General features: G+C 60.6%; 5 protein-coding genes across 7 annotated transcripts; 1 reads left to right on the top strand and 4 right to left on the bottom strand.

The window, feature by feature from the left end:
• Window positions 1-12,802: 12,802 nt before the first annotated feature.
• On the bottom strand, window positions 12,803-18,681 carry REXO2 (RNA exonuclease 2). The gene is made up of 7 exons (XM_054223064.1): window positions 18,525-18,681; window positions 18,350-18,433; window positions 17,934-18,011; window positions 15,808-15,919; window positions 14,983-15,091; window positions 14,576-14,629; window positions 12,803-13,225 (listed from the first exon to the last, which is right to left on the bottom strand). The coding sequence occupies exons 1-7, from the start codon at window positions 18,654-18,656 to the stop codon at window positions 13,096-13,098; spliced, it is 699 nt and encodes a 232-aa protein (XP_054079039.1). The 5' UTR covers window positions 18,657-18,681; the 3' UTR covers window positions 12,803-13,095.
• Window positions 18,682-18,915: 234 nt separating this feature from the next.
• RBM7 (RNA binding motif protein 7) lies at window positions 18,916-21,912 on the bottom strand. Its single transcript, XM_054223063.1, has 5 exons — window positions 21,754-21,912; window positions 21,412-21,574; window positions 20,733-20,835; window positions 20,210-20,303; window positions 18,916-19,764 (listed from the first exon to the last, which is right to left on the bottom strand). Exons 1-5 carry the CDS (start codon window positions 21,847-21,849, stop codon window positions 19,360-19,362), a joined length of 861 nt encoding a protein of 286 aa, XP_054079038.1. The 5' UTR covers window positions 21,850-21,912; the 3' UTR covers window positions 18,916-19,359.
• Window positions 21,913-25,781: 3,869 nt separating this feature from the next.
• Window positions 25,782-27,481, bottom strand: NNMT (nicotinamide N-methyltransferase). Its single transcript, XM_054223223.1, has 3 exons — window positions 27,127-27,481; window positions 26,437-26,644; window positions 25,782-26,333 (listed from the first exon to the last, which is right to left on the bottom strand). The coding sequence occupies exons 1-3, from the start codon at window positions 27,284-27,286 to the stop codon at window positions 25,898-25,900; spliced, it is 804 nt and encodes a 267-aa protein (XP_054079198.1). The 5' UTR covers window positions 27,287-27,481; the 3' UTR covers window positions 25,782-25,897.
• Window positions 27,482-47,006: 19,525 nt separating this feature from the next.
• ZBTB16 (zinc finger and BTB domain containing 16) lies at window positions 47,007-108,450 on the top strand. 3 transcript variants are annotated; one of them, XM_054223128.1, is made up of 7 exons: window positions 47,007-47,024; window positions 47,663-49,004; window positions 76,510-76,607; window positions 85,175-85,261; window positions 102,673-102,843; window positions 105,028-105,195; window positions 105,631-108,450. In XM_054223128.1, exons 2-7 carry the CDS (start codon window positions 47,737-47,739, stop codon window positions 105,858-105,860), a joined length of 2,022 nt encoding a protein of 673 aa, XP_054079103.1. In that variant the 5' UTR covers window positions 47,007-47,024; window positions 47,663-47,736; the 3' UTR covers window positions 105,861-108,450. The 3 variants fall into 3 exon arrangements, with proteins under 3 accessions (XP_054079103.1, XP_054079101.1, XP_054079102.1); XM_054223126.1 differs by lacking the exon at window positions 47,007-47,024 and adding an exon at window positions 47,178-47,259 and having other exon boundaries at window positions 47,667-49,004; XM_054223127.1 differs by lacking the exon at window positions 47,007-47,024 and adding an exon at window positions 47,190-47,259.
• Window positions 108,451-111,297: 2,847 nt separating this feature from the next.
• On the bottom strand, window positions 111,298-116,486 carry LOC128918639 (5-hydroxytryptamine receptor 3A-like). The gene is made up of 9 exons (XM_054223088.1): window positions 116,420-116,486; window positions 114,342-114,505; window positions 114,139-114,183; window positions 113,702-113,811; window positions 112,972-113,141; window positions 112,620-112,780; window positions 112,162-112,372; window positions 111,769-111,999; window positions 111,298-111,596 (listed from the first exon to the last, which is right to left on the bottom strand). Exons 1-9 carry the CDS (start codon window positions 116,484-116,486, stop codon window positions 111,298-111,300), a joined length of 1,458 nt encoding a protein of 485 aa, XP_054079063.1.
• Window positions 116,487-119,627: the final 3,141 nt, after the last annotated feature.

Below are 119,627 nucleotides of genomic sequence, written 5' to 3'. Positions count from 1 at the left end.
GGCCGGGAGCTGCCACGGTGCTTCGCCAAGACAGACATTTCCAGGCAGAGCCACGGCCTCGGGAGAAAGGTCTTGGCGCGTCCCCCCTGCGATTGAGCGGGGTTTGCACGGTGGAATTGCAAGGGCAGTTTCAGAAAGCGGGGGGTAAACAGCTCTGGAAAAGTCCGGACTCACCTGAGTCTCCGTGTTGCGGAAGGACTGGGAAAAGGGACGAAGGGCGAGGAGGGCTGCGGGGTTTGGCGCCGGGAGCGCGTTCCTCCTCCGCGGCTCCCCGGCGGAGGGGGGGGCGCTGGCAGCAGACGCCTCTTCAGCGCCACAGGGAAAGGCAAAATTCTACCTGCCGGTTAGAAATGGAAGTCGGACAAATTCAGGCAAGAAATATGGGACAAATTCTTAGCGGCACGGTCATAAAACATGAGGACGGTTTACCCAGGGATGGCAGCACGGCTTCGCGAAGTCTTTAAATCAACACCAGATTTCCACGAGATCTCCGGGCGGAGAGCATGCCAGCGAATTGTCTGAAGGCTGGCTTCCTTTTTGCTATGTTAACTCTGCTCTTAATTAGTTGTTTGGGTTTTTTTTAAATACTAAAAATCCTACCGGTTGATTGGCCTTTGCAGTGAATTTTCCCTTTGGTTTTCATCTGAGCCCCGTGAAACCAGGATCGTGTGGCTGCAGCCTTTATCACAGGCTTAAGTAATTCTTCCAAAATACTCCCTTGCAAAAAACGAGACCGATACTTATGTGTCTGTGGTATCTAGGAGACTGGCAGAAATTGTGCTCTGCGTGATTATCCAAAGCAGTTGTCATGTTATTCTCATCGCTAATGGTATATAATTATGTATTAAGGCTCTCTCCAGGTAGAGCATCTGGGGGCAATTAGAGCACCCAGCAGAGGACACGATGAGGACCCCAGGCCAAGTGACTCTGTCCCTCCGGAAAGGGAAATAATTGTCTCAAAACATATCGTCTGCGTTTTTGCTGCCTGAAATTACAGCGGATCCATTAGGGAGAGCTGACTTTCTAGAAAGATCTCATCCGAGATGATCTGAAAGCTCTTCCGCTGGCTCCGGCTCTGCCATTGCCACGGCGAGGCGGGTGGAAGAGCCTGTGCAGACGCGGAGAGTTTCGCCTGCGTTTGCGTCCCTGTGCTGGGAACCCCAGGCGGGGTCCGACCCCCCGCCGTGCCAACGGGTAACGGAGCCGTGCACAGCGCTGGGGGAGGTCGGGGCGGCCGGGCAGGGCAGCATCCTTCCCCTGCCGAGGCCCAGGCGCACCTCGGGCAGGTCTGGGAGGAATACATTTCCCCTCATCTTTTCTACCAATAACCTTTTATTCTGAAGGGGGGGACTTGATTAAGCCCTAGTTTATCTGCTGGTGTTACTGACGGTTCAAAACTTACGCGGACCTCTTAAAGCTGCCTGTGATATGGGACCGGGTGGGCTCTCGCGGGCACGGGGTGCAGAGAGGGTTATACGTGAAGCGCATTTCTCAGGGGGCACGGCTGCGGGGCTGTAGGTTTGGCTTCTCGCAGGTTCCTTGAAATTCCCGTGGGAGGCTGCGGGTGCCCCGCCGGGAAGGGCGGAGGTCTCGTCTCAGTGGGAGCGTGCAGGTGGCTTTGGTGGCGGGGAGGGAGGTGCGGAGCGGTGCTGGGGTTCCCAGCCGGTACCTGGGCAGTTAGGATGCGGTGCACTGTGCAGCACGAGGGGAGAGAGCAAACCCAGCGAGCAAGGCCAAACCTTCCCCGTGTCGGCTTCGAGAAGAGCTGCAGCTCTGCAAATAGAAGGAATGCGCTTTTATGGGGAAAACCTGCGGTCCCCGTGTTCCCAGGCCAGTTTCCCGCAGGGAGAGCGGGAAGGAGAAGAGGCAGCAGGTGCCAGTTCAGTGCCAGAATGGAGGATAGAGCTGAGAAGTCAGCGGAGGTATATTTATTTTAAAAAGCCTGGGAGATAAACGACCAGGTTCTGGGATGAACGGTCCCTCGAACAAATCGCACAAGCGTGGCCGTGTCTCTTGCCGAGCCTTCCCCAGCCTCCAGCGCCCGGGCGGCCCATCCCCTGCAGAGGCTTATGGGCCCAAAATGTCCCCCAGAACTGCCCTGCTGCCTTGGGTACGGGCCCAGGGAGGGGGAAAGGCAGGAGCGACCACGCCAAGCATCTGAGGCCCGTCACGCGGGGATGGGAGAGGTGGGACGCTTGCCTTCCCCGACACGTGCCGCGCGTCCCGGGCTCGTGGAGACACCTCCACGGCACGGGGACGCAGCCAGGGCTTCTCCCTCCTCCCCTCTGCAAGCGAGGAACAAAGCAATCTTCGTGCCTGCAGGAGATGCTCCTTTTCGGAACAAGTGGATTACACCTGGAAAGATAATATGTACCTTTAGTACTCTCTCTGACCGCAGGAGCCGTGCCTTCTGAAAATAACCGCCCCAGGGAAACCTGTGGCTCTGAGCAGCGTTTCTGTCCTGGTTTCATCGCCATGCTCCCTAAAAAGAGCTGCTTTCCTTCCCTCCGCCTCGCTCGCCGCTCTGCGGCTCCCTGTGCTCGGGAGACACCACAAGTCCAATGGCAGCAACAGCAGCGCTGCCGTCGGGGCGGCCGCAGCTCGGAGAAGGGGTTCGGGGACGTTTTGGGGTTGCGTTCGCAAGCAGCGCTTCGGGCAGCGGGACTCGTGCGGGGCAACGCGGGGGCGTTTGCGGATGCGCCTTGCGGGTAAAATCCTACAGCTCCCTGGTAAAAAGGCAGCTCCTGTCCCAGAGGGGAGGAGAGAAAACAGAAGGAGACAACAGGTTGGAGAACTCGGGGGACGAGAGCGGGTACGAAGCGGGGAGCCAGCAGCAGGCGAGGCAGGGCAGCCTTCGCCGCTCTTCTCCAGCCCGCGGGTGCTGCTCAGGGCCGGCTGCGGGGGCCAAAACCGACGTTTCCCCTCCAAAACCAGGGCCTGGCCCCCGCCCCGCCAGCCAGGTGTCTGGGAGAGCCCGTCTCCAGGGAGAGCTCGTGCAGCCGCAGCGGGGGGCACGGCGGGACCCAGAGCCCGGGGGGGTTGTGTGCAAGGAGCACTCAGCCCCTGGGATCCGACGGCGCACGCAGCACACACCTACCCCTGCGCCTCGGAGAGCACTTAATTGGGCCCACAGCAATCACAGCTGATTGTTTCCCCAACAAACAATGTCAGCGTGAAGACGCGCCGCCAGCCCTCCCCGAAGGGAGCTCCTGTCCGGCTGGCGCGGCGCGGAGCCCACCGGCAATCAAAGCCTTCATCGTTTTATTCTGCCCCCCGCACCCGAGTGGCGAGGAGCTGGCAGCCATCTCCCTCCCGTCCTGGCGCCGGCAGCCTCGGCGTGTGTGACAGCATCGGGAACCAAAAGCGGTTTTCTCCCTCCCTGTCAGATGGAGTTTCATTCCGAGGGAAGGGAAGAATGTGAACAGGCACCGCGGAGCGCTGGCTGGCCGTTAAAAAATTTCTCTGACCCAAGCGAGGTTGGCTTCAACGGGGCTTATGAAGAGGCTCCGCTTTAATTATGGGGAGGAACGGGCCACAAACCTAATTGATGTACGCACACAAATACAGAGAGAGATAGAGATACATATAGACACACACGGGGCGCGAGAGCCCTGCGGAGGAACAGGCAGCGTCTGGTGATGCCGCGGCCCAGGCAGTTCACAGACGAGACTTCTGCACTGGAGTCACGTTGCCGCCGAAGGGAAACACAAGGCGGTTTTATTTTTAACTTGGCTATCCAGAGGGAAAGAGGAAGGAACATCTTGCGGTGGCAGAAGTAGACGAGGACCCTGGAGATCTCTGCTCCGTTCTTGGCTCGGCTACAAACTCCCCATGCGACCTTAAGCAGGTCACTTCATCTCTCTGCGCTTCATTTCCCTTCTGCAAAGTTTGGAGAGCGCGATCCTCCCTCCGGTCTCGTCTGCCTGGGTCGGGAGCACACATTTATGTTATTTTGTTCCGGTGCAGTGCACGGCGTTGGCAGAGTGCGGGAGAAGAGCGGGGCCAGGGGAAGCGGAGGTTTGCGGGGCGGCTTCGCGGGTCGCTCCTCCCCGCAGGCTGCGCGCTTATTTCAGGGTGCACAGAGGAAATATTTTCTCTTCAGATCAGTGAAACATCACACGGGACTGACGCAGGTGCAGAATGACTGTACTGCTCGCAGCCCCATTCGCGCTGACAGTCCCTTTTGTTGTTCCCTCCCCTTTATCCATGGGTCGCTCTGCAAACCTTGGCTTTAGAGGAAAAGAGGGAGCCTCGGCCGCGGCGAACGCGCCCACGGGCGTGTGGCAGTGCCCGAAGTGTGCGGGGGGGCTTTACCCCGCGCTGCGCTGCGGCAGCCCCAGGGAGGGAGTGCAGCCCTGCTGGGGGACACCGGGGGGACGCCCCCGGGCGGCTCGGGGGCAGCCGGGATTCGTGTCCCCAGCCCGGGCACTGCTCTCGGGTCTTTGGGGAGAACATCTGCGGCTGGTGAACTTCTTCCCCTGCTGACACGTTTGATGGAGGAGGAGGATGGAGGCGGTGGGGGGGGGGTGTTGTTTGTTTTTCCGGCGGTATGGCTTTATCAACTGGCTTGCGTGATAGAAGGCAAGGCGAACGCCACGAAAGGAGCAGAACCGCTTTCACCGTGCCCTTTGGAGCGCAAGTCAGGGTCGGGGGCCGCTGCTGAGCAGCAGCGTTCGGCGTCGCGCTGTCGGGGGACGACGCAGAGAGGGGAAAAAGGGGGGATCCGGGGCTGGGGCCGGGTCCCGCCGCCACTCTCCGCCGGTCTCGGAGCTCCACCACCGGCGGGGCGCCCGCAACTGCAGCGGGGTGCAGGGGTCCCCGCTCCGCTCCGCGCCCCCCGCTGCCTTCGTGCCCTTCCCCGCGCTGAATTGCTTTCCCCGCGGCGGGTGAGCACCGTCGCCCGGCGCGGTCCTCCCGAGCACCCTTGTCCCCAGGGACACCCCCGCACCGCCAGAGCAGGGCCTGGGGAGTCAGCCCCGGCCTGGGGGTCCCCCCCAGACCGCCGGGAAAGGGGGGGTTCCGCCGTGCATGGCACAAATAATTTCACGCGAATTATTTGTTAGCTCTCAGGGTAGCCTTCCCTTGGCGCAGGGCGCTGCGGGCGTAATTGGGGGTGGCTTTGCTCGCTGGCTCAGTCTTTTCTTACTCAAAATACTGTCCCTGTGGGGCTCTGGCACTTGACTGGCAGTCGGTGCCCCACACGCAGCACCGAGCCCGCCGCTCCCGGCTCCCGCGGCACAAGGGATGAAACGCTGCTGCAGCACCCGGCAATTTACAGCCGGTTGGTTCTCATCCATCACCCGGGCGGTGGCCGGGAGACGCAGCTCGGCCCACCATAAGCGATGGGTCTCTTATGCCCAGGGAGCCTCCATCCCCATCGCTCTGGAAGCTCTTCCTCACCACCACCCGTCTTTTGCCCTTTTTTCCTCTGCCCACGCTATTCATGTTTCTCGTCCCCCGCAAGGACAGCCGCCGGGACGGCTGGGGTGGCCCGTCCTCGCCAGGGCCCGGGCAGCTGAAGCCGCACGCTAGTTTCTGACAAGTTGTGTTTTATCGCGTACACACGGGATAATTTTGCACGTCCTTGTTTTGTCATTTAGAGCACTTAAAGTGTCACGGAGATTTCACTACCCTAAAAGCTTATCTGTCAGCATCCCTGAGTTATTCCAGTAAAAGGGTATCATCAACAGCAGCAGGAGGAAAAAAAAAGTTGGGGAAAAAAAAAAAAAGTAGAAGTCTGAAGGTTTTCTATTTCAGGCTGTCTGCAGCCGACCTTGAGCCCGTACAGCTGCGCGCTGTTGTGTCCCACGGCCGGTGGCAGCGTTGCCTGCCGCATCCCTGCCGTCTCCCGGCAGCCGTCCCACTCTGCCTGGATGGATGCGGGGGCTGGCTCCGGGCTTTGCCAGTCTGTTCCACCACTTCTTTGCCTGACTGTCGTGGTTTTAGCCGGATTGGGCAATCAGAACGACAGATGGCCCCCACCCCGCCTCAGAGAGGAGAGGAAGAGATAAGGAGATTTACGAGTTTAGAAAAAGAACTAAACTACTTTAATGAAAATAATAAATAAGAAACTAGGAAATAATAATAGAATAATAAACTTAAAGGAAAAAAAAAGTATACAATATATACAAAACCATATCCAGCTCCCAGGATGACGGTCGCGTCACCAGCAGACACAGGGAAAGGCCCAGCCTGGAGTCAGCGACGGACAGGAGCTGAATTCCAGAACTAGAGTCAGGAGTGCTCGGACCAAGGGCCGAGGGATCAAAGGCAGACGGACAGACAGGGTCCTCCTCAGACGTCGGCCGTTGAAGAAAAAGCGAGCCAGAGCCCCCTTTGCCCCTTTGATCCCTCAGCTTTTACCCTGAGCGTGGTGCAGATGGGCTGGAATACCCTGTCGGTCAGTTTGGGGTCCCCTGTCCCGTCTGCTCCTCCCCGCAGGCGGGACCCCTCTGCGCTTCTCCGCTTCCGACCCTCCAACGGGGCAAGCGGCGCAGTTAGCCGGCCTTGGTTGTCACAGCAGCAAGTCTAAGCGAGAGCCTCTGTGCGCACCGTTCCGTGGTACAATCAGGTCTTATCACTCTGAGAGCAACCGGTGTCTGAACAACACGCTGTTCATTTCAGGCTTTAGTCAGCTCGAAGAGGCCCAGCTAAAAAGTCAAATTTCAAATCAGAAAATGGGTTCTGTTTTACCTCGGACCGGGACACCTGACGAAGGGCGGTGTCGTGCCCGTGCCGCGGGCTGCCCGCGCGCAGCCGCTCGCTCGGAGAGTTGCGGTGGAGCCGGCGACTGCACTGAGAAGCCGAGGGGAAGGGGCACGGTGATTTCTCTGGGAAAAGTGGGAATTCGAGCGGGCCGCCCTGAGGCCAAGTGAAAATGAGAAATTCAAAGGTCCAGTACTCTCTTTTTTTTTTTTTCTTTGGTGTAGCAAGAGCTGATATTTTTCCTGGTTTCCATGGTTTGCACCCAACAGTACAGCATGGAAGGATGGATAGAGTGAGAGGTGCAGGGAAGGGCAGAGAAAAGATGGGGGGGGAGGGATGGATGGATGGATGGATGGATGGATGGATGGATGGATGGATAACCAGTTGCTCTCTCTGCCGTTGCGGGAAGCTCGGCCGCCTCGTGTCTGGGAAGGAGCTTCCACACGGAAGAGCCTCCAGCCTGACGGTGCTGGGAGCTGCAGGGGCTCTTGTTCTGCAACCCAGAAAACAAACTTGCCTTCTGCAGTAGAGGCTGGAGTGAGCAGTTAGCTGTCTTTATACGGCTTTCTGTCCAAGGAGGTGGATTTACATACGCACTAAATGGCTTTCACCCTGGTACGGGACCGCCCTGCCCCTATTTCATTTACTTTGGAAACCCAGTGGCAGACTGGATCATCAAAAAAATGTTGTATAAACATGCACAAAATATTTGTTCCAAGCGCAGAGGCAAATAAAGGAGTTGATGAGACGGATTGGGAGCCCAGGGGCGCGTCGAGCGAGGGGGATGGGGGGGAAATGACACAAGCGCTATTTGCGACTTGTAGTCAAAATGAAAATGTTTGCTCCTCCCGTCCGATGAGGGCTCCCGCGGTTCCCCCTCGGTCCGAGGGCTTTGCCCACCCGCTGGGTATCGATCCATGCCCTTCCCGCTGCTGCAGGAGCTTCGGGAGGCAGTGCGAGGCTCTTCTCCCGGCACGGGCTTTGCGGCCGGAGCGGGGACGGTTGGCAGCAGCCCCTGGGCAGGGGGGACGGCGTGGCGTCCCCTCCCCGTGGGGCGCATCCGTGGCCCGGGATGCGCCAGAGGGGCTTTTCCCTCCGTGGCTTTGCTGATCTGGAAACGGAAAGAGCCAGAGAGTAAGCAGGAGGCAGGGAAAGGCCGTGGCTGGCTGTCGGCCGGGGCTCCCCGCTGCGCCCACGGCGCTGCCCCGCGGAGAAAGGCGCGGAGGAAAACGCTCCACGCCGTCGTCCAGCGATGCCCGGGGTGGCTGCGGGCGGGAGGGCGAGGGTGCTGGGTTGGGAGCGGGCGGAGAGCCGGGGGCAGGTTGCGCAGTGGGGTGGCTGCAGCTCCAAGCTGTGCCGAAAACCTGCTGCAGGAGCTGGCGCCAGCCGGCAACCGCTCCGGTGGGGTGGGGAGGGGTTTTTTTTGCTAGATATAAATAATTACAGCTTGACAGAGTTGGGGGGGGGGGAATGTTGACTTAGCGCTGGAAAAGGGAAGCAGAAAGTATTTCCAAACGAAGCGGGTTATTTGTCGGTAAAACCTCCTCTGCCGGGGCGGGCGCTCAGCTCAAGGGGCTGCTGGCGCCTTGTCCTTCACGGGAGGGTCCCGGGGGGTCTCTCCGCCTGTTCTGGGGGCATCGGGGCTGTTTCCTCCGTTCGCACTGCGGGATGACGCTCCCGAGGGTGGGTGCTCCCGGCCGGAGCAATTGCACATTCAGGGCCAGAACGGCTTCAGAACCTGGGCGGAATAAGTGATGCGGTTTTTTAACTTGCCTCAGAATTGTATCAGTAATCCGTGGTTACATTATTAATGCAGTATTAAAAGGACTCGAGGCCTCTCAGCAAATTCCTATTTCAAATAAATAATTACTGGAGCCGAGATAATTTATTAAATTAAATTGAAAAACCCAGGCACACTCTGTATTTGCCTTCGAGTAATTTTTTTTTTTTTTTTTAAACTACCACGTCCCAAAATACCCTCTTATTCACACGGCCAGGCCCAGGGGCTGGAATGCCGATGGGGCAGTGGACGCCCTCGGCAGGACCCAGCGCCCGCAGCCTGGTACCACCCTGGGCAGGAGAACGGCAGAGCCAGCGCGGGTTCTCCTCCCAACTCGTCTCGCACCCTCGCGTACGCGGTGATAATTGGACGCGAACGTCGGTGCCGGGCTGGGGACGCGATGCAGGACGTCGCAGGGAGCTCCGCGCTGGCAGAGGCATTCCCAGGGCAGCGTCCGCGCGGTGCGCGCCTCTCTCCTTCATTGGCCATTGCCCAGCGAGGCCATTCCAGTCACTCCGTAACTTTTCATAAAAGCGCTTTGATTCAAATAAATAATGAGGCTGCCAGCGCAAAAATGTTATTTTACCATTCAAAACCTCCACGACTGTAAGTGATGGAGCTTTCAGGGTGTCGCGCCCAGCAGTGGGGACCCGTGTACGTCCCCGTGGAGAAGGGGACGGTGCGGTGCTGCGGGAGGGTCCGCATCCTTCCCCCCCCGGCAGCAGCACCAAAGGGGCGCCTCCTTTGGGGGTTTTATCTGCGCTTTGCCAAGACGCGTGACGAATTTGTACTAAATCGGAACCTCAAAAGATGCCAGCGCGTAAAAACAGGAAAGCTATTGCATAATACAGGAAAATCGGATAGAAATCCTTCGTGCGGCACGCTTGCTTCAGAAGCAAGAATAAACAATATTTAAAAATGTATAAACACAGATGGCATATTTTCCTTTAAAAAATGTTTCGAGAAAAATAAAAGCCACTTAAAAAGGAATAAAATATGAAAAGGAGGAGAAGTAGGTCGGAAAGAAGAAGTCAAAGGAAGAGGGGAGAACTAACAAAAGTGAAATCAAAGACAAAGCCGGTTCTGCCGGCGCGTGGCCGTGGCGTGGGTCCGGGCAGCTGTCTGCCGGGCGATGGTGAGCCCACGTCCTCGGTCTAATCCGGCTCCGTCCCAGGGAGCCGGCAGCGCCGTGGTGATGTGCCTTGGGCAGGCTGGCTATGGGGCTGGCTATGGGGCCGACTATGGCCAGCAGCCCCGGGCAGCGTTTCGGGGCCAGGAGAGTTTCTGAGTTGAGTAAAGAAGTTGGTGGAGGAAAAAGCTGGGAAAAGAAAACTCCGGCAAATCGTCAAATGTCTGACGTTGGAGAATTGGGACACGTCGCTGTTTGGTCCCCAGCTGTTGGCTCTACACTGAGGCTTTTCCCGTCGACGCTCTATTCGGCACGTGTTTTCCCCTCTGGCCAGCCCTGGCCTTCCCGGGGCAGGCGGGAGAAGGGGCGCCGGGCAGGATGATCCCGCTGCCCCCGCGGTTCCGGGCACGGGAGCTGCCCCAGCAGCGCCAGTCTGGGGGGGCTGGGGCTGGAGGAGCCCCTCCGGCGGCTCGGGAGGGCGGCTGGGAGCAGGTCCATGCCTCGGCCCCGACGGAGGGAGCCCGGCCTGGGAGACCTGCAGAGGAGCAGGGGCCACGTTATCGATAAGGAGTCTGGAATTGGCACCGGTGGGGAATCCGCGGACTGTTTCACTACCACACGGAGAGCGTCTCGGTGGCAATCTGACAGCGTTGCCACGTGCGTGGTAGATAAGATATTGGTGTCCTTACAAGTAGGTCTGCAGCGGATGAAAGGGTGTTTTTATATCCAGACGGCTCAAGACAGGATCTTGTAAAAGGCCAATACGTAAAACGCACGCGGCTCCCAGGGTGCGAGCAGAACAGCAAGAGGTTTTCATTCTGCGCGGGAAGGTAACTGCGACGGTCTCTCCCCGCGCGCTGTTTGGGCAGCAGCGTGTGGGCGCGGGCTGGCGCGTGACGGGGCAGCAGGGACACACCGCTCCCCTCTGAGAAACCCCCCCGGAGCAGCGTGGGGCTGCGTGCCGCGCTCACCCCACGCCGTCAGCTAAAGCTGACGCTGCGCACGAGGCCCGGGATCTTTTTTTCTGTCTGGAGCCACGAGCTGACTGCGGGATGTAGAAGACTCGCCTGCTCGTCGCTGATGATTCCTCAAGTAGAGCGTAGCCGGCAGCTGTGGCGGCGTCAGAGGCTGCGCTCGTGTCGGTAACGGCAGTAAGAGCCTGTTTGTGTCCCACCGGGGACGGGTCCTGTCCTGCACGGCACCTCCGGAGCCCCTCGCCAGGTGCGTAGTAACAGGTGAAAGACTCTCCGAAGGTGAATCCTTGCTGTCTGCACGCCCCCGAAGCCGGGGGGCGAGCTGTCTCCTGCATCGCCGACTCTGGCCGTTTCTGATGAGTTAATGTAGAACGGGTGACTTCTTTTCTAATGTGGCCAAGTGAAGACGCTGCGAGACGCGTTTATTTGGAAAGCAAATTGGTTCTGCGGGTGTGCTCGCGCCGCCCGGGGCCGGGAGCGGCGCTGCTCCTCCCCATCAATCCCAGCGTCAACCCACGGCCACGGGCTCCAGCCTGAAACACCCAACGCTCAAGAAGGTTCAATGAGCAGGAAAATACTCCCATTAAATCGACGTGACTCCTCGGGCCCTTCAAGGAAAGCTCGTACAGGCTTTCGACAGCTTTTAGCCTATTAATTCGCGCTGCCGGGGGAGCAAGGGAAATATCAGACACCACGAATGGAACTGAAAAGGGGGAAAATTTTGGTATAGGGGGGTTTGCCCAATGTCCTTCGCCAATGAAGAATAAAAAAGCACGTCCAGCCACATTTCCGCCTTCCCTCTAACTGAGCTCGCAGAGATGCTGCCGGAGCTTTTGGCGAAGCCGGAGGAAAACCCCTGCCGAAAGGCCGCAGCCACTCTGCCTCGCAGGGATTTCCGCAGCCAACACCCAGCGCCTTCCCCCGGAGCGGGCGCCGCCGGGACCCGGCTCCTCAGGAGCTGTGAGGGTGCCCCGGTCCCTGCCCTCGTGTTCCTGGCTGGGCTCTGCAGGCAGCTGCTGCCTTTATGCCATCGAAGCAAACGCCTGTGTCCCTCCGGAGCTGACGCTGGCGGGGGATGGCTCCAGCCACCGCTGCGGGTCTGGGCCAGCACTTCAGACCCTTCCCCACGGCTGTTTTCATTAGCAAAGAGCTTAATGTCCGCAAGGCTCTGCAGTACCTTCTCCTTCCAGGCTGCTCCGCTGGAGTAATTACGAGTGCGGCAAACGCCGGGGCCGCGCAGACACAGAACGGTTCAATTACTGGCGTGGCTTTGCCCAAAAATCAATAACAAGTTTCATTTTTTCAGTCTTACCGCTTGTGCTGCTGGGTTCTGGGGATCGCTGTTGTCCCTGCTATCCGTGGGCTCACCTGCTCGTGACCTGCGTGCGGCTGTTTACGTCCTTTAGCTGGTTGCGTGATTCGCCTGCAGCTGTTAGCTAGCCGGAGTTCTGTCCCGGCCTCCGTTGTTGAGCTGGACGTTTAAGGACGCTTGCGTTGCGACTCCGGTGTTACGCAAAGCGCTGCTGAACGCCGAGAGCCGCGTGCTGAGAAAAGCCCAGGCCCCTCTCCCGACATACTTTCCTTTCAAACTTCGCTCTTCCCGGCCCGCACGTCTGAGCAGCAGTAACGCGTTCTGCGTAACCCGGACTCGCCGGGCGGCTCAGGGCCGAGAAGCAGCTTTGCGCGTTGCCTGTTCTCACGAGCGTGTTGTGGAAAGGGGAAGAGCTACGGGCGCTCTCACAGGGATTATTAGCTGCCGTTATCGATCCCTTCCGTGCTGTCACGAAGGACCCGCGGCACTTTGGGGTTTGTGCATGTTGGGGTGCCCTCCGCCCGCCCACAAGCCAGGCGGCTCGGGCCATTCCCTCACGCGCGGATGCTGCGCGACGGCGTGACGCGGGAAACCGGTGCTGACCCCCCGGGCCTGCAGACACCTGCGTGACGGGAACGACGTCAGCTGGAGAGAGATCGGAGACGGCCGTGCCTCGTCCCCAGCGCTCGGGAGGCCGCGCTTACTGAGTGCACCTGACTCCAGCCTGCTTCCCATCGCAGGCGTCGCATGGAAGGCCTTGTTAAACGCCCCCCAACGCCCCAAGCCATTGCTACCCAACGAGAGTCGTTTCCCAGAGCGTTTCCTTTAGCAACGCTACGAGAGGCTGGTTCCCCCAGCAGCTTATGGCGAGCACAAAAGAAAGGCTGCACGAAAACACCGTCTTCCAACAGAACTGTTTTTATTGTGTAGTGAAAGGCTGCATCTAAAACCAGATGAAGAGGAGTATCAAACAGCGTGTTTTACCTAGGACATACACAGACGCTGCTGAGGCTCGAGCGTGTCGACGCCTTGCTCGCACAGAAAAGAAGCAGTAACTGAGGCTTCCGTCTGCGTTTTAACTGCCGTTAAGAAAGAAGGTAACTGAAGGGTGCAGCTTCTCGGGAGACTGGCAAACAGAAAAGAACCAGGAGACGCATCTAGTACGTGCCACAGGCTGGCGCGGCACGATGAGAAATCAGCTGGCAGTTTTATCGCTTTCTCCATTCTCTATTAGTTTCCTTTTCTTTTCATCCGTTTTCCTCTTGAAGATGCTATCTCTGTAGAACTGAAGTTCTTTGATGCTCTCCCTGATGTCATCGAGCGCTCTGAAAGAGAATTAAGGAGGGTTTCAGAACGCCTGCACGCACCTTCGGCTACATCTGGGTTCTACCGCTTCCGAGCAATTCCAGGCTGTAAGAAATCAAACTCTGCTGTGCACGGATCGCACATCTGGCAGGAAGGAGAACCACCCTCGCTACTCTCGGCCGCGTGGAAAGCAATAACAGTCCACCAGCGCTGACATGCCAGGGAGTAACGCACAGCTTATTAGTTTATGTCACCGTGGGACAGGGAAGCTCCTGAAAGCCAACAGGTTCTACGGCTTCGACGATTAAAAGCAACTCAATCTGAGACAAGAGAGCGCGGGGCTCCGGAGACGTGCTGCCAGCTCCTGCTTTGGCCACTTCTGCCTGCTCAGACGGCGAGGCCGCAGAGCAGTAATCGTGCCGCGCAGCACACCGACCCACGCTCTCCATCCCGACCCCTGCGGCGCTCGTCCCTTCTCCTCGTGTCCCGGAGCCGCCTCTCCTGCCCAGCGCGGGCAGGGGAGGGCAGGGCAGAGGCTTCGGGGACTCCTCTGGCCGGGGTGGGGACAGCCCTAGCTCCAAGCGCCCAGCAGCACCTACGGGGAGCCCAGCACACAAGGCGTCCTGCACTTCTATGTTTCGTCTGCGCAGGTGAAGGAGTAAATGGATGCACACGCTGCGCATACAGTAAATACGGACCTAGCAAAGCCCACGGACCTCACAGGACCCACCGTCTCCTCCTTTGGGAAGGACTAGAAAACGCAGCTTTCGAGAAGTAAGTTTCAATATTGCGCAGAGTCTTTTCTTCCAAAACCTCAAGGCAACTGCAACTTTTAGGGATGCCTCAGATGCTGGCAGGAGCGTAACTCACAATTAATCCCTTCCAGAGGAAGGAGAACAAACTCTGACACGTTGGGAACTCGGGAAATAGCCAGGAACAGAACCCTCATCTCCCCAGACATGGAAAAGTCTTCCAATTTCAGTGGCTCCGCGAACAACTCTGCCCAAAACAAGGACAGAAAAAGCCCACTGTGGAGCTACTGTTTTCACGTGATTTCTCACTCCGACGTCTAAGAAGTGACAGATGTGTCGACGTTGCCAAACCAGCATCTGGGCTTGAACAGTAAACAGAGCGAATCGGAACAGATAAGCAAACTTCTGAGGCTCTGCAGTTTAACGGTCCCTTTCCCGACACTAACCAGGCTTCAGACGGGGAACACAGGCGTACGACAGGCAGTGGAAGCACACCGCCGCCGCCCGCAGCAGAAGCAGCACACCAGGAACTCAAAGGAAGCTCCGTATTCTGCTCGTGAGGAGCGTGGCTCCGGCGTGACAACCGTGCTCTCTTACAGACAAAAGCAGAAGTCTCACCTGTGAGAAGCCGCCTTCTTTGGTGCAAACTCGTATTCTTCTGGATACCAGCGCCTGTAGGTGGAAAAAAGTGCTACTTAAAAAAGGAAAGTGGGATACCAAAACACGTCCAGGGACTGCTGCAGGTTTGTCACAATTGGCGAAAGAATTTCGGTTTCACTGGCAGCCAGAGAAGCCACAACCCTGCGAGTCCCCGTGCTGCAGCCTCCAGAGCAGCCGCTCGGGGAGCACGTCACGGCTGCTCCTGCGCGTCCCTGAACAGAGCGGAGCGAAGCAGGAGGTGCTGCAGGCAGCCCTCTCCCAGCAGCCCTTCACCTCGCCTTGGAAGAGCTCGCGTCAGCGCCACTGAACAGCCTTCCCTCGGTTATCTGTCTTTCATACGACTGCTTAATTTGGGGAACGTTTACCTGCAAAGTTCTTTGACAGTGCTCACATCAATGATCCTGTAATGAAGATGCCTCATGAACTGAGGCATGTATTTGTCAAGGAATTTCTTATCTGCGTGAACAGAGTTACCTACAAAGACACAAAACGAGACGTTTCTTCAAAGACATTACAAAGCCACCATGAACGACATCTAGACGAGAAGCAGGCTAAGCGAGCCGGGGAAAGATCATAGGGTATGAAAAGCTATTCGCAAGCAGCTCGTTTATCCCCTTTTCTAGGAAATATGATTGTAAAGGTTTGTCAGATTTCCGTTGCGGGATCACACACGGTTTACATCCATAATCCCGCTATTAATTCTTCAGTTACAACTCCTGCAGTTTCCGTCACACAGATAAATATCAAAGTATTACGCAAGAATCGGGTTTTCCGCCACGTGAAGACGGGCATCGGTATTAACTTCTCCTAGCACCAGTCCCAAGACCGCCTGTGAAGGTCCTCACACAGCGAGGAAAAGACGCCGTGGGGTTTGCTGCTGCTCTTACGGTCGCAGGGTGCTGTCAGCAGTTAGGTCGCCCGCCCCAATTACAACCGTACAGGGAAGCAGTAATGCAAAAAAGAACTGCAGTTTCCTGCAGAAATGACGAGCAATATTTGCCCTAGGGAAGCTGCAGAACGCACGACGCCGTTACTGAGCCTCTCCTTACTCAACAGGTTTGATTTGCGTGCCAGAGCTCAGCAGAGCGCACTAAAGCATCCCCGCCACGTGCAGCAGCGGGCCTTTCGGCATCCAGCTGGGAGCTGCGGGAGGGATGACATCGTTGTTATTAAGAAAGAACGTACTTTACCTGCGAGAGGACAGAGACCCGGTGGTGTCTGTTGCCGTACAAAGGACAGAAACTCATACTCTGCTTGCTGCAACGAAATTTTACTCTCCTTCACAGCCTTAGTAAGGCCAGACTGCAAAAAAGAGCCATCCGTCATAAATCAGAAATACACTGCCAAAGAAGACGCTTCCAGCAATGCTCCAGAGCGGAAGGACCACCCTCTGAGTACTGTTTGTTCCCCGGCGCGCCCAGAAGTACCGACCGAGCTCTGTGGTTCGGTATTCTGGGACGTCCCCTTGCCTTTATTCCCCCCGGCTGCCTCCCCGAGCAGGCCTGACCGATGTGCAGGGCGCCGCTCGGGAAGTACAAATCCACCCAAGTGAAGGCGACCGAAGCATACCCCTAACAGCACCGATGTTCCTCGGATTTGGTTTTTTGGGTTGGTTTTTTTTTCTTTCCCGGTTGCTGTGCTTTCCAGGGGTTCTTCTCAATTACCGAGGCATTACGCAAGCCTCGTTCATACACCTGTACCTACGTGATCCAGGAGAGCGTGACATGTCTCTCTGTTGAAGGAGCGGCACTCGCCTCTCCAGCACAGAGCAGGAGGTATAAATAAACAGAAATAATCAGGATCCCGGCTTAAGTGTTTATCAAGATTCCTATAAATCAGAAAAGTTCCTTCCTTCTTTTTTTCAACAGTTAAATGTCAAATCTGCTCCGAGTGTTCTCAGTGATGTATTTCCATCTGGCTACGCTATATATTTCCACGACTGTGCTGCAAAAAACCTACTTGACAGATCCAAGTGGTGGTTAAAAAATTCATTATGTGGCTGCATTTTCATCTGTATTCTAATTGCTTCTCTTTTCTTAGTCAATTAAAAATAAGTAGCTCCTCAGGAGCAGCGATAACGAATGCTACCATCTTCAATTCACTCGTGAGCCGAAGCCGAGTTTGAGTCCTCAACTGGAGAAGGGGAAAAGCACCCATCACAGTAAATTAATATTCATTTTCCAAACTCTCGCTAATCCTTCCCAGGGAGCGTGAGATGCCGAAGCGGGGAGGAGGGGAGGGGTCATGGGTGTCTTAAAACTTCACCCTTAACTGAAAACTAACTTGAATTTCAATTCGTAATCAGGAATTGGAAAATCCATTCGCTTTCACGCTACTGGCAAGGAGGAAGCTTTCTTTGGTGGCTGAAAGAACTGAAAATAATCTCTTGCTGCAAAAGTTAAGCCTTCAGCAAAAAAAAAATACACTAGGCTTACAGTGCTGAGGGGACAGGCAAAAATGACAATGCAACGTTTACGGTAAATCTGTCTGTTTAGTTCTCCAAATACCTGAATTTGCAGTGATTAATTTGCATTTCGTCGGCTCTGGATTACTCTACACTGATCTCGCTCCTACTCCTAGCTGGGACTTCAAGCCACAACTTCCCCTTCTCCATCAGAACTATTCTTTGAATTATTTTATGCAACGCGGAACAGGCTTCACCGGGAGGAGCTGCCAGAGGAGTCCCTCCAACCCGGCTGTAGAGGCAGGCCATGGCCGACAGCTCCGCGAGCAGACCGGGGGAGCCAGACCCGACTTCCTAACCTCAGACCCGACTTCCCAACCTCACTCCTTTCGGAGATGGGGACCAGCGGCACGTATCGGAGCGGCGGATGCCGTTCCCAGGCCCAGCGCCGCTGTCTCACCCTGCCTGCAGCTCTCCTGGGAGCTGCTGCTCCAGCCGTCTCAGAGCACCGCTCACCAGCTGTCGGCCTGCACTGATGCTTCTGCCTCTCGAGGTAGAAAGCAGTTTCCAGCACTATTCAAAGTTACGAAAAGCCAGGCTACAAAGTGCAGGCCCCTTCGGGGCCATCCTGCAGCTGAGATACGGGATGGAGACTACAGATACACGAGTGCAATCCGCAGCTGTGCCACGGATGACCTGCGAGACCCTGGGCAAAACGTTACGCATCAGCTCCTCCGTACAAAATAAGGATGATACTTACTTCTTTATCTCCTCTGCTTGCCTGCAAACTGCTCAGCGTGGGAGTTGTCCCTTTTTAGGTGACAGTACTGCAACTAATAATTCTGACTTACGCGTCACTCTCATCGTTGCAAAGAGAGAGAAAGCGCAGCATGACTGCTCTAGAAGGGTTACCTTCCCGTGATGCTCCTTGCACCACTCGGACATGCTCTCCAGCAGCTCGTCGGGCTGATTAATAATCAGGTTCGGGCCCTGCCGGGAAAAGACAAACACAAAGGCAATCAGAAAAAGTTCCGTACGGTTGCTCCCACGGGCCTGGCCTTGAGACGCAGCGCGGCCGTGGCAGCGACCCAGCGCAGAAGCGGCTGTTCGGAGGGCGCGAAGCGGACAATCCGCCGGGCAAGGTAAGGTGCGCGTCCGCAGGGGGCCGGGGCCGGCGCAGCAGGAGCCAACATGGCCAGAGCAGCGGCCACCGGCGCAGGCAGGCAGGGGCCCCGGCAGGCATCGCCCCTGGGCGCAGAACCCCCCCGCCAGAGGGGCCGGGCGGGCCCGGGGGAGCCCGGGGACGGGGCCCGGCGGGGGCTCCTCACCTCGGCCAGGACGTTGAGGTCAGAGTCGGTGATGAGGCAGGCCATCTCCAGGATCTGGTCCTTCTCCACGTCCAGGCCCGTCATCTGCCACACAGGGAGCGGCGCCGTCAGCGCGGCCGCGGGCCGCCCCCCGCTCCCTCCCCTCCCCCCCCGGCCCCCGGCCCGCGCCCCGCACCTCCAGGTCCACCCAGACCATCCGCTGGCCCATGCCGCCGCCGGCCATGCCCGCCGCCCGCCGCCGGCCCCGCCACAGCCGCCCGCCGCAGCTCCGCAGGCGACCCAGGCCAGCGCGGCTGCCGCCCAGCATCGCCGCCAGGCCGCAAAGCGCGGCCGCCGCACTACAACTCCCGGCAGCCCCCGCGGCGCCGGCCCCAGGGCGGGCGCGGGCGGCGGGCGCAGGGGCTGATGGGAGTTGTAGTCCCGAGGGGGTGCGTGGAACGACGGGAGGGCCTCGGGAAGCGGCTCCGCGGCCCCTCCCCGCCCCCAGCGACACCGGGGAGACCCGGGGGTGCCCCGGACTCGTTACGCGGAGCCGGTGGGTGGAATGAGAACGGTTCACCCGCGGGTTTTTTTTTTCCAGGGAGACGTTTAATGCTCTTCCCGAGAGAAGGAACGTTCCAACGTCCTGTATCAAAAACGCCGTGCGAGACGTTTCGGGTGCCACAAAGCACCGTCCCGCCCGGGCGCCGCTTCGGGGGGACACGGAGACGGCCCCGGCACCCGCTACAAAAATACAAATGCGCGCTGCTCTACAATACAAACGGCAGCCGCCTCTCTGCAACTGCGACACGTTTTCTTTTCCCCCCGCGCAAAGCCCTAAAGTGCAGAGTCAACACGTCTAAAATGAAGACACTAATTTTGGAGGATTACGCTAGTTTTACAAACAAACATTAAAAGGTAACCGCGAGGGGTTGTGGGTTTTGGGTTTTTTTTTATACGTAGACTCCGTGAGAAACAGATCGAACTCTCTTTGCCATCAAGTTCTTTCAAGCCCAGTGCAGGGGGGTTAATTAATGCCGCGACGGGTGCCACTTGGCCTCTCTGTAGCCCTCCCTCCGGTAGTCGTAGTCATGGCTCCAACCGTCCCGGTGCCTGTCTACGTAGGCGGGTTCCTCTCTGCCCGCCCGGTAGTGGTGCTCGCCATCGTGGCCCCGCTCCTCGTAGCCGTATTCCTCCCTCTTGCCACGGCCGTAGTCGGGTCCCCGCTCCCCGAAGCGCTGCTCGCGGCCGAAGTGCCTGCCCTCGGGGTGATAGGGGTGGGTGCTCAGCCGGCCCTTGCGCGGCGGCTCCGGTCGCCGCGGCATTTGTGGGGCCGGGTGGAAGGCGTGAGGAGCTGGTGGGTAGCCGGGCAGGGGGAAGGCGGGCTGCTCATACTTCCCCCCGAACGGGGGCGGCTGCCACGCGGCGCTTTTCATCTGCAAAGAGAAGAGGAAAAGGGTCGGGGGGTTCAGTGCACTCCTTTCCCGGCAAGGTGCTGGATCCCATCTGGGGCACAGAGAAATGCTAATTCCCGTGCTGGCCCCAAATCGCACACTAATCACTCTGTAAGTACACAGGAAAATGAAAGTTTTTGGTTTGGAAATGAGACTAAACACGAACTCACAGAATAGCTGTTACCCCTTGCTTCATCTAGAGCTGAACTCTTAAAGCTCAGGGCCCTCCCTGACTGACCACCCGAGTACCAACAGCCGTAAATCTTCTGGAACTGGCATTTCAGCACTCCAGAAGTACATTTCCACAGCTTCTCACGATTGTTACAGGACACGGGGACTCAAAATCAGAGACAACTCTGTCGCACGTTGTCTGTCAGCCCTGGGCGAGCACAGGGTCAGGCGCTCCCCCCAGAAGCGAGAAGCGTACCACCGCTTGTCTCTGAAGGTTATCAGCAGAGGGCAGAGACCGCTGTGCCGACGAGAATCCCGCTGCTCCCATACCATCAGGACTCCTGTCGTATCTGTAGAAAAAAAACATTAGGAATTTTAGCCTTAAAAACAAGACCCTTGCAGTCCAAGGGGCACTGGAATCCTAATTGCGTTACTCCCATTAGAAACAAAATAAGCGTCCAAGCGTCAGGCTGAGCTCACCACTGTGGTCAGAAACTGGTGCGGAGGTGCCTGTGCTGTGCGTTTGGCAGCGCTCTCCCACCACCTTACCCCACCGGACCTTCTCCGTGCTCGTATGAAAACACAACGCCGTTCTTTCTGCACTAGAACGTCAGGCACCGAGCACGCAGGGCGCCAGGAATGCAAGTACTTACTCCATGGGGGAGAAAGCGCAAACTGCGCTTGGGAAGAGAGCCAGGGAAGCGGCGACCCCTGGGAGTGCCGTTTTCTGCTTTGCCCTGTGCGTGGGTACCCACAGCACGTGCTGACGGGACTCGTACCTGCTGCAGTTGGATGCGGGGTGCGGCGCGCCGGAGGGGCTAGTGCTGGCGGCTCCGTGCGGGGAACAGGACGGGTTGCCATCCTGAGAGGCATGACTGCTCCCTGAGGAGAAACAAACGTTTCACGAGACAGACACACGGGAGTTAGAGGAACGTGGGTATGGAGCGAACTTGCCAGGTGCTGGCAGTTGCCACACGCTCAATTAGCTCCCGAGTTCTGCCAGTGACCTGCCAAAGCACGCGATCCAGTCTCCAAAACAAGACTCTGCAACTGTATTAATACACGCAGGGACAGATGCAATCAGGGAGCGATATTCTGGCCAACGCGCCTTGTTTAACTGACACCAGGTGCAACTTTCACTGCTTGCGTGATAATTTACATTAGCTTTCAAGGGTATAGAACGAATGATAAATAAAAAACTAAACGGCAGAAGGCTCAGCTCCGTGATTATACTTGGCAATGACTGCCAGGAAGGTCCCCTGCCGAACCAGAGGGACGAAAGCAGAGGCCTGCTTGGCCCCACCGTTCCACGGACTCATCGGCCGTCAGGCGAGTGACAGCGTGGTGACAAGGATGTGCAATTTACCCCATTAAATATAAATCTGCCAGACTCGGGGGGGGGAGCTGACGGCAGTTTTGCTTTCTCTCTGGTGGTTCAATGTTTGTTTTTGCGGGCACCTGATCGGAACTGGATCTTGATGGGCCGCCCGTAGAGCTTGATCCCGTTCAGCAGGCTCAGCCCGTAGGGCACGGACTCCTCGTGCTTGAAGTTCACGAACGCGAACTGCTTGGGCCGCCCGTCTCTGTCCTTCGGGATTTTAACCTTAATCACCGGGCCTGCCTGCCGAGACGGAAACAAAACCCCTTAAACGCCAGCGGGGCGACGGCGGCGCGGCCCCTCGGAAGTTTGTCCGACGGCGGCCGCCGTACCCCGGCCCGGGCCCGCCCCGCCATGGCGGCCGCGGCCTGCCCCGGGATAAAGCGCGGGCGGGCGGGCAGGGGGCGGCTGCCGGGCGGTACCTGGTGGAACAGCTCGAAGATGAGCTCCTCGGTGACCTTGGGGTCCAGGTTCCCCACGAACAGGGTCCGGTCCGCCTCGGCCGCCGACGCCCCCATGGCCGCCGCCGGGCAGCCCGCGCGCCCCTTTGCGCAGGCGCCGCCGGCGTGACGTCGCTGCGTCGGCGTGCGCGCCCCGCCCCTTCCGGTGGGCGGGACAGGGGAGGAGGCCGCGGCCATGGCGGCGGCGGGGGAGCTGCGGCCTCAGGGCCCGGGGCGGCGGGGCCAAGCGAGGAGGCGGGCAGCGGCGGGCTCGGAGGGACCGGGGCCTGCGAGGGGATGGGGGCCGGCCTCCCGCCGCCCCGGGCCTCCCTATCGCCGGTGGGTTCAGGCCAGTGTCGCCGACAGGCTGCGTCCAGGTCGCGACACAGCCCGGCGCGTGAGGGGTTTTCTCAGTTCCCCTGTTATTTCCACGCTATTGCGAGCGTCCCTCAAATAAAGCGAGTGGCTCTGATCAAACGCTGCCCGGTAAAAGTGTCCTCCTGATTAAAAAAAACCCTGATTTAATTGTTTACTGGTAGGAAAGCCCGGAAAGAATCCTGGGGGTGTGTGGTGGGAAGCTGCGTCCGGCCTCTCTGCCGGCTCCTAACCCTTTTCCTCTCTTACAAGCTGCTGCCGGAGGAGCCCGGGGGCTGGAGCCCAGCCCGGTGGGAGTGCGGCCCCCAGCACACAGCGTAAACGTGGGGTTTTGTCATAAAATAACGGAGGGGGAAGGAGCGGAGGTGAAGGCGGTGACTGGTGCGTTTCCTGCCATTGTTTGGTTTTATTGCCACAAGGCTCCGTTTGGTGGCGGCTGCATGGGTGCGTCCCGCGGCCGCGCCAGCCGGGAGGGCTGCTGGGTGGTCCCCGTCACGCTCTAATGCAAAGGGAACCCTTTGGGGTTCATTTTTGTGCCAAGCGCTGGGCAGTGGTCTCCCAGTTATTTGCTTTTCCAACTATTTTGCAAAATCGCTCCCCTGCCCCTGTCGTCGTCGGAGGACGGTTCCTCCCGGCAACTGTAATCCCCTGGATATTTCAAAAGGCGCCGGATGTAAAACAAGGATATTTTCCATCTGGAAAACTTTTGAAAGGGGAAGTTGAGCCTTCATTTTTCATTAGATTCCAACGCGTTATGGCAGATCCTGTTTTCTTGTTAATTAGGCGCTGTTCATTTTCTTCACTTCATTACTTACTACCGCACCTAGAATTTATATTCATTTGGTTTAATCGTGTTCGCCTGGTTACATTCTAAACAGTTACTCACTCAGAAAGGAAATTATTACCTCGCTCTGCCAGGACTTCCACTTTGCCTTAATTTCCCTGGAGCCTCATTTACTTTCCTCTGCTTTTTTTCCTTTCTGGGTCCCCGTGGGCTTGGCTGGGAGCGTCTGCGGCGTTTGTACCATCCACCACCGGCTCGCTCCCCATGTGCCACACATGCTGAGCCGGGCACGGCCGCGTTTGGAGACCCGCAGAAGGCGCTGACGGGCTCCGGCGTTGCCTGTCGCAGCCTCACACAGCCCCACCTGGAAAAAAGATGCAACGAGAGGAGGGGGAACTATTTCGTGTTCCTCGTAGGTATGCTCTGGCAGTTCTGTTGTGGGTTTTTCCCTTTTTCCGTTGCTTTGCCCTTTTTGCTCTTCAAAGAAGCAAACTGGAAAACTGAAAAGTTTTTTGCTATGGGGGGCAAAACACATTCTTTACCTGCCTATTTCCACTCTTAATATGCAGGCACTCTGAAATACTGCAGAAACTTCAACCAATTCTGCTGCAGAGGCAAAACGAGCAACTAGCTCTCCTCGGGTCGTTGCTTGTGCTCGTGCCTCACGCCTTTTCCTTGGCCCTGGGCTACTCTCTCGCCTTCTGGGCTACTCCCCTGCAGCCGTGGGTCCCCACGTCCCCCAGCTGGAGGCTGTGGCTCAGCTCCCCGTGCGGCACAGGTGCCTGGTGGCCGCTCGGCCCTCTCACCCAGCGCATCCCTGTCCCCAGCGCCGGTCGCAGGTGTTAGCCGTGCTCTCCCTCTGCCCTGACCGCGCTCCCGCTCCTCCAGCTCCTCGGCTGCCTCCGTCGGCAGCGGGCACCGGCACCGTGGTGATGTGGCTGATCCATTGAAAGCGGGTGCTTGAATATTCCCGGCAGCCAGAAAGCCGGTGCGCGTGATGACACCCAGTGATGGAGAGAGCAGTCCGACAGCGCCGTGGGAAATGACAGTCTTTTCTCTCCATCCCATCGGCTGCGTCCTGCTGTTCCCACAGCCCGCACAGGCGAGGGGAGCGCCTAGTCTGTCTCCTCCCGGCACGAGTCCGACCTGCGCCCACCTTGCTGCCTTGGGTGCCGCCGCGATTCCTGTCGGCGAGCGGCAGGTGGAATGCCACCCGCCTCCGTGCTGGGAAAGGCTGTCAGTGACTCCTGGCAGGTTGCAACAGAAGGGTAATTGTAGCTACAAACTTCTCCGTGAAGGGAATCATTGTGCTTTTTAAACAGACCATAAAAATCCCCAGCGATGCCGATGTTCGAACAGTTAAACAGCGATTAAAGACGCCGGCGCTACAAGACCTGGGCATGTTATTTCGGGAGAACATGTCAGCAGCTGCTGAATCCCTGCCGTTACTGCGCCACGCTGGCAGGCTGCGGGTCGTTATGGCAGCGGCAGCGGCGTTATATTCAGTATTAACTAGCGAGCAGCGCGGGTCCTGCGCTGCCGCCGAGCGTCCGCTGGTTTTCAGCTCCGTTTCTCGGAGCGGGGCAACAAGGCTGTTCCCGGCGGTGCCGAAAACCGGTGCCGTTTACACAGGGTGTCCCAGGGGCTCCGGGGACAGTCGCGCCCAGCAGAGCTGGAGCTGGCGGTGTCACCGTCTCGCTGAGGTGGCAGCTCCAGCGTACACCTCTGGGGTCACGTACAATTGCATCTAGTAACCCAGCGAGCCTGCGCTGGTGCCAAGGTTACCCCACAGCCCTAAGGACTTCACTAGGGGGAGTTTAATCAGATTTTTGCCAAGAGACCAAAAGGGGACGGGACGGGGAGGAGGCCGAGCCCCTCTGGTCCCTGCCTGGGCTTGCTGCCTGCTGCGAAGCGTGTCCGGTACTTGGGGACCAAGACTCATTTCAGTTTTTTGAGTCCTTTTCTGGGCTGTGTTGCTGCCTTACTGTGTGGCAGAAGGAATAAGGCTCGTGACGGGACTCTATCTGTGTGTACCTGGTGAGAAAATTTCCCATTTCCCTTTTTCTTTTCGCTCTTGAACCAAAACTACCCCAAAAGAAAATCTGCATGAGCGAGGGCAGGAGGAGCGCCAGCAACAAACCCCACACACTCACTGTAAAAAATTGCCGAGAACTGATGCGTGTTGGGTGGGCGAGTATTAATTATCAGTAAAAATGCCTAGGCTGGATGATCTCTGGAATGAGTCTCTGCTATGTCGCAGGTCCGGCTGTCTGTAATCGAGGGAGAACAACGGAGGACGGGCAGCGTGCTGCGAGCCGGAGGCGGTTGCTCTGGGGAGAGCATCCTTTCCACCTGCCCACCCTTTTCCCCGGTCCCGCGGCGGTGCCGGCACCTGGCAGGTACAAAGTGCTGGGGCTGCAGCGTTTTGTCAAACAATTTTTCCAGGCCTAGTGAAAAGGCCAGCAGGCGCTCCCGGTTCTGTGAGGGCTGGGCATTGTCCGGGTGCAAGGCGTGCTGCTCCCCCGACAGCATCCTTTCGTTCCCCCGACTTTTCGGACAGAGCACGCGGGATTTGACCAGGAACTAGAAACAGGTCTGGGTTTGGGCAGTCTCGCTGCCTTTGCAGCCAAGGGTTTTTCCCGTAAGAATGGGTTTTGGTCTCAAGGAAGGGAATCACGGCTAAAAGAGGGCAGCTTCTCAGAAGCTCTGCTCTGACTTGGGAGGATGGCGGGGAAGGGACTTGGGTGCAATTCCTGTTTCGGGGCCGGGGCGAGCTCGGGGTCACCTGGGCTGCTGGGGTTTGGAGTGCTGGTGCTGCCTGTGCCACACAAATCCCAGCCCGCAGACACTGTTAGAGCACACACGGGTTTATTTGCTTCCAGACAAAGGGGTAAGGGGCTGTGGGTTACACCGGCAGAGCTTTTTGCAACCAGACACGCTGCTGTTTTCCTCCCCAGCGTCCACGTGCTACCCGCTGATGGAGGCACGCTTGCGGGCCACCAGGCTCAACACGGCTTCGCAGTCGGCGCCAGCGTTGCCGGGAGGGCACGGGTGGACCTCGCTGAACCTCACGTCAAAGCCAGCGCCCTCCACGGCTTCCTCCACCATGTTCTTGTCCAGGCGGAGGCACGAGAAGACCTGATTGTTGAAGGCGTAGTAGGTTTCCTGCAGGACGGTGACCATCACCAGGTGTCCCCCCGCCTTCACGAGGGCACCGACGTTTCTCAGGGCGCTGCGGAAGGTGGCCAGGTCCTTGCAGGCGGCCTCCAAGCAGAGGGTGGAGACGATGCAGTCGGCGGGGGGCAGGGACACGGGCTCCGTGGGGTTGGCTTTGGTCACGTCGCACTTCAGAACCTGCTTCACCTTCTTTCGCAGCTTCTCCTCTTTCTCAGCCCACTTCTCCCTAGCAAGTAAATAAACAAATAGCAGAAGGGTCGTTACATGGTTATTCAGCACCTGCGCCTGCGACTTTGTGTATGCCGTGGGCGGTAGGAAGCCAGCCTCACCTGTCCCCTTCCAGCTCGCAAACGTATTCCACCACCGGCCTCCAGTCGAAGGCTCCCGCTTCCTTCTTCAGCCACTTCTCCAGCTCCCGGCGGTTCTGGTCCGTGTAGTCCAAGGCGATGATCTCCTGGAAGTGCTCGCAAGCGGACAGAAGCTGGTAGATGGTGGGGCCGCAGCCGACGTCTATCAGGGTATCGCCTCTCAGCCCATCTGGTGCAGAGTTGCGGGGGGAGACCATCCCGGCGAGGATGGAGACGGAGAGGACGGACGGACGGATGGAGACAGATGGAGACAGAAAGGTCTCAGATCCCCACCGGGCTGTGCTTCCCCTGCCCCAGAAATGCCACCCCAAGTGCCACAGTCCCGCGGTGCAGCCCCGTCCCCCCGGTGCCCGGGGCTCTCGGGCAGCAGCCCGGCCCGGGGGCAGCTCCGGCAGCGGGAGCGGAGCCCCCAGCCCCCTGCTGACCCCCACCCCCCTCCCCAGCCCGGGTTGCGCAGTGTTTACAGGAACCGCGGAACGACTCCGGCTGGCAGCGCCCTGTATGCACAGGTATACGCGCATGCGGAGAGAGATACACACGTGGAAGTGTCCGCGTGCCTGTGTAGGTCGCTGCGCGCTGGGGCACAGGCCGAGCAGCCCCAGGACAGCCCTGCAAAATGGCACCGCCGGACGCCCCTGGGAGGGGACTCACCCAGGGAAAACATCTTCTGCAGGACCCTCAGGTTTTGCGTCAGGAAGGTGTTCGGCTGCCCCTGGCTGTTGCTCAACCTGTAAAATTCCCTCAAGTACTCCTGAGGGTTGAAACTCCGCTGGTAGACGTCTGTGCCCGTGAAGACGGCCGGAGCCTCCATGCTGCCAAGCGCGATCCCTGTTGCTCGCTCCTCCTGCCCTGCTCTGCTTTCGCTTTTATCTCCCTCCGCATCCTCCCTCTGGCTGCCGGCCCAACACGCTCCGCTCCTCAGCAGGGCCGTCCCTTCCTCCCGGCTTTCGCACCCGGCTTTACTTTTTCCATAGTAACTCGGGACTGAAATCCCCCCAGCAGCCCCCGAGCCGTACGATCCCCTGCGCCAACGGCCGCAATTAATGGCAATCCCTGGGATTACGTTACACGTCCCCGGCTTTACAGTAATTGACGGCAATAAACCAGCCCAGCGCGAGCCGGTGTCGCCGGCAGTCGCAGCCCGACAGCTCTGTAAACAGAATTAGTGTGTCGACACCTTGGCTTCTTAATAGCAGGAGATTGAAGTCAGCGCGTTGGGTAATGTAACGTGGCAAGGAAGTTTTAAGGCCATTAGCTGCCCTGGCAGAGGACTGTCAAAGTCTCCCCCCCAGGAAGGAGGAATCGCTTCCCGTCCATGGAAAGCGCCTGCCGAAATTCCCGTTCTCTTCCATGGATTTTGTTGCTTTTACTTTTTTTCTGGTCTCCTTTGGAAAAGCTGCATTTTCGCACTGAAAAGCAGAAAATTCCCAGCCTCGGCACCTGGGTTTTGGCTCCAGAGCCGGCTCTGGACCCCGCGTCCTGCCCGCCGGGGGTCCCTGCCTGCCCCGTGGCCCCCGGCAGCCCCTCGCCCACCGTCCCGGCTGGCGCGGAGGGGACGCCATGGTGGCAGCCTCCTTCGCCGTTCCCGCCACGAAGAGGCAGCAGAGCCCTGTGCTTCTCGCGGCGACGGGTCCCCGCAGCATCTCGTCCTCTTCCCGCTTGCCCAGCGGGAGCCGGAATGATCAAACGGTTCCAGGCTCATTACTGACTCCGAATCTATATAATTGGCCTTTGCTTTTTTTAAAGATCTGTCATGAGGAATGACGGGCGGACGAGCCGCCATATCATCCTCAAACTAATAAGCGCTATTTCAGGTCCCGAGGTGACTTTCTTAACAAACCCTGCTCGCCGTCCCGCACGCACGGCCGGACCTGCTGGTGCGAAACCAGCTGCCGGAGATAGGAAGCCAAAAAAGGGACGTCAGCTTGAAAGATGAACGCACTAAAAAGGTTTTCTGCTGAGAGCAAAGCCGACAACAAGCGCTCCCTGCGACTCCAGTGCTGACACCCCAGGCTGAAGCGGTTTCTAAAGGCACCGGCCCAACAAGAGCCCCCCCAGCCATGGCAAGCGGAGCCGGGGGCGGATTTGCCAGGGGCCGTCAGCCCCCGAGGCAGAGCACGGGCGCTCCCAGCCTTGCAGCTGGAAGCCCTGAGACAGATCCTCGTGATGCCCAGGGTTTTGTCCCTGCACTGCAGCAGGAACGGGAGGCGGGGGAGAGGGAATTTGCCCCCTGTGTGAAACTCCTGGAGCTCACAGAACCATTGGAGGTGCTGCAGGCTGTACCTGGATGCGGCCATCCAGTCTCACCTCGCTGCCCGGGCACGCCGGCGGGGGGGCATGCTGTCACCAAAGGGGACGCGCCAGCAGCTGACGCCAAAGATGACCCTTCAGTGATGCTGCGGTCTGTGCCCCGAGGAGGGTGCCGGGGGTGGGGGTGGGCAGCGGTGCCGAGCATCGCCGAGGGGGCGGCGGGGCTCAGGGAGCCCAAACACACGTGTCCGGGCCCGGGTCTGCGTGTGGTGGTTTTTAAGGCAGCAGGTTGAGGTATGGAAGCAGTGTCGCCCTGAGCCGGCTGCAGCTCGGGGGCTTCGGCTCGTTTCGGGTGCCGTTTGCCAGCGCAGCGCTTGCGTTTCAGTCCGTAGAGCCCATTTTTGCTCATCGAATGGCAGGATTTGGGGATAAAAGCGTACACGGGCGGCACCCAGAGGGCCTGGGGGTATTTCTGAGTGGGAGCGGTGGAGCGTCTCGGGGAGAGCGAGTCCCCGCGCATCGCACCTCGTCACCCCCCTGCTGCTGGAGAGGGGACGCAGAGCCTGCGGCGGCGGCTCCCCGGGCCGGCAACAGCCCCCAAACGGCTCTGCTGCTCCAGCTTTCCCTCCCTATTGAAATCTCGGCTCTAGACAGCTGATTTCCATTTTCCCCCGTTTTTAGTTCAATCAAAGTGTGTGATTAGGGCTCTGCGGGCTCCATTGTCATCTCTACCTAAGTGCTTCTCTGATTGATATAAACAGCATTTCGATATTTACGCTGCGGAACGCATTGCTCCGCTTATTTGCCTGGATAATGCACAAAATCTGCCATTACAGGGAGGAAAAATAACCAAAAAAAAAAAAAATTTTTTTTGAAAAAAATAAAAAAGCAGTCCCTGCGGGCAGGTGCCGGGAGGGGAGGGTCCCTCCCTGACGGGGTGATGGGACAGGGCTGTGCCCCGTCACCGAAGGAGGAACACCTGGGCCCGTGCCATCAGCTGGGTGAGCCGCAGCTGGGGAGGTGATAAAAGGCAGGGGGCTGGGGGGGCTCAGCCCCTGCCGCTCTCCTGCTTTGGGCCCTGCCTGCTGCCGGCTGCGCGTGCCGGCTCCTGAGAGCCCGTTTGCCAGCAGCCGGCTGGTGCCACGGGTGCGGGGTCAGCCCCGGGACTGATGGGGGACCTGGGTGTGAGCCCCAGCAGCCCCCGCTCTGGTCCCGGGCTCTGCGTCCCCCGGCCGGCCCCGGAACCCTCCCGCCGCCTCCTCGCCCGCCGCAGAGAGGTAAGCGCGGCAGTGGGCACCGCGGTGCCGGGGGGGGCGACGCGCTGCGGGGCTGGGGCCAAAAGCAGCCTTTTCTCTATTTGACGTGCTTTTTACCGGACTCTCCCCTGCCTCCTGTGTGCCGGAGCACGCGTAAAGAAAGCACCCGAGAAGGAAACGCTTCTCGTCTCGGCTACTTTTTGGAGAAGGGGGGGACTGTTCTTTTGCGGATAACGCTGGGTATTTGAAATAAGCGAAGGCAATTGTGCTTTTGAAGGATAAAATGCACTTCTTTTCTGAAATGCAACAGCTCTTTGGGGGCTTTTTGCAAACTCGCCAGGTTTCTCTCGCCAGCCTTGTTAGGGCTCCCGGGCTGGGTCCGTGCTGAGGGATGGCCGGGACGGGAGGCAGGAGCACAGCTGTTCCTGGGGGCGTCCGCCAGGTACCGGTGCTTTGCCGGGAGTTGGCTGGAAGCGCGGCGGTCGGTCGTTTCGGTTGTTGCGGAAAACATTTCATGTTTATTTCCTGGATGTTACTTGGTCGAAAGTATTCCGCTTCGAGTTTGCTGTCGGACTGGGAGGAATACCCGCTGCTGCCTTTCCCTCTGCCCCCTCCTCCCGGCGGCAGGAGCGCCCGCAGGTGCTCGGCTGATTTTCTGGTGCATGGATGTTGATGTGATGGTGCTTAAATTATCTACGACTAATAACCGGGGGCGCTGCTGGGGTCCTGCCCCGGTCCCCCCCGGGGCTGGGCTCTCCCCGGCCGTGGGGCGCGGGAGCAGCCGGGAACAAAAGGCGCCTCTTCCTCCGCGTGGTGCAGAGCATCCGAACAAAAGCTTCGCGTTCCCCCACGCTCCTCTCTTTCTCTTTCCTCTCCCTCTCCTTTCTTTTCCCCTGTTCTCCGGTGGAGATTTGAACGGTTCTTTTCCTGGTTTCAATTTCTCTGTGCTGCAACAAGAAAGTAGCAATTAACTGCTATAAGGCTGTTTTACAGTCCTGTGGAAACCCTTTCCATCCACTTTGTTTTAAATGGGTGTATCTTTTATTCCTAGTTTTCGGCAGCGTAAAACTTTACAGCGTTTGCTGCAAACCTTCATACTTTGCTCCGCGGTTTATTGCTCCCTCTGCAGATATATCTTACTCATAAATAAGGCTTCCATCTCCCCGGCACTTGACTAGGAGCCGCAATGCCTCTGAGCGGTTTCATTAACGGGACTTTGCCTAGAAATCATGGCGTGATTCACCTCCACCCTCAGTCTCTCCCTCACCCGACAGCACGGAGCTCGGCTTGGGGGTTATCCGTGCCCCGGCCAGCAAATCCCCGTGGCTCCGGGAGACGCAGGAGACGGCTCCGGGTACGGGTTTGGGTTTGGTGGCTGAGCCTCGGAGCAGAGACACGAACCCACGGGTCCCCGCGATGCCCCAGGATGAGTTGTCCGGCCGCCCATCCCGGTGCCGTGGGGTGTGACGCCCTGCTGGGCAGAGCCTGGGAGAACCACCACCCCCTGCGTCCCTTCTGCCAGCCCAGAAGGGCGCGTTGCCAGCATCGGCGTCGGCCTCGGAGTGCGGAGCTGGGATGTGTCGTGATAAAAAGTCCCTTGTGGGGGTGGACACCTGCGGAGGGAGAAGCGTCTGCCCAAATGCTTGGGCCGTGTCCCTCGGGGGTGCGCATCAAGCCCGCAGTCGCGGAGCAGACCTGCGTTGGACTGCACATGCTTGGCCGGCTGCTTTAGCTGGAGCAGTCTCTCTCTTTTCTAGGGATTGTTTACCCATTACTTGTAAAAAACCTCTGTGTTTTCCCTCTATTAGCAATGAATCTGGCTGTTCTCAGCCCCGTGGTATGAGGGCCAGGGAAAGATGGATTTGTTTCGTGTGGATAGGGCTACCAAGATGCCGAGGGGACTGGAACAGCTCTCTGATGAAGAAAGGCTGAGGGATTTGGGTCTCTTCAGTCTGGAAAAAAGACGGCTGAGGGGGGACCTTATCAACACTTATAAACACTTAAAGGGGGGGTGTCAGGAGGATGGGGCCAGGCTCTTCTCAGTGGTGCCCGGGGACAGGTCAAGGGGTAACGGGCGCAGACTTGACCATGGGAAGCTCCACCTAAACACGAGGAGGAACTTCTTTGAGGGTGGCAGAGCCCTGGCACAGGCTGCCCAGAGAGGTGGGGGAGTCTCCGTCTCTGGAGACATCCCCAACCCGCCTGGACGCGTCCCTGTGCCACCCGCTCTGGGTGACCCTGCTCTGGCAGGGGGTTGGAGGAGGTGGTCTCCAGAGGGCCCTGCCAACCCCGGCCACTCTGGGATTCTGTGATAATGGTGTCCGATGGCCACCCTGGACTTGTATTGCCACGGGAGCAGCAAGGGGGGCTCTCCCTTGCCCCACCACCCATTCTGCTGAGCCCCGTAGCAATGCGCTGGGCTCGGCATCCCTGCGTGCGGCTGACACTGGCCCCGGCGGCCAAAGCCCCAGCTGGCCGCTGAGCGGGCGGCACGCCAGCCAGGGCCACCGTTCCGCCGCAGAGAAGCCCAAAGCTGTGGGTGGAAATGGGGGCGCGCAGGGTTTTTATCGCCTGCGTCTCCGGGAAGGGGAGGAGGTGCTGGGTGCCCGCCGTGGGCCCAAGGGGGGAAGCGGGGGAGCGGCCCCCGCTGCAGCCCCAGACCAGCCGCTGTTTTTCCAGGACTGTCACGGCACAAAGGATTCGGAAAGGTGTGGGATATTAATTGCGGCTTTCAGACCCCTGCCTGCTACATGGTAATTTCATCGCATTACGGTGATAGCGGTTTTAAAAATCGCCCTCCTCCCGTCCCCTTTTAACAAAATACATCTTGTTTCGCAAAAACGCATTTAGGGCCAATTTGTTTGGAGTCCAGAATGGCAGCAATTAAAGTGGCGCTGTGCATTTGGAATAAATGGAGGAACACTCGCATAAGCGTGACCGCCGCCGAGGGGATGGAGCGGGTGGGGAGACGTGTGTGGATCGGCAGCGTACGGCACCGCGCGTCACCCAAACCGGGGAGCCTCGCACCGCGCCTTCCAGCATCCCCGCTATCGCAGTGCCAAACGCCCCTTTTCCAGGGAAAAATAAGGCCGATGTAAAAGTGCCCTGGCTGCGCGTGTCCGTCCCTGCCAGCCGGGCACGATGCTCCTCTCGGCACGCCGGGTTCCCCGGCTGCGGGGGGGCCCGGCGCGGCCGCGCTGGCAGGCGCCGCGTTAGCGTATGGTTTATGGGACCATTTGCCGGCGCCGGTACCTGCCGCCAAGGCTGCAAATGTCAGCGCCGGGCGCTGGAACAGGTGGGCTGTGTGGGTCTCCAGGGCCCCACTAATTCATGGGGAATAAATTAATGACGGGAATGGGGACAAAGTCCTATTCTGGGTGCAGGTGAGTGAGCAATTCCCTTCTGGCAGGCGGAGGGAGGGAGGAGGCCCGTCATCATGGGGCTGCCTTTGATTTTATTGTCTGAGCCAGCCTAAAAGGTATCCTGCATTCGGCGCTGACTTTGCTCTTGCTCGGGGTCTGGGAAGCGGTGGTGAGTCGCGCTTAAAATAACGAGCGCCTCTGCTAATTACACGAGGCTGCCTATTTGCAACACGGGCGTCTCTCACATCTTCCCCGTAAAGGAACCGAAGGTTTCCTTGGCTCCCAGAGAGACGGGAGATGCTCGGAGCTAACGGCATCGGCCCCCTCAGGAAATGGTGTAAAGCCATTTGCCCCCACACAGACCTGGTCCCCGGCCTTTGTCCCAGGCGTGGGGCCGGGGCTGACCCTGGTCTTCCTCAGCCCCCTCCCATGGCCCGCCTGTGCCCCATCTGCCCCTGGGAATGGGACCCAGTGCCGTGCGGGAGCTACGTTGGGTGAAAGAGGTGCTCTGGTAAGGGACGGGGCCAAAAACCCTGGGAAAAGGGGAAAATGCAGGAGTGGCACTTAATTAAACAAGCCGTACAACAAACTGTTGCTCCCACAGACTCCGTGTCGTCGTGGTTTGGATTTTGTCCGTGCTGTCGTATGGGGTTGCTGAGATAGCCTCTGGAAAAGCGATAGAGTATTTTTGACTCGTGGTGAGGATTTTCCCGTAGCAGCCCATACCCCAGGGCTTGTATTTTCAACCTGTGCCTCGCCTGGGAGGGGGAAGGTTAATGAAGAGCTGCTGCCTTCCTCTTCCCTTCAGCAAACTTGCTCGGGAACTTGGCGGGGGGGTTCACTCCAGGCCGTGTTGGGTCTCCCCGGCTCCACAATCGCCCTCTTCTCTCCGGGGGAAGCGATGCCGGTCGATAAGCGGAGGTTGGGGTCCCCGTGCCGCAGCGAGGGCGCGATTCAGAGTGGGAAAAGGAGAGCGGCTGTTGCACTAATTGCGTGCCTGCCTATGATGATCACCAGCATTGACGTTGGCGCTCCGGCCAGCGACGTGCTGGGTCCCTGGCGCGGCTCCGGCACCCATCCAGAGCGATGGCTCAATAACTGAGACATTAGCGTGCAATAAGCATTGCAACTGCTCCGATTTTTGCATTGCGCACGTGAGGTTTTGTGGGTTATTTACAGCTGCAGCTGGCTCTTCGGAATAGTGGTGAGTGAAGTCGCTTGGATTAATATGTAATTATTAACTGGGAGATGTGAAGCTGTAACTGGCCTGGAGGGACCCGGGGCCGGTCGGAGCTGTGCCGGGGGGAGGCTGGGACCGCCGCGTTCTCTCCAGCTCTGCCTCGAGGAAGCACCCTGACCTCAGGGAAGTCGCTGCCAAAAATGGGGACAATCCCTCCGAGTGGTGCTGCCGAGAGGCGCAACCCCCTTAGCGTTTGCAAAGTGCTTTCTTGAAGACCCTTGGCCTAGGAGTGGGCGAGAAGCGTGGTCGAGGGATGTACCCGGCGCAGAAGAGCTTGGCACTTGGCGGGCGACTTTCGGCTCGAGGGGGAAGACGCTGGGAAATGCACCGCAGGGGATGGACCGGCCGGGTCCCCGTGTGGGGGTTCCCCTCCGAAACAGGGGCGAAAGCCGGTCTGGGAGCTGCGGTTGGATACAGGAGCGCAGTGCCCGGAGCGACGGGGGTAGGATGGTTACCGAGGCACATCGGGCTCCGCTGAGGAACCTTCTCACCCTGCAAAGGCGCAGGAGAGATGAGGCTTCCCGGCAGCAGGCTGCTGCTCCCCGGCCCGAGGAGCCCGCGCAGATGGCGGGGAGATAAATGCCGCCATCTCCGTACTGTAGTGGCTCGGCCGTAATTTCTGAAAGACATTTATTAGAGGCAGCCTTCCCTTTTTGAGGGACCGTGACTCCTCGGGCAGGAGGAATTGCGGCGGGGAAGGGGGAAAGCGCAGCCCGGCGTTACTGATGAGAGCGGTGCCCAAACCCCCATCCATTCCTCTCCTCCAATTTTCTCCTCTGACAATTTATAGGTTAGTTTGATGCTTGAATAGCTGTGTCTCTCTAGTAATATGTATTCTCCGTAAGTATTCCCCGCTGTGGCATATCCTAAGAGAACTCCATCAAATAATTATCTTCCCTTTTATTTATTCACAGTCTTTTCACTCGATCTGCATCACGATAAAATATTCCAATGGTTTCCTCTTAGCACCAAGCCCTTCCCCGGATTGTAAAGTGTATTTATGTACAGTATTAAATCCGCCCCGCGCAGCTCTTTATCTCGGCGCTTTCCACATTCGATGCTGCCGTCAGGCGCTGGCCCCGGCCACCTCCTGCCTCGACGCCCTGTGGCAGCGGGGCACGCAGCACGGCCGTGCCGCTGGCCCGCAGCCTGGGCCGGGAGAGGGCTGCAGGTGGCCGAGGACGAGGCAGGGGGACGGAGAAGGGCAGCCCCACTGGGGAACCTTCCCGTCTCCCTCCCTCCTGCTCCCAGCCGGGATGTCGCTGCCTGATGGAGCCCGGTCGCCCGCTGCCAGCAGAAGGACGTGACTGCAGGACGGCCGAGAGCAATCAGAGCCGGGAAGAAACCAATAACCTCGCTTTTCCTCCCTCCGGAGGGACTGCAAGAGCCGCGCTGCTCTTCTCCGAGGAGCTGCGGGGCCTCCCCGTGTGGCCGGGGCGGCGGGTGGCCTCTGGGGACAGCTGCGTCCCAACAGGGGCTTGCCACCCAGTGGGCAGCTTTTGATAAGTAAGGACAAGTGATTTAAGGGGGGCGACGTGCAGAGTCTGAGTGACGGTCTGCAGTGCTGCTGAGTGTCTCGGAGCCCTCCTTGGAGGAGGTGCAGGCAGTGTCACCCGTGGCGGGGGACGTCCCTTCTGCCCAGGACAGTGGGTCCATGCGTGCAGCTGGGAGAGCTGCGGGTCTTCTGCAATAGCGTTTCCAAAACGGGTGTATCCTCATCTTCCTGCGGACTGTGGCGTGCTGCACATCAGCCGAATGTTCAGTGTCCCGAGCCTCCGCTGGCCGCTTTAACAAGCCCCGTGTGTGACTGGGAGCGGTGGCTGTCCCTACCTGAGCTGTGTGGGCAGCGTCCCGGTGACTGCCGGTGCCCCTCTGCAGGCAGGACTTTGAGGGCTTTCCGGGCTGAAAGGGCTCACACTTTAACATTTAAAATCCGTAGCGACGCCGGGGGTTCCGTCAGGCCAGAAGAGCTGCTCCGCTCTCCAGATCAAAGCCAGTTGAACTTGGTTTCGAAGTTTGCTCCGGCCGCCGCCTCCGCGCTGGGAGCGCTTCCCGGAGCCCCTGCGCTGCGAGGCAGAGCTGCGTCCGCGCTTCCTGCCACGTCCGGCTGCCGCCGCGCCAGGGCAGCGGCTAATAAGTTAGTCACGGAGGGGAAGTAGCGGTGACCGTTCATAATCGTGGCTTTTATTCCCCGCTTTGCCCGCAGTCGGCTCGGCTGGTCGGCGGAGAGGCCGGGAGAAGGGGTTGCTGCCGGAGGAGGGGGATGCCGGGGGGGCGCCGGCCGTGCTGAGGACGATGCCCGCGATGCTCCCGCTCGCTTGGCTCCGGTGCCTCTTCCACGTGGCGTCCCCGCCAATGGTGGGGAGGCGAGTTCCCCAGCAAGGGTTAACTGAGTGTATAAAATTGATTGCGATTTTAGTAATTCAGTATAATCACAGTCTACCAGCAGGTTGCTTTTCCAGCAGGAGGGTTTGGAATTATTTTCTGGAGTTTGCAATATAGAACTTAAATTAAGCCTCAGAAGTCAGAGGAGCTCTGCTGCATCTCTAATGTGGTGCTAAATTCTCAGCAGCACATTCTCTGTATTAAAGCCTTTGCTGGCAATTAGGTTCATTAACTATCACAATACCTTATTTATTACTCGGCATGCCATATGGTTTCCCAGCTAAAGAATGGCACCCGTTCTAGCACAGACCATTTGGCATCATAAAAATGTTAACAAATAATGTTATGGCTCTCAAGGGCAAAAGGGCTCGCTGGGTTGCAGGTCTGAACGGCAGGAGAGAATATGAAAACATTTTTCTTCTATGGCAAAATAAAGAATTCCTCGAGACAGAAGTATTCAAAGAATATCACGCTCGCATCACGCAAATGGGAGTTTTATACATGCCCATAATGGTTATGTCAATATTTGCAGCAGGCAGCGCTCTCACTCATCCCCTCGCCTTCCCCCCGCTCCTCCCTCTGCGCACGGACCTGCTCGGGAGCGCCCGCGGAGGGGGACCCACCTCGCGTGAGCGCGCCTCCTCCCCTGCCGCCTCGTCTTTACCCTGTGCGAGGGCAGCTCGGGGGGTGGGCGCCGTTACCGCGCGCTGCCCTTCACTGCTGGCCCAGCTGCCCCCCGCAGAGCCAGTTTGGGGCAGCGCGCGGCGGTGCTCTGCGTGCCCGTGGCGCTACGGAGGGACCTAGAAGGGGTGAAGTTGCGCCAGTGGAAAGATATTCCTGGTCGTGGAACGCCAAGTTAGGTGCTCCGACCCCGAAAAGAGAAAAATGGGAGTTGTGCGCTGTTCGGTGGTCTCTGGGTGAGATGAGGACCTGCGCGCAGCCCCGGCTGCGAGCCTTGTGCCGAGCCCGCTTGCTCTTCGTTCCTATTTTCAGCGGGATTAGGATTAGGAGGGACAGGGACAGCGTTTCAGGTCACGGAGACTCAAATTGTCTCCTCTCGGGCACTGTGTGGCCAACACTGAAGGGAAACGTACTTTTCCATTGCTGCTCTGTGACCGGATCCCCCTGGAATAAACCCGTCCAAGAGGTGGTTCTGACAAAGTGCCATTTAAATCGGGGTGGAAAGGAAAGCACAGATGAGACCAGACTTTCTGGTTTAAACCTTCTCCAAATCTGCAGAAACTGGTCAAAAAGCCTGGGCGAGGCACAAGTAACGCTGCCGGGTTTCCTGGCCGCTGCTCGCTCTGTGCCCGAGCGAGGGGCCCTCCCTGCCGTCAGCTCTCCGATTTCCAGGATTCGCTGGTTTTGCCTCAAACCGGGACACAGACGCCCGGTGCCGAGAGCGCAGCAGGTGCGGGGGGAGGCAGGGCATCCCCGGGAGCAGCATCCCGCATCCCAGTCTCCCCGCGGCTCCAGCATCCCGGCCTGGCCCCGGATTGCCGAGAGGGACGGGATGCTCCAAGCCGCCGGTGCTGCAGGCGCAGGAAGCCCGACAGGCTGGAGACACACGCCGCATCCCTTGCAACGCGGCCTTGCTCAGAAGGAGATGAAAACCAGGAAGAAAACACCACTCGGTGCCTGCGGGAGCTGAGGTACAGCAGCTGGAGCCCCCGGGTGTAGGGCAGGATGCTCCCAGGGAATTACCATGGCGCCGGCCGCCCCAAAACCACCTTGGATGTAGGGAACAACGGCTCTTCCCACGGGCGGCGGCAGAAAGGAGAGCACTCAGCCGGCGCTGGGGCTGTGCGATGTGCCGCTGCAGGCTCCGGGGCCGCCCGCGTCCTGCTGGGAACGGTCTCGCCGGGCGGGGATGCCGTGGGGAGCGGCATTACTGCAAAACTCACAGGCTTTAAAGCTGGCGAGGATTATTTCTCATCACCTCGGCTGAACTCTTGAGCAGCGTCGGTGGAGTATTTCACCTGCCGGTTGATGCAGCACCTCTTCGTGTCTGAAATAAAGCCGTTTGTGTCGGGAGCCCGGGAGCTTTGTGTTTTACCGCAGCTGACGGCACACGGTACTGGAGGGGAAGCCGGGTCCTGGGGCTGGCAGTGCTCGACTGGAGGATGAGCGTGGCCAAAGATGGGGCCCCGGAGCTGGGCACACCTTGAGGAAAACGAACCAGGTGTTTCTCAGCTGAAAAACTGCTTCAGTAACTCCCTTTTCTCAGTGCTGTCGTTCGGCACCCACCGATGAGCGGGCTGGGCATTCAACCTCCTTTTCCATATCCCGTTTCCCAACCTGAACCCTTCCCGTGCCCATGCCATCTGATCTGCCCCGGGGCTAAGCTCTCTCCCCCCAGCTGGTGGCCGTAACCCCCTCTTTCTGCCGGCCTCGCTGCCCCTTTTGGAGGCTGCAGGTTCCGCTGCCCCCCAGCCCCCGTGGTGCGGGTGCTGCGTGACGGGCACTGCCCATCACCTGCGTGTCCCTGGGCAGCGTTTCCTACGAGCGCAGCGCCCGCGGGGGAAAACGGCGCTGGGCTGGTTGGTTATAGGGGTGCGGGTCCCGCAGGGAAAGCGTTGCATCCCCACGGCAGGGAAAGGGGGAGAAAATGAGCTGCTGCTGCTCAGAAACCCCTCCCCGGACCTGAACTCCTCTCTGCTTTCAGGCTTCTCCATCTTATTTTTCCTTATTCCGATTCACACTCCTTCCAGATAATCACTCTTTTCATGAGTTGAGTTGAGGCGGGTTGGTTTTTTTTGTTGTTGTTTTTTTTCCTCTTCAGATACCTTGAAGGGATGTTTCCAAACTGTGCCCCTTAGAGCCTCCGGGGCCGGATTCCCCCCAAAGCCGTTTCCCTTTGTGGCTGGGGGGGCCGGCTCCCTGCCCACCCCGCCGGTCCCTCTGCACGGCTCCAAGGACCTGCGGCAACTTGGTGACGCCGTGGCCGCTTCCGTAGTGAGATGGCCGTACAAAGGCTCCGACAACTTTTTTTGATTGGAGAACTTTTTTTTTTTTTTAATTGAATGAGAGAAATGAAATTCTGGTCTGTTTGGGGTGGAACTGGCATTTCCGAGCCTGAGGACGGAGCGGTGGAGGGGAGTCACGCCAGCGAGGAACCACGGGCCAGGTTTCAAAAGGGACTTTGTACCTCGAGAGGGGCTGGGGGGGTTTGGGAAGCGGCTGCCCGCGCTGCGCTGCTGCCTGTCCCCCCATTTGCATCCCCGGCCGCCCGCAGCACCACGTGTGAAGCCCCGGCCCTGGGCTGATCGCTCTTACCCCGGGACAGCTTTGCAGGAGTGTTTACTTTCATTCTTGGGAGGCCGATCGAGCCGTTCCCGCAGGGAATGTGGTGTGGCCGCAGGGGGACCGTGCCAAGCTCCCTCCGGCCGCGGCCAAGGGCACCGCAGCTCCCTCAAAGCCACCTTCCTCCCCGTCCCAGCGCCGCGGGAGTCGCGGTGACGGACACGCACGTCGTGGCTGCGCTGGAACGCGCCGATATTCCTCCCGACCTTTGCCAGGGATTCATAAATATCTCCCTGAAAAGGGCGGTTTGCAAGCGGGCTCGATGCACGAATGTTATCTGAGGTTTCAGTCACTTAGGAATCTGTGACCAGATAAGATACCGGGGGTTTATTGTATCTTCTGGCAATTATTAAGAAAATAAAATCAGTTAATACCTAACCTTGAACCTAGCCTGTCGTGTTTGGCCTCAGTCTTCATTCTCCCCCGTTCATTCTGGAGTCGTACAGTTTAGAGGGGCGTTAGGGATGATGGAAGACACGAAGAGGAATTTAATCTGACTAAAATACCTTCGTTATGCAGCTAGATCAGCTGAGAAGCACGTTAGGAACAAGATCTGTGTGATGTGTGATTCAGCCACTAGATTTATTTTCTCTTCCCGGTGCAAGAAAGGGAAGGAGGAGGAGCCCCTGTTGGCAGAAGTTTCCCCAGGTGTGGAGGTGTTTTGTGGGAATATTTAGGGCACGGATATGTGAAGAGGGGGGAAAGGTTTCCAGGAGTGGGGGCTTTTGTTTGCCCTGGCAAAATGGTAACGCCTTTTCTGTGCACGCACACACGCGCCTATCTACATCTCCAAAGGGATATACATCCCTCCCTTGGGAAAGGGGAAGAGATGCCTCACGCAAGTGGAAGCGGGACGTGGAGCTTTGCCCTCGCTGGAGAGGAAAGACGAAATTCGGGGTGAAGGTGTTTGCTCGGTGATTGGGATTCGGGGTCTGGCTGGTGCCAAATGGACGGCGGACGGAGGCGAGCAGCGCCAGGGCACGACAGCTCCCTGCTTTCAAGGGGCCACGGGTCCCACTTGTGGCCCTGAGGGATTTTGGGGTTTTCGGCTCCAAAGTCATTCGGTGGCTCTTGAAAATGGTCCCGTTTTAAAGGCAGGGAGAGGTTTAAGCAGTATGTTAATGAGACGTTAATCTGGCGCTCAGAAAAGCATGCGACGGGTATTTAACTTCTCCGGATCCTTGGTAGTGTCTACGCTCGGGCACGATCCCTCCGGAGAAGGAGCGTCCCCGAAGAGGGGGCTCCGGGTGGAGGCACAGGGAAGCCGTCGCCTTCCCCGGCCATAACGGATCCTGGGGAGAACCACGACCCGCCGGGGGCTGGGGAGACGGAGGGAAAGCAGGCCGAACCTCGGAGACGAACGAACCTCGTCAGAGCGTCCCCTGGGTCGGCGGCAGAGCGACCCCCCAGCAGCGCTTCGCCGCGGCCCCACCGTAGATTCTGCTCCATTTAAAAGTGTTTAAAAAAAGCGGTGGGGTGGGTTTTTTTCTGGGATGAACTTTACCGAGCAGGCGCGCAGCCTCCTCGGCACCCTACAGTTGGGGCTGACATTTGCAGCCTCGGCACATCTCTCTTCTTGCCCCATGCAGGATGGCAAATATTTTAGGTTAAGAGAAGGGGGAAAGAGGAAAAATAATTACACAGTAAATTAAACAAAGGCAACCCCCCTCCCGCTTATTAGGACTTCAAAAGTCGCTGCCTCTGGCTCGAGCTCTCTCGAATACGTACAAAGGGTAACGCTAAAAATAGGTACTGTACAAATGATTAGGTCATAGCCTGCTAGAGGGAGACATTTTTATTTAATTACTAACCCGGCAGCGCGTTGCTGGGGGGGAATACATAAACACGGCGGTTCAAAGCCCGGCTGTAAAGTTTGTGCTCCTTCGCTGAGTCACTGTGGCTAAATTCCCTTTTGTGAGGGGGATTTAGGGGAGGAATGCGGGAAGGCTGGCCGGGGCTGCCACCCTCCTGAGTCACAGCTCCGCTGGCCTCGCCGGGGCTCGGGGCCCTAAGCTGCTAATTAGCCTCATTGTCTTAGGGGCTGCGCCGCGGCCATAAGGCGGGCGAAGGGGGAGGAACGGAGGGATGCGCTCCTGGAAGCGCAGGAACAGCGTGTACCTCCTCGCAGGGGTGTTCGGTGCGTCGCAGCCCGTCCTGCGGTTGAGGGATGCTCAGCGTAACGCCATCGCTCCCACCGTCCCCGGCTGAGCAAAGCTGTGACCCGGAGCGGGGCTTGGAGCAGAAATGCCCACTTTAGTGTCCCCCATTTGTTGCTCGGGTGCGGTATCCCTTAAAGGAGCCTAGCTTTAACAAAAAAGAACCACGCAGAGGAGAGGGAGGATTTTTCAGGCCGGGACACAGGCGTGCGGATGTGCAGGGTCTGCTCGGGTCACGAGGTGGGTGACACAGCTCTGCTCGCAGCCGCTGCCCTGCCTTTCTCACACGCCGGAGCGCCGGCCGCGCCATGTCCCTCGTGGCGGGAGGGCAGCGGCGGGCGCGCGGGGCAGGGTGGACCAGCAGCGTGCCCGCCCCGTGATGCTCCACGTGCACCAAGTCAGCTCCGTCCGAATTATCGGAGTTTACGCGTCCACCTTCCCCATGGCAGCGGGAGAGCTGCGGTGCGGCTCTGCTGGCGTTGGGTACGGCCGCGGCCCTGCAGCGACGCGGCGTCGCTCGCCCAGCCGCGCTGCCTGCGTCCCACCGCCCCGGCCCCGCACCAGCTGCAGCCGCGCTCAGGTTCCCTTTGTGCGGCCGGCGGGGCACAATAAAGGGCCTGTTGTGGCTCCCCCGTGCCGCCACAATGCGCCCGGGTCCGGTATCTGCAGGGCTCGGATGGATCCCGGTGATAACCAATGGCTTTCACAGGGAGCTTAACGTGCCGTGGCTGCACGCTGAGCAGCCTCCCGGGGGCCCGCTGCCGCTCCCCGGCCTCCCCCGGCAAACAGCTTTGTGCATTTAGGGGGGTTTTATGGTTGGTTTGGTGGTTTTTTTTTTTTAAATAAAGTCTAACACATTTAATCATCTTTTCATAAGCTGTCAGCTTGCCGCATGCGAAAGCGGAGCACGGCGCTCTGCCCCGTCTGCGAGCAAAGCTTCCGCGCCCGACACCATCCCGGTTGTCTGCGCGCGCGCGCGAGAGCGTGGATGTGTCAAAGTCTGGAGGGGGATCAAAAACCAGGTTTGAAAAGTCATGGCTTTCTGACTTAAGTTAAAACAGAGCTTATTTTACGCAAAATCCTTGTTCTGCTGTTTCGTAACCCACCTCTACACCAGCGCGACTGGGAAACCCTCCCAATACACCAAAAGCGAAACCAAAGTATTCCTAGGAAAAGGCAGGAGCCACAGCGTGGGAAGGTTCCCGTCCCTCACCCTGTGTGTCGCTCGCCGCTGCAGCGGCCAGCTGGCCAAAGCTGGGGGCAGAGCTGGGCTGGGGGCAACCAAATCCACGTCCCCGCCAGCCGGAGAAGCGGGGGCCGTGTGGTCACACCCCTCCCTGGGGCGGAAAGTGGGGGGCGCTGGGTCTGTCAACGCCGCTGGAGGAGCGCGGGCGATGGGAAAGGGCGTTCAGCCGGGGGAGAGGGAGCAGAGCAGCTGCCCCGTGCATGTTTCGGAGGCGACGGAGAGGAGCCAGCCGGGGGGAGTCCTCCTCCCCTCTGCTTTCCGCAGGACGGATGACGCTGGGGGACCTCCTGGCTGAAGCTGCGCCTCATGATGGTGGTTTTTTGGGCTGAGCATCGCGAACAAGGACTTTCCTTTCTTACTGTAATTTTGGAGACTTCTCTGTTTTCTTCTCCCCATCCTCTCCCTGCGCCCAGCGGGGTCCCAGCCTGAAGCTGCCGTCGTCCCTTGGCCTTACAGGCCCTTAACTTGCCTTGTCCGCGCTTTGTGGACCCATTCTTTCCGTGGGCCTGCTGATGCTCACCGGGCTATTTGTGTTGGGAAAGCGAAAGTTCACGTCTCCCCATCCAAAATAAACAAAGGTCTGGGGGCTAGAAGCTGGATCGGAAGGGATCCCGAGGGTTCCCGGGAAGGATGCCCGTGCTCCGCCTGGTCCTCTCACCTTCCCGAGGAACCACGGACGTCTCACGAGTTTAACGCTGGAGGTTCATAATAATCGCACCAGGCAGCACATCATTGCCCCCGTATCTGGTTGAGAGATTTACAACTGAAACTCGTGGCGGAGGAAGAAATTGCCTCAATCACTTGGAGTAATGGCACATGGAGAGGCACTTGGGCGTGACTGCTATTTAACACGAGAGCCCAGCTTGGCTTCATTTAACGTGCCGGTTCCTTTCTAATAAACACGTTACACTACAAGGTGGGGATTAAGATCAGAAAAGTAAATAAATTGGAAACCGATGGGGAGAGATGGGAGGGAAATGGAAGGTGCTGGGGGGAGCGACGGCTGATTAACTCCTGTGCCGGGGCGTGGGGAAACGACCCCGAAGGCCACGGCGGTGGCTTCCCGAGCTCTGTTTCGGCATCTCCACGGGCCCCACGCGGGGGGCTGCTGGGACTGGGCAGCCCTGAACTGCCCCCACCCCGCAGGGCTGCCCCTGCTCCGCCAGGGACCTCCCACCCGGAGCCACCAGGCTCTGATGGCTGAACCCGGGAGATGGTTTTTCTTTCCTCCTCCGGGGCACTACGGCAAGTGGCCAGTTTTGCTTCTCCTCTTTGGCTTGCGGATGGGTCCAGATGGGTCCTTTCTGCTCCGGACCAAGGCACGTGATGCGAGGTCACGGGCGCCTTGGCGGAGGCTCTGCAGGGAGGAGACGGTGTTTCTTTAGTATTTCCCCTGTGCGGTGCCGGGGGCGTTGCTGGGGGAAGGGACGTGATGCTCTTGGTTTTTGGCTTTTTCCTGGGTTACGCGTGTTACGATCGCTCTGCCTCCTTGCCAGCAAGGGATCTCCCAGGTGTGGGGGGGCTGTAAGGGTCTGGGCAGAAACAGGGCTCAGGTCCCAGCAGAAAGACCCCTGGGGCGCTCTGGGGTTTCCGGAGCTTGCTTTGGTGACACCTGCTCGGTGTCAGGGGCGGGCGAGGGGAGAACCCCCAAGCGAAGGGGAATCCCTTCAGTTGTGGCTGCCAAAACATGGCTCGCGGGAAGATGCCCTGGCCAGAGTCGTCTAACCAGCCCTTCTGTCTCACGTCGCCTCGAAAAGCAGAACAACCTTCACGCCCAGACCCTCCGCTGCCCAGGGAGGGCTGCAGGGCCACCAGCAGCTCTGCCCGTAATCCCCCCTCAGCAACAGCACGCTGCGAACCCAGGGGGGATTCGGGCAGCCGGGTCTCCCTGCTCGGGCTGGACAGGCCAAGCGGTACCTTTCGGGAAAAGCGGCGGCGGGAAGTCGGGCTCTTAAACAACCGGGTAGCTTTTACTATATGTATTAGAGGAGCAACAAAAAGTGCAACGCACCAGTTGACGGGAAGGACTGGGGGGTTAATTTTCAGGATGCTGCCTGGGAATTTAGCCGTGGGATTTCCATTATTGCTAATGGGACTCACGCAGCTTAATTTCATGCGAGCTACACTAAAAACATACCCCTAACCGTCTGCAAAATTTCAGTCCTGAAATCAAGCCTTTTAAAAGTTAGGGGAGGGTAAACAAACACCTGAAACCACACTGTCTCGCTATTTCCCCCCCTTTCAGTCGTTCGGATTTAAAAGTCGGGGAGGGGGAGGAACTCAAGCAGTTTTAGGCAATTAAAAAAAACCATACTGCAGGCACGCTGGCTGCCCGCGCGCCGCCTCTTCACTCTCTGCCAATTACAACGGCAGAGTTATAACCCCCGAAAAAATAGGGGTAGCTGATGCCTTACCCTTAAGTATACTACCGCGAGCGCTGCGTTATCACACGCGTCTAATAACCCGAGCAGCGCCGCCTTTCATTGTGAGGCCTCTGTTATTAGGCTGTTCTCGTTAAATGACTGCTATCATCTGGTCCCAAAGTACATTAAATCCCATTATAATTATAAACACACTTCCCCATAACGTTCTCCTTAGATTACATTTGCGCTGCTTTACCCCAAGGGTATCTTTGTACTAATACCGTCCGTATTTGTTGTTTTAGCTGACGAGGCCGGGCCCCGCGCTGCTGCGGTGTGCCGCGGGTAGTGCCGGGGAGGGAGAGGGTTGTGGTGCCGCTACCGTGCCGTCCCCTGAAGACGACACGGGTCTTTACACGCGCCGAGCGCCAGCACTGCACGCGGTGAAAGATGCTCTGCCTGGGGAGCAGTGCCCTCGGTGAGGGGCGTCTCGCGGCCCACGCTCTACCCCTGCCTTTTTCTGTTGTTGTCAGCACCGCAGCGCTGCCGGCGTTTCTGTTTTGCTCCCTCTCCGTGGCTGCCGTCACCAGTCTTTGCCGGCAGACCTCCATCGCCCATCCTCGGGGACCCGCGGCAAGGGTCCGACGAGCGCGCGTGAGCAGCGCCCGTGTGGTGCGGGCGTTTGGCCAGGGCGAAACGAGCTTTATGGGGGTGTCGCGCGGCGCCCGGCCCAAACCCCAACACGAAACTTGGGCTTTCCGGCCGGTTTCCACCTTCTCCCCCTCTTCCATCGGGGCGCCCTCGGCGGGGGCGTGTGGCGGGGGGGGGGGGGGGGGGGGGGGGGGGCTGTCACCCGGGGGCGGGCGCGTGTCCCCCGGGGCGGGCGGCCCCCGCGCCGCCGCCGGTCCCCGCGCCCCCGGCTCGCCGGCTCCTCCATGTTTGTTGTCGGCAGCGCTGTCCAGCCGCCGCCCCGCTCCGCTCGCCCCGCAAGGTGCCGCGGCGGGGCCGGGGGGGGGCCGGGGGAGGGCGCCCGCACTCAAGATGGAGCGGGCGGCGGCGGGGGGGCGCGGGGGGCGGGCGGGTGGGTGGGTGGGTGTGGGCGGCCTGACGTGGGCGCGGGGCGGCCCGTGGGCCGGCGCCGCCGTGATTTGCTGCGCGGCGCGGCGAGCGGCGGCGGCGGCGATGAGAGCGGGCAGTGCGAACTGCCGGAGCAGCCGCCGGCCGCCGTGAGTGCGGGCAGGGGGCGGGCGAAGGGCTGCGCCGGGCCCCCACCCCACCCCGAGCCCCCCCCCCCGCTCCGCGCCGCCCGCCGCTCGCCGTGCACCTGATGGGGTCGCGGCGGGCGGCGGAGCCCCGCGGGCGGGACGGGGCGCGCCGGAGCCGGAGCCGGGCGGGCGGCGGCGGCCGGGGATGCGCCCCTTTCCCGGGCTCCTCCGCCGAGCCCCGCGCAGAAAGTTTTCGGCGAGTCGCCGCCGGGCTGCGGGCTAACCTCCCTCTCTCCTCTCTCCTCCCCCGGCCCTCCTCTTTTCTTTTCTCTCCCCCCCCCCCCCCTTTCTCTCTCTTCCCCCCCCCCTCCTTCCCTCCCCTCCCGCTCCGCTCCTCTCCCCCCTCCGCCTTTTGTTTTCGCAGATAGTCGGCACACAAAGCTAGTCCCAGATTTGAGCGACGGCGAGGCACCCTGATGAGTGAGCCTCGGGAGCGCCATGGATTTGACTAAGATGGGCATGATCCAGCTGCAGAACCCCTGCCACCCCACCGGGCTGCTGCACAAGGCCAACCAGATGCGCCTGGCGGGGACGCTGTGCGACGTGGTCATCATGGTGGACAGCCAGGAGTTCCACGCGCACCGGACGGTGCTGGCTTGCACCAGCAAGATGTTCGAGATCCTCTTCCACCGCAACAGCCAGCATTACACCCTGGACTTCCTCTCGCCAAAGACCTTCCAGCAGATCCTGGAGTACGCCTACACCGCCACCCTGCAGGCCAAGGTCGAAGACTTGGACGACCTGCTCTACGCCGCCGAGATCCTGGAAATCGAGTACCTGGAGGAGCAGTGCCTGAAGATCCTGGAGACCATCCAGGCCTCCGAAGACAACGACGCCGAGGTCACCATGGCTGACGGAGGTGCCGCCGCCGCCACCGAGGAAGAGGAGGAGAGGAAGTCAAGGTACATCAAGGGCCTCTTCATCTCCAAGCCCGCTGGCGAGGAGAGCGGGTATGCCAGCGTGGCCGGCCAGAGCTTGCCAGCAGCCACAGCAGAGCAGAGCCCCTCCGCCTCCTCTTCCTTCGGCCCCCTCTCCGCCATGAGCCCCACCAAGGCGGCGGTGGACAGCCTGATGACCATCGGGCAGTCGCTGCTGCAGGGCGCCCTGCCGCCCGCCGCCCCTGAGGACTCGCGCCCCGCCACCCGCCGCCCCCCTGGCCTCGCCGAGGTGAAAACCGAAGCGATGCAGGTGGACGACGCCTCCAGCCATGACAGCCCGCGGGCGGCCGAGCCCGGCGCCTCCAGTGGGGAGAAACCCGAGGAGAAGGGCAAGGAAGGGCCCGGCACCCCGACCCGCGGCAGCGTCATCACCAGCGCCCGTGAACTGCACTACGGCCGCGAGGAGGGCGCCGAGCCCCTGCCCGAGCCCGGCCAGGGGCTGCCGCTGGGGCCGGAGCCGTCCGCCGCCGCCGGCCAGGATGGGAAACCCCTGGGCATCTACTCCCTGCTGCCGAACCACAAGACTGAGCCGGTGCTCGGCGTGCCGCCCGCTGTGGCGTCCGCCCTGCACGTGCAGCCGGCCCTGGCCGTCTCCATGGACTTCAGCGCCTACGGGGGGCTGCTGCCCCAGGGCTTCATCCAGCGGGAGCTGTTCAGCAAGCTGGGGGAGCTGGCGGCCGGCATGAAGACGGAGAGCAGAGCCCTGGGCGAGCAGTGCAGCGTGTGCGGGGCAGAGCTGCCGGACAATGAGACCCTCGAGCAGCACCGGTGAGTGCCGACGCCGCGTTCTGCGCCGGGCGGGGGGGATCTCGCTGGAGGATTTCGGTTTCGGGTCGGGTGTTGTGTGTGCCGGTGCAGAGTTCCCACCGCGGACCCCAAAACCGGGGCGCGGAGCGGTGTGTGCGGGGAGGGGACAGCTGTCGCAACTTTTCCAGGTCTGGCAGCCATGCCAGAAGGTTCCTTGCAGCGAGTGCCGGCTGGGGAGGGCAGCCCGGAGGGGGCTCGGGCCGTGCGTGTCTCCTGCTAGCACAAACCCCGCCGGCTTCCCTGGCTGGCATCCGCCAAACCACTCACGGTTGCTATGCCTGGAGTTTAGGGATCTGCGTGTAGAGGGATGCTGGGGGGTCGGGCAGCCCTCGCCCACCCTCTGCCGAGAGCCCGTCCCTCCTGCCCAGCACCCCCGCGGGGCGAGGAGGGGAGAGACGCGTGGGACCCCTGCGCCTGGTCGCCGTGATGGCATTTGGGGTCGCGGCAGGCAGCGCCTGGCCAGCCCGCTGGTTGTGTGCCGCTCCGCTCCCCCGTTTATGAAATATTTGTACTTTGCACAAAGTGACACGTAGGTCAGGCTGGGTGACGCCACGGTGAGCACGGAGCCGGGGGTCCGTCCCTGGGGGCATCATGGGTTCGGGTTCCAGTAGCTGCCGATGCAATTTCAGGGGTCCCTGGCTCAGGGTGGGGGGGATCTGTGTGCTCACACCGAGCCCCACGCCGCGGGGAGCTGCTGCGGGGTGGGAGGGTGGTGGTGGTGGTGGTGATCGGCACGGGAGTTCGGTTCTCCCCCATTTACCATCTCCCAATACTGGAAGCGGGGACTTGGAGCTCATTCCCTGATTTGGCTGGGGAACGGGGCTGCGTTAATTGCCGTGCCTAAATCAGCATCGCCGGTCAAACCCCTCGGTGCTGGGCGTGCTTCGGTGAGCGCGGCACTGGCCCCCGGCGCGGGCGGCAGCGTCCTGCCTGGGGGAAGGCAGCACCGGCGCGGTGCCGGAGCTGCTCGCAGCCTCCCCGGGCTGCGCACCCTGTCAGATTTTTTTTATTGAATCAACAGGTTAATTAGTCCCGATGCACGTAACGCGCTCCGGGGACGGTGGCCGTGCGGGCGCACGCCTCTGGCGGGGGAGCCGGTGCTGCCGGCACGCCAGCAGTGCGGGATGCGGTGCTGGAGCAGCAGCTCCCGCACGTTCATCCCAGGAGCGCTTCCCGTGCCGGGTGGCAGCCGCCGCGACGGGCTTCTCATCCCCGCGCGGGTCTGTGCGCCAGCAGCGTCGCCCCTGGGTCTGGCCGGCGAGGGCAGCCCTCGCCCCGCGCGGGGACCCCGGCTCTTTGTGGGCGCGCAGCCGCTCGCTGCTTTGTTCCCCCCGGCCGGCGGCAGCGCGGGGGTTGCGCGGGCTGGCGTGCCTGGAGCTGCCTCGGTGCGGCTCTTCCCCGGCCGCGCGGTGATGCAGACCCAACGTCACCGGGGGAGAGCTGCAGTGGAGGCTCAGAGAGAATTTTAACGTGCCGTTCTGCCACGGCCGTAGTCATCTCCCTTTCCCCCTCCGAGCAGCGGCTGATGGGGCCGCTCCCGCCGGGGATCAGCCCCGTCAGGGCTGGCTGGAAGGTCGGATCCTTCCCTGCGCGATCAGGAGGTGGGGGAGCGTGGCCCAGCGCAGCAGCCCGTATTTCACATTGCCTTCCTGGGCTTGCCTTGTTTTGACAGCCGCGGCTGCAGGGTCGTAGCTTATTTCTTAATTATTCATGATGCTTATCAGAGGCTGGGTGCGCGCCGTGCCCCGGCGGGCGCTGGGGTCTGGCCGAGGCGCGGGGCTGAGCGCCGTCCCCTGCCAGCCCAGCCCCGGGGGCGATCGCTGAAGGCAGCGCCGAGCTCCCTTTGCCCCTTCCTGCTGCCGGGCAGGTGACCCAGCGCTGGCAAACTTTGCCAAATCCTGCGAGCCGTTTCTGAAGCGATCTGTGAGGCCGTCCATGTTGAAAGGCGTTGGGCAACAGTCGCGTCAACTCGCCTCGCCCCGAAGTCTAAATCTAAGGCGGTTTGTGTGTAGACAAGGACTCATGTGGCTTTTTTATGGTGTTTGCTTTCTAATACGTGGTGAAAATTACCATTTGGGGAGGATTTGTGGGATCCTATTGTATTTATGGAGCTGTTAAACAGCATCTACGCTAGGCTGGGATCTGTAACTCCCTGCTGGAGCAGTTCTGGTGGTGGTGGCAGCTGCGACGTGCCGGCTGCGGGCTGCAGTGCCCGATGGAGAGGGGGTTTAAGGGGGACCCGCGCCCCACGCTGGGGTCCCGGCACCCCCTCCCTGTGTGGCTGGTGGCGGGGGCAGGATGCGCCGGGGGCACCGCCGTGCTGCTCGTCGGCCGGCGGCTTTCGCTGACCTCTTTCTGCCGCACGTTCGCTGCTGTGGTTTTGCTTTCCCACCCCGAAGCGAGCGCGGCGGTGCCCGGAGCGCAGCCCTTCCCCACTGCGGTGAGCGGGGGCCGGGGAGGGGCACCTCCGGCACGGGCGGCACCGCGGGATGCTCAGCTGCCCAGCACCACGGCTTCCGCGTGCCGAATCCCGGCGGGTGAGAGAGTGAGCCCGAGCCCGTCCCGAGCCGACGCCGCTCGCTCTGCGGGGAGCTGGGTGAGCCGAGGAGCACCGTGCCTGTTTACATGGCGCCAGCAGCGGGTGCATATGGCGGGGCTGTTTGTTTACACACACACATGCCTATAGAAGTATAAATATATGTGTTTGTAGTCTCGGAGCCTTCGGAGTGTTGTTCCTGCCTTCATTACTGTGGGAAACGTACGCAGGAAAAGGGGGAGTGGAGGGCCGGGCTGGCTTTTCGCTGGGCTTCGGCTAGCGTGTTGGGGGGGCTGTTGGCCCAGGTGATGGAGGGTGCCCGAGGGAGGGTTGGCTGCCGCGGCCGCCCTCGTGGCAGCACCCTCTGTGCCCCGTTGCGAGGTGGGCAACTCCAGAGCGCTGAGCCTGTGACCTTTTGGTGGCCAAGCGGCTGCCGGCCTCGGCACCGACTCTGGTCAGGGTTTTTGGGTCCGTGAACCTGCCGGCTGCTGCGCAATCCGGGGGTTTTTTTTCTTCTTTACCGAGCTTATGATTTTGACTAATTGAGTGTATATTGAGTCGGCAGCTCTTTAATTTTTTTTTTATAAAAGATTTCCTTCTGGGTTCAGCAAAGTTCAAACTTAATCTAATGTTAGTATCGATCGTCGCTTCTAATTGCAGACAAAAAAGCCATAGTTCAGCGGCCCTTTTTGGGTTTGTTTGTACGGAGAAAAACCTCCCGAGCTGCGACGCGCCGAGCCCAGAGTAATTTTTCATCAGGAAGTTAAATACCGTAAAACTTTATAAAAGGCGTGGTTTCATTTTTTAAATGTTGATAGCAAGACTGGGAGGGGGTGCAATTTGATAAAGTTCATTAGCGGTGCAGCTGAGCATCCAAAGCCCGGTGCTACCCGGGAATTCACCCACCGTCACGGTGCCGCTGCTGCCGGCGTTGGCCCCGTGCGGCTGTGCGAGGTGGGGAGGCTGGGCTGGAAAACGAACGTTTTGGCTCAGAACCCGAACGGGAGCGGTTTTGGCTGGAAGGTGCCTGTTCCCGCCGCCCTACGGGGGATGCACCTCGGGAAAAGCCTCCCGTCCGGTTTTCACTGCTGAGTTTTGCGCTTTGAGGTTTCACGGCTGAGCTGTCACCTAAAGGAGGTGTGCTCCGGTGGAATAAGAAGGTGTGCCCTTCCACCCTGGCCGCGGTGCCCCAGACCGCAGAGTTTTGCCCTCTTTTCCCCTTCCTGCGGCGCAGAGGAGCGGCAGATCTACCTGTCCGCATCCAGCGGCGCTGCAGCAGCGCAGGACCCGGCACCGCTGCTCTCACCGGCGCGGTGCGCAGGACCAGGCGTGGATGCTCCCGCCGGTCCCGGATGCTCCTGCTCAGGGAAACCGCGGCTTCCCATCGGCGTGCGGGTCCCAGCTACAGCCTCCGGCAAATCCCGGTGACCCGTTGGCCTGCCCGGAGCTGTAGCATTGGCGGCGTAGCGAAGTCGAAGCAGTGGCGTAGGGAAGTCTTCCAGCTCTTGGCTCCTTCCTCGCCAGGCTCACCTCCATCCGTCTCCGCCTGGATCACCCGAGCGTTGTACGACTAATGCCATTAGGCACGTTGGCACTGCTCGTCACGTCACAGTGAGAAACAGATGCAGCACACCATTAAAGCAATAAACGTGATAAATCGGATCCCAAGTGCTTTGTGAGATGTTATTAGCGTTCATTTTGGTAGCCTGGTACAGTAGTTGTTTTTTATTTTATTTTATTTTAAGCGTTCGGCAATTTGTGTTCCGCTGCAGCCGAAACTTTGGAAAAAAGGAGGAAAAATAGAAAACGAGGCGGGGGGGAAGGGGACAAATAAAGAAGGCAGCAGCCCCCCAAACTCTGCCCGTGATTACTTCCAGAGTCCGAAGAGGACTTGGCAGCTCTTGTTTCTTGCTGATGGGGCTTATTAGCGGCACCTGGCATCATAAGGGGCTAATGGAAAGCAGGGGTCCGGGCCGGCCGCTGCCGCGCGGCGCGGGGCGAGGAAGCCCTTATTAGCTTTATGGGCAGGGGGACGTGCCCCGCGCAGGAAATGAATGTTGCCGCTGAGGTCCGCGGCGCTGACCCCGAGCGTGTAACCTGTGAGCGCCGGCCGAGACCCCGCGCAGGATGCTTGGGATTTCGGGGCTCTCTGGTTCTTGTCACGGGCAGAGGGGGAATACGGCCTGGTATGCTGCAGCCTTGAACTTTTGATTTATTCAGTGGGGGACTTAACCGTTTCCATACTCGGCTCCCAGCGCGGAGGGGGGAAAGCCCCCTCGCCTTCCCTGCTATTCCGTCAATTATTCTGCATCGTTTTAGTTGCGCGGGTGACGCGCTTTAAAGCTAAAACTCTGAGATTCCCATCAGAAAACGCCGATTTTTAATTTTTTTTTTTTTTTTTTTATTTTATTTCTTTTTCCCCTTGCCCAGTAATACCTTTTGTGTCTTCCCTACTGACGGCGAGGCTGGCGGCCGGGGGTGTTCCCCGGGGGCGAGGGGGATGCTGCGAGCGCCCTGCCCAGGGTGCCCCCGCTTTCCCCGGGACTGGGGCCGGTGGATCTGTGCCAGCCGATCCCCGTTGGCTGCAGGATGGGGACCCTGGTGTTTAAAAGCTGCCTGCTTGAGGACGCCTGGGGTGGCTTTTCCCCAAGCGGGCTCGCTCCAGGCTCGCTCGCAGCACTTGGCTAAGCTTCGCGGGGCCTTTTCAGCTCTGGTTATGGCTCGTGCAGTGGTGCCGGTTAAAAAGGTATTTATTGGCTGCGCAGAGGGACCCTTGGAGAGCCCGTGCTGTTTCAGGGGGACGCTCTCGGCTCTTTTTTTTCCCTTTTCCACGTGGAAATGGTGTAGAGCAGCCCAGCAAGCTCATGACGGAGCATCCCTGCCGCCTTCCCCGCTTCTGCGCGATGTTGGCTCTTTAGTTACACCGGTGCGTAAATCTGTTTTCCTTGGATAGAGTAAAACGATCTGCATTTTCCTTTTTGCTCGCAATTAGCAAGATTTTTCTTTTTCTCCCCCCCCCACCTTCCTTGACAGCTTCAAGAGAGGCTTTAAATGAGTAATTACTAAATATTTCCCGGCAGCCAAACACGGGGCCATGGCATCTCCTGTTGCAAAAGTGAAAAATATTTCTGTTTGCAGTTAATTTTAGTGGCAGGCAGATCATGTTAACTGGGTGTAATTGCTTCCAGATATGGCAGAGGGTTTTGTGTGTTGGGATGAAGGGTCTGGTAAGTGCTCACTTCCTGTGTAAATTAGCCTATTCCATTCATTCCCCCGCGCCCGGCAGTCCTGGCTTGTGTCACTCTGCCTGAGAGGGGTTCCCCCCCCCCCCGACCCGGTGTTAGGCACCCGGTGCTTTACGGGGGTGTTTGGTCCTTCGCCGGGCACCGCCGCCTGCCCTGCCGTGGCGGGACGCGCAGTGCCTGCATCCCGCTCTGCCGCCGGAGAGCGATGGGAGCCGCGGCCGTGAGGCGGGTAAATCCAGATAACGTGCCAACATTCACGTAACGCCTTTTGATATACGGGCTTACCTGCCGTGGGTGTTCGGGAACGCTGTGTGCGTGTTCCTTCTGCATAATCCTTGGCTAAGCCGCCGCGTGCCCGAAATGCTTGGTATCGGTTTGGAAGGCCGGTTGGCACCCGTGGTGTTGGGGATCGCTTCTGCAGCTGCCGCGGGGAGCCGCGGGTGCCCCTGCGAGAGCAGTGCGTGCTGCTGGCGCACGTGCTGTCACAGGTACAGGGGGACTCCTCTTCCCAACGAGAGCATCCGCCAGCTCCGGCGTTTTGTGGCTAAAGACGGGAGCATCGCCCTAAAATTTGGATTGTGGGAAGGGAGCCTTTGCGCCCCAGGCTCTTGCTCTGGCCAGGGGCCAGGGCCGCCGGTATCATTTTCGCTGTAGTGTTCTTAACTGATTTTAAGTAGATTATGGTTGGATACGTGCCCCGCTGCGCTGGTTCAGTGTTCCCTCGGCCTTGGTCGCCGTCTTGCCGTTGTATTGGCGCGCCGTGTCGCGAGCCGGTCGGCGGTGCGCGGTGGAGGAGATGCTCCTCCACGTCGGCACGGGCGCTGTCAGGCGCATCGAGCCTCGCTAGAGCCGCCCGCCATAAATCGGCGTTAAACAGCCTGCTTTGTTAGCGGTGTCAGCGCGGGAGATGGGCTCTTTATCTGCCGGTATCAGCCGGGCTGATAACCCCCTGCTCCGCTCGGCGCGGCTGCCTCGCTGCCTGCGGGGGATGCCGCTCGGGGGATGCCGCGGGGCTCGTCCTGCACCTTGCGGAGGGGGCCCCCGCACCCCCCTCTCAAAACAAAATACACCCCCATCTGTCACCCCGTGGCGGAGGGGGGATGCCTCTTTTCACCTTGGTGACCTAAAAAGAAGGCAGACACCGACCGAGCGGAAAAACAAAGAGAAACTAAAGAAAACCAACCCCACAACCCCGAACAGCAGACCGTTTCCGTCGCCGGCGGGCTGGCGAGGTCGGAAAAAAGAGCACAAATACCCCCCGCGGGAGGGGGTTCCCTGGGGGAGCGCCGGGCTCTGGCTTCCCTGGGGCATCCCTGCGCGGCACCGGGAGGCGCGGGTCTGTTCTCCGGCAGAGGGGCGGCAGAAAGCCGTCTGCTCGCCCAAACGCCCGCCCGGCTCCCGGTGTGGCATATATATGTGTGTGTATGTATAGATATAAAACTCCCCGGCTGTTGCCTGTCCTTTAGCGTCGTCTGAGACTGGCGCTGGCGTGCCGCGCGTTACGCCCCTCGCCGCCCGTGCGCTGTTGGCGGCTCCGGCGCAGCTCTGCAAAGGGCTTTTCTGCTCCTGCCACCGAGTTTGGGGACGGTGCCGGGCTCCCTGCGCCCTGCCCTTTGTCACCTTCCCTCCTTCTTTTCTCTGTGCATTATTTATAGTAAATCATATTAGAAAGGAGCGCTAAGGAGGAAGTGTGATTCATCCTCCTTGAAACCGGCGCTGACATAAATAAAGGCAAAGCGCTTACTATGTGTTTTTTATTACGGTGTTTAGGGACAGGTTGTACTAATTTTGGCGTGCACAGACTAAACCCGTGAAGGCTACGACTCTAAGAAATTCGATTTAACCACAGCACAGACTGCACGTTAAAAAATTCCAACCAAAACCCAGCCGGTCTTCTTGGAAGCGCGCAGGCACGGCGACACGAGGCTTTCGGGACGGCTCATCGCTTTCCAGATTTTACTGCGTGCCTTCGGCTGCTCCGTGTTGGCCTCTCGGGGGTTTGGTGGGGGGCAGCTGCGAGCTCGGGCTTCCTCGGTGCTCGAGTGCCCGGAAGGAGATGCTCCAGTCGGTCTGGGGGAAGCAGCGAGGGGATGCTCGGTGCAGAGGGACCCGGCAAACGGCTCTGGCCGGGGGGTTTCGTGCTGGCGGTGGGAGCTGGCTGCCGGCAGCGCAGCGCAGAGTGCCGGTGACAGATCTCTTATCTGCGGCTGGGCACGGGCTGCAGTCGCAGCCTGCTGCGCAACACGCACCAACTGCCTTGGCGTGGGAGAGATAAGTCGCGGGGCGTTGTGCAACGCCGGCACCCGCTTGCTGTCCCACTCCTGCCATGCCGCGCGCAGCCGGGGGGCGCGGGGCACGGCACCACGTGCATCGCCGGCACCGCGGCAGCGCCCCTCCACGAGCCCGGTGCGCGGCAGCGGCGGCCTGGGGTGGTCGGAGCGCGGCAGGGCCCCTTTCTGCGAATCGGCGCAGTGTTCGGAACCGAAACCCTCCGTACCTCCCCGCTGGGCGCTCTGCTTGTTTTTTACCCGTAACGCGGTGATTTCCTCCCCTCTTTCTTCCTTCCCCCTCTTCGTAGAAAATATCCCGAGTGCCCGGAGCGGGCGGAAGGGCGCTTCTGCGAATGAGAGCGGTGGCCGGAGGCATTTGTAGCGTGCAAAGCCCCTTTGGGCTGCGCTGCCCGCACCTTTTGGGGGGCACAGGAGGGTCCCGCAGCTGCCCTGTCTCCCCGGGGCGCTCAGAGCCCGGCTCCCGCTTGCCTCGGACGAGCGCCAGCGCTGAGCGATGAAATGGGCAGAAACCCCACTGCCCTCCAGCAGGAACGTGTTTGGGGGAAAAATTGAACTTGGATGAAAACCTTTCCCGTGGCAAAGCGGGAAGGAGTAGTTGTTTTTGCTTCCCGGGTCCTTGTCTCCTCTTGCTCTCGGGGGAAGAGATGGGGGAAACGCCGCTCTGGCTTTGCCGCGCCTTTCGGTTTGTTGTCACCCGGGCTGAAGGGCAGCCTTTGGTTCGGGGGGTTTTTGGGGGGGTTTGAGCGTGGTTTCTGGGGCTGCAGGGAGGGTGGTGTGTAGGGCGGGGGCTGTGGGAAATGGGTGCCACAGTGGGAATGGGACCCCCAGCATCTCCCGGCCGCAGGGTGCTGAGTCTGCCGGGGGGCTGCGGGGGTCTCGGGATGCAGAGGCCATCGCGTCTATTGATTTCTGGCTTATCTGGCCCTTGCGCTGGAGGCGGCTCTTCCCTCAGCGTCGAACCAAATGTGACGTAAAGCAGCCCACAAATGTATATCGTCCTTCTCTTGCGTTAATCAGGGCTGGCCGATGCATTATTTAGCGGGGTGGGAGCTGCCGCCGGCTGCCCCGGAGCGGGTGCCGAGACCAGTCAGCGGGTGGGTGGGGGGATTGGGGGATTCCGGCGGGTCATGGGCCACCATCGCTCTGCATGGCCCCGGGATGGCGGCCGGCGGTGCCACTCCAAGCCGGGAGGAGAGCTCCCGTCGGACCTCGCCACTGGGAGAGGGACGCGTCCGGCTGCGCCCTCCAGAAGGAGATGGCGAAAGAGGGGACCCTGGTGATGGGGGGCTGAGCCCCCCCAGCGGAGCAGAGCCATGCGTCTCCCGAGGACGGCACTCCGGGATGCTTCCCTTCTCCTTTTTGCGGAGCGGAGCCGTGCGCGGTGTGTCGGCTCTGCGGGGCAAGCGCTGAGGGCTCGGCCACTGCCGGCGCAGGCAGCTGCGCCGCGGCCTCCTCCAGCTGGGCTGGAGCTGGAGAGCTGCTCCCTAATTAGCACCTTTGTTGCTAAGTGAAGGAAGCGGCCGTGCGCGGCCAGCTTCCCACTAGCGCTACGTGTGTCAGGGAGGGGGCCACCAAACGCTGCCGCACACGCCGTGCCGGAGCCGGTTATCCCGGGGCGAGGCCGGCGAACGCCGTTGCTTTCCTCCCCGCCCCGCTTCGTTTGTTGGGTGTGTGGTGCTACCCACAAATACAGTTGGTGGGGGCTGATAAGGATCGCTGACCTAGAGCGAGCGATGGGGACTTGCTTCCTGCTGAAAGTAAGAGAAACCCACATCGCGTTGTGTTTGTACGGCCAGGTCGGACGTTTCTGGCTGCTGGTTGCCTGCATGGATGTGCCACGAGCGGGGCTTGCGTCCTCGGCACACTCGTGGGTGAGCGTTTTCGGTCCCCGGTGTCAAATGCACTCTGCGGGACCGAGTCTCTTCGGGCTTTGGCGCGGGGTGACGATTTTCCACCTGACCAAAAAGATGGCACATGTGCATGGAAGTGGGATTTCTGGAACAAAGTCGTGCCGTGCCAGGGTTTGCTTCGCCCTGAGCCGCCGTCGGGAGGGATGCTCCTCGTGGTGCCCCTCCTGTGCTCCCGCCTGTGCTGTGCCTCGTCTCCTGTTGCTGCCGGCGGTGTTTTGGGGCATTCCACTTCTTCCTGGTTGGGTGTAACACGTGCAGATGCGTCTTTGTACGGGCTCTTTTGTGCTGCGACGGCTCATGCGGAAACCACGTTTTCCGCATAAGTAAGCGGAGGGCGAGAGAAGAGACAGCGGCGACAACGCGAGAGCCTGAGCAGTGGCGAGCAGACAAAGAGCGGCCGGACACGGCGAGGTGTCCCCTAGCCTAGGTGGGTCCCGGGTCAGCTCCAGCGCCGAGCCTGGCCCTGGTCCCTTCTGTGATGCTCCTGGTCCCCACAGTGCCCTGCATCCCCCCCTGGTCCCCACGATGCCCTGCATCCCCCCAGGATGTGCCTGGTCCCTGTGATGCCCCGCATCCCCCCAGGATGTCCCTGGTCCCCGTGATGCCCCGCATCCCCCCCTGATGTCCCTGGTCCCCACGATGCCCTGCATCCCCCTGTGATGTCCCTGGTCCCCACGATGCCCTGCATCCCCCCGTGATGTCCCTGGTCCCCACGATGCCCTGCATCCCCCTGTGATGTCCCTGGTCCCCGTGATGCCCCGCATCCCCCGTGATGCCCCAGCCCTTGTGATGCCCCCCATCCCCCCTGTGATGCCTGGGTCCCCCCATGACGCTGTGGCCCCCCCAGTCCCATGGTCCCTGTGTGTCCCACGGGGGGACTGCTCTGCGGGCAGGCGGGCGCTGGCTGGGGCCGGGGGACCGTGGCCGGGCTGGAAGGCCGCTGGGGTTGCTGCCTCGGGGCATCGCGCTGGGCTGCAGCAGCGATGGTGGGGGCCGCCGCGGGGTCTTGCGCATGTTTCGTTGCCGTCCCTCCTCTCTGCCAGCTAACGCAGGGTACAGGGCTGGGTGTGTGTCGGGCATGGGGGTCTTTCCTTCGTTACATACGTCAGCTTAATCCTTCCTTGGGTCTGCAGCCGCTCCGATTTTCCCCTGGTGGGGTTTGTGTCACTGTTATTAACTAATGAGCTGATTCTTTTGCCGTTTTTAAATGACTGTATTTTTCCTTCAATGTGAGAAAGGGAAAAATGTCTTTTCCTAATAAACGTTATTGAAGGCATGAATTTGCCATTCTTTTGCACAAATGTGCGGATTACCACACTTTTTATTACCAGGACTTGAATTGCTGAATCATGGAAGCGGGGTAATAGGGAATGTTTGCATACACGATGCTGGGAGAAAAGGGCTATTTTGAAAGCTGCTGTAGCGGGCCGGGTTTTTCCCTGACTCAGGACGACGTTGCGCAGAGTGCGGGATGCGTCTTGGCTCAGCAAAGGGCTGATGGACCGTGTCCCCGGGTGGGTGCCGGCCGCCCCCCAAGTGCCATCGCTCTCGCCTGTCGCTGCTGAGGCAGCTCTTCCGCTCCGGTCCGCGGCGCTTGTATTTCCAATTACCTTTGGTCACCCCTCGTACGGCGTCTGCCCCGCGCCGCCGGGGTCAGGCACGACTTAGCTGCGAGTGTCGCCGCGTTAGAAGAAATAATCGTGCCGTCGTCGGAGGGACGGTGAGGATGGATGTTAGTGCCAGCGTCCCACCGGTTTGGAAAGAGCATCTCTCCACCCTCCCCCGGAGTGAACAAACACATCGCGGGCTGCGCCCGTCCTGGTCGCGCAGCCCAGCCCGGGGCTCGGCTCTTGCCCGGGAGATGCCGCAGCCGCCGGTGCTGCGGGTCCCAGCCCCTCTCCGGGTCCGGGGGCTTTTCCCCCAGGGCCCTGCGGAGCCACAGCCCACTCGGCACTCATTAAACACAGCCAGATCCCTTTGATTCCTCCTGCGGCATCTTCTGCCACATCCTGGCTCCGCAGCCCGGGGTCGGGGGTTTATTATTTTATAGGGGCCATAACGTTTGGAGCGTGTTGTGCGGCGGTGGCCGGCGCGGTCTCCCCACCATCCTCCTCGGGATGCTCTTCGGCACTGACTCAGCATTGCCAACGTTTCGGCGCGCCTTTTGGAAAAGGCGCAATATTTGGGCTAAGGAGCGGTGGTTTTCGCACTGGGTGTATGTTGCTAAGCACGTTCCCCTGCGCGTATAAACTTGCGCCTTTCCGTTAGTAAATAACGTCAGGGAAGTGGGGGGGAAGAGCGGCGTGCCTGTCTGTGTAAGGGCTCGCCTCCGCCGTCACCGCCTCCGCCTGCTCCTGTCGGCCGGCAGCCTCAGAAAGATCCGCAGGGAACCAAAGCCCCGGCAAATGCCGGGATTCCCGGCCCGGCTCCGAGCCCGTCACCAAAAGCAGGGAGCGGGAATGGTGCAGAGAATCATTTTCACCCGACAAATTATTGTTCTTGCGAGAGCAGATTTGAAATCTATTTAACTTTTCAGTGTCCCATACCCCTTTAAACGTTTCAAGTGTATTCTCGCTGATGGGTTACCTTTTCTTTCCCCGCGGGCTATAATTAGTGTCCTTTACACAGAATTGCCTTAGAATTGGATTTGAAGAAGATAAGAATCAAATTACCAGTATTTATCTTGTAAATTCCAAAAGATCTACCGAGAGGCAGCGCATAAAGAGGATTTTTAGAATTTTGTACCCTGAGAACGCAAACCTGCCGTAGGTGCCAGGGTTCCCTCGAGCACCGCGTCTGCCGATGCCCCGGCGCGTGGGAGGCGGCTGGAGGTGCCGGGAGGGGGAGGACGGCGAATTCCCCCGCCGAGGCTCAGCTGGTGACACGCGTTCAGAAGTCGGTGCGTTTCCAGCCCCTGATGGATGGAGAGTTGTGTTTTGGTGGAGACGCGGTGCAGGTGGTGGAGGTTGGGATGCTGCGGTGCCTCCGGGAGGGCAATCGCCTCCTGCTTTAGCTCTCGGGCAGTGGGGGCCGAGCATCCCCTCTGCCCGGGGGGGTTTGTGACGCGGTGGCAGCGTTATCCCAGCCTGGGCGTCTAAAAGAGGCTGATTTGGGCCTTCAGGGCTGGTCCCAGGTGGGCTGGAGGAGAAAAGTCTTCCCAATGCAGCTTTCCCAGGCTCCTTCCCGGCTCTGCCGGGCACGCTCGTGGGTGACAAGGCAAGTCGAGCACCAGAAATGGATGGAGGTAATTTCGGTGGGCTCTGTTTTGACAGAAATTAAGCATCTGAATTTAAATGAAGGAGATGGAGAGCCCGGGCAGCTGAGACTATATTTTCATAGCGTAAACAGTTGCAGAAGAAGATTAATAGCATCTGTGTAAACACTCGGTCGCGGCGGCGAGGGGTGGATTTTTTTTCTAATAGTTGGAAAATCCTAAGGCCGGCTGGAGGCGAGAGCCGCCGTGCCGCCCCTCCTGCTCGCCCGCAGCACGGCGCATCCGAGCCCCCGCGCACCTCCCGCCTCCCCGTCTACCCCCCGGTAAATATTTCAGCCGCCCTCAGCCCCGCTCTCCCTCCTCGCAGTAAATTACATATTAAAGTAGCCTGGTAACTGAGCACCGGTTGCCGCGCGATAAGCGCCGGGAAATCGATATGTTTGCCATGTGCCTGCTTGTTTATGACACCTGCCTGCAGAGCAGCTGAGCGATGCCCAGCGTCCCGGGCTGCGCTCCGAGCCCACCGCCGCACCCCCCCGGGTTGCGCTCCGAGCCCACCGCCGCTGCGCTCCGAGCCCGCTGCGGCACCCCCCATGCTGCGCCCCCCAGCCGCGGCGCCGCACGCCGAACCCACCCGGCAGCATCCCCTCGCCGGGGGTACGATTTAATGCCAGCGATGATATTTGGTGACGCAGAGCGAGGGGAGGCTGGCAGGGTGAGGGGTGGGGTGGCGTCTCCATCCATCCCCAGGGCTCTCCCCAGCCCCCGCCGCAGGTTTCTGCTCCGCTCCCGTTTGTCACCTGCCCGGAGCAGGGACGGGAGCCGGGTGCGGGGCTTTAAATGCTCATTTTGTGCACTCGGGAAGGGAGGTGGCTGCATAAACAGGTGATGCTTTGCGGGACGAGGTCGGTGCCTTCAGAGCGCGGTGCCGAGGACCCGCCGGCTGCATCCCGGTGTGCAGGGGATGCCCCGAGCCCTCGGCAGCGGAGGCTCCCACCCTATGAGCCCGGTTCAGTTTCGGGACTGGGAGCAGCCGTGAGGTGAGAAAACTCTTCCCCGTGACTCCAGAGCCCCGCGCCTTGAGGGGTTCCCCCGCGCCGAGGGCCAGCCCCTGCCCGCACGCCCTGCGCCCGGGGGTTTGGGGTGGGAGCACGTAGAGGGGTGGGTTTTTTTGAGAAAACCCAAAGTTAGCAAGCTGCAGTAATTGACCTTTTGGCCCAGATATGAAGTTGGGAAGCAAAAGACACGGCTTGCAAGATTTCTGTAAAACTGTTGACCTCTCAGAAGATTAACTCGGAGATAATAGTAATTATCAACAGATTACGGTGAGTCCAATCGATGGTGAACTTTACCTCCTGCCTAAACCTGAAGGTCGGCGTTTTACTGCAGCAAAGATAACTCCTGCGGGTTTTCACGCCGGCACGAGCCGCTAACCGTGCCCATACGTAGGAAATCCGTGAACTGAGTGCGTGTGGTTTCCACGGGCTCCTCGGGAGGGGGAAGGGGAGCCACGGGCCGGTGCATCGCGGGGTCTTGCGATGCGGAATCCCCAAGGTGAACTCCGCTGTGGTGCGAGCTGGCTCCCCGGGAGCCCAACCCGCGTCGCAGGCGTCAGCACCGAGGGGCAGCGCCCGACGCCAAAAAGGCACTTTCTCCTCGCCGGGCTTTTAATTGCTTGCTTTCACTTTTTATGTATAAAAGATTGTCCATTTAATTAACTTGAGAATGCAATTTCCAAAACGCTAATGCTTTACACATGACGGCTCTTAAAATAAAAGTAGCGTTGCAGGATTGCGCTGCGCTGCCTCAACCTCCGGCGGGTTGTTTTGGAGAGGAACGATCCCTCCCGGCAGCCACCTGGTTTTGAGTAGGAATCAAGAAGATTTGGGGCGTTTGATCCTGGGTGTTTACCTTGTTAGCATTTCAGGATCGCGGGAGCAAAGTCTGTGATTCCATCCGTGCCCTTGTCTTTCCCTGGATCTCACCTCTTAGTCTCCAGCCATCGGCAACCGGGAGCCAGAGCATCTTCTCCGGGGTGGCCGGGGGGAGCGGGTCGGCGTCGCTCAGCCCCCCAGGGCCAGGGTCCGTCGCAGGCGCTGGGCGACCCCGCGCCACTCGGCGAGCAGGGCTGGAGGGATGGGGCCGCGCTTTGCTGCAGCTCGGGCGAGCAGGTTTGGTTTCTGCAAGCGTCCCTCAAACCCTTTTTGGTTTTTTATGGAGCTGCTTCGTAACGGATGCGCTTTGGGCACGGAGCGCATCCTCGCCGTGACCCCTCGCTCAAAACCCCCCTGAGGGCCTTTCGGGGTTTGTCGGCTTTGCCCGGGCACCTCCAGGCTGTGCCAGAGGGATGGTGGGGACGCAGCGGAGGCTGGCGAGGTGGAAGGTGGCATGGCTGCTCCAGGCGGCCTCGCCGGCACCTGCCTGCCCTCGCTAGTGTGGGACCCCCGGGTCCCCTCCCCGGGACCCCCGTTAGCGCCGGCAAGCCCCGGCACCGACTCTCCTGGGCTGCTTCTGCTGCCGAAGGGGGGTTTTACCGCCGGCTGTGGGGAAACCACCCGTCCTTCCCCCCGCTCGGCATTAACGCGTGCCTTTCCCCCCGATCGCAGCCAGGAAACCTGGTGGGAACTCTGAGGCAAGTCGCTGGGTTTGTTGTTAAAAACCTGCACGCACACCACCCCCCACCACCCCCCCTTTTTTTTTTTTCCCCCTTTTTTTTTGCAGCTTAGAAACCTCTCTTTGTGGCAGAAGGCTGGGAGGGTTTGAATACCACATCCAGGCGTAGGAGGCTGACTGAGACCATACGGCTTTATCATTCATTAATTCCTGTGCTCATTCATCCCCCTATTTAAACTTCTCTGTAAAGACGGGAGCTACAGATGGTCTTTTGGTACCCGCTTTAGCCTGCAGACCTCGGCCCCGACAAAGGGGTACAGAGGGAGCAGCAGAGTGTACAAAATATTTCCAACCATTAGAAATCGAGGTCTCATTCACCGGCGGCTCCTGTTTTGAAAGCGAATTTATGCAAGAGCATCATAACCCGCCAAACGGGGCATTGCCAAGAGCCGGCCTTAATTGACGGGCAAGCGTTAGCCGCCGTTCTGCTGGCCGTAAGTGCGCGTTAGAAACCGGAGGAGCAGCAGCGTTTCTTTAGCTGCGTCTTTGCTTTTGTGTTGCGTGATGCAAAACTCGGCTTGCCCCGCCGACGGGCCAACTCCCTGACAAAGGGAAACGAGATCGCTTTTTTTGCCTGCGTTATTTTGATGCCAGATCGCCGTTATCGTTCTTCTGTCAGAGCTCGTTAGCGTTAGGGCCCTCCCGGCATCACGAGGTGGGAAATGGTAACCCGGAGGATGCTTCGCGGGGGTGCTGGTGTTCGGGCGTCCCCTGGTACCTCGGGCTGGCCAGTGGTTTTCTCCTTGCACAGCGGCCGCCGCGTTCCCCATTTGGGATTTGTTGGGTTTACGTGTGGCTGCGGTGACGTGCTGGAGGTGGGGGGCTCGGTGTAACACTGGCGTGAGCCCGAATTGCCGCGGGGGAGCGGAGTCCTGGGGGAGCAGGGGACGCTGAGGGCCCGCGCCGTCCCCGTGCTCCCCCTTCTTTCCCCCCCTGAGGTTCCCGGGGGATGCCTGGGGATGCCGGCGGGCCGGGATGCGCCCCGTGGACCGGTGCCTGCCCCGGCTGCTGGGTGGCCCACGGGCAGCCCCGTGCGTGCCCAGAATACTTCCCCCCAGGGTGGGATACGTCCGGGAACCCCGGATACCGTAAAGATCCTCCTCCCGCTCCCTGGCCAGCCCGCTGGAGGAAGAGGCAGTGACGCCCGGTGGGGAGACCCTGGGAAGCCTCCCCTCCTCCTGCCGTCGCGGCGGGTCTGGGGAGCTTGCGAGTGCGCCCCTTGGCAGAGGAGGAATTGCCGGTCCCACCGGCTATTCGGGGAGCTGCTGGGGGGCACGCGGGGTGTTTCCTACATAAGAAGCCCGGCTGCCCGCCGCCGAGGGGCTCCAAGCCCGGCCGGCTGCGCTCCGTCCTCTCTGCAGGAAAGTTGGGACCAAAAGTTTTCTCGTGGCAAAACCGAATTCTGCGATCTCGTTTTTACACATGCTGTGCTTAAATATTAGCACCAATTGAGCAAATTGCCTTTTAACTGCTTTTATTTGCTTTCATTAGCGGTATAATTTAAAAGCTCCCGAATTTGCATGGAACCTGTTGTGCACGTCGGGGAGGGGGGGTGGGGCTGCACATCAGTGAATTAATGGTGAGCAAGGCTCCTCGGAGGGGTCCCGGGGCTCCAGGACGGCTCAGCGCCGCCCGCGCTGCTGGGTTTGGGACGCCGCGTACTTTTGGCCGGGGCCGGGGGGAGCGCAGCGTGCCGTCAGGGCTGGCGTCCCGCTCCTAACTTGGCTCGCCCGGAAGGGATTTATTTATTTTTTCAGTGAAAACATGTTGTAGGCTGAGCAAAACTAATTACGGAGAGCTGAAGGCAGCGTTCTTCCTATTAAAGCGCCAGCGCTTAAGCTGATGCGGGAAGGAAAAAAAATAAAGGAGAAAGTTGCCAGTCCCATGCGCCCCATCCCCATCCTGGGGCACGACACTGCCCGCGGCCAGCGACACCTGCCCACGGTGTTCTTCCGTGAGGTGACGAGTTTCCAGCGTGATTTTGGCAGCGGCCGCTCGCTCCCCTCCCCACAGATGTTGCGGGGGGGGGGGTTGGGGAGCAAAGCCAATGCAGCCGCGGCGGAGGCGATGCGGCAGCCCCCCGTGCCATGCCCTGCCAGCAGCTCCGCCGGGGTGCGGGCTGCCCCAGCTCTTCGGACACCTCCCACTTCCATAGTCCTTCCCGAAAAGCAGGTTTTCCATAGGAGGGTTTCACTGTCGGATGGACAGCGATGGCCTCGGTCCAAGGCCCCCGTCCCAGCCGTCCGCACGGACGCTGTCCCGCTCCGACCGGGCTCCGTTCTCCGGAGTAGTAAATCGTGCCTCTGAACCGCTGGTCATAAGTATTTTGTGTCCCCACCGGGGAGCTGGGTGGAAAACCGGGCGTTTTGCACGAACAGCCTGGCTGAAAGCGCTCGTTGTTCTCCGGGCGGCCGTCCCCGCGTTCCCAGTGATCCTGGTCTTTGCCATGGTCAGAGCATCCCGGGGGGCACTCGGCATTTCCAAGAGGAGGGAAGGGCTGGACGAAACGCTCCTGGTTTTGGAACATGCGTCTGGCTCGTGCATTTGCAGGGGGAGCAGCTGGTACCTGGGGGCTTTGGGGTGCCGGTGGCTCCGGGTGCCCAGGCTCCGGCGGCGTGACCCCAGCCCACGCAAACCAAAAGCCAGCCAGACGCGTGGGTGCCGTCACACTGCGTGGCATCGCCGGCAGCAGCGCCCCGGCCCTCTGCCTGGTGCGGGACCCCCCGCGGGAGCCCTGCAGGGATGCTCCGCGGCTGGTGCCGGTTATCGATGCCCGTGCCGGAGGAGACCCTGGCCGTGGCAGGGTCCGGCAGACCCAGCTCGCCGCCCCCGGGCTGCGGCACCTCCGAGCGGCTGCTCCCACTGCCACCGCCTTGCCCTGGGCGCTCCGGGCTCTCACCGGGGCCCGGCACGGTCCAGATGCGTTAATTTACTGGCTTGACAAGGTGCGTAATGTTCATCTCCCAGCTTCTAATTGGAAATAATTAGTTCTTTGTCAGCCCTGTGAACTCCCGAGGAGGCGGCGCGAGCCCGGGCAGAGGGCAGGAGGAGACCGGGCTGGGGTCGGGAGAAGCCTTTCCTGGGAATCCTTGCGGAGCGCGGTGTTTTCAGCCTGTCCCAGGGCATCTCTCTGTGCCGGAGAAGGGCTGCGTAGCAGCCGGGTGTTAGGGTTTCATTAATCAAAGACACTTCCACTGCCCCTTTACAGCAACACAACTGCCGCGCCTGTCCCTGCCTGACAGCTCCCTCATTCATCTTCCCGGGGAAGGAGGGGGGACCGGCTGCCGCGCTCCCCGCTCCCGCCGCGCGTCTCGGGTGCCAGCGGCGTGTGCGTCGGGGAGGGTCAGCCCCGGGCCTGGCGGGGCTCTACGTGGGGGCAGGTGTTACCCCTGCGCCCGCGAAACTCCCCGGGGAGAATCGCTGCTTTGCAGGAGTCGGGGTTCGGCCGTCGCCAGCCTTCGTCCCGAGGCTGGGGGTGTCGCGCGTTCTGTGAGGGTGTACCGAGGGGGGGACCGCGGGCAGCCCTCGCGGGGCTCTGGCAGGTCGGTGCCCTCGCATCCTTCCCAGGCTTTTCCAGCACGGCTGGGGGGGATGCTTTGGGAGGCTCACCGGGAGCGGCGAGACGAGGTTTGCACGGCAGCAAAGGCGAGACCCACCCCCCCCCCCCCCACCCCAGCCTGTGGCTCTTCCCACCCCCACCCGGGGGAGGCACCTCTGCCGATCCCCAAAATCCCAGCGTGGGACCTGCTTGTGCGGCCAGCGGCTGCGTCCTGGGGGGCTGCAGCCTGAAACCCCCCCGGGAGGGAACGGTGCGGCACACGGAGCCCGGCAGCGGCGGGTTGCAATTGGGCATCCTTAATTCTAGCTGCAAAACCACAATATTTGGGAGTCGCTAATAATAAGAAAGGGTTTTCATCAAAGCACTTTATTCGTCTGTGTGCTGACATCTGGAGAGCGGAGATAGATATTTTCCTTAAGACTGTATTTCCAAGCCATGAGCTCTTCCCTGGCTGTTAATTAATCCTTTGTAGTTTAGCGACTGATGAAATCATGACTCTATGAAATTTTAATCCTTGCGCTGTATAGGCACAACCGACATTATCAGAGGACCCCAGGTGTGTGCTTGAAATTAGTTTGTTGAATCTCTTGCATATTTGATTACCTTATAAAACTCCTCGGGATCTGGGCCGCTCGCTGGAAGGACGGCGTTTGCCTGGGCTTTGTGCCCGATCCCGGGCGGTACCCGGCCGGGCTGGTGGCAGCCAGGGAGGGGGGCACCGCCGCCATCATCAGCGCCGTCTCGGTGAGGAGGGGAGCGGTGCTCTGCCGTGGATTTGTTTCCTCGGGCAGGAGGGACCCGAAGGAGCTGGCGGGGAGGGGAGACACCTGCACCCCCCTGGGGGGAGAAACAGGGCTGGGAGAAGAGGATGCTGCGCAAAACCTGCTGGGAAGATCAAACTGAGCGTAGCAGGGATGTAACGGCGCCGGGGGGGATGTGAGGACGTCCCCCCAGCCCCGCTGCCCGCTGGGGGCTCTCCCCACTCCCTGGAGGTGAGCCCAGCCCGGGGAAGGGGCTCAGCCCCGCTGGTACCACCCTGTGCTGACGCGCGTCCAGCCTCCTCCCTGCCGTCGGGGCGCCGGAGAGTGGGAAGTGAAACAGAAATCCCCCTCCCCTGAAACTCCCCCTTATTTCAGCTGTTCTTTGCTCCAGCCTCCCATTGGCGTCTCCGCTCTCCCCGCTTTTGGCTCCCTGGGGACTTTCGCCATCTCCTCGGGGCCCCGGGAGCCGCAGGCTCCCTCGTCCCCGGGGAGGATTGCCTGGACCGTCCCGGGATGGTCCCATCGCCCGATGCCGAACGCTCTCCCCGTGTCCTGACCACCCCCTACGGTCAGGAGGAACGGGGGGCCGCCGCGCGTGGACTGCGCTGGTGCTCCAACGGCACACGTGCTGCTAAGGAAACCAGATGATGAATGTATTTTTAAACTTGGAATCCATGAACCGCTTATTATTTCTGAATTAGGAATCAAAACATGTGAATAATCGCGCCACTGCTGCGGCAGATGTACTCGGCGCTAAGGTCACTTTGCTTTTTTGTCGAAATTTGGTATTATTTTTAAGAATAAGTTCCGGCGGGGCTGTGCCTGGCGCCTCTGTCACCCGTGCCGCGTTTGCGGAGCGTCCCAGCGGCAGCGGGTGCGATGCCCAGCGCGGGGTCCATGCCGCCCGGGGACGCGCACGCTCCTCGCCCCGCTCCCCGTGCCGGTGTCACCAGCTGCCCGAAGAACTTTGGACAGCTGAATTAGCGCCGGTTATTCTGAGCGGGACTGCGTGTGTTGCGACGCATTAACCCCTCGGCGCCCGCGGCAGCGTGACAGCTTGGAATTTTTTGGGTGGGTCGTGAGTGTTGGCAGCGGGGCAGCAGAGATGGGGGGGCTGTTCCCTGGGCCGGCGGCACCCACTGCCACCCGGTACCTTCAGCACCGACGGCACCGTGCCGCGGCTGCATCCCACATCCCCTTCTGAAACCCCGCGTGGTCCGGCCGCGCCATCTGGGATGCGTCCGATGGCTTCCCGTCCATGCTCATCCCGTCCAGCGCCAGCCCCCCGAGTGCCCCTGGACCCAGGTGGGCAGGGACGAGGTGCGGGGGCTGAGATGCACCAAGGGAGCCCCGGGGGCATCATCCATCCCGGGAAATCCCGCGCAGTAACGATTATTGAGGACTAACGCAGGTGCCCGGGGGTGCTGCCCCTTGGCAGCGTTTAGCAGCAGTGCTGTGGGCAGGGGCCGCAGGGAGATTTCAGATGCGCTTTTGGCGTCGGCTGCTGGTGTTTTGTGCAAGGTGAGGGAAAACGGAGGGAGGGATCCTTTCCTCGGCTTCTTTGGAAAGGGGAAGCGTTGGCATCGTGCTGAAATGATGTCACGCCACAGCATCTGGTGAAAGCTCATGAATTAGCTCATGGTAAATATAAATATTGTCCGGGCAAGGAGTTTTAGTGCTCTCTATTGATAGCTATTCCTCCCCCTCCCCCCCCCGATTTTTTTTTTAAGTTCAGAAATAGTAAAATCTTTATTTCCAGCTCCTGTAAGATTTATTTCATTTTTTTTTTTTAGGAGCGGCGGCGGTTTGAGGGCAGGTTTGGGTTGGGTTTTTCTTTTTTCCTTCTTAATTTATTAGACGGAAAGAAAGGTCTCGGCTCCCTTCCCCCTTCCCCGTGCCCTTAATAGCTCTCCCTGCTATTTCAGTCGGCGGAGCGGTGACTGTGCAGGAGCCCCGTGTCCCCAGCGCCGCGTCCCGCGCCAGCTCCACTGTCACCCGCCCTCGTAAATAACCGCCCGGGGAGGGGGAAGTCGCCCCCTCGGCCGCGCGGGTGTCACACTCTTTCGGGAGGGTGTCCGAGGCGGCTTTTGCAGGCGGCTTGCTGCCCGCTGACCTTGGTTTTCCGCGAGATCCCCGCCGCCCGCGAGACGTGGCACCTCCGTCTCGATAAAGCAGATCAGGGGGTGGATTGATTTTTCGTATCGATTTACGCGGGCGAGGGAGGCGCGCGGGTGGGAACTGGGGGGACAGGGAGGGCTTGCGCTGGGTTATTCGGGGGGGGTGAAGTGGCGGGGGTGCCGGTTTGCCATCCCGCGTGGCGCAGGGATGCGCCGGCCGGCAGCCCCCCCTCCGCCGGGGCACCGCGGCCCTCGCCCGCTGGAAATAAAATCAGAAGGCGCCTATAAAACTCCGTTATTGCTGCGGCACAAAGTTGGAACCGCTTGAGGTTTCTGCTCCCTGGCTCTTGCGCGCGGCAATGAATATTTTATAGGAAAGGAAATACTTAGCGTCTGAGGCTTTTTATAGCCCTGCTGCTCCAGCGGGTGGGAACTGCCCCCTCGCCCGACGCAGCTCCGGCGTGGGACTGAGCCCCCGCAGCAGCATCCCGGGGAGATGCGGCGGAACGGGGGCAAAATGCAACGGGAGGGGGGGAAACGCAGCAAAATGGGGGCGAAATGCCCCAGGATGCGGGTCAAATGCCGCGGGGTAGGGGGAAATGCAGTGAAATGGGGGCAAAGTGCTGCGGGGCGGTGGGAAATGCCATGGGACAGGGGAAGCGCCACCGGATGAGGGTCTCGAGCTGTCGCACGGGCATCAGGAGGTGCCGGGAAACCCACTGCAGAACGCACGAGGACAGATTTCCGCCTGTGCCGTTCACTTTCCAGCCAGCGCACGGCTCCGAGTGTTGCGCCGATGTGTCTTTTTGTCTTACTTTTGCCTTACGAGGACCGCGAGGTATCGCTCGCCCCGCGCCAGCCCCGCAACTCCCCCGCCGTGTTGGAACCGGCTGCCGAAGCGCGGCCCCCGGGGGGGGCTGCGGGCAGCGGCGTGGGGGCTCGGCAGCCCCTTGGGCTGGCGTCCCCGGGCAAAACCCTGCCGCGCCGGGCCCTTCCCAGGGCTGTTGCCGGTCCCCGGTAGCCCTGTGCCCTGCCAGGCTGCGCCCCGGCCCGCGGATGACAAAGTGCCCTTTGGTTAATTGCAGACCGGATCGCCTGGAGTTAAAAGTTCTGATTTATACGACTCTGGCTCTAACTGCTCAATAACACGGGCCCGTAATCTACTTTCATTTCAAACAGAAGGGTGATTTATGGGGCAGCATGCCGCTTTAGCTCAGAAATGAGGTGTTCAACATATGCTCTGTTGACATAAATTTGGAATTTATCGCTCCTGTCAAAACTGCCTGTTGGACAAAGGTGCGCATTAAGGCAATAAATGGCTCGGAATAGTTTTCTGTCAAATTTCCTAACCATTGTATTCACTCTGTTTGAGGGGAAAAATATACACTTAAAAGTAATCAAACGGCCAGAAGCCACGCGTCTCGTTCGGTGCGGAGGGGAGGGGGTCTCCTTCCCGCTTCCCAAGAGGGGCGGCGGGGAGGGGCCGGGACACCGCAGCCCCTGAAATAAAAACAGCAGAAGGCGGTTTTCTGCAGGTTTTTAGGTGGCCGGAGCCGGAGTTTGCTTGTGGTGGGCCAGCCGCGGTGGTCTGTGGTGCCGGGGCTGCGTCGGTACCCGCGTTCCCCGGGACGCTCCATCGAACCCCTGCATCCCCAAGGATGCTCCATCAAACCCCCGTGTCCCCAAGGACGCTCCGCTGGGCCCCCGCGTCCCCAAGGATGCTCCGTCGAGCCCCCGCGTCCCCCGGGAGTGGGCAGCGGCGTTTGCCACCGATCCCGGCCCTTTCACACAAAGCACCCTGTGGGGAAAACTCATAATTTTTACACCGCGCGGTCTCGCTGGAATCGCCGGCCCTTTGAAGTGCTTTTTGCGGGGCATTTACAGGCCTTTTTAATTACCGGCAGCTTGCGAGGGGCCAGCCTCCCGCCCGGCTTTTGTTTGCCGGAGCCGGGCGGGGAGGGGGGGTCGCCCCTCGGTGGGTCCTACCCCCCCCGGAGAGCCCCTCACCAAACTCTGCGCCGGGACTCGCTCCGGGAGGTTGGTCCCAGCCCCAGGATGCCACCGGAGCATCCTCGCCGCGCCGGAGCATCCTCCGGCCATATTTCACTGCCGGGGGGGAGCTTTGGCCAGTGCTCCTCGAGCAGGAATTACAGAGGAAAATCGTCTTTTGAGAAAAAAGCAGCGATTTCCCCGCTTGCCGCTGCTCTCCATCCCACGAGCGTCGTCTCGGCTCATTTGCTGGTGGGGACCTTGCAGGAGAACATGACGCGTGGAGCGTAATTTCAGCGTCAGATTGGAATAATAAAGCACGCTTTATGTTTTTGCACGCGGGTTGGGGCAGCGTCGCCGCGCAGTGATGGATTTTAACGTCCTCAACCTCTCCCCCCGCTTTCTAGAGGCGCAACTTTAGAAGCACGTATTGATCTTTCCCCTCAGATCTTAACAGCCCCAGCAGCCGTAATACCTTGCTTACATCTGCCAGGTTTTTGTGCAGTTTTGCAACATCTCCTTAATCCGGTGAGCAGAAATAGAACATTTCAATCATATTTTGCTACCGGGAAACCGAGCAGATAAAGCGCTTTAAGACCTTGTTGAAAGGGACCGTGCAAGATGGTGCGCGATAAGATCGTCCTATAAGCAGGCACCGAATGGAAAACTTTTGTTGCCGCTGAAATTTGTTGATAGAGATATTGCGAGTAAATTACTCGGCGCGTTAAAACAATGCGGAGGGGGCGCAAGGAGGGGAAACGGCAGCGCCCGGAGCCCGAGGGAGACGCGGGTTTCCAGCTCCCGTCTTTTCCCCTCTCCCTGCTGGGCTCCGTGCTGGTTTTGCCGGTGTTTCGGCGGGTTTGGGTGACGCAGAGAAAGGAAACTTGTCCTCTTGTTTCCCCTCTGTGTCTCGAGACTCACTTTAGAAAAAAAAAAAAAAACCCCGAACCTCACAAGTTTTACCCGAACTAATTATCCAATTACGCTTTAATTCACTGCAAAGGCGCCGCGGCCTCCGCGAGGCGGGCGCCGCAGCGCTGGCACGGGGGACGCTGCGCTCCTCCTGACAAAGCGGTTTAAACCCGGCGTTAAGTGCAGAAGCGAGCTCAGCCCCGGCCGGGAAGTGTGACAGGCGTGTCCCTCATTAAAAATGCAAAACGAGAAGGCTGTCACTTATTTAGCTGACTTCTTGGCAGCAGAAGTCTGTCAGGAGGCTGGTGCTTTATTTATTTTTGCGAGGCGGATAAATCCTCTGGATTGTAAACCTTCTTGGCCTGAATTCGTGCGTGACTCCTAATCCTCCGCTATGACACAGTGAATTCAGGACAAGCCTGATTAATAATTACATTATACAGCAAAGTTGAGAGGTGAAACCAGCTCCCGCTCCCTTCCTGCTCCGTGGCCTTTGCTCAGTGCGGAACGTTGCGGGGTCTCCTCCCGCCCTCCGGCCCCTCTGGCGTTGCTGTGGGGCGGGATGCGCGTCGGAATGTGCGTCGGGATGCGGGGCAGGATGCAGGATGGGATGCGGGGTGGGAAGCGGATGGGATGCAGGGCGGGATGCGCACTGGACACGAGTTGGGATGCGGGGCCGTCTGCTGCGCACACTCGTGAGGGAACCAGACCCCGTGCGCCCTGGTTGGGGTCTCCGGGCTCCCTGCGGATGGCAGGGATGCTCCTGCTGGGGCTCGGTGCAGCAGCAGCTTCACGCCAGTAAAACTCGGGAGGGAATAAAGCTCACGCCCAGGAAAATCTCCCCCCACCCCGGGCTGAGCGCAGAAGGCGAGCGGTCCGAGCCCGGCCGGGGCCGAGCCCTCCCGCGGGAGCGGCAGAGGGAGGAGGGCTGGGCGTCCAGCCCCGGACAAGACCGTTTCTGTTTTGTCTTTGGCAACAAGGCAATAAAAATACGCTGGTCTTGTTGCAGAGTGATGATAAATGGTGGATGCGAGCAGAGGTCGGCACGCAGCGATTTGCTGTGTGACTCCTCAAACACATACAAATACTTCTCTGTTTACAGCATCCGATGTTGAAACTTTGCACGTGCCGCTGCCGCGAGCCCGCCCCGGCTGTGGGTACGAAGGGCTCGCAGGAGCCGCGGCGTGGCTGGCTATGGAGGCCTCGCAGGAGCTGGGAGCGCCTGTGGCTCGGGGGGGGGGGTTATCGGCGCTGCTCCCACCCGCAGAGCCAGGTCGCTTTGCAAAAGCATCCATGTACCGCCAGCACATGGCGAAATACAGCCACGAGCAGCTGTGCCAGGAGTTTGGGGTGCTGCGTGACATCCCCCCGGCACTGTGGGGGAGCCACCCTTGGATGCTCCTCTGCCAGGGGGGGAGCGGGGCTGGGAGGGGTTGCCCTGGGCCGGCAGTGACGGCTCGTGGGGCAAGGTGGGCTTGGGCAATATTCCTGCCCAGGTCTGTGCAAACGCCGTCCGCTAAAGGGGCTCCCACCTGCGGGGGGTTGTTGCTACCCAAAGCCGGAGGGAGCATCACCGTCCCCGCGGCAGAGAGACGGGGATAACGCGGGTCTGGCCGCGGTGGCCGAGCATCGCGATGGCAGAGGGGGGAGATGCCGTGCCCGGCGCCCGCGGCGGGGGGTGGGAGCGGGGCTGCGGGCGGGAGGCTGTGCAGCGCCGCGGCGGCGCTGAGCCCGGCCTCGCCGTGCCAGGAAACGCTGAGTGGCACGTTTCCTGTTTGCAGCTGCTGGTTACGATTTGCTTGTGATTTGCGGCACGCCAAATTGGGATGGAAACTGGGATTCGGTCAGAAATGCTTCCAAACAACCTCTCAATTTCATTTTAATTTTTTTTTTTTTTTTTTTTTTTTTGGAGTACAGTACCGTTTTCAAAAGCGTCCCGGGGCATAAGGAAGAAGTTTGCCAGAAGTTTGCCAAAACACACTTTGCATTAAGTCTAGAGTTCAGATCTGTTTGGCTTATTAAAAGAATCCGACTGTAGTCACGATAACGAACATTAAGCTGGAGAAGGTGATCTTGTCCGTGCTGGGGGGGTCACGCAGGGCCTCCCGCCCGTGCCCTTCCCACAGGCCTTCTCCAGGCAGAACCGAGCGCGGGCGATGCGTCGGTTGGGTGAAGTAAGGGGAAGTTTCGGGCATTATTTCGGATAACCTTTCCCCCGGGCACAGCAGGACTAACCCCCCCCTCTGTCTTCTCCCCTAGGAAGCTGCACAGCGGGATGAAGACGTACGGATGCGAGCTGTGCGGGAAGCGGTTCCTGGACAGTTTGCGGCTGCGAATGCACTTACTGGCTCACTCAGGTGGGTTGGGGGGACGCTGGGGGAGGGACGGGGGGAACGCTGGGGGTCAGGACGGGGGGATGCTCTCCGCGCCCACCCCGAGATGCTGCGGCCGCCCGGCTCGCGCATCTCCTCTGCCCTTCCCAGCACAGCACATCGCGAACTTCTTCTCCAGTTGCCCGGTAATTAGGTTTATTTCATTTTATTTTTTTTTTTCAGAGTTTGTTTTCAATTCCTTAATTGGGGAAATATTTTTCTGGGCTAAGAGCTCGGAATAACAAACTCTGCGTACCGCGGGGCTGCTTGCCGTCCAGCCCTGCTCGTGGCGTGAGCATCGCCTTCGCTTCGGCTCCCGCGCGTGGCCCGGCAGCGTGTTCCCCGCGTACGGGCGCCCGCCGCAGTTTCATTAGCACAACTGCTGCGGAATTAGGCGCTCTCTGCCTAATGAATCTAACTAGCAGGTTCACATGATGCAGGCCCTTTAATTAAATAGATAGGGAAGGGCTGGAGCGCGGCGCTGGTGGGAAGGCTTGTGCTCTGCAAGTCAATGTAGGCTGCTGTTCCCCTTGGGCGTGCAGCCCCACACGCAGCTGGGGGGTTTTAATGGGGAAAAAAAAATGCAGGTGGCCCCCGGCCCCCTTTGCCGGGATGTAGGTGGGGGTCCTCGTCCCGCTCCGTTGAGGACAAATCACTCGGGGGTGGCAGGTGCCGCAGCCAGAGCTGTGCCTTCGCAAGGAAGCTGTGTTACATTTTATATTTTGATCTGTTCTGTTATCTGGTTTTCCCCCCTCTATTCATATTTCCTTTTCCCCCTCTGCCCCTCGTCCGCACTCCCCGGGGTGCCCGCAGGCAGTGGCCGGTTGCTGGGGCTGGTCCCCGGGATGCTGGTGTCCCCCCCGACGCTGGGGTGCAGGGTGCTGGTCCCCCCCTGGTGCTGGGGTGTGGGATGCTCATCCCCCCCATCCGTCGCCGGTCCCCAGGATGCCGGTGACCCCCTGACATTGGGGTGCAGGATGCTGGGATGTGGGGTGCTGGTCCCCCCCCAAGTGCTGGGGTGCAGGATGGTGGTCCCCCCCTGTCCGGTGCTGTTCCGTGGGATGCTGGTCCCCTCTCCCAGTGTTGGGGTGGGGGATGTAGGTCCCTCCCAGGTGCTGGGACGCGGGATGCTGGTCCCCCCCAGCACTGGGGTGCAGGGTGCTGGTCGGTGGGACGCTGGTCTCCCCAGCACAGGGCTGACTGGGGCACAGGTTGTTGGTCCCCCCCCGTCCGGTGCTGGTCTGCGGGATGCTGGTCCCCCCCCTCCGGCGCTGGCGCGCGCGGCTCATGTTTGTTATGGTCGCTTTGGCTCGCGGCCCGTCCCTGGCGGGCAGCCAGCTTTGTGGGTACAGTATGTACAGTGAACGCTGAGCCAAGCCTGTCATCGCGCGGGATTAATTATTTTTTTTTTTATTATTTTTTTTTTTTTTTAAATCCGGCTGGAGGGGGGAGGCGGGGAGAGCTCTGCCCTGCTCTCGCAAACAGCCGCCGCGAATTCCAGCGCTGTTATTTATTAAAGCAGGAGACCTTTGCACCTCTCCCCTCGCCTCCCCCCTCCGCCGGCCGGGATGAGGCCAGGTTGTGCCGGGGCGGTGGTGTCGGGGCTGGTTCTCGGGGCGGCGGTGGCTCATCTCTGCGCCGATGGGAGAGTGTCGGGGTGGGATGGCAAGTGCCCCCCAGGAGCCCCCTCCTCCGGCAGCCCCCCATGCCGAAGGTGGCAAATGCTGGGTTTAGTGGTGGGTGGCATCTCCCTGGCCGAGCGTTTCTGGGAGATACTTGGTGCTAAAGGTGCATTTAAATTAATGAACAAGTCGGAGACCCAAGTGGGGGGGGGGTCACGGTGCCCCTGCGTCGTGGCGGGTGCTCGGCAGTGTTATCGCTGCAGCCTCGCAGGTGCAAGGTAAATCCGCAGCCAAATGTTTACACTCCACTATAAAACGTAAATATAAAGCCCTTAATGCCATGCAAAGCCTTTCCCTACGTGCTGCCCAGCGCCGCCCGCGCCTGCCTGCCGGAGACGCGCGCTCCAACCTCTAAAGGCGCTATGAAGAGTTGCCCCCCCCCAGGAAAAGGAGGTGCCGTGGAAAGCGAGGTGGGAAGCCCGGCTCGTTGTGGTGCGGTGAGAAGCGCCATCGGTTCGGCCGGGGGAGGCCAGTCCCAGCCTCGCCGCAGCCTCGTCCGAGCTGGTGCTTCTTCACGGCCTGGGGTGGCGGTTACCAAACCGCCCGCTTTCGGTTGGGTTTATCCCAGGAAGAGGGAGGGAAGCGGGTGTCTGCCTTTCCCCCGCTGGCTTTGCCTCTCCATCCCGCAGGAGCCGCTGCCGCGGTCCTCCTCCGCCCCGGGCCGCGCGTGGGGATGCTGGTGGATGCCCGTGGGGATGCCGATGGGCAGCAAATGGGGATGCTGGTGAGCAGTGTGCGGGCAACGCACCCGCAGCCCCCTGCCCTGCTGCCAGCAGCTCCCTCCCCACCCAAATCCGCTCGATTCGTCCTCTGTCATCAGGAAGGGGGGTGCAAAAGCCCCGCGGGGTGAGGGGCCGGGCTGTGCTGGGGGAGCGGGACCCGACGCGCCGATGGGGACGGTACCTCGGGCAGGAGGGAAGGGCGCGTCCCCCCGCCCGTTTTCAGGGGAGGGGGCTCATCCCGCCGCCACCCGTCCCTCTCGCGAGTGTCGTCCCCCGCTCGGCGTTATCTCCATGGGGCGCCGGTGTCCTGGCGGTGGGGGTGAGGGCGGCTGCGTCCCCTGGCCCCCGGCGGCTCCCCGGGGCCCCCCCGCCCCGGCTGGCCGCCGTCCCGCGCTCGGTGCCGGGTGATGTCAGCGGCCCCGCCGGCAGGTCTGGATGTTCTGCCAGCGTTCCCGCGTTTATGATCATCCGCAGATGTGCATCCAAGAACACACTGTACCCACAGCAGAAATTAATGCAGGCTTGACTGCCGGCCAAGCCGCGCACACGGGGGAGAGGAAGAAAGAAAACAAAAACTGTTTAATGCTGTTTATAAATTATACACTGGCTGATGAAAAATACATTTCTCTCGCCCCCCCTCCCCATCCTCTCTGCCTCGAGAGCCCGAGCTGAGACCAGAAGAATATGGTTTGCTTTTTAGCTCCTGTTTTGGCTGCGTTCCTGGACCCGGCCGCTGGGTCCGAGCCAGCTGCTTTCTCCCCCCCCCCTTGCCCTTACCTGATGAAATAGATTTATTTTTCGCCCGCCGCCGCCTCTCCCCGCTCCCCTCTTTTGGCTTCCCCTTGTTACCGAAGGTGGGGTGCAGAGCAGGGGTGCCGGGACCCCCCAAGCCACCCCCCCGGTACCAAACCCGCCCGATGCTCATCCATCGCATTGACACCCCTGGACGCGCGCAGCCATCGCCGCCCGCCCCCCCCCCCCCCCCGCCTTTCTGCCCCAACTTCCCAAACTTCCCCCGGGGTCACGGCGCCGGAGACCCCCCTGGGCTGGGGGGGGGAGAATGGGGTGAGAGCCCCCCCATCCCTCCCCCTGCTCTTGCCAGCCATTTACGCAGCTTTTGTGTTGGGTTGGGTTTTTTTAATACCGCTAATGTTTATCATTTGCCCAACAGGCTTGACAGATTTTGTTTCCTGTCGCGCGGCGGCGAAGCCCCCCCCCCCCGTTGCCAAGGAGCCGCCTCCCCGCACCGTCACGGCCTGATTTGGTATTCCGCGCGCGCCCCGCCGCATTTCTGTATGCAAGACAAAGTGTTTTGATGGAGGACGATTGCGGGAGTGTCTGGAGGCTGTTTGGAGTTTTATGGGCTGTGCAGGACGCGCCGCGCTCGCTCCCCGCGCGGGGCCGAGGGGGCTTTGGGTGGGCGCTGGCGTTGTGCCCCCCTGCCGGGAGGCGGCCGCCAGGGAGAGCAGCGCCCGCGGGGCGGAGGAAAAGGGGGGAATTATGTAAGAACCTGCCTGGTTTTTGCTCCTGAGCTCAAAATCTGGTTTGGGGGGATTTTTTTCATCTATGACGATACCCCCCCGGCTCTGCCGGCATGGGGGCGGGTGTCACCGGCTGGGCGCTGATGTTGGCGGTGGCTCTGTCCCCCGAGCCCCCGCCCCATCATTGCAGGTGCTTTCCCAAGCCCGGGACGTGCTGCCCAGAGCATCCTTCCCGCCAGAGCCGCCCGTGGTCCAGGGATGCTCGTGGCGCTTGGGCGGGAGAGGGGCCGAACCCCCCCCCCCGGCGTCAGCCCACCGTCGCGCTGGGCTCGGGAGCCCCTCCGAACCCTCTAAAGCCCGCGCCTCGCTCTTTCCCTCCTCTTCGGTTCCTGCCTTTGGATGGCACTCGGGGAAAAAAGGAGGCAAAGCCGTTCGCCGCCCTGAACCCCAGCCTGCTCGGCAGCCGGGTCCTTTTTCGGCCCTTCTTGCCTTTCTCCGGTCTATTTTTCTAGCGCAGAGATTTTCACGACTGTCTCTTCCACTTGGGTGGAACAGGGGAGAAGGGAAATAATAATAATAATAATAATAAGAGCAATAATAAAAATCAAAAAGCAGCTTGATGTGGGCAAAAGAAGAAAACAAGAGAATGGGGTAGAGAACAGGCTAAATTTAAAATTGTAATTGGCTGACTTCCACAGGCTTGCGGGTGTTTTAATGACTCATAATAACTTCATTTAAAACCAGCTGAGCAGAAAATAGATTGGAGAGGAGCCTCAGGCCATTATGGATTTGTTTTTTTTTGACAAGCTCTGTTTTCGGCAGCCAGGAAGGCACTCGCGGAGGGCTCGGCTGCTTCGCTCTCCCGAGTTGGTGGTCTGCCCGACAGAGATTGTATAGAAGCCGGGGCCGGCTCTTTTTCTTTTTTTTTTTCCTTTTTTTTTTTTTTCCCCCTGATTAAAAATAGATGCCTTGAGGTATTATTTTAGCATCACTGTGGTTTGGTGCTGCTTTTTTTCTTTGCACTTTTGATGTGGTAAATGGAACATAAATAAAATTGTTTTTGAAATTACTGAATTAATTAGGTAGTAAAGCGACGACAGTGCATAAATTTACTTGGCAATTTTTTTTTAATCCATATTTCCCACCCCCCCTCTCTCCACCTTCTTGCCAATTACAGCCTGTTAATAATATATAATCCCAAATTTTTATTAATCCCTTGTGCCGGGGGAGGGAGGGGAATAGATGTCGTGCCGTACCGGTGGGGAAGGGCCGGGGTGTTGCTGCCACCAGCCCGTCCTCCCCCGCCGTCCTCGGGAAATGGCCGATTTCCCATCCTCCTCCTCCGGATGGTCGCGGCCTCTCTTTTTCCTTTTCCCTTATTTTTCCCTGGGCTGGAGTTGGTGTTTTCGGAGCATCTCTCCTCCCAGCCCCGTCGGCCGGGGAGGGGGATGCGGGAGAAGGGGCTGGTGGGGAAGGGGACGCGGCGGCGGCGGCTGCTCCGGCGGGGAGAGGGGTGGGAAACGCAGCCGTCGAGGGGCTGCAGCCCCGCAATTAAGGGCAGGGCAGTGGCGCAGGAGCCGCGTTGGGGCCTTTTACTACTTCCTACCATCCAGCGCGCTAAAACGGGATCCTCCGGCCCCATAAAGTCATTAAAGTGAATGGGCGCTGGGAGGTACCGCTGGGGTGAGAGCGGGTAGAACTGGACGAGCTCTGGCTTCAGACCCCCCCTGGCTGAGCCCGGTGGGAGGGGAGGGAGCCGGGAACCCCGACCGGGGCTCATGGGGGGCCCGCATCCTCGCCGGGGACGCTTGCAGGGGTGCCCGGGGGGGTGCTCGTGGGGATGCTCCCAATGACCCTTTGGCGCATCCCGTCCCCAAGAGCTGCTTTGAACCCCGGCAGCGCTGGCCGGCGCTGGGCTGCCCCCTTGCCTTTCTTTTGGGGGGAAATGGGGTGAGCTGAGGCCTGCCCCTCCGTGTCGCCCCGCTTCGGGGGCACTGCGGTCCCCGGGCAGCGCTGACCTTGCCGGGGGGGGGGATGCCGGGGCGGCGATGACTCTGCAGATCGCGCTGGACGGAAAAAGCAGCGGCTCCTCGTCCGCCTCTGGCTGCAGGGACCTTTATTAGGAAGGAGCTATAAATTTGCTCGCGCCGATATAAATGTACGGCAGGGAGGTTGGTGCCAACCGCGAGGCTCGCGCCGAAAGCGCGGCTGATACTTGGCAGCACGCGGAGTCCCGTCCCGTCGGGAAGATCATCCGGAGATATCTATATACTGTAGGCGATACGAGGCGCTGGCTAAAAATACCCTCCCCCCAACTCATGTGTACGTTTGGAGAGGGTAATCGTTTCTCTGAGTGGCGTTGAGCGCGCGGGGAGAGAGCGAGAGGGAGCGAAGCGAGCCCTGACACAGGCGCTGGATGCGCTGCTTTCAGATATGTCCTGCTCCCTGTAATAACAAACACCGAGCCGTGGTGCTGGGTTTTTTTTTTTTTTCTGATCCCTGTTATAATAAGCTCAGATGTTGGATGACATTTTTCCCGGTGACTCACGTAGTAAAATTAACCTTGAACTATTTACATATTCAATCGCCGCCCTCCCTCCTCCTCCTCCTCCTCCTCCCCTCCCCGCGAGCGTGTGTACATTACAGGAATTCTGGCTCCGTATCAGTTTTTGTTTTGCTGATGAGAAAAAAAAAAAAAAAAGAGAGAGAGAGAAAAAAATTCCCCCGCCTGGAGTACACATCTACTTGAGGGAAAGAACACGCAGTCCTGGCCTTTGGAAATTGGCAGGCGGCGTGCTGTTCCCGCGCTGATAAGAGGTACTGTAAATAAAACTGTACGGCAGCGCCTGCTGTAAAATGCCCCGCGTCTGTACTCATTGTTCTGACAGCTCCGGCTTTTTTTGGGTCCGCTGTTTTGGTACACGCTGTGCTTCCTTATGTAAGCCAGCGCGCCCGGCTCCTCCCGGCGTTCGCCCTGTTTATTTTCGCCTGGCCAAGGAATTTTTTCTGTCCCCCCGCTCCCGGCCAGATGCCGGCCGCCTTTGCCCTTCCTGGCCGCGGCCCTGCAGGGCTGCTCTGCGCGCTCGGGGGGCACCACCAGCACCCACCTGCCCACGCGAAATGGGGGCGAAAAAGGCAAACCCCGCCTTTGGCACAACCCCGGCGTGTGCCAGCCCCCCAGCCCAGCCTGATCTCGGGGGGAGGACCTGTTGCTGCCGTGTCCTCGCAGATATCCAGACTTGGGGGCGGTGGGGCTCGGGAGAGCATCGAGTGGCGATGGAGAGCCATTGCCTTGGCAACTGCCAGCTGCGCATCGCCTGTGCTGGGCGGAGGGTGGCCGTGCCCTGTCGCTCCCCATCCCCTCGTTGCTCCCCATCCCCTTGCTGCTCCCCATCCCGACGCCGCTCCAGCAGCTTCCGCCATCCCAGGTGGTCTCGGAGCCCTTTACCCTACGCTCCTCTCCCTGCCGCGGGTACCACCAGCAGCATCCGCACGGTGCTCCGCAGCCCCCAGAGCATCCCTTTCGGCACGTGTGGGCTGAGCCGCCCCCCCCGCCCTCCTCGTGTCCCCCCCCAGAGCCCTTTCATTTTTTGGCGTATTTATCCCTTTGCGAGCGGCCATGTGGCCCGTGCACACTCGGGTTGTTTTGAATGCAAACTTGACATCACGGCGAGGGCGGCGGAGAACAACATATGCACAGTAAACAGGCAGACTGTCGTATTGATTAACAGATGAGACCTCTATTATCGATCAACACTTGGCGAGAAAATTTATCACTTTTAATTTCGCCGCTGCCAAATATTTCTGCCTGCGAGCCAGCCGTTACCGAGACAATTTAAAGGCGAAGGAATTCTCTTTTTAATGCATCCCGTGTTACCCCTCCCTCTCTCCCCGTCGCTGTTTCTGTGCGCCTTTCTCCAAATCCCGTCTTGTTGGGGTGGGGGGGGGGGCAGGAATGGGGCAGGAGATGCTGCTGGGACCCCTGGAAATGGGTGGCAAAGGCTGCTCCGTCACGCAACAGCTGAATCAAACCTCGAAATCTAAGAAATGGGTCCGCAGCTTTGTCCCGGCAGCGACGCTTCGGACGTGGTGTGTATCGTTAATCTGCTTTTATCTGGAAGTTACTTATCTGCTGCCGGGCATCCTGTTTTTTTCCTCGCCCGAACCAGCAGCACATGTTGATAGTGATTTTCTAAGAATTCCCCCCAATACCGCATCTCTCTCTCTGATAGTCGAAGACGCCTGCGAGCTTCGCACTCAATCGCGGCGTCTCAGCCGTGTCTCTGGCCAGACGCATCCCTCGGGTACCGCCCCCGGGTACCATCCCCGGGTACCGGCAGCAGCGCCTGCCACGGGAATGGGCAGGAAACCAATTACAATTAGATCGGTTACAATGCTAATGAAACGTATTGATGTTTAATGATTTAAAAAAAAAAAAAAACCAAAACCACCACCCAAATATTTAATTTCTTGCTGGCCAGCAACTCTTCGTTGTGCGTTGTGCTGTTATGTGGAATGGGGACCACAGGGTTGAGCAAGGCGCTGCTTTCCGTGGCTGAGCGGGGGATGTAGAACACAAAACCCCACCGTGTCCCAGGTCCTGCGGGTGGAACGATGCCGGCAGCAACGTCCCTGGAATAACCCTCCTCTCCCCTCTCTCTCCCCAGCGGGCGCCAAGGCCCTGGTCTGCGATCAGTGCGGCGCCCAGTTCTCGAAGGAAGACGCCCTGGAGACGCACAGGCAGACGCACACCGGTACGTGGCCCCCCTTTCCCTTCCCCTTCCCTCCTCGGCGAGGCGCGGTGGGGATAGATATCTGGGCTGCCTTTGGGACCTTTCGCCCCACCGAGAGATTAACCCTTTGCGGTTCCCGCTTCCGACCTGCCCGGGTCCGTTTCTTGGCTTTAATTTGGCTCAGGTAAGTCGGCTGTGTTTTCTGCTGGGCTCCAAACTGGAAATGGCTTTGTTCTTGTGTTGGTAATGCCTGTGTGGCGGTTGCAAGGGCGTTTGCTGCTGACTTCTCTGCTTCTGGTTTTGCTGGGCTCGTAGCGGGGATGTTGGCGGAAGGAGGAGCACGACCTAAGCGCCGCTCACCCGTGTTTTCTCAAGCCATGTGCACCAAAATTTGACCAACACGCTGGCACTTGGCTGCCGTTTCAGGTTTAAGAGAAGCTTCCCAAGGGTTAAATACCCTTGTCAGGAGTGTTTGGATGCTCGGGAGCCCAGGAGCGATGAGCTACGAATCGTTTGCAGACCCCAGCCTATGCTGGTAGTTGCGTTCCCATCTTTCAAGGTGTTTATAGGGATAATTGCGTTGCGTCTGGAGCTCTGGGCAGGTTTTGTTGCGCTGCGAGTCCCTGCGGACAGTCAGACGGCGCAGTGGGTGTGCGCGTCGGAAGGGATGCTCAGGGACCTGGGACACAGGGAGGGGGCTTTGGGGAGGGAAGGACCAGCTGTGCCCAGAAGACCTCATTCCCTGGTGCTCAGACACGTTTAAAACCCCAACCAGAGAAGCGGCCATGGGCGAGCCATGGCACTCGGGCAATTAACTTGGCATCTTGGCACCGGTGCTCGGCAGGAGCGAAGGGTCCCCAGCTCCTCTGCCACTGAAACAGGGGCGCAAGGCAGCGCTTTGCACCGCACCGTGGCGTTGGTTATTGCTGGGCGTTGACACGTGCACCCGGGGAGCGATGGCGCAGCAAACGCGCGGTGATTTCTTCCCTCTGCCAGCGACGCGCCGGCCCTTCCCGAGCAGCTCTCGGCACTTGGCCCCCGCCGCGCTTCGCCTCTTGCGCCTCCAGCCCGCGGGCAGCACAAGGAGCCCTTTATGCACCTCCCCAAAGCCACCTTGCCCGGGGACGGTTTGCTCCGGGGCTCGGGGGAATTCGCAGCTGGACCGTCCCGGGTGGAGCCTTTCAAACCCCCAAAACCCCGGCTGGGGCAGGGAAACGCGCCCGCTCCTCCCCGCGCTATATTGGGAGCAGTCTGACCGAGCACAGGCTCCTCTTTCAGTGCCGAAAACCCTGCGAAATGCCACAAATGGCCGCGTTTGCTCTGGGAGGCGGCAGGGCTGGCAGGGAGAGCCCGGCCGGCTTCACGCCGGGGTTGGAGGACGGATGCGAGTGCTGCGTCACGGGGCAGGAATAGCTGCGGCCGTCACCCGAGCTGGGAGCCACGCGCTGGCCAAGCTCATAAATTGTAAAGTAATTGCCCTCCTTATCCCGAGTCCTGCGGCGGGAGGCCGGGATTTACCAATCCACAGTCCTTTTAAAGCGGGTGGTGCGGCAGGTTGAGGAGGAGGAGGAGACAAGGAAGGACGACGCTTGTGCTGGGGCAGCCGAGGGACAGACCCTGCTCAGAGATGAGCAACCCGAGCCCGGGCAGGGAGGTGAAGGTGGCCGAGCAAACCGTGTCTGGCTCCCAAATTCCATGTGTTTCCCAGATGTCTTGAGCGTCCCGGGGCGGTCGGTGGGAGCCCGGCTCCCCCCGGTACCCGGGGCTCCATCACCCCGGGTGTGACATCGGGAGCGGGCGCCTGACGATGCCTGTCCCCAAAACCATCCTGCAGATGCGGAGCTGAGCACAGACACGGTTTCTCTGCCGACCTTGACACCTCTGCGGGGATTAAAGGCCCTTCGGTGGCCGCAGCGCGGGGGCTGGATGGGGCCAAAGCTCAAAGGGCGGCCGGGCAGCAGCGCGGGGACGCGGTGACCCGGGCGCAGCGGGTTTGTCATCGCCAGCTGTAAACACCGAAATGAATCGCTTCCTCTCCTCGGGTGGCACGCAGAGAGCCCGGCCCTGGCACGGACAGCATCCCTCCCCTGCCTCGCTATAATTAACCCCCTTCCCAAATAACGGCATCTCCCAGAAAGGATTTTTTTGGGGGCGTCCTCCCTTCACCCTTAGCAGCAGGTTGGTTGGTGAAAGACCTTCCAGCTTTCCATGTAAAAAATAGCCCTTTTTGGTAAATGTGCGGGTGGGTTCATTCAAGGGTGGCATCAAAAACTGCGCGGGGTGTGTCTGGCACAGGCTGACCAAATGCGCCCGCTTTGCTCAAAACCGCGGTGTTTAGGGGCGGATGCGGGACCCGTCTGCAAGACGTCGCTGCTTCTGCGGGTGGCCTGCAGCTGGAGAGCTTTTCTGCAGGGGGTGGCCGAGACGAAGGACTTGTGGTGTTCCTTCCCAGCACGTGGGGCTGTTTCTCAGGAGCACGGTCAGCATCCGGGACGCCCCTTTATCTCACTTTTTTTTCCCCCGTTCCCCTCGCTGCTCCCCCAAACGACGCCGCAAAGCACGAAGCCAGCCCTGGCGTACGTGTGCTGCGCCGAGCAGCGCCCGGCTCTAACAGCAGAACACCTACGCCCTGCTTTCAGACACAAGGTAAAAAAAATACTAATAAATGAAGGAAAAAATAGTTTCTGCTTGTAAACACGGAGCTGGCTGCGCGCTGCCAACGGCCCCATGGGCTCGGGGCTGCGACGCCCTCTCCGGGCGTCCGCTGTCCTTGGCCCCCGTCCCGCGGCAATAGGAAAAGCAGCAACTGTTTTGGCTCATCTTCCAGCAGTGTGAGCTCAGAGAGCCTGGAAAATTCCTTACCCTTCTCCTAAAATGTAGAGGAAAAAGCGAAATGCACTGAGGAGGCAGCCCGAGTGCCCCCCAGCCAGCGCCGCCGGGGCTCGGGACGCTCGCGCCGCCGGGGTTCGTGCTAATGGGGCTCGGGCTCGCCGCCCGCTTTTATAAATATCAGAGGTGACTCGTCTCGGGTGTCCTCCCGTGTGCCAGGGCAATTAACGCGCGCGAGCATGTGCGCCCTGGGCAGCCGGCGGCGGTCCGCGGGCCAGCACGCATTTACTCCTGACCCAGTTTCACCTGGGCATGCTCGGCGCCTAATATAGACTGTATGTTCTTCGGCACGTAGTTGGCTCTTTGATTTGTGGGGTCGGCATGCCCCCGGCCGCTCCACGGAGGATGCGCCGGAGCCTTTGCCCACATCCCCTGCCTGCATCCCTCACCTGCATCCCTCACCCGCGTCCCCTGCCTGCATCCCTCACCCGCGTCCCCTGCCTGCATCCCTCACCTGCATCCCTCACCCGCGTCCCCTGCCTGCATCCCTCACCCGCATCCCTCCCCTCCGTCCCCTGCCTGCATCCCTCACCCGCATCCCTCCCCTCCGTCCCCTGCCTGCATCCCTCACCCGCATCCCTCCTCTCCGTCCCCTGCCTGCATCCCTCACCCGCATCCCTTCTCTCCGTCCCCTGCCTGCATCCCTCACCCGCATCCCTCCTCTCCGTCCCCTGCCTGCATCCCTCACCCGCATCCCTCCTCTCCGTCCCCTGCCTGCATCCCTCACCCGCATCCCTCCTCTCCGTCCCCTGCCTGCATCCCTCACCCGCATCCCTCCTCTCCGTCCCCTGCCTGCATCCCTCACCCGCATCCCCTGCCCACATCCCTCCTCTCCGTCCCCTGCCTGTATCCCTCACCCGCATCCCCTGCCCACATCCCTCCTCTCCGTCCCCTGCCTGCATCCCTCACCCGCATCCCTCCCCTCCATCCCCTGCCCGCATCCCTCACCCGCATCCCCTGCCCGCATCCCTCCTCTCCGTCCCCTGCCTGCATCCCTCACCCGCATCCCTCCTCTCCGTCCCCTGCCTGCATCCCTCACCCGCATCCCTCCTCTCCGTCCCCTGCCTGCATCCCTCACCCGCATCCCTCCTCTCCGTCCCCTGCCTGCATCCCTCACCCGCATCCCTCCTCTCCGTCCCCTGCCTGCATCCCTCACCCGCATCCCCTGCCCGCATCCCTCCTCTCCGTCCCCTGCCTGTATCCCTCACCCGCATCCCCTGCCCGCATCCCTCCTCTCCGTCCCCTGCCTGCATCCCTCACCCGCATCCCTCCTCTCCGTCCCCTGCCTGCATCCCTCACCCACATCCCTCCTCTCCGTCCCCTGCCTGCATCCCTCACCCGCATCCCTCCCCTCCATCCCCTGCCTGCATCCCTCACCTGCATCCCCTGCCCACATCCCTCCTCTCCGTCCCCTGCCTGCATCCCTGCCCACATCCCTCCTCTCCGTCCCCTGCCTGCATCCCTCACCCGCATCCCCTGCCTGCATCCCTCCTCTCCATCCCCTGCCTGCATCCCTCACCCGCATCCCCTGCCCGCATCCCTCCTCTCCGTCCCCTGCCTGCATCCCTTACCCCTCCCCTCCATCCTCTGCCTGCATCCCTCACCCGCATCCCTCCTCTCCGTCCCCTGCCTGCATCCCTCACCCGCATCCCCTGCCTGCATCCCTCCCCTCCGTCCCCTGCCTGCATCCCTGCCCACATCCCTCGCCTTCCCCGGCTGGCGATGCCAACACCAGGACGCAAGTAGGAGAAAAGAATTAATAAAACCAACGTGTTACTGAAAATTGAAAAGCTATAAATCTTCCCCCCTGCCTTTTTTTTTCCTTTTTTTTTTTTTTTTTTTTGCTGGGATGTTGGTAGCGTTTTGATTTAATAGTTGGCCAAACACAAGGGTCTATTTTATTCAGAGTTTACAGGCCTCAGGGCTGTTATTCCTCCAAATTTAATAGCATTGAAATTGCAGGGTTGGCGATAATTTGCCTATCACTTTCTGCTCTCCCATTGATGTTTATTGTCAGCGGGATGGAATCTCAATCCGATTCACTTAGATAACATGTCTGTTAAACATTTAGATAATTGTGCCATCATTAACTTGTCACATTATTTTAGAGATTCAAAACAGTCGTGCGGTATAAGCGGAGGTACAAAGGGAGAAAAATCCGGCGCAGGAGAGCAGGGACCCGGGAGGAGGCGGTGGGATGCCCCCGCGGCTGCTCGGGAAGCTCGGCCTTCCTCCGCCTCAGCGGGGCTTTATCCGCCCTTTTTGCCCCCCAAAAAAGTATTCTGCTCCTGTTCTAAAGGCACACTGAGGTACAGAGTGATTTTTTTTTTTTCCACTTTTTTTAACTATTGTTATTTTTTAAATGCCAGAGCGCCTGGCTTGGCATGTAGCATCCCAGCAGCCCTGCTCTTGGCTGGGGCGGGCTGCGGGGAGTCGTGGGAGCCTGGGGGGATGCAGGGGGCACCGCGCCGGAGCTGCGCTGGCACACGGGCATGCCTTGTCTCTCTCTCTTCTTGGCAAATTTACGTTTAGTCCAATTAATTACGTGTTTGTCTCCTCTCCCTTCTTTTGCTTCGCTTTCTCTGCCTCAAAATGGTACCCGCCTAAAAAACACCAGCGGCGCTACAGGCGTCACGCCGCTGATTGCCGTGTTGGGAATGCAGGTTTGTGAGCGAGCAGCACAGAACGTGCAACTTTGGTGACATGGGCCATAAATTCTGTGGAGACATAAATTCCGGTTGCCGTGGGCTCGGCGTGGCGCCGTGGCCGGGCCGGCTCTGCGCCGGGATGCTCCGGGCTTGCCTCGGCACTGGCACTTGCCGCCAGCAGCCGTCCCTGTATCTGCCGTGTCCCTGCTCCGGTGGCTCGGCCTCGCGGGATGCGATTCCTGCCCCTCTGGCTGCATCCCTCCCCCGGCTCGGCCGGAGCGGTGCCCGGTGCCCATCTGCAAGTGCCAGGCACTTCCTTACCGAAGCCGGCCCCGCGTCTCCCCCCGGCTGCCCCGACTTTCTATTACCGTTTCACAGGGCTCCTGAGAGTTTTCAGAGAGCGGCTCGATGAGGCTTCTGGGGGAAATACCGCCGGATAGCATTTTTCTCCGTAGCTAGAGATAATGCACTGCAGTATTAAGTACGCGTAGAGGTAATTATCCCTCCCGTGCTTGCCTCGGCTCCCCGGGCCCGGCTCGGGGAGGACGCGCGGGCGATGCGGCCCAGACAACACTTGGCGGGTTTTCCGTCGGAGGCGAGCGCGAGGTTCCGATGCTGGGCTGCGGGAGCGCTCCGCAGCGCGCCGCCGGCCCCCGACGCACCGGTGGGAGGCTGCGAGCGTGGCCGCGGAGCTGAGATGGGCTTTGGTTCGGGCACGAGGATGACGGTTCCTATGGAGGAGGCGGGAGTGATGCCAGCTCCGCGATGCGCCAGAATGGAGAAAACCGGTGCTGGGTTCAAACCGAGCTTAGGAAACAGAAGCGGTTGCGGTTTGCATGTGGAGGGTGCAAAGACTGTTCCTGGCACCTTCCAGCGCCGGCAGTGCCCAGCGGGAATCCTCAGCCAACCTGGGAAAACTGGATTTGGGGTGGGGGAGCTGCTGCCAGAGGCACCTCCGGGGTTTGTGGCTTCAGCAGCAGCTGGAAATGCAAAATGCCGGCAGTAAAGACACTTTTGTGACCGCTGTGACATTTTTGGGTAGAGGCGTCCGACTGGAGCCCGACGTGCCATGCACAGGCGCGGCAGCTTTTGCGCAGCATCGCCTGCAAATGGATGTGTAAAAACCGTGGAAAAAATACTCCGCGCTTGATTTTGGCTGCTCGAGAGGGAGCGGGACTCGCTCTCGCCAGTCTCGGGCCGGGGCAGAACCAAAGGGAAGCGATGAGCCGAGGACGGGCGGAACCGAGCAATCCCAATGCATCCAGAAAGCGAAGCCGTGAGTGTTTTAAATACTCTCGCGGCCAGGTTCATTTGCAAAAAGGACTGAAAACGGTGCAAGTGGAGGGAAGGAGGAGGCCTGTGTTCAGCTGGAGCCCGCGGCCGCTCCGGTGCTTCCCAGCTCGTGGCCCGGGTGCTCTTCCAACACCAGTTGGTGTTTTCAATGGAGAGTGGCTCTTGCAAATGCTTATTTTGATAAACACGAGGGCAGGGACAGCCGCGCTTCCCATTGGAAGCCTCCATCACTTGGCAGCGTCATTCCTGGTGCAAGGGCCTGTCCCGTATCCGCTGGCTTCACCGCCGGCTACCTCCGAGTGCGCCAGGAGCTCGCGGCGCAGGGTGGTCAGCATCGCCGCCTCAGCCCCGGCCCGTCTGGGTGGGCGCTGGGGGTGCGGGACAGAGCCCCTTTGTCTGGCAGTAATGTCCTGTGACAGCGCCTGAAACCCGAATCCCGCCGCGCATTCCCGAGGCCGGGAATCTCCCCACCTCCCGCCCCGCCGCTTCTCCCACCCTGGCAGCGGGCAGTGGGGAAAATTCCCGGTGCTGCGAGGCCGGGCTTCGGGCGATGGGCGGATTTGCCGAAAACGAGCCAGGAGCTGGGAACGCCGCGTGTCCGCGTCCCAGCCAGCGGCCAATGGCCGGCCTTTAATTTTCCTGTGCAAATACTATTTAAAGCGCGATGAGAAAAGCCCTCTCGCTAAGCTACGGAGAAATCTTTCTTGTCCTTTAATTCTAGATGAAGGGGATTAGTGTGAACATATTTAACCTCTGACCCGTGGACAAAAGCATTATCAAATTTAGTTGCCGAGTGGCTCCCCATTTAACCGAACCACTGCCGTATCTCAGCAATTTATTTTTTTTCTTCCCTCCCTTGAAGGCTTTAAGGTCCATTGTTGAGCGCGGGGGGACCTGGCCGCCCTCCTCTGCCCGCCTTCGGGGGTTTGTCAGAGGGACACGGAAACCGGTGGTGTACGGTCACGGCCAGAACCCGCGGGGGCTTCCAAAACCCAGCGATTCCCCCAAAAAGGCAGAGTTTGCCGCAGGTCGGGCTGCTTTCTCCCTGTTTTCTGGGCGCCGGCCGTGCCATGGCTCGTGGAGGATGCTCGGCCATTGCTGCGGAGCGCAGGGGATGCCTCTCCCGGTCCTTCGGCTCCGGAGCGGGAGGGAAGAGGCTGCGGGGCGCTGTGAAGGAGGGACGGGGGCGGGCGAGGGGGCGGCCGGGGTCTCCTGGTCCGGCGCAGGAATGCTGAGAGGGGCCTCCCGTCCGCAGCCGGTGTCCGTTTACAGTGCATCTCTCATAAACCCGGCGGCGGGGGCGAGGGCAGGGGGACCGGCCCTCCTGGTATGTGATTGATTATCTGGTATTTATGCCATTGAGGACTTTTCAGCGGCTCGGGGTCAGGGGGTCATCTCGTGTGTCTTGCTGCAAATCCGCTTCCTTTTGTACAGTGCGGGCTGGGTGAGCAGACACACAAAAACAGCTTTTTCTTTTCCTTGGGAAAAAGGGGAGGGGGGCGGGCTGGTGTCAATGAATTTTTTTTTTCAGCCTTTCCTGAATAGTGTCCTTTTTAATTCCAAAGAACTTTTAATTAAAAGTAGCAGGAAAGTTCATCTCGACAAGGTTTAACTTACCTTAGCAGCTACTTTTGTCCCCCCGGGATTCGCGTCTCCCCGCTTTACAAAAAAAAAAACCCACAAGAAACGGGGGGGAGGCCGCTCTCGGTACCGTTTCGCCTCTCCCCAGGTTTACCGAGAGGGCCTTTTCATCTTTTCTCTTTTTTTTTTTTTTTTTTTTAATGGTGGGGGTGCAGGAATAATAAGTGGACGCTGCGATTCCCGGCTTTGTGCCTCGCGGCCGCCGGTCGCCCCACTGGCCGTGCTCGGCCGGGGGTGGCCGCCCGCGCCGCCAAAAGGGTCCTTTCATCGGTGTTTCCTCGGCGTCTCCATGGGCTGGGGGATGCCAGAGTGGTGCCACCCTGGGCGGGAGACCCAGGAGCGGGTGGGCGATGGGCGGGCGATGGTGATGCCGACGGCGGTGGTGATGCTGGTGACCCGTGGGGTGGGATGTCACAGCCAAGAGGCAAGCGCAGGGGCACCACGGAGGGCAGGACACAGCACCGCTGGCTAAGGGACATCGTCTGCTGTCCCCAGAAACCCTCCTGGCAGGGAAAAACACGCGCCCGCCCTGAGGTGCTTGTTGGAAAACACCCACGGGGGAGGCTGTTTGGCCAAAAAGAGACGGGGGCAGCCCTCGGTGGGCCAGAAACGCCGGCCAGGGCTTCGGCTCCTCGCCGGAGCTGGTTGTTTAACAACAGAGCAGTTCCTAACGCGGGAGTTTAACCGTCACTGGCAAAGCAACGGGGAAAATGCGTTCGGTTTTTGACAGAAAGTTAAATTATTTCTTCAGCTGGTTTCACTCCAAATTCTGATTGGGAAGAGGAAATCTGGGAAGCCGCCGCAGTGGCGACGAGTAAGCGAGTAGATGGCAGCTCCCCTTCTGATTGCAGTTTGCCTCCGGCTGCCCCCGGGAGAAAGAGTCCATCCCCAGGATGGATCCGGGATTCTCCAGGATGGAGAGCACTGGGACAGGCTCAGGGGGAATGTCACTGAGGGGAGATGCTGCGCGTAGATACCAACCAGATTAGTGCATTTTGGTAAAGAGATGTTTGTTTTCCTGGAAAAGAGGGTGGCTTTTCCATCTCTACCTTCGGGGGTTGAAGGAGCGGAACACCGGATTTTGCCGAGGATGATCGGGAGCGATGGGTTTTGATGCACGAGGCTCGCTCGTCCCTCCACACTGGGTTTGGTGGCGCCGGCGTCCCCGAGCATCATCCCCTCTGCCGGCGCAACGCCGGCTCTGGGGCACGCTCGGTGGCTGCAGAGGGAAATCACGTCCCCCTGCTCATACGCGCTTCTCCCCTTCCCGAGAAAAGTTTTTTCTGTCTCTGCGCTTGCCGTTTTTCACATTTGTGTTAAGGCCGAGTCGCTGTCGCTGGCTCTTTGGAGGATGTAAACCGAGACCGTTCACAAGGGTGCGATGTCGCCCAGCTCCCCCGGCTCGGCTGCGGGGCCGGACGGGGCTCGAAGGCGGCGTTTGTCCCCCAGCCGAGGCATGGAGTGGCCTTTGGTGACATCCCCCGTCTCCCATCGGCTTTGTTGGGTGGCAACGGGGCACAAATGCCGCCATCCTGCACCCTCCCATCTGCCGGGCATCAAGTTCTGGTGTTACGGGGTGTCCCAGCACCATGAACCCGTTGGCACCAAAATGCCCAACGGTGCTGAAAAGGGAAGGTTTGTCCCCGATGACGGGCTCCATTTTTGGCCGCCTGAACGTTTGTAATATGTGTTGCTCTCTTTTGGTAGATATTCAGTAGAATGAAAAGGCTGTAGGGGATGTCTTTGTGAGGAAGGCATTCCTCCAGCTCCAACCGGAAGGCTTGGGGGTTGGCAGACGTCTTCAAACAGCCGTTTGACCTAAACCAATAGAAATTAGGCTCGAAAGCGCAGCGCACCGTAGGTGCGAGGCCTCCGCAGCGCATTCCCAGGCTCGCGTGGTGCTGGGAGCTTGGGAAGCTCTCGCCTCCCCCAGCTGGGGGGTGGAAATGCAGTAAGACGGGGTTTGCCCCTGAAAAGTTTGTCTGATTTTCGTTTCCGAGCGCGAGGTTTGGGCGCCGCTGGGTTTCCTCGGGGGGAGGACCCGCCGGTGCTCTGCCACCGCGGGTCTGGGTGATGCTGAGCATCCTTCCAGCGCCCGGGGACCGCCTTCAGGGGGGGCAGGATGCAGCCGGGGGGCCAAGGCGTCTCTTCCCGGGGCGAAGGGCTGGCGCAGGAGATGCACGGGGGGCGCTTGTCCCCTGTGCGGGGGACAGGAGCACGCCTGGCCCCGTGCTGTCCCCGGGGGAGCATCCCTGGCAGGAGCCGCCCGCACCCCTTGGCTCGCGGGCAGGTCCCTGTGCGCAGGCTCAGCATCCCCCCCCAGGGATGGGGCACGTCGTGGTCCTCCTCGTCAGCCGATGCCCCCCCCAAAACCCCATCCCTCAATTGACCCCCTGTCTTGCCCGGCGGCCGCCTGGCAGCGCCTCAGCCAGCAGTGCGGGTCCAGCTGCCGCCGTGATTGACGCAAAGCCAGTCTATAAATAAAGTCTTTCTCTCCTCTCATAAAGACTTTGCGGTTTAGTTTGCTTTCAAGGTCAAGATCAGACCTTTCTAAATAAACACATATCAAAGGATCATTAGCGGAGCAGCACTGTTAAATTGAGATATTAACTTCTGTCAGCCGCGCGTTTCCTTTTTGTTCTGTAACTCGCGACTGCGGCGGGTTTTTATTATTTTGGCCCTAGGCGGTAGCATCTGGCTTCTGTAGAGACTGTAAAAATTAAAAAGCAACACAAATCATTGCGAGAGAAAAGCAGTAAATTCAATGATAAGAATTTAAAATTAAAATGTTTCGGCGCTTTTATATTCCGCGAAACATGAAACGAATGAGTTGTGTGCCTGTTGCCATAAAGCCGCCGCCGCTAATAGTCGCTGGGCTCTTTCCCTCCCCGCTCGCGCTCCCTCGTAATCGTTCTCGCCTGAGCGACGGCAGAAAAGCGCAGTGAAGGGAGGCGATGATGATGATGGTGGTGGTGACGGTGATGGAGAGGCAGGGCGGCGGGGAAGGTGCCACCGGGGGGAGCGAAGGGCCCCCCGAAAGGCAGGCGAGAAGGGGATGCTCTCGCCCCGCCGCGCTCAAAGGGAGAGGGAGAGGTCGAGCGGGGAGGGTGTGACTAATGCGCCGGGTCACCGGGATGCGGGACCGCATTGTCCCCCGCGTCCAGATGGCCCCCGGAATAAATCACCCCCCATGCCGGAGCCGGGGCTCGACGCCGGGATGCAGAGCATCCTCCTCCCTGCGCATCCTCGCCGGGTGGGGAGCTGCCCCGCGCCTCGCTGCAGGAGCACAAAGTGAAGCCCGTAGGTTTGGGGGGGGGGTGTGACGCCCTGTGCCTGCAGGGTCGGTGTCGTACAGCTGCTCTGAAACGCGGGGGTTCTCCGCGGCGCTGGGGGGACGTGCCCTGCCCGCTTGTTGCTGCCCGGGCAGCCGCATCCAGCCCCGGAGGGAAAACCCGCAGCAGAAGAGTCGGCGGCACCGGCCGCTTTTTAAGAATTAATTTCCCGTAGTCGGTTAAAGTTGGGAAGAAAGCTGCGCTATCTCCGAGTAAATAATAACAATCAAACAAATGCCCCCCTGGGAGAAGTTGCCTTCCATAAAGACGTTAATTAGCGCACAAGCCGAGCCGGGGAGTCCGGAGGCAGCCCTTGAAACCGGGATGATTTGGTGACTCCGGCACGAAATGTGTGTGTTTATTGCTGGGCGGTTGTTTTCCCCCTCTCTCTACCTAAGCGCGACGGCCGCGGGGGCTGTTGGCTCCCACCGAGCCACCCAACAGCACCTTTGTTCCGCGGCTGCACCAGAGCCGCTGCCGCCGCTGCTGTCCTGGCGTGACACCCTTAAAAACCCCGTCCTCGGGGTTGCGTCCACGTGTGCGCATCCGGGCGTCGTGTATCCTGACAGCGGCGCGCAGGGACGGGCTCCTCCGCACCGCCCCTGGGTCTGCTGCGCCGCTGCCTCCCAAAACCCCGCTCGTGGTTTCGTAATAATCCCCAAAACGGGCGCTGAAACTGGGTTAATCTTCTTACCCCGGGCAGCACGCATTCGCCGTCCTCCCGGGGCAAAACGCAGCCTCGGTGCCACCAACCGGCATCGCCAGGGCCGGGCCGGTGCCCGCTGCTTCTGCCCGTCCTTCGTCACCCATCCTCCTCCTCCTCGGCTTGGCTCCAGCGGGATGTGTGCGGCATCCCCGTCTGAGCCCGGTGCCTTAAGTACATCCCTAAGTCCCACCGGCTCTAAGGGCTCGCGGTGCTGCCCTCGCAGGCGTTGTCGGAGCGGGGCGGCCATCGCCCGCCCAGCCCTGGCCCCGCAGCCAGCGGCATTCTCCGGGGGGAGGCGGCTGCTGGGGAGCCCTTGACACGCTGGCAAAAACACGCCAAACGTCCCTGAAATCTCCTCTGGGGAGAGACAAGGGCCCTGGGGCTCTGGCTCTGCGCGGCCGGAATGTTTTGGAGCCACCTGCCTCGCTCCCGGGGATCGCGGCAGTTTTAGCACGTGTCTTTGGCACGTGCGTGGCGTCAGAGGTGGCGTTAAACGTGCAGGTTGAAGGAGGGTGAGTCTTGTTGGAGACCCCGGATTTGCAGGACGGGAGTCGAGGGTTTGGGGGTTTTACGGCGGGTGTGGGAGGCAGCGGCGGGCTCTGCCGGCATCCTTCGATGCCGGAGCCTCCCCGACGCGCGCCTCCGCAGCCGCCGGTGACGGGTTCCTCGTGCTATTGATCGTGGCTGCAGCGCATGGACGGGTCTGCCGCGTTTCTCGCGCCTGGTGGCAGGGCTGCGAGGGCAGGCAGGGGGAAGATGGCAGCGCGATGGGGAGGGGGCGGTTTGGTTTGCGCATCCCGGCCTCGGCTCCGCGTGCCGGCACCGCGTTGGGGCTCGGCAGAGGATGCTTCACCGGCACGGTGGCTCCAGTACCCCTCCCCGGCTGCTGCAGCGTCCCCGCTCGCCCGCGCCGGGGGTCCGGGGCCGGCACGGATCCGCTGGGGCCACGCAGGCGCCTGCACACGCACCGGGGGGGGGAAACTTGAAGTCAAATGTCTGAAAGTCAGATCCCTTTTTAGTATGAATTTGCTGTATCTCATTCTGAGCACTAATTCCAATTTAATTGCAAGTGGCCTGAAGCCTCTTCAATAGGAGTAACAAATGGTTTGATTTTGTAAACTTCATCAGACTGCATTTTAAATGCGACACACTAGCCCGGCTCGAATGCCAATGAAGCACTGAAGTAGCTCTCTGTTTACTAATTATCCGTTTTTACTTCAAGCCACGCTGGCTGGCTTGTCTGATTAAATCGGATTTGTGGGATAGAGAACAGCTAGCAGAGTTTTCTCTATAGTAAACGAGATTGAAACTATGGGCCGCCTGGCTGCACACTGTAAATTATATTTCCTTTTAAAGGGGACGTGTCGCCTTTCTCCCGCCGGCGCGCCTCCCGCATCCAAAACTCGGCGGCGCGGGAGCGCGCCCGGCTCCTCTCCGATGGGACCCCCCCGTCGCCGCGCGGGTTTGGGTTTTAATTCCTCCCCAGTGGGGGCCGGGGCCGTGCTGGAGGCCGCCGTGCAGCATCCCTCGCCACGGGCCGGACCGGGGCGGAGGAGCCCCTGGGTGTCGCGCATCGCGTCACACCGAGTCCCGTCTTGCTTGTCCCTGCATCCCTGGCGCTGCGCGTCTTCGGGAGCGAGCCGCCGGAGAACCGGGGCGTGCGGCTCTAGGGTGGCAGCCATAGGGTTTTTCTCCCTCCGGCAACCATCCGTCCCGAAAACCCAGATTTGGGAGCACCTGCTGTTTAAAACTGCCTCACCCCCGTAGCATCCGAAACCCAACCTGCTCTGGCTCCTGCCTCCGGACCCCGCGGCAGCGCCAACTCACGGCACGCCGGGTCCGGCGGAGATCCCCAAAACCGGGGGAGATGGGGGAAGGTGGCTGCCGAGCACGGCGTAACGGGGCTGCGCTTAAACCTCCCCGGCTGCTAAGACTTTAATTCCGCGAGCTTGACCTATGCCGCCCCCTCCCTCGGTATCTATCTTTGTGCCTGGGGGCTTTTTATATTTTAATTTGCTTTTGAACATCCTGCAAAATTAATGGCGCGCTCGGGGCCATTGTGCGGCGTACAGTAGAGGGAAGGGCCGGCGGCGCCCGCCGCGTTTCCCGGGGAATGAATTGCTCGCCCGCCTTCACCCCTTTTAATTGTTGACAGTAAAAAGCGTTTAAATGCCGCTTAATTTGTAATCATCTTCCCGCAAAAAGGGGAGAAACCATTAAAACGTCAGGGAAATGAATAAATCCGTCTCTCGCTGGTTTGGGGCGGCGGCGTTTCTTTATCGGGGGTGATTTTTCTTCCCGTGGCTGAGGGCTGGCTCGGGGCTGCTCCGGGTGGGAGCCCAGGGATGGGCTGGGACCACGGCCAAGCCCCGGTGTCGCCCGGCTGCAACCCCGGGCACCCTCTCATCAGCTTTCCCATTTTTTTCCCCACATCCCATCCCCTCCCCAAAGATGGGATGTCGCTGCACGTGCAGCTTAAAGAAACAATAAGTAAGTTCAAGTTAATTAAACGCCAGCAGCGGGACGGTGCCCAGCAGACCCTGCTTGGTGCCGTGGTTCTCGGCGGTGATGGGCCTCCGTCCGCCGCATCCCGCTGCTGGGCGGGATGCAGGGATGGAGGGATGGAAGGATGCAGGGATACAGGGATGCAAGGATGGAGGGATGGAGGGATGCAGGGATGGAGGGATGCAGGGATGGAAGGATGCAGGGATGGAGGGATGCAGGGATGGAAGGATGCAGGGATGGAGGGATGCAGGGCCATCTTCTGCATCCTCCGCCCCTGAAGCAGGCTGGCATCAGCCTTCGCGCCCCACGGATGCTCTTGGAGGGTGGCTACTGCCAGGTGCCTCCACGAGCCATGCCAGGGCATGTCGACCTCCCCATTCGGGGTGTTTGTTTATTTACTAATGCATTATCTAAAAAAAAAATATAGATAAAATTTAAAAATGCCTTTGGCGGGTCCTGGCAAGCAGCAGCCCGGGGGGAAGCCCATCTCCCGGGGGACCAGCACAGTCCCCATGGATGGGCCGGTGCGTCCCCATGTCCGTGCACGAGGCGTCTCATCCCCTTTGCTGCCGGCCTGGCTTTTTTTTTTTCTTTTTTTTTTTTTTTCAAGCGGGGGCCAATTAGTTTCACAAATGAGGGCCCTACGGTGCCAGGGAGGATTTGTTACGGCCCCGCGCGCCGGCCCGGCGGCATTGTCCTGCCCTCCGCCCCCGCGGGAGCCCATTGTCCCCAGCCCCAGCGGGGGCTGCTGGCGGCAGATTTATCGGGGCCGGCGTCCCGCCGGCCGGGGCCTCCGCTCCGCAGCTGGCCACGGCGCTGGGGGCTCAGCCCCGGGGACCTTTGACCCGTCCTGCTGTCACCGCCGGGGCCGCCGAGGGCCGCGGGGCCGCATACCTCTCGGGATTTGCTTCGCACGGCCCGTTCAGGGCTGCCTGCCTTTTTTTTTTATTATTTTTTTTGAATTTTTTTTTTTTTTTGTCTCGGAGCGTTTTGTCCGCAGCTGCGTGGGGGGCGCACGAGCCCACACCCCCCCGGGATAAATCCCTGCGGAGGGAGAGAGGCAGGTCCCATGCGAGGCCGCCTCTCTTGCTGCTTTTATTCCCGTTTCACTGGGGGGGGTTGGCAGGTTTTGGAGGGCTTCTGGGCAGCCCGCAGCGTGCCTCGCCGGGGCTGGGGCTGAGCATCCCTCCTGGCGCCTCCTGCATCCCTCCATGCAGAGCTGGCCACGGCATGCCATGATGGCACGGTGCCGGGATGGGCAATGGTGGGACGCCGGGATGGGCGATGGTGGATGCTGGGATGGGCAATGGTGGGACGCCGGGATGGGGATGACGGTGGATGCCGCGTTGGGCGATGGCACACACCGAGATGCTCTCGGGGATGCCCGTCACCGGGCTGGTCCCCAGGCGGGAGGTGTGGGGCTGACCGGGAGGATGCTGCCGGCACCTTTCTGTGGGAGCATCCTTCGCTGGCACCTTCCTGCGTGCCTGGCGTCACCGCAATGCCGACACCGCCGTGGTGGGTGGCCCCGGCAGGCTCCAGCGGTGACTCCTCCTCGCCGCCGGGCTCCCCTGGGCTGGTTTTGGCAGCCCAACGAGCAGCATCCCCCAGCCCCGCTGCTCCTAAAGGCAGCGCGGATCCGTTGGTTACCTTGAACATCTTGCTGCTGCTAATGAATTGCTAATACAATTTTCTAGATAATTTTATTTCCATAGTCCTCACATTTTAATGTCTCCAAAAAGCTAGCATTTATTTGCTTAATCTCCCTGCGTAATACAATTTGCACTGACTCATAGGTTCTGAACAATCAGCTATGCATAAACGAAAACAAATTGTTTAATAACACAAGGGTCTGGTATTTTTATTGATGGTGTGTGAGTATCTGGGGTTGGGGTTTTTTTTCCCTGCTTTTACTCTCACGTTGGTGCAGCCGGTTTTATACCCGCGGTTGGTAGGATGGAGCTGGCGTTTGTGTTAGGGCTCGGGGTTGCAGGCAGAGTCACCCTTGTGCCCCCCCTACCCCCCCGGGGGGGCTCTGCGGGGTGTTTCTTGGGGTCCCCTTGCCCTGGGCGTCGAGAGGCCCGAGCTCGGCAGCTCCCGCAGGTGCGTGGGGGTGCGGTGATGGCCCGACACCTGCCCTGCCTTTGGGCTGGGGCCTCCAGCTGCCTCCAATGCCATAAAAGCCCCCTTTCCCCCCCCCCCGGCATTCCCTCTGCGGGGTGATGGTGGTAGGGTCAGGGGGGCCAGGGTCCCACCGCCAGACCCCAACGATACCTGGAGCGCGCAGCTCTTGGGGTCCCCCCCGCGCAGGAGCATCCTCCCCGGCGCTGGAGCATCCCCCTTGCTGGGGCATCCCGCCGCCCCCCCGCACACCGGCTGGGCTGGGGGTACCTAACTGACCTCTCTCCCCCCGCCCAGGTACAGACATGGCCGTTTTCTGCCTGCTCTGCGGGAAGCGGTTCCAGACGCAGAGCGCGCTGCAGCAGCACATGGAGGTGCACGCCGGAGTGCGCAGCTACATCTGCAGCGAGTGCAACCGCACCTTCCCCAGCCACACCGCGCTCAAGAGGCACCTCCGCTCCCACACAGGTACGCCGCCGCCGGTCCTCCGGTCAAAACAAAAAAAAAAAAAAAAAAAAAGGGAAAAGGAAGGCGAAACTGCCTTCAAAGTGTCGAGGCGGCTGCGATTGAGGTTGTTTGGATTTGCAAAACGAAACGGAAAAAAAAAAAAAGCTGCGTGTAATAAGTTGATCCGGTATAAGGTGACATGTGACCTTCTTAGGGGATGTGCGATCATACCCGCTTCATCGGCTTACGGGCGGTAGATGCACATAATCAGCCCGTGCTCGGCCCTAATGGGATTAGGGCGACCTGCGCTACGTGGAGCTGGTGCTTCGGCGGCGCAGCCCAGCGGGGCCGGGAGCGGGGCTCGGGACGCCTGACGCCGTGTCCTCGGGACGCCTGACGCCGTGTCCTCAGGACGCCCGCACCGTGTCCTCGGCTCCTCCGCCCGCGGCCCCGGGGTGGCGTGGGGAGAGGTCCCGGCCGTCCCCAGTGGATGCTCCCAACCACCGTGAGCACCGTTGCTTGGGTCCAGCCGCAAAACCCCCTGGTGCAGGAAAAAGCAGATCCCTGGGGGATGAGCGGGGCGGTGGGGCTGAGCCCACGCGGTGCTTTGCAGCCCCTCCGGGCATCGCCGCCCGTGCTGTGGCTCGCTGCAGGGGCTGGGGGCTCCTTGCCCTCCAGTGCCCACAGAGCCGGGGGCTCCTGCACCCTCCTCGGCTGCGCTTTTCCTGCTGGGGGGAGGACAGCGCGTGCCGAGGCTGCACACCCCTTCTCCCCCCTTCCCCCGCGGGATACAGCCCCAAAGGGACCAGCAGCGGCTGCGGGGGGACACGGCCGGGAGGGTCCCTGGGTCCGGGCTGTGGCCAACGGCCACCAGACCCACACGTGTCCCTGGGCGCGGGGTCCCCGCTTGGGAAACGGGTGTTGCACGCTGACGATAAGCACATTAATGCCGAGCGCTGGAGCTATTTATAGCCGGTAATCCAGTGACCTGGGCTGCGGGTCGGGCCCCGCGCGTCCCACCCCAACCCCTGCTGCTGCACCAGCTCCCGCGGGGGACAACACCGGGACCGCGGGTGCTTTAGGGGGGGTTTAACCCCGCTGGGGGGCTTCCTCCCGCATGGATGCGAGATGCGCACGTTCCTCCCGAGGCCGGAGTGCTCCCATTTACACGGCTTCTCCCAAAAACCCAGCATGCGGAAAGGCTGCCTGCCCACGGCTGCAAAAGCGCCGTCTTTGACTATAGAATCGAAAAGCAGGGTGATAATTTGGAAGTGGGCACGGGGAGGTGAAACGCGGCCGCCAGCAGGCACCGCCTGCCTTGCCTTGGGACGGGGTCCAGAACACATCCCAACCATCCTCCTCCTCCTCCTCCTCCTCCTCCTCCTGCTCCGGCCCCCGGGCAGGGGCTGCGGGGAGGGGGCAAGGGGCCGCAGGTCTCGGCTGCAGCACGCGGGGAGAGAGTAAAATATCATTTTAAAGAGGAAGCGAAAGCGCAGGCATGTGAGTATATAACGAGAAGGACAATTTATGCCCAGGCACGAGTGCAGTTTGACACGGGGATAATGAAAAAACGTAGGTCATTGTGGATGACTTAAGCCTTCACAGCTGAAGAAAATGTATGAAATGCGGGGAACATTACACGCTTGGCAGCTCCGCACATCTGCAGCAGGACAAGTGAAATACAGTTGGCCATTCTTTACCATAAACTGCGCTTGTAGGATATGCGGCACAGAGAAATTGTAATTACAGTGACAAGACAAATCAGTAATATTTAAATATTCATGAACAAAGTCTCGGACGATCAATCTATCTTTATTGTCCTTGCCTTCGCGGCTGTAATAAATAAGTAGCTGGAGCCCTCACCTTTCCTTCAAATCATTCCGCCTTTGGTGCCGAACCGGAGTTCATTTATCAGCCGCCCGGTCTGGAGCGCGGGAGATGCCCGGGGCCGGGGCTGCGCCGGCAACGCCGGGCCGGAACCTGGCAATCGGCGATGGGGGACGGGAGGGCAGTGGTCGGCGGTGGTCTCTGTACCCCGGCTGCGGACCCGAGCATCCCCTCCGCACCGGGATGCGGGCCTTGCTGGGGCGCCCGGGATGCTTCATCCCCTGGGATGGCGGCGGGTGCCGGGGGCGAATGCGGGCTGGGGAGGTGGTTTTGGCACGGCGCGGCGGCGGCTCTGACACCGCGCACGTGTCCTTGCAGGCGACCACCCCTACGAGTGCGAGTTCTGCGGCAGCTGCTTCCGCGACGAGAGCACGCTGAAGGGCCACAAGCGCATCCACACCGGCGAGAAGCCCTACGAGTGCAACGGCTGCGGCAAGAAGTTCAGCCTCAAGCACCAGCTGGAGACCCACTACCGGGTCCACACAGGTGGGTGCTGCGGGGGGGTTACCGCGAGGCCGGTGGTGCTGGCGTGGTGTCCCCAGCAGAGGTGCCGGCAAGGTCTCGCTGGCAGAGATGCCGGTGCGGTCCGTGGGTGGAGATGCCGGCGCGGCCCCCCCAGCGGAGATGCCGGCGCAGTCCATGGGTGAAGATGCTGGTGCGGTTCCCCCGGCAGAGATGCCATCATGGTCCCCCCAGCAGAGATGCCGGCAGCGCGGCCCAGGGCAGCGGCCGGGAATAAGGAATCATTGGATGCGCCAGCGCATAACTGTTGTAAATAGGGGATCAATAGTCGGATCGGTTTTGCTGTTCATTACTCGGTTATCGGCTGTGCCCGCCGTGGCAGCGTCGATGCCGGGCAGTTAATTATCTCCTGGCGGCCCCAAGCCCCCCCTGACGCCCCCATCTCCCCATCTCCCGCAGGAGAGAAGCCCTTCGAGTGCAAGCTGTGCCACCAGCGCTCCCGGGACTACTCGGCCATGATCAAACACCTTCGGACCCACAACGGCGCTTCCCCCTACCAGTGCACCATTTGCCTGGAGTACTGCCCCAGCCTCTCCGCCATGCAGAAGCACATGAAGGGCCACAAGCCGGAGGAGATCCCCACCGACTGGCGGATAGAGAAGACCTATCTCTACCTCTGCTACGTCTGAGGGCGGCGGCGCAGGGGCGGCGGGGCCGCGGGGCGGAGGACTGGGCAAAAAAAATACCACCAAACCCGCAGCGTCCACGGCCTTGTTTGTTTTCGGGTCTCGCTCCTCGCCGGACGCAGGCTGCGGCTCGCGCCGGGGCCGGGGGACGCGCCAGCCCCTTCCCCAGCCCCATCCGCTCCCCCCTTGCAGCCCCCGGGGGTCAGCTCCCGGCCCCTCCGTCACCCCCGGGGCCAGGAAGACGGCGCGGGAAGGACGCGCTTCCCTGAAGGCGCGCGTGCAGCCGGTGCTTTGGGAAGGCTTTAATTTCTGGTTTGCTCTGTCCCCACAGAGCCCCCACCGCGGATGCCCCGAGCTCGGCCCCCGTTTCGGGAGGGCCCCCGCGCTGCGGGACGAGAGCATCCCCGGGGGGACCCGGCCGCAGGAGGGTGTTTGGGGCAGGGACCCGGGTGCCAGCCGGGGTCTGGGGGGCGCGAGGGGCGCCGGGGGGCTGCCGCCCTCCCCCTGACCAAAGACCTCTCTATGCATTGCCCCTTCCTCCCTTCCCCGCCATCCCGGGGGGATGTGGCCGCTCTGGTGACGCGCGGTGGATGCCGGTGGCGGTGTGGGTGCCGCCGGTGCGCGGCATCGCTCCGAGGGGGGGATCCCCTTTGTTGTGCTGGTTTGGGGCGCCTGGAAGGTGCCGAGCGTGGTTTTTTGCCCAGCCCTCAGCTGCAGGAGCCTGCGCGTGAGGGGCGACGGGTGGCCGGCGGCTTCGCTCGCCGCTTTTTTTTGGTATATTTTGCTTTTCGTTCAGTGTTTTGGGTTGTTTTTTGTTTTTTTTTTTGGACTTTCTTTTGGAATATTTCCGCGTTTAGCACATTTTACTTGAAATTACCTCGTTTTTTTGTGACCTCATGAGCTTTTATTGATTTTGGGGGGGACGGGGGGCGGCGTGGCCGGGAAGGCGCGTGCCCGGCGCTGGCGGTGGAGGGGCGGCGCAGCGTTGGCGTCCCTGCCGGCCTCCCGTTGTGCATTATCCTTACCAAAACTGGTATTTTTGCCCGGCCCCATGGGGCCAGGGGCGCCGGTTCTTGAAGCTACCTCTTGTGTTCGTTTTTGTTGTGTTTCTCCTTTGCGGTTGCGGCAGCGAGCTCGGCGGTCTCCATCCAGCGTGACGCTCGCCGCTGGTTTTTTTGGTCGTTTTGCTGCGTTTGGGTGAAAAAGCGGGGAAAAGAGTCCAGGGGGGGAGCGGGACGGTGTCAGGATGCGGTTTGGAGGGCGCCGATGGCCCCTCTTGCTGGGGGGTGCCTGTCCTGCCTCTCCCGGCGCCGTGCAGGGATGCGGGTGCAGCATCCTGCATCCCTCGCGCCCCGGTCCGGCTTTGCGCGCGCGCGTGCCCCAGCCCGCGGGGCCTTGGCCAGGCCGCTGTTGTACAATCCGGGATGTGACTGTGGAGAACGGCTTGTTTAATTGTTGTGCCTAAGAAAAAAAAAAAAAAAAAGAAAAAAAAAAAGAGAGAGAGAGAAAAAAACAATATTAAAGAGACCCAGTTCTTTCACACGGAAAGTTGCTGCAATTTCTGGCGCGTGCACCGGCGCTGCCGGCCGCGGGTGCCGCATGTGGCTTTTTTTGCTTTAACCTCCCCTCCCGTCCCGTCCCGTCCCCTCCTTCCCTCCCTCAGTGCCGCAGCCTCCCGGCTGGACGGCGTCGGGATGGGTGCCGGAGCGACGCCGCGGTGCCCCGGGCGCGCGTCCCCGCACGGGTCTGCCGTGGCGCGGCCCCCGCCGCCCCTCCATATATATATAAGTATATATATGTGTATCATAGCAGTGAGGACCAAGCGCCCCGCGGGGGCCCCCCTCTCCCCTGGCTTGTGTCGGTGTCGTGCGCGCCCGCCTGCCCGTCCCGTCGCTCTGTGTTGCCGCTCGTGGTTGGGGTCCGTCGCTGCCCTCCTTCCGTCTACCTCAGCACCCGCCGAGCCCCGGCGCGGGGGGTGCCCCACTCCCCCTTCGGTTTTTCTCAGAGTATCTATCGGCTCCTATTTTTTGTACGACTTTCTCCCTCTCCCCTCGTCGTTCGCTCCCGTGCGGTTCTGCTTGCGAGTCCTCTCTGTCCTCTAGCCACAGATGCCGTTAGCTAAAAGTTTCCTGAAAAATAAAGAAAAAAAAAAAAAACAAAAAAAAAAAACAAAAACACAAAAAAAAAAAGAAAACCCAGTTGTGGTGTCTCCTAGTTGCAGCTCTCCGCATCTGCCTTCGTCCTGTGTAGATTCAGATTCTTTGTAAGACTTCAGTGTTTCTGACAGAGGAAAAAAAAAAAAAAAAGACAAAAAAAAGAAGAAGAAGAATATACTGCTGCAGGTTTTTTTCTCTCCATGTGTCACTAAGTGAAGTTTGTGCCTTCTATAGCAAAGAGAATATTTTTTACATCCTACTAACGGTAGATTTTTTTGTAGTGAACATTTTTTGTATTTTTATTTATAAGTCTCATAAGGAAAATAGCAATGTTCAGTTGTATACCTTGAATCTGCAGTTAGAAAACAACAAAAAAAAAGACCAACCAATAAAGTTAATTCCGTTGTCTCGGCCTGCCGTCTCCTGTTCCTGTGCCCGTGCCTGCGGGGAGGAGGAGGAGGAGGAGGAAGGATGCATCCCGCCGGCTTGGGGCGAGCCATGGGGGGACCCGCGGTGGTGAGTCTGGGGGTGCCTCCTCGGCTCTGAGGGGGGGGTCCCTTCCCTAAACCGACCCCCACGGGTGGGGGGTGCCCCTGGGGTGTGGGTGTCCCCAGGGAGGGGGACCAAACCCGCATCCCTTGTCGCGGGACGTGAGCCTCCCTGTCCTGGGCGCGCTGCCTGCGCGGCTGCTGCCTGCGCGGCTGCTGCCTGCGCCGCTCACCAGGGAGCGGAGCAAGTTTGCCTCAATGAAAGTGAACTCGTTCATTTAAACCTGACTGCAGAGTAGTCTGGCCCCCCGCTGCGTTAATTATCCTGTAGTTCTCGACTGATTGCTGTACACTAAGCTTAAGCCCTCCTTTATTTATTTACTGACTACATTAACAGCAGCGCCTGCACTCCTTTTGTGCTGCGGCAAACTCTACGGCGGGGCCTGGCGGGTGCTGCCGGCGTCGCCCAGCCGTGCCCGCGCCCAACGGCTGCTGCCCACCGCCCGACGGGCGCCACGGTGCAGGTAAACCTTCGTTACGGCACGACGGGGGTCACCGGAGGCAGAGCATCCCCTGTTTTTCTGCAGGGATGGATGCCGCATGCCGGGCTGCCACGTGCGCTGGCGTCGAGGCCGCGCTCATCCCGAGGGTTCCCAGCAGGGACAGGGGGCTGTGAGCCGCCCCGAGGTGCCGGTGACGGTCCCTGCCAGCCAGAGCTCCCCCCCAGCACGGCTCCTCCGGGCGAGCTTTGGGCAAATAGGGCAGAGCGTTGGTCCCGGCCCGGGCGGGCGGAGGTGGTCCTGCTGTGAGCAACCTGCTGCAGCATCCCGGGAGAAGGGGGGCGAAGCCCCTCGCCGGCGTTTGGCCCGGTCCGATGGCGTTATTATCGTAACGGGGAAATTGTCGTAGGACCGGGCCTTTGTCTGCACACTCACGCAGCAGCTGGGAGCGATTATGCTGCAACAATGTTCTGTTCCATCAACATTATGTCCTCATTAAACCTTTATTAGTAGATTAGATTCAGATTTATTGATTTTTTTTATTTTTTTTTTTTAAAGAGGAAAATCCAGGCTCCTCTCGGAGAGATGCCTGGAACTTTTTTCCCCTGCGTGCGGCGCTTCCCAAAGCAGCGAGAGGGCAAAGGGAGAACCTGGAGCCTTCCTCCGGCATGGGCAGCCTCCTCTTCCAGGTGGGAAGGACCGCGGAGCTGCACGAGGGGGGTAGGTCGGGCGCAGGACGGCTTCCCAGCGCAGGCGAGGACGGAGGACCGAGCGCCCACGCGGCCACCGCCGTGGTCTGTGGGATGTGGCGGCGCAGGTGAGCGTCTCGCGGTGGGTCCCCGAGGGGCGTCCAGGGTGCCAGCGGGCAGGAGAGGGGTGGCGAGGCTGGCTCGGGGGTCCTGCCGCCCCGTCAAACGCACGGGCTGGGCAGCACCATGCGCCCGGGTCAGTGGGCCCATTGGATTTGTCTGTTGGAGCGTTTGATGTTACACGAAGGCGGCTCATTCCAGAGGGTGTTAATTGCCCGCTGCAGTGATCAGGTCTGTAGCACCATCGATCTCGGCAGGATCAATGGGCTGATTTAGTGTCTCGCGAACTCTTTAACTGGACACCTCATCAATAGGCAGCCACTTACAGACCATCAGCGCATTAGCGCAGGCCGGCGCCGGCAGGAGCCCACTCCACCCGTCCTCAGCCCCCCGTCACTCAGCGGGGAGTTTTCCTACGGGTGACGGCTCCGGGACAGGGAGCGGGGCCCTTGGGCCAGGGCCAGGGACTTGGGGGCAGATGTAGGAGAGCCGGACGCCACCCACGCACCTCTCCCTCACCACCTGCAGCCTGACCGTACGCAGGGGCCCTCCTGGAGCAGGGGTGGGCCCTCCTGTCAGCTCCAGCGCTTTCGAGGACGGTGCCCACACTGATTGCTCAGGTACGTTACTGGCATGAAGGGTCTTGGGCAAGCACAGCAGGGCTAGGGATCACACCGAAAACACCATCAGTGTTTCTGGTCACGACCCCCTGACACCCCCGGCTCTGAAATGAGGGTGGGCACCATGTTGGGCGGCTCTGCTCCTTGTGGTTTGGGCTCGACTCCCTGCTCTAGGATGCAGCCAGTGGTTCTTTCCACTCTTGTTCGGTGGCGGCCTCATGCCTCTGCCCCGGCGGGGGTGGAGAGAGGCCGTGGGGGGACGGACCGGAGCCGTGGCAGCAATGGGTGACCCTGCGGGTCTCGGCCAGCACCGTGCACCCACAGAGCCAGTCCTGTTTGAAGCCCAGTTCCTTTGCTGTTGGCTGGCACTGGTCCTCTCCCAGCTCCTGTACCGCTGGGCAGGAGCGTGGGGGGTAAACAGGGCCGGGTGGGGGGAACAGAGACACGCGCGGAGCCCGATGAGCAAATGGCTTGCGGGGGAGCGACGGAGAAGGGGCCACGGGCGTGTGGTCCCGGGGGCTTCGTGCTGGGCGGCTGGGGCTCCCCCAGGGCAGCCGGGGCGAGGGGCGGGGGCGGCGGGGACCCCCCGGGGGCGGCGGGACCCCCGGGCGGCGCGGCGCTGTCCGCGGTGCTGAAGCGGCGGCCGGGCGCGGCGGGGCGGGGGGAGCGCGGCGCCGTCGGTTCTCGGGGGTCCCTCCTCAGCCCTCCCCGCTCGGGGGCCGCTGCCCCGGCGCCGGGGGGACGGTGGTGGGTGCCCCGGCCTGGGTCGCAGAGCCGTGGAGGACCCACCGGTGGGTCGCGGAGCGGCCTCTGAGCACGGCAGCGCCCGAGCTCCCCACCTCGCCCGCGCCCAACGGCGGGCGCCGCTCAGGCGTCCCGCCATACCGACCAGAGGGTGCCCAGCGTGACGGTGTAGGCCAGGACGGCCACCAGGTACGCCCGGAAGAGCAGGACGTCCAACACGTAGCCCACTTGTAGCCACTCGCGGGCAACGTCGCGAAACTCCTCGCGTTTCTCCAGGAACTGGCGGATGGCGGTGATCTCCCGCAGGACGCCGTGCAGCAGCAGGGAGCCCTCCGCCTGGCCGGCAGAGGCCAGTGTGGGCCCCGCGCCCCCCACCGTCTCACACTCCCGGGGGTCCTCACAGCCGTACTGGTTCAGCCTGGCTGCACAATTGAGAGAGGCGAGTGTGAAAAACCTCTTTAGATGGGGAGCTGGGACTTCTGCGGGTGACCCGGGCACCCAGATCGCCACACAAACAGGGGCGACACGGACACAGATGGCTACGTAGGGCCCAGACCCCTTTGGTTCCCTAGGACCTCTGTGTGCAGCCCTTACCTGTGCTGTCGTTCTCCGCCTGCCTGGAGATGTCTGAGCTCTGCGTCCTGCTTTGGCTGAATTTGTTCCTGTCCCGGATGCAGAGCAGGACGGTGGCTCGTTCCAGCAGCAGGCGCTTCACCCACTCAGGGACATGGGGCTGCAGGTCTTGCTTGTGCACCAGGCACACGATTAGGATGGTCTCCGTCAGGCTGATGACGAGCAGCGCCATGCACACCACAAAGTAGACGCCTGCGGAGATGCCAGCGAGGTGAGTGGCCTGCTCATGGTCCTGAGCGAGTCCTCCCAGCCCACCTCTCTAGGGGACCTGTGGTCCCTGTACAGAGCAGCAGCCCCTGCTGCTCCAGGCCAGCACCACTGCGGCGGTTGGCTTGGCAGGTAGCGCTGCCGTACCTATCAAGGGGGTGCCAACCGCAGTAGCTGGGAGCGTGTCAGATACGATGATGAGGAAAACCGAGTAGCCCAGCAGAAGGGTGATCTTGAAAGAGACCCTCTCGCCACTGTTGGGCGGTAGGTAGAAGCCCACGATGTCCATAAGCATCAGGAAGATGCTGGGGAGAAGCAGGCTGACGGTGTAGAAGAGGGGGCGTCTCCGGATGACTACCTGTGGGACGGAGAGACAAGAAAGGCTCAGCGAGGGTTTGAGCTAGTGCGGCGCTCTGCCAAGGCAGGTGAGGGTGGTGGGATGCACTACGGTGAGCCAGAGGAGAACAGCTCAGCACCAGGACCCTCCCGCCCGCAGACAGGAGCATCGCAGCAGGGGGCAGCTCGGCGATGGAGCGACAGGAGCCAGGGCAGGACTTTTCCCTAGCGCCCCATTCCCAGGAAGCTCGGTGGCCAAAGAACCTTACGTAGAACTTCATCTCGGCGTAGCTGTCGCTGCTCTTGACGCTGAACTCCTGGAAGCGGCTGAGGACGTAGAGCAGCTCCCACTCACCCTGGTTCATGAAGACGCTCCGGTCGAACTTGACCAGCTCCGGCTGCCGCCACAGCGAGAGGTTGATGTCGCGGACTGGGGGGGCGGAGGAGAGGTGAGGACCGGGGCGCCCGGCCCGAAGCCGCCGGGCCCCGGGTGCCTGCCCTCCCCGCACGCATCCCCGATCCGCTGGGGCCATCTAGAGGGACGAGTCGCCTTCTGCACCGAGCTCCAGCCCGGCGGAGGCGCTGCCCGCTCCCCCCGGCCGCGGGGGTCCCGGCACTCACTGTGGTGCAGCCAGCTGGTGAAGGTGAGCGAGCAGTTCTGGACGTCGAAGGGGAAGTTGTAGATGTCCAGGCTGCAGGCCGTCATCACCTGGATGGGCTTGAGGTTCTGCACCTCCCCGTGGTGGCTAACGTAGACGTAGGGGACGTGGGGGGACTTTCCGACGTCCACGCTGGGGGACAGGAGGGACAGAGACGTGGGCTGGGAGCGCCTTTGGTGGGGGCTCCTCCCGCCGAGTGGCATTTGGGAGGGGAACTGCCCAGGGGCCAGGGGCTCACCCCCCGAGCTGCTTTTTTGGCAGTGCCCGTGCAGGCATGGCTGCCTGGCACCACCTCTGCGCTGCCCAGGCTGCTGCCCTCTCCCGGCCCCAGGAGCCTTTGTGTCCTTGCCCTGGGGCTCTCTGGAGCCGGCGGGAACACCTTCCATCGCCACGGAGCGGGAAGGACGCCGGCTGGCTTCGCGGGAAGGGCCGGCAGCTCTGCAGCTGCCCCGGCATTGTGCTGCCTTCACAAAGCCTTTCTCCAGCTATCTGGATCCCACCCCCGGCACCGCGCGGGTAATTACCGATGGTTGCGGTTAGCCAGCATTGGAAATGGCCCAACTGCCGAGCCGTTCCCCATCTGCAGCTCGCCCGATGCGGGGAGGCTGCCAGTTCTGTGCCGGGAATACAAAGCGCGGGGCGGCGCGTGCCCGCGGTGGGCAAGGGGGGCCCGAGGGTTTCGTCGCACTCACAACTCATTGATGAGGATGTCGGGCACCCAGATGCTCTCCACGGGGAGGGAGATCTGCGTCAGGTTGTCGAACCGCTCCGGGTCCCACCGGAGGAACTCGTCCGTCCAGTGCTGAGGGACAAGGAAGAGGGGGCTCGGAGGGCAAGGTCCGGTCCACCCCGCCAGCACCCAAACCCCGCGCAAGCACCCTGCTGTGGGAACCCATGCTCAGTGCCATCCGCGGGAGCGAGGACAGGCTCGTCCTGCAGCTCTCGCACCACCCAGCGCCGTGGAGCACGGAGCAGGAAAGCTGTGCCTTGACTTTCACGCCCTACAGAGGTCTCGTCATCCCCTGGGACGGGCTCGACTTTGCTGCACTCCCGTGGGGCTGCACGCAGGAAAACCTGCGTTTGTGTGGGTGCTCGGCCCCGGCGAGGGTGCACGGTGTCCTCTGCTCACCTGCCTGTACCAGACATAGGTGGTCAGCACCTGGTTCTTCTCATCCTGCGGGAAGAAGAGGACACCATGTCGGCACAGGGGGTGTTGCCGCTCTGGGAGACAGGCAGAGCGTGCCAGGAGGTGGCTGCCATTGGGCACCGTCCTTGCTGCGGGCATGCAGAAGCTGCCCCCCGCCCCGGGCAGGGCGGGAGCAGAGGACTCACCACGCTGAGGATGGCGTAGACCATGAGGTCGATGGCCACGTTGGTGGTCGTTCGCCAGTCCCGCACGGGCCGGGTGCCCTTCTGGTAGTGGGCCAGCAGGGAGTGGGACAGGCGGTGCAGAGCGGGCTCGGCAGGCTCTGGTGTCCGGCCCCCCCGCCGGGTACCTGCCAGCAGAGGGAGGGAGGGAGGGAGGGATGGATGGATGGATGGATGGATGGATGGATGGATGGATGGATGGATGGGGGGCTGCTCACACCAGGGCGGTGTCTGCAGTCGCCCAGGGGGTGCCATGAACCGTGGGATGCTGCTGGCTGCCATCTCTCGCTTACTGGTTTCCCATCAAAGTGACCTAGGAGCATCCTGATGGGAAAGGAGCCTCCCAGCCAGAGTATCAAGCATCACCTCAAGTTTCCTTCCCGTCTTCTGCTGTGCAGGTGGATGGGGCCGTGACCTTCCCCCGGCCTCGAGGACAGGGCTGCTGTCCCCCGCCTCTCCCGGACGGATGCCAGGGCAGCGGCAGCGGGGGACCACAAGGGACTGGCCGCCCCCAGGTAAGTTCCTCCCACTCGCTCCTCCGATGGGAGCCATTTCTTTGCTGTGCAGGCAGAGGCGGGGAAGGCTAGCGATGAGCCAGGGTGCCAAGTTCATTTCTTAGGTATCCTGGCGTTTGGTTCCTGTGGAAACAATCCCTCGGCCGGTGCCGGCAGCATTAACTGCCGAGCGCGTTTCTCTTGGCACCCGAGGCCTCGCTGCAGGGCAGCCAGCGACGCTGCAGCCGAGCCGCGATCCCAGCTTTGCTCTGCAGCACACCCAGCCCCGGAGTCCAATTCCCGGCTAATGAAAGGGACTAATTGGAATAGATCTGCGGGACCTTGGGAAAAGCTGCCAGGAAGGGAACTTTAATCTGTCCTTTAAGCTTAAAAAAAAAAGAAAAAGCCCAGCAGCCTCAGCCCCTCCAAGTCTGCGCGCGGTCGGTAATGCCGGGGAGCCGGCCGGGCGCACGACCCTCGCCCAGGCAGCGGCGCGGGGGAGCGAGAGGCAGCAATTAGGGCCAGGGGAGGAGGAAAACAGGCGCTGCCGGCGTCGCACTGTGGCCGAGCAGCCTTCCCTGCGGCCGCTGGTGGCAGCTGGCTGGCACCCTCTCCTCCCCCTCCTCTTCCTCACACCCTCTCCTCCTCATCCCTGCCCCGCTCCATCTGGAGGCGCTGGGGCGTTGCCAAGGGAGGGCTGGGCTGGGTTTGCCCCGGCCGCTCCGTGCACTTGCCGCGGACACCAAACCCATGCCGGCAGCTCGCCGGGCACAAAGGGGTACGCCTGGCACACAGGAGTGCGTCTGCACGGACCCTCCCGCCCCCTGACCTCCGGCATTGTGAGGGCAAGAGCGGCGTCGCTCCCGCTGCCCCTCTGCCGCCTCTGCCGGGCTCGCTGCGGGAGGCGCTGGAGTTGGGGACGATGCCCCGAGGGAGGGGGCTGTCTGTCCCACCACAGCCCCCGGTTACAAACCTGCTGAGAAAGCTTTCGGCTGCGCCAGGGCAAAACAGCACAACCATTTTTCTACTCTTTCCCAGGAAAGTTAAACAGGAGAAAATAATAACCATAGCTGGTGAAGCTTTGGCAGCCGCTTTTGCGCCGTGCGGAGCTGGGATTACAAACCGTGGGCACAGCATCGCTTCCGTGTGCTGCCGTCCCCAAAACCCAGGTCTGCGTTAGGAGGGAGCAAGCGATACATTAGAGAAATCCCTTCATTGGGCAGGGGGCTCAGGCAGCGGCTTCCAGACGGGGGGATGCAGGAGATGACCCCGTTTCTCTCTGTCCTTAGGGCTGGGACAGAGCTTCCAGAGTTCCCCGAAGCCCCGCACCCACGAGCCCGCGACGCCGCGCCGGCTCCAAACGCCGCGTTACCGTGCAGGGGGTGTTCAGCCGGCGCCACTGGTGCCCACCCTCGCGCTTCTCCCAGGTACGTTGGTTGTCGATAGCATTAAGCAGCCCTTGTGTGCCGCGCGTGCTCAGGTTTGGGGCAGGTCTAGCACCGTGCCCTCCCACAGCCCCCAGCCCTGCCCGCGGGTCCCCGGCCTCACCTGGGCTCTGCAGCGCGGAGGCGAGAGGCAGCAGGGCCAGCAGAGCCCCCACAGCGGCGGTCCTCATGGCTCTGCCAGCTCCCGGCCGTGGCTCCCTCGTCGCCAGCCGGCTCCGCCGAGGAGTGAGCCCTCAGCAGCACTCCTGGCTCGCTTTCCCCCCGCCGCCGCGGTTTTGAGAACGCCCAATTAATCTCGCCATCAGCCTCTCCCGCCGCATCAAGTTTCAGGCTGGGAGGCTGCGAGAGGAGCCCACCCAGCCACCCCCCGCCCCACCGGCTCCCCCGGGGCCACCCCAGACCGGGACCGGGCGCCTGACACGGAAAAGCGGCATTTGGGGGTGTGAGCATCGTGCCTGGGGGGGTCACGGCGGGGGGAGAGGATACCACGGGCGCCAGGAGCCCCTCAGGGGGGGAAGCCCTCTGCGATGGGGTGGTCTGTCCCGGGAGGGGACGGAGACACGGCACCGGCACAGGATGATTTTCCATCAGCAGGGGAATGGGGGGCTCTGGAGGTACCGGGCTTCCCTTCGCACCCTAGGGGGGGGGTCTGTCCCAATGGAGACGGACAGGTTGCCAACCCCTCGCACCCCGTCCCGGGGCAGCGATTTCGCCCCAACCACCCCCAAGCTGCGCTGAAACCAGGGTCCGTTTTCATCGCAGCACGTGGCATTGACACACAAGTCTCAGCACGTGAAGGCACTTCTCACCGCTTTTGGTTTCCCCCAAAATTCACCGCCTCTGGGCGAACGCAACCAAAGGTTGCTCTTGTACCAGCGAGAGCAGAAGCGCGGCCAGCGCCTGCCCGGGCCCGGCGCTTCCCCTCCCTGTCACAGCATCGCATCCTTGGGGCAGCGTCCCCTGCCCGGCGGGGGACCCTCCCCCCGCCCCCCCTCCCCCATAATCTCATATATTCCTGTACGTCTGTCTGCGTTTCTCTGTGTCGTAGGTGCCTGTGTCCCCACGGAGCTGCTGGGGAAGCGACGGGCAGAGACCGGAGCCTGCGGCAGCAGCGGCACGGAGCAAATCGCATCAGATGGCAGCGCGGAGTCACTTAAACGAGATAAGAATTAGTGCGCGGCCCTGATGAACTCCCCCTCGGCCGCCAGCAGCGGTGTCAGGGAGAGAGCGAGAGCGGCGCCGGGGCTAATTTGATTTCTCGGCTCCGTCAGCGGCTGGCAAGTCACCTCCCGGGGTGCGCAGGCAGCTCCCAGCTCCTTCCCCTTATTGAATCTGGGTAATGAGAATCACGGGCAGTGCCGCAGCGGCGCGGGGGACCCTGCCCCGCTCCGGCCCCTCTCCGTGGGGCGAGCACCGCTCCGGCACAGCCTCTGCTGCAGCATCATTACCTCTGGATCGTCTCCCTTGGGTTTTATGTCTTCATCTTAAAGAGATTTTAATGTAGTTCCTATCGGCCCTCCTGTTATCGGATATCTAATTAATCTATTACAGCCTGGTGTTACACGCGCACGGGGGGCTCTTGCGGGACGTTTTGTGGGGCGGCTGATATCAATCGGCAGCACCCGGATCAGATTTACTTTCCGAAATGGCGTAATGGGATTTTATTAGCCCTGTAATCTGCTGCGCGGTAATTGCTTTTCTGGGAATCGAAGCATTTGGCGCCGGGGGCTTCCCGGGGCTCAGCCGCGTGTCCTGCCCAGGCTCTGCCGCAGCAGCAGCAGCTCTGCGCGGGGATGGAGGGATGGAGACCTTCCCCGAGGCCAGAAGCAGCTGCGGGGCTGCCGGGGGAGACACATGTCCCCTGGCACGTGGGATGTCGCAGGCAGCTGAGCCCCCGTCCCTGTTTGCCTGTGTCCCATTAGTTCCCGGAGACAATTTTCTAGCTTTTCTAGGGCTTTTCCCTCAGGGCAGCCGCCCTGGGAGCAGGTACTTTGGCTGGGCGCGCGTAGTGAACTTCAGTTGGTGCATAGCCAGGAGTGATGGTGGTCTCGGAGGCTGGGGAGGGCACAGGAGCACGGGCACAAGGTCCCTGCGGTGGGACGGGATGAGGGATGCTCAGCATGCCGCGCCGTCCGCGACGGAACGAGCGATGCTCAGCGTGCCCCTCTGTGAGGGGACCGGCGATGCTCAGCATCCCCCATCTCCCCAGCCTGCCCGTACCAGGAGGGTGACTGAGCCGTGCGGGTGTTCTTTCCGCAGCAGCGTTGGCCTCGGCAGCCCCAGCCCCTGTGCCCTGGGATGTGCCGGGGGCTGTGGGGGCTTTGGCAGGCGCCCACCCGGCTCAGTGCAGGATGGCCACCAGGGATGGAGGCCTCAGCTGCGGCGGCTGCCCGGGGGGAGCCGGCAGGGGAGGGCAGCAGCTCCTCCAGGCTGCCAGGACTCGCCTTTCCGAGCGCGTTTGGAGCGTCAAAAGCAATAAAGCATCACGCAGGAGCCCTGGCAGCGCGGCTGCCTGCCGGCCCCGGCCCCATCACGCGCCCACGGCCGCCCATTACGGAGCCCGGCGCTGCCCCAAATTGCATGTCTGCTGCGATTTAACGCTGCGAGACATGCAATAAATGCTGGGCGTGGGCAGGGCTGCCAGCAGCCCCTCACGCCGGTGGGGTGCGGGACCCTCAGTGGGGGTAGGAGAGCGAGCCCTCTCCCACAGGCGGTGGTCCTTGGGGATGCTCAGGGGCCCCGGGGGTACGCGGGGTCTCTCCCCCGGCACAACCTTGTGCGGCTCCACATCGAAGCAGGGACCAGAGCAGGTGCTCGGTGCTGCGCCCACGGCTCATGTAATCGCTGCCGAGGGTTGGTGGGGCGCTGGTGGCTTCGCAGGTGCCGAGCCTACCCGCACCGCACCAGCAAAGGAGCCTTTAAACCCCCCGGCAAAGGGAAGGGAGCGCTTCCCTCGCCGTCCTCTCCTCCATTAGACACCCTTCAGGTGTTAGCAATATTCTGCTGCCGTTCCGTTCTCCATTAAAGCCAGGTAATAACAACTACAGGACGGTATTTGCAGCCCATTGCTGCTAATGAAGGAGCTCCAGCTCGTCCCGAGCGGGTACGGCAGCCACGCATTGCAGGCACCATCTCACCCTGGGTTAGGCAAAACTGCCTTGCTGAGAGCGGACCCGACCGGTGTTCAGTCTTGTGAGACCGTCTTTTCCTTTTTCTCTTTATTTTTTAAAGGAGGCCCGTGCCGGAGCAGGAGAGGGGGGCTGGGCTCCGGCCTCGTGCCGTCTTCTGGGCAGAGACCCCATCCCGGGGGC

The sequence above is a fragment of the Rissa tridactyla genome, chromosome 17, assembly GCF_028500815.1.
Source record: "Rissa tridactyla isolate bRisTri1 chromosome 17, bRisTri1.patW.cur.20221130, whole genome shotgun sequence".
Lineage (NCBI taxonomy): Eukaryota > Metazoa > Chordata > Aves > Charadriiformes > Laridae > Rissa > Rissa tridactyla.
Note: the sequence above shows the minus strand (reverse complement) of the source record. Positions and strands in the feature narration are given on the sequence as shown.

Excerpts from the sequence above, each read along its gene's own strand:
- REXO2 (XM_054223064.1), bottom strand. The coding sequence starts at position 18,656 with ATGCTGGGCGGCAGCCGCGCTGGCCTGGGTCGCCTGCGGAGCTGCGGC. Across the intron at positions 18,012-18,349 it reads ACCTCAACGTCCTGGCCGAG|GGCCCGAACCTGATTATTAA; the intron begins GTGAGGAGCCCC and ends TTTTCCCGGCAG. Across the intron at positions 15,920-17,933 it reads GCAAGGAGCATCACGGGAAG|TCTGGCCTTACTAAGGCTGT; the intron begins GTAACCCTTCTA and ends TCTTTTTTGCAG.
- RBM7 (XM_054223063.1), bottom strand. The coding sequence starts at position 21,849 with ATGGGGGCGTCGGCGGCCGAGGCGGACCGGACCCTGTTCGTGGGGAAC. Across the intron at positions 20,836-21,411 it reads CAAGATCCAGTTCCGATCAG|GGAGCAGTCATGCCTCTCAG; the intron begins GTGCCCGCAAAA and ends GTTTCTCCTCAG. Across the intron at positions 20,304-20,732 it reads CCCGCATCCAACTGCAGCAG|ATACGACAGGAGTCCTGATG; the intron begins GTACGAGTCCCG and ends TTTTTTCTACAG.
- NNMT (XM_054223223.1), bottom strand. The coding sequence starts at position 27,286 with ATGGAGGCTCCGGCCGTCTTCACGGGCACAGACGTCTACCAGCGGAGT. Across the intron at positions 26,645-27,126 it reads GCAGAAGATGTTTTCCCTGG|ATGGGCTGAGAGGCGATACC; the intron begins GTGAGTCCCCTC and ends ACTCTGCACCAG. Across the intron at positions 26,334-26,436 it reads TGCGAGCTGGAAGGGGACAG|GGAGAAGTGGGCTGAGAAAG; the intron begins GTGAGGCTGGCT and ends TTTACTTGCTAG.
- ZBTB16 (XM_054223128.1), top strand. The coding sequence starts at position 47,737 with ATGGATTTGACTAAGATGGGCATGATCCAGCTGCAGAACCCCTGCCAC. Across the intron at positions 76,608-85,174 it reads GCACTTACTGGCTCACTCAG|CGGGCGCCAAGGCCCTGGTC; the intron begins GTGGGTTGGGGG and ends CTCTCTCCCCAG. Across the intron at positions 105,196-105,630 it reads CCACTACCGGGTCCACACAG|GAGAGAAGCCCTTCGAGTGC; the intron begins GTGGGTGCTGCG and ends CATCTCCCGCAG.
- LOC128918639 (XM_054223088.1), bottom strand. The coding sequence starts at position 116,486 with ATGAGGACCGCCGCTGTGGGGGCTCTGCTGGCCCTGCTGCCTCTCGCC. Across the intron at positions 112,000-112,161 it reads GGTTGGCACCCCCTTGATAG|GCGTCTACTTTGTGGTGTGC; the intron begins GTACGGCAGCGC and ends GCATCTCCGCAG. Across the intron at positions 111,597-111,768 it reads GGCGGAGAACGACAGCACAG|CCAGGCTGAACCAGTACGGC; the intron begins GTAAGGGCTGCA and ends TCAATTGTGCAG.